Raw genomic sequence first — 144,179 nt, 5'->3', positions numbered from 1 at the left:
AAATACAGTTACATTCTGAGTTACTGAGGGTTAGAGCTTCAACAGATGAATTTTGAGTGGACCCAATCCAGCCCTACCATAATGCTGACTTTTGTGTCAATTATACTTTTTCTGGTGTGAATATTTGTGTTCCTCCCTCAAGTCATATGTTGAAACGTAATCTCTAAGGTGACGGTATGAGGAGGTCAGACCTCTGAGAGGTGATTAGCAAGTGGGGACTCGGCCGTTATAAAAGTGGCTCGAGAAAGCTTCCTGGACCCCTTTTACCACGTGAGGACACATCGAAAAGCTGCTGCATGTAAACCAAGGGGGCAGGCCTTCACCAGTCGTGTGATTTGCCAGTGCCGTGATTGGGCCTTCCATCTTCTAAAACCGTGAGAAATTAATTTCTGTTGTTTATAAGCCTCCCAGTCGGGTATTTTGTTATAGCAGCTCAAACAGATGAGCCCCGTTGGGCTCCTCACTGCCTGTGAATCAACAGGCAAAGATTGGTCCTGACTATCAAGGGGAAAATTGGACTCCTGTTCCACAGAGATGGAAAGGAAGAGCATGTCTAAAATAAAGGCGGGCTTCTTTGGTGGCTCTGTCGGTGAAGCCTCCGACTTCAGATCAGATCATGATCTCTCGGTTCATGAGTTCCAGCCCCACGTCAGGCTCTGTACTGACAGCTCAGAGCCTGGAGCTTGTTTCAGATTCTGTGTGTGTGTGTCTCTGTCTCCCTCTCCTGCTCACACTCTGTCCCTCTCTCTCTCAAAAATAAATAAAAAACATTAAAAAATATATAAAAATATAAAATACAGGCAGTCCCCTAGGGCATCTCTTAGCATTACCATGTCTTGTGATTAAGCCAATGGAAAGCTATCAACAGCCCAACCCAGGGAGGACCACCAATGGCTTAGTCCCTTCAGGAACAAAGGTTTAGGTCATCCCACCAAGTAAAGAAGCATGGACAGCTGAGGTTTGTGTTGAAGACAAAAGGAATGGGTAGTGGAAGAAGATAGTTATAAATACCAGCTAAGACCACATGGTCATGTACAGAAACAGGGATTATAATTGTTATGAGTATATCCATTTTGTTATTGACACGTAGGTGTATATATATACGTGTATTAAACGAGTATCTTTGTTTTCTTTACTCTCTTATTCCCTTATCATATAACATAAGATGTATTGACACTATATCAGTATTTAACTATTGTTAATTTTACCTCATAGTATTTAAGTTGTGGGATAGCAGGACAAGAGTAAGCATCGTTCAAGAAGTTTACCTCCTGGGAGCGCCAGAGTGTCTCAGTCGGCTAAGTGTCACACTCTTGATTTCGGTTCAGGTCATGATTCCATGGTTCCTGAGATCAAGCCCCACGTGGGCTTCTGTGCTCCGAGCGGGAGGCCTGCTTGGGATACTCTGTCTCTCTCTCTGCCCCTCCCCCTTTCTGTCTCTCTCTGTAAAAAATAAATAAACTTAAAAAAAAAATAAGTTTACTTCCTGCAATGAGGAAAGGATTCGTGTATTTTTGGTTGTACCCAGGATAGTTGTATTGTGTTGGGGAGGATTTTAACCTGTTTGTTGTCTTTACTTTGAGATTAAGCATGGTTTAAGGAGATGTGTATAGATGTTAAATTGACAGGGAATGGAATTGTGATGGTTCATTTTCTGCGTCCATTTTACTGGGCTACGGGATGCTCAGATAACTGGTAAAACATATTTTCTAAGTGTATCTTTAAGGGCATTTCTTGAAACGTTTGCATTTGAATTGGTGACCTGTCTGAGCAAAGCAGATGAGCACCCCCACCCCGCCAATATGAATGGGCACCATGTATTCTGTTAAGGGCCTGAAGAGAACAAATAGGTAGAGAAAGGGCGAATTCACTCTCTTCGTCTCCTGGCATTGACGCCTCCTGTAGACTGTGGGACTTCTCAGCTTACATAACCTGTGAGCCAATTCTTGTAATACATTTCCCTTCGTATAGCTATGTAGATCCTATTGGTCCTATTTCTCCGGAGAACCCAGACTAATGCAATACCTTTGTTTTACTATATATATATTTATCACTTGTCTTCTTTTAGGCTGCTATACCAAAATCCCATCAACTGAGTGGCTTATAGACAGCAGAAACTTATTTCTCACAAGTCCTGGAGGCTGGAAGTCTGAGATCAGCATCCTGACATGGCTGGGTTCTGCTAAGAGTTCTCTTCCGGCTTCTAGACTGCCGATTTCTTACGGCATCTGCACATGGTGGAGGGCGGAGCAAAGGAAATCCGAGTCGTGAGGGCTCCACCCTTGTAACTTCATCTAATCCTGTTTATCTCCCAAAGACTCCACTTCCTAATACCATCACATTGGGGGGTAGGGTATCAGCATATGAATTTTGCGGGGACAGAAGCATTCAGTGTATAGAACCGTTTGTGTATCTACACATAAGGAGTACTTGGTTTTGCCAAGTTTTGAACTTTATGTCAGTGGAACTATTACTATTCCACTAGGATTTGCTTTTATTATTCCTTTGAGATAACATGATTGATTTCTACTACAGTTTTGGATTTTACTACATGAATATGCCATGATTTATTCATTCATTCTACTATTACTGACGTCGGGTTGTTTCTGGTGGTTTCTTTTTTTGATATTATGAACATCACTAGTATGAACGTTTTTGTACACGCTTTCTGATGTATATTTGCAAGAACTTTTCTAAGCTTTTAGGGGCACCTGGGTGGCTTAGTTGGTGAAGCGTCAGACTCTTGGTTTCAGCTCAGGTCATGATCTTGCAGTTTTGCGAGTTCAAGCCCTGCATCGGGCTTTGTGATGGCGGCACAGAACCTGCTTGGGGTTCTCTTTCTGCCCCTCCCCAACTCACATCGTCTCTGTCTCTCTCAAAATAAATAAATTTAATAAAGCAATTTAAAAAAAGAATTTTTTCTAAGCTTTTATAGGGTAGTAGAACTTCCAGCTCATGGGATTTGTGTACAGTCAGTTTTACTCAAGGTGCCTTTTATTTCTAGGTCCCCTTCTAGTTTTATTTTTCACTCAATGACAGGAGTTTCCAGTTGCTCACCAATTGACATTTCCCCTTTCTTCCTTTAGCAGAACCCTCATTTTTAGCTGAGTATATTACCACTAAGTACAGATAATTTATTCTAACCCACCTTGTTAAGAAAGCATAAATGTTGGCTGGGAATTTCTGGAAGGCTGCTTCAAGAAAGCTGATGGCTGGCAAGTTGCCCTTTGCACTTCCTGCTACTTGGAATGCAAGTTTGATAGTGGAAATCCAGCAGCCATCTTAACCTTTAAGAATGGAAACCATGTCATTGGATAATGGAGCAGAAATAAGGGATTCTGGTTTCCTGGAGACAGCATGGATATCCATACCAGCTCTGGACTTCCACACTGCAGACTTCTTTAATTTGAGAAGATATATCTTGGTGCATTTAAATCACTGATTTTCATTCCGGGTACTTGCAGCTAAATACAATTCCTAATGAACACACTTTCCAATTTAATTTGATGCTCTGCTTCTGATATTTCAGCATACAAGAAAATGTTGAATTTTTAGTCTGTTATTTCTCAAGTTAGATGATTTTGTGATAACTCTTAGAGAAATGTCTTAATGTCAAAACATCAGTCATTGCCCCAAGGAATAGGAGATCTTTGATAGGAACACTTATTGGTCCCTAGGAAGCCATCCGAGTTTTCATTTTAACAGGGAGCCTCTGCCTTAAGCGTTTCCATGCAAGGAAGAATTACAGAAGATGATATAATTATTACCTAAGAAGTTATGATTAATCTCACTGTACACTTTTTGTCATCTACCTCTATGCACCTCCCAGTTTTACACCCACCCCCTTTCATAATTAACCGCTAACATTTAAAAAAACCATTTTATGGTTCTGAGATATGATTCATAAGCAATATATTACTAGATGTACTTGTTTTGAGTCTATAAAATGGTAGTTTACTATATTTTGTCTTCTGGGATCTGCTTTTTTTCTCTCAAAATGAGGTTTCCAAGATTCATCCATGATTTAATGATTCACTAAAAGCATGATTTAAGGTATAATTAGCTGTCATAATAGACATACCCTGAAATCTCAATATTACAACACAATAGAAGTTCATTTCTCTCCTGCATAATGTCTAAAAAGCACATGCTTCAATAGGGATGGCTCTCATCCAAATTGTGAATCAGGGGCTTAGAATTCCTCCATCTTGTCCTGTGTTCTCCGCCACATATGGCTTCCTGGGTTGCCATCCTTATCTTCCCCCAAGCTGTTGAGGGAGGAAAAACATGTAGGATGTTTTTATAGATTATGTCCGGAAATGACACACATCACTTCTCCTCATCTTACATTCGTGAAAGCTCCGTCATATGGTGTGGCAGCCGTGGAGATGTGCTTCTTGTATCTCCCTCTAACACAGAAGCTGCTGGAAGGAGTTCAATGAGCGGGTGTCCTCCAGCTGCAGCACCTTTTTGATCTATCACAACACCTGAGCTAAGACTAGTCTTCTCAGGTACTGCCCAGCCAGTGACCCAACACGGCAAGTGTGCGAGGACCTGGACATTGCTGCCCAGTGGAGAATTTATCTATGGGCAGTCTTAGTGGCTGGAACATCACATTGAGCTGCTCAAAACTTTTTCAAAGCTGCACTGCAGTCTCATGTGCTTCTTACTCAAAATCCCTTCTTCCCCTCTCCTTTCTCATTGGTCCGATCTGCATCATGGTTTGAAGGCTGTCTGTGTCTACTCTTCGTCCCTCTATCACTTGTTCACAGGGCTCACCCTCAATAAAACTCTTGTAGGCTTAATTCCATCACTGGGTTGCCTTCCCTGAGGATTCCAAATGACATGTGTGATCACACATAAACACAAGAGTAGCTAGAAAATATAGTTTAGCTGTAGGCCCAGATAGAAAAGCAAATAGGTATAGTGATCAGCTAATCAGTATCTGCCTTAACTTAGTTCACTCATTTTTTGACAGATGATATGCCTTTTGTAAATATATCACAATCTATTATATTCATTTTCATATAAATGGACAATTGGGTTGTTCTGAGTTTTGGTGTCTTTATCTGTTTTTTACCATTACAAATATTGCTGCCATGAAGTATATTTCATGTATTTTAAGCATAATTTTGAGAGTTTCCTTTCCCCGTAGGTACTTACATGTGCGATTGTCAAACTGTAAGATGTACCCATGTTCAACTTTGTAAGATTATGCCCAATTATTTTCCAAGAAGTTGTATCAATTTATATGAATGGTAGCAACATATAGGTGTTCCCTTGGATCCACCTTCCCTCCTTCAGTTGTTTGTTATGCTGTTAATTTGTGCCATTATTGTAACAGATAAGGTAATATTGGAATTATATAATAGTTTTCCTCTCTCTTCCATAGATTCTAGGATCTGGTATGGAAGGGTTATAAACATTTGTCCTAGTATAGCTAACCCCCCTCTCTATAGCTCATTCTTACCATTCAGCCCACTTAGGTCTGTCTGTGTTTCGATTTTTCTCCATTGCTACTATTCATTATATTTTGCTTCCACATCAAGAGTTCTTTGCTTCGTCTTTCTCTTTTAATACCTCTAATTCTTTCATTATTAAAAACAAGATTTTGTCTGACATTTTCTTTTGATTAAGAGTAATCTCAGAACTCTCTTAAAGAAAATTAACATCACATTAAATAAATAGAGGGAGCTGGAAAAAAGGGAGCCACAAAATGCACATAAACCAGCAAAATTCCATAGTTCTCCCATTCTCATACTCAACTCACTGAATATACACATATATAAGTATACACACAGATGTGTGTATATGATGCATGTGTCTATATATGATTGGGTGAATATGTACATATGTGTGTATATACTTGCATATGCCATACACACAATACTATGACATAGATAACGTATATGCCTTAAATATTTGTGTATTATGTTTATGTATGTTACATTTTATATGTGAGATAGGTAGACAGATAGATTGATTGCTTCAGGGTACTTAACACAATGAAAAGTTATATGCCAACATGTTGGACAACCTAGAAGAAATGGATTAATTCCCAGAAACCTAGCAGTCTTCTAGTACTGAATCATGAAGAAATAGAAAATCTGAACAAACCAATTACTTGTAAGCAGATTGAGTCAGTAATCAAAAACTTCACAGGAAAGTAAAGTCCAGGATCTGATGACTTTGGTGGTGAATTCTACCACCTTTTTAGAGAAGAATTAATACCACTTCTTATCAAACATTTTCTAAAAATGGAAGAGAAGGGATCAATCCATAATGATTTTATGAGGTCCCATCAGTTTGATGCCAGAGAATGACAAAGATATTACTAGAAAAAGAAATTACAGGCTGATAACTGTTGTAGATGTTAAGTCTAAAGTTCTCTTTTGGCCAGCAAAAGAGCAGGACACGGGATTAAAGTGAGAGATGGCTAATGTCTGGGAAAAGACAAGGGCCCTGAATAAGGGTCCCTGCCCTGTATTTATTAATATCAGAAGGCTTACAAACGTGATGTGCATGTAGAAAGAGATTAACTGTGAGCATTAGTTCGGCACGTGATGGAAAAGGTGGATTTTGAAGGTATTCAGTGTTTGGGGTTTGGGTCAATATAAAACAAAATCCTGGAGCCAGGCAGATGGGCAGGTGGTTGTTAATGGCAGACAGGAGGCACTCTGTCTTTTTATCTTAGCCAGCCTAGGGGATGAGACAGATTGGGGGAATAACTTCAGGGTTAACAAGGCACCTTTTCTTTTGTTAACCATCTCCGCTCTGGGCTGCTTCACCTGCAGCGCAGAGGTCTATAGCTCAATTTACCTGTTTACCTAACTTGGCCCTTTCCTCCTGTGAAAGCAGCTTTCTGCTATAGTACTAAATTGGGGGGCATATTTGTCCTGCATGCCTGATCTTGTTTACTTCATATACCTTTGTATTGGGAGCCTTTGTGCCTCTTCCTATTTTGGGGCCTTTGCCCCTCCCTCTTTATTTTGCAGTGCCTTTGCACCCCCTCTATTTTGGAGCGCCTTTGCACCCCTTTCTATTTTTGGGGTGCCTTTGGACCTCCCTCTTCTTAGGGTGCCAATCTGTTTTACCCAAACATGGGTGTGAGCATTCTATGGCTTTGTATTTCTTTATGCCTTGTTAACCTATCAGTGTAAGCCTGGGGGGATTCCTAAGCCTATCTCCCACAATACCTGTGGTGAACATAGATGCAAATATCCTATACAAAATATTAGCAACCTGAATTCAACACTACATGAAAAGGATCATACACCATGATCAAGTGGAATTTATTCCAGATTCCAGGGATGCAAGGTTTGTTCAATATATACAAATCTATAAGTCTGATGCATTACATTAACAAAAGGAAGGATAAAAATCATATAATTATTTCAGTTGCTACAGAAAAGGCATTTGACAAAATTCAACATCCTTTCATGATGAAAACTCTGAACAAAGTGTCTGTAGAAGGAGTACACTTCCACAAAATAAAGGCCATATATGAAAAGGTAATGGCTCACTTTGTACTCAATGGTGAAAATCTGTAAACTTTTCCTTTAATATCAGGATGTTGACAAGGATGCCCACTCTTGACACTTTTATTCAGCACAGCATTGGCAGTCCTAGCGAGAACAATATGCAAGAAGAAGAAATTAAATGCATCCAAATCAGAAAGGAAGATGTGAAATTGTCTCCATTTGCAGATGACATGATATTTTATACAAACAACCCTGAACATTATACCAAAAGTCTGTTCGAGCTAATAAATTCAGTAAAGTTGTAGGATACAATTCCAATCTACAAAAATCAGTTGCATTTCTATACACTAATAAGAAACTGTTGGAAAGAGAAATTAAGAAAACAATTCCATTTACAAAGCACCAAAAAGAATAAAATTCTTAGGGAAAAATTTGACCAAGGAGGTGAAAGATCTGTACACTGGAAAGTAAAATAATGATGAAAGAAATTAAAGAAGACATAAATAAGTGGAAAGATATTCCATGCTCATGGGTTGGAATAATTAATACTGTTAAAATGACTATCTATACTACCCAAAGCAATCTATAGTCCAGTCCCTGTCAAATTCCAATGACAGGGAGCCCGGGTGGCTCAGTCGGTCAAGCATCTGACTCATGATATATCAGCTCAGGTCATGATCTTGTATTTGTTGGATGGATCCTGCTTTGGATTCTCTGTCTCTCTTTGCCTCTCCTGTGCCCATTCTCTCTCTCTCTCTCTCTCTCTCTCTCTCTCTCTCTCTCTGAAAATAAAATAAGCTTTAAAAAATTCCAATTGCGTTTTTCACAGAAATAGAAAAAAAAAATCATATATTCAGATGGAACTAGAAGAGTCCCCAGGGTGCCAGAGCAATGCTGAGAAAGAACAAATCAAAAGGAGGCATCACACTTCCTGATTTCAGTCTACATTACATAGTTTTAGTAATGAAAATAGTATGGTATTGGAATAGAAACTGCCACATAGTTAAAGAGAACAGAATAGTGCTGTGTATGTGTGGTTAATTAATTTTTGACAAAGTTGCTAAATATACAACTGAGAAAGTATAGTGTCTTCAACAAATGCTATTTGGAAAACTGAACACCTATATACAAAAGAATGAAACTGGACTCCTATCTTACACTATCCAGAGAAATCCACTTAAAGTGAATTAAAGGCCTGAATGTAATATGTGAAACCTTAAACCTTCTAGAAAAAAATATAAGAAGTAAGCTCCGTGATATTGGTCTTGTCAAGGACTTTTTCTCTTGCCTTTACACAAAAAACAAAGGTAACAAAAGCAGAAAAAATAAATAAAATGGAACTATATCAAAGTAAGAAGCTTGTGCACAGCACAATAAACCAACTATCAACAAAATGAAAAAAAACAGTGTATGGAATGGGAGAAAATATATGCAAACCACATATCTGAAAAAGTGTTAATATCCAAAAAAATTCAAGGAACTCCTAAACTCAAAAGCAAAAAAGCCCCACACATATCCCAATGAAAAAATGGGCTAAGTATTGAAATCAATATTTTTCCAAGCAATAGCTACAAATGGCCAGCAGGTAAAGGTGCAGGGAAGGTGCACTCATCAGCAGGGAAATGCAAATCAAAATCACAATGTCTGTTAGAATGTCTATCAAAAAAGTAAGAGATAACAAGTATTGGTGAGGATGTGGAGAAAGGGGCCCTTATATACTGCTGGTGGGAATATAAACTGGTTCCGCCCCTCTGGAAAACAGTATGGATGTTCCTCAAGAAAATAAAAACAGAACTACCACAGGATCCAACAATCCCACTACTGGGTATATATCCAAAAGAAACAACTCATTATCTCAAAGAGATATCTGTATCCACATGATTATAGTAGCATTATTCACTATAGCCAAAAGGTGGAAGCAATCCAGTGATGGATGAATTGGACAAAGTAAATGTGCTGTATATATGACAGAATATGATTTAGCCTTAAAAAAGAAAGAAAACCTGCTGTTTGCAACAACATGGATGAACATGGAGGACAATACATGCCAAGTGAAATAAACCAGAGAAAGACAAACATTGCATGGAATCACTTAAACACAGAATCTTAAAAAAATGTTTAATGTGTAGAACAGAGCAGAATGATGTTTGGTACGATTGCAAAGGGAGAGTGAGTGAAATCTGGTGAGGCTGATAATAGGGTATATATATATACTTTCGCTTATAAGGTGAAGAAGGTCTGGGAATCTGGTATATACCATGGTGACTGTAGTTCAAAATATTGTAGTTTATAATTGAAATTTGCCAGGAGAGTAGAACTTAACTGTTCTTACCCCCCAAAAGAGTGAGGTGATAGGTATGTTAAATAAGTCGATGGTGGGGATCCTTTCACAACACATCCACATAGCAAATCTTCACATTGGACATTTTCTGTTTTTTTTTTTTTTTTTTAATTTTCATCTATATTTGAGAGAGAGAGACAGAGAGTGAGCAGGGGAGGGGCAGAGAGAGACAGAGACACAGAATATGAAGCAGGCTCCAGGCTCTGTGCTGCCAACACAGAGCCCGACGCGGGGCTCGAACTCACAAGCCAGGACATCATGACCTGAGCCGAAGTCGGACACTCAACCTAGTGAGCCACTCAGGCGCCACTGGCTGTTTTCTTTTTTTAAACACATTGTACATTTTCAGTATTACAATTTTGTCTGTTACACACTGATAGATTTGAAGAAAATGAAACTGCAGGCAAAAAAGATACCTGTTTGGTGTTTCTCTCTCCATGATTTTAGACCCTTCACTAAATATTACAAATATGTGTGTGAGGTTAGTACAGTGGTTCTTTGTTAACTTGCCAGATTAAGGCATTTAATATATCCGTGGATCCAAGTTTCTTCAACTATAAACCTCGTCAGTTCATTCATCCAATAAATATTAAAAAAAAAATTACTTTAACATTTAATTTTGCCAGAGGGACAGAGAGCGAGTGGGGAGGAGTCAGAGAGAGGGAGACACAGAATCTGAAGCAGGCTCCAGGCTCTGAGCTGTCAGCACAGGGCCCGACGTGGGGCTCAAACTCAGGAACTGTGAGATCATGACCTGAGCCAAAGTCAGACACTTAACTGACTGAGCCACCCCGGCACCCTTTATCCAATCAATATTTATTGAGTGCCTTTTTTATGCCAACCATTCTTTTAAGCAGTAGAAGCACATTATAGTTATTGTAAAAGAGGTTTAAAAACAATTTATGTTTTTATTTTATTTTGAGAGAGAGTGTGAGCGGAGAAGGGGGGCAGAGAGAGAGGGAGACACAGAATCTGAAGCAGGCTTCAGGCTCTGAGCTGTCAGCACAGAGCCTGACGTGGGCCTCGAACTCATGGACTGTGCTATCATGACCTGAGCCGAAGCCGGATGCCCAACCGACTGAGCCACTGAGGTGCCCCTAATAGAGATTTTTTCTAATATACGGTGACTCTCTTTTGACATTCATTCATCGCACCTTTCTAATGAAAAGACAAGCCATTCTGTGCAAGTCAGTGTCAGGACTCATGAGTCATCCCTGCCTGCAGGGAGGACAGCTGAAGGAAGGTAAATATCAGGAGAAGTTTCAAAACTGGTTCTCACAATGGAGTCAAGTCCCTATTTGCTAGATTTAGAAGAGAGAAAGGGTGGGGGTTTCTTACTGATGTGGGACTATGATTCTGTGTATTGCGTGTGTTGAGGCAGAGACGGTTAATGGTGGGTACACAGGCCCCATTGGTAGGCTGCGACAAGGTTATCTCAGTCAAGAAGATGATCATATTGGAGGCTATTGTGACAAAAGGACCATGGAAGGCACTAAGGAGCCAATATCCGGTTGAGAAGGAGAAATGGTCCTCCAAGGGCAATTGCAACACCCAGTTCTAGAAGGTTCTGAGTTTGCCAAGATTCGGAGATACTTCCTTTGGGTTGTCAGGACTCCCACTTCCCTTTGTCCATCCTTAAAGTGGCAGATGTCTGGGAATAGCACTGCCAGTTAATACAACGTCAGGAAACACAAACTATTCACTTTGCTGGACAAGCTCAGAAATAAACAGATTTTTTCTTTTTTCTTTTTTTTTGCCTTTCAGAACAAAATACAATGGTTGAAACTCAGTCATTTGACATCATTTTGTGTTTAAAGGAAACGAGAGATGGACGTGGGAGGTGAAAATGACTCTCCTGATCCCAGGGAAACCTTATAGGAAAACAGTGTTCTGCAGGCACCCAGCTGATCTGGGGAATTGGTGTGAAATCTGGCAAAATAGTGGGCTTGCCTTAGCTAATGGGCCGCCCCCATTTCTGGAACCATGAAGGGAGGGTACTTTCAAGAGCATCCAATTTTGAAAATTTAGGTTTACAGTGTAACCCTGATTACTATTTAATCAGCAACCTAGCCTCACTTCTCAGGAGGTAAAGCTATAGAACTCACCACTTGGGCCTGGAGACTCACTCACATGGACAAAATGAGATCTTTCTTTAAAAAAATTTTTTTTTAATGTTTGTTAATTTTTGAGAGAGAGAGAGAGAGAGAGAGAGGGAGAGAGAGAGAGAGAGAGAGAGAGAGAGAGAACACAAGCAGGGGAGGGGCAGAGAGAGGAGGACAGAATCCGAAGCAGGCTCCAGGCTCTGAGCTGTCGGGGCAGAGCAGAATGTGGGGCTCGAACTCACCAACCTTGAGGTCATGATCTGAGCCGAAGTTGGCAGCATAAACAACTGAACCACCCAGGTGTCCCACAAGCTCCGTCTTTGGCCCAATACCTGTAGATGTGACCTAGCCTGCTCAGGCTGCCGTAACAGAATACCATATACTGAGTGGCTTAAAACAACAGAAATTTCTTTTTTTTTTTTTTTTTTTTTATAGTTCTGAAGACTGCTAATCCAAGATCAGGCTGCCAACATGGTCAGGTTCTAGTGAGAGTTCTCCTTCTGGCCTGTGGATAGCCATCATGTCCGTGTGCTCTCTTTACCTCTTTTTTATGCATGCACAAAGGAGAATTTGCCAGCTCTGTGGTGTCTCTTCTTATTAGGATGCTAGTTCTTTTTTGAGGGCCCTGTTCTTATGACCTTGTCTGACCTAAATCACCTCTCAAAGGCCCCACGTTCAAATACCATCACACTGGGGGTATAGGGCTTCAATATATGAATTTAGGGGGACATGATTCACTTCAGACTAGGGTGTACTTGCTTCTTGTCAACTTTACCTACAGATAAATTGACAGGGGTGTGGGGGTTTTTTATCTGCCTTGGTCCTCTTTTTTAAACTTTTGTTTTTTTAAATAATCTCTACCTCCTATGTAGGGCTCGAAGTCACAACCTGGAAATCAAGAGTCACATGCTCCACTCACTGACCCAGGGAGGCGCCCCTCCCTTGGTCTTTATTAAAGAATAGAGATTTCTAGAAAGTTCAGAAATACATAATGCTGTGCATAAGCTGCTTATGCTTAAGGCTTAGCGTCAGGAAGGCTTAGCGTCAGGAACCACCTTAGTTTCATTCTTTTACATCTGAAATCAGTTAGAATTACCGATTTGTTACCAACTTCAAGACCTAATATCCTAAGTCAGGAAGGAAAAAGCAGCCTGTTACCTCCAGAACTGATTTGATGTTCACAGCTAGACCTTAATACCATATAGGAGTTGTCTGATGCTGGGCTATTTTGTTCTTCTCTTGGACACAATCTTATAGAATACCAGATACTGACAAGATTACTCCAAGAGTTTGATGAGATGAAAGAAAACAGCGTCATTTCATAATTTTGTCTAAACACAGAGAATCAGGGTTACTGTGCCTCCCACAAAACACCCAATCATAGAATTCCACCCACTGTCCTCAACATCCAATTTAAAGTGAATTCCTGCTGGGGCACCTGGGTGGTTCAGTCGGTTACACCTTCAACTCTTGATTTTGGCTCAGGTCATGATCTTACGGTTCTCGGGATTGAGCCCCGCGTCGCGTCGGGGTCTGCACTGACAGCACAGAGCTTGCTTGGGATTCTCTCTCTCCCTCTCTCCCTCTCTCTCTCTCTCTGCCCTGCCCACGCTTGTGCTCTCTCTCTCTCTCTCAGTCTTTCAAAGATAAAAAAAAAAAAGCGAATCCTTGCTTCTTCAGTCCCTCCCTCAAATAACTCAGGGGAAACCCCAATTGTGTAATAAGTTCTATCACCGTCTTACTGAGATAGCCTATGATTCCCCATGATGTATATTCTCTTTCACCACAAGGAGTAATAAATCCAACTTGTTCAACCACAGATGTGTTCCTGGTGGGTGTTTGTCTGAAAGGCATTGACATGAAGGTACAGTTGCCTCTTGAACAACATGGGCTTGAACTGCATGGGTCCACTTATATGCAATACAGTATGGTGCCTGTATTTTCTCCTTCTTATGATTTTCTTAATAAAATTTTCTTTTCTTTGGCTTACAGAATATGTGTTAGTTGACTATGTTATTGGTAAGGCTTTCAGTCCACAGTAAGCTAGTTAATATTAATAGTTAAATTTTGGGGGAGTCAAAAGTTAGGGATCTTCTTATAGGTCTATTTTTGTTTTAGTAATAATCTCTATACCCCATGTGGGGCTCAAACTCACGACTCTGAGATCAAGAGTCACATGCTCTTCCGACCGAGCCAGCCAATTGCCCCCTCATCAGGTATTTTCAACTGTGTATGGATCATTCCTCCTAACTCTCAGCTCGTTCAAGCGTCAGCTGTATTTCTGGCCTCAGATAGAACGCGGAATAGAAGTCCCACCTTCAACTGATAGCAGTTGTATGTACTAAGAAGTGTTATTCTTCCAGCCCTCTTCTGCAGATGCTCTTTCTACTGGCTAGATCGCTACTGGTGCGTTCAGGTGCTAAGTCCTGGCTTTATCTATTCATCCTGGTCTCCATTTCATGCTCCATGTGGGCCCTGTGCCGTCTTCTGCCAACTCTGTAGAGTTCCTTGCCTAATATGCATGCTCCAGGGGTGGTACTTGACAGGTAGGAACCTGGTCTAGTTCCTTGAAATCTAGGCAATGTAGGTGCCCCATTGGGTTATTCACCACTATCCCTAAGAGTGAAACCATTTTACTTGCAAAGAAGACTGCCTTTATCCCCTTCTGTTCTCCCTGATATGTGCTAGAGTCACATCAAAAGAAACAGAAATGTAGTTGCTCATTTAGTCAAGCAAATTTGAATTAAGTGCCTAGGGTGGGTAGAGCGTTGTGCAAGGTTTATGTAGAGCCACAGCCAACAATATGAAACAATTTTTCTGTCCAAGAAGCTATTAGGAAAGATATACACCATCCTATCAAGAAGTAGAATTAAATGCTATGATACAGGAAAAGGAAAAGTGCAGATAATTTCAGTATAATTTTAAGGAGGATTGGTCCAAACATTTCCTGACTTCATTGGAGTTTTATCCTCCCAGATAAGTGGAAAATTATATTTAGTTCTGCTTGTTTCTCTTACTGTTTCAATAAACAGAATATTATGGAAATATGGGGTAAAATTGACTTCCATAATGTGGAAGAAGCTTCAAAATGTGAGTGTATGATTTCTCAGGATCTGCAATTGTATCTTAATAAGTACTATAACCTAGTGATTCTTTGGGACACCCTGATTTCTCAGTATTTTTCTTAATGTTTTAGAGTAGACTGTAAAAGAGATTTGCATTAAAAAAATTAAAACCCAGGTTTGGGTTAACAGTAGTTGTTTCTGAACTTTTTTTTTCCAAGTGTGATAGCGTGATGAGAGAAGATTCTGGAGCTTCCTTGCCTGGATTTGAATTCAGATCCCACTCTTTAGTAGCAGTATGACCTTGAGAAATGATTTAATTTACCTCAGCTTCATCCATAAGATAGGGATAATAATAGTACCTACTTGATAAAATTGTTGTAAGGATTAAATGGATTCATTTTATAATGTATTTAGACCAGTGATTGGCACCTAGACAGCCCTGTATCCATTTGACTGTAACTATTATTAAAAGCTTAAGGTAATAATACATGGCGGTTATCACCAACACTCTGTTCCAAATAAAATGAAGTCTGACGCACATAAAATGAGATCTAACAATAATGGTGGAATCATTCCATTTCCCTTTTAATTTGATTTTTCATTTCTCTGGATCCTGATAAATGCCTTATCATGGACCAGCGTTTAGACACTTGAGAGACATTGACTTGCAAAAATAATGACCTGTAATAATAATGAAAAAATAAAAAGCCTAACTTCTATTTAAAGTGGGAAAACACAGAGATTTTGTCAAGCCAGTTGTGAATAGGAAAGCCCAAAACAGAAACCGTACTTCCCAATTACTAGCCAGTACTGTTGGTATTAACTCTCTGTGTTTACCAGTGCAGTCCAAGTTCTGATCACCACTCGCCCTGTTACCAAATACTTCCAGTTCTCCTGGGCATATTGTAGAATCAAATTTCCCTGACCCTTTGGAGTGAGGGGGAGACGTACGATCTGCCCTGCCCAGCGAAATGTGAGCGGAAGGAATGCCTGTCGCTTCCGGGTAGAAGCTTGGAGAGACAGCGCGTGATCCACTGCCCTTTGGTTTGCCTCAGCAACTGTGTAGGTACAGAGCTGGCGTCCCCCTCAGCCTGGGTTACGGAGAACAACAGAGATCAGAAGCTGATGCTGTTCTACACTGAACACCCCCTTGTGAAGAAGAGCCTTTGGTGTTTGTTGTTTGAAGCCATTGAGATTTGAGGGCTATTACCATGGCATAAGGTAGCCGCTTCTCTCTGATATGCGTGTGGTTGTGTTTCTAGCCGTATGCATATCCTCCCCCTGTGAGACAGACAGACAGACACGACCGAGGAGAGTTGGCTTTCACATGAAATGCTAACTACTCAAATGAAGTCACACTGTCTGGGTGGCCCTTCACGCTTCTATTGCCCCTTGCAGAGCAAAGTAACACGCCCCTCTAATTCAAGCACAGAATTTGCTTGCCCAGTGATGATCAGCTTGGCATCATTCCTAATGTATTACCTCCTCACAAGTGTGTTCTTTGTATATGTATAGCTCCCTTGGTGCCCCCAAAAGCCCAGGAGAGTGGAAAATGGAAAGATCATCTGCTGAAGAACAGCCTTTTCTTCCAGTTAGAAACTGGTCTTGGAAAAGCCAGGTTCTGCGTAATCGGCTAGAGTTAAATTAGCGGTGGATGTTCTGGCCTTGATGAGGCTGAGATTGGAAGTCACGTGGTCACCATATCAACATGACAGCCTCATGCACAGCATGCAAATTTACAGAGAGAGGCTTCTATAGTAGGACCTCAGTCCCCCATCCCTCTTACTGTGTTCTGAATAATTGTATTCTATTTATTTTGAGTTGGTCAAATGGTGACCCTTATTGTCCATCCTGACTGACTGTTGGAATCATCTTGTAAGTTTTAAAATTTTACATGCCTAGGCCGTGCCCTCAGATATCCTGGTTTAATTGGTCTGGTGGGTGTCACGGACCCAAGCATTTTGTCTGTGTCCATTTAGAGGATTTTATTTATTTATTTATTTTAACTTTTTTTTAACTGTTTTTATTTATTTTTGAGAGAGAGAGAGAGAGACAGAGAGAGCGCACACTAGCGGGGGAGGGGCAGAGAGAGTGGGAGACACAGAAGCAGGCTCCAGGCTCTGAGCTGTCTACAAAGAGCCCGACACGGGGCTTGAACTCCCAAACTGTGAGATCATGACCTGAGCTGAGCTGAAGTCACACGCTGAATCGACTGAGCCACCCAGGCACCCCTAGATGATTTTAATATATAGATGGTTTTGAGACGATTGTGTGGATTTTCCAGGAGACAGACTGTCTCTGTCTCTCTCTCTCTCTCTCACAAATAAATAAACATTAAAAAAAGACCTTTGTGACTCATTTCATAGAGTTTCCTCATCTATAAAATCAGAGTAACAGTAACTAATTTACAAAGTTGTCATAAGGACTAAATTAATTAATTTAGGTTGTTTTGGTGGTTTGAGAGTGCTTGGCACATAGTTCCCAGGAGGTGTTAGCAGAGCAGAGAGGTGGATGGTTAGGGAGGACCTTGTTGAGAAGGTGACATTTGATCACCTTCTCATTATTCAAACTGAGTGATGAGATCAAGACAGCTCTGAAAATGTCACAGAATGTCACAACAACAGATAAACAGGAAAGTAACTAAGAGGCTCTGAGTGAGGAAAGACCTTGGCTTGTTACAGGAAAACAAAGAAAGCCAGTGTGTTGAGAGTGTAAAATTTGAAGGAGGTAGGTTTAAAGGCTGGGAGGTAGGTGTGGCATAATCAACGTATATTTGGTTTTTGTTTCCAGTTCCTGACACAGAGCTCTACAATCTTGGGAATTTCCCGAGGTGTGATTCACATGTCTTCTGTTACTCCTTAAAGCCTCTTCTAACCATACTTGAGTTTATGCTAATGAGGTTACTCTTGGCAGGCCTCTAGAGAGCTTCAAGATGGGAGCTGGTTGCCAGAGGAACTAGCCATGTGATTAGAGGGTCACAACTTTCAGACCCACCCCTGGGTCAGACCAACATTGCCTGTTGCCCAACCTTGCTTCCTTCTTATCTTTCACAGGGGCTGATCCTCAAATTAGTCTATTAAAGTTACTGATGACAGTCCTCATCTCAGAGCCTCCGTTTTGGGGACCACAGCTTGCAGTAAGTACCTTGCTTTCCACATCTTCTTAGATCTACTGCTGTTCACATATCCCAGAATATCAACAAATATTTGTCAAATTAATAGATGCATGATGGCAAAGGGTAGTGGTGAATATCAGGACAGGTTGGGCAGCTGTGTTGGTGGTGAGCTGAGTGATGGAAAGGAAAGATAATGGAGTATCGTAAAAGGAGGCACAAACCCAGAAGAGGGAAGAAACCTTCCAGGCTTCCTTTTAAAAAAATTTTTTAACATTTATTTACTTTTGAGAGAGAGATAGAGACAGACAGAATATGAGCGGGGGAGGGGCAGAGAGAGGGAGACACTGTATCCAAAGCAGACTCCAGGCTCTGAGCTGTCAGCACAGAGCCCGATGCGGGGCTCGAACCCACAGACCACAAGATCATGGCCCGAGCCAAAGTCAGACGGCCAACGGATTGAGTTACCCAGGCGTCCAGAAACCTTCCAGTCTTCTTTCTGAGAAGTTCGGCACAGGACTTAAGACAGTGCGTATTTATTTGAGCTCCCAGTGTGGCAGAGCTTCAAGGGATGAATACAAACTTGTATCACCAGCCAAACCTCAACCATTAATGTTTTGGGGCTCTTTCACCTACCTTCCCCTAAACTAAGAAGCAGAATGTGCTTATTTTATTGATTATGTGACCTCCTTCTCCTCGGCTCATCTAGCAAACCCCAAATCCTGAGATACGTAAGTAAGAAGGCCAGCAGAGGAGTGGTAGTGAATTTCAACAAGCTTGAAGAGCACACGGTAATGCACAGTGCTTCCTGGTGCGTGTAAAGGTGACAGTGATAAAGAGAGGGGACACAGCGTGACCACAAAAACCGTATCAATTCGCCCTGGTGGTCAGTCAACTTAGAGCCTTATCTGGTTAAAGGTGGAATGTGGGGGCTCCCTAACAGGTGTTGTCGGTAGTGACAGCTCAAAGGGTAGCATCAGACGGTTAATCCACACTCCTGTGACAGCCTCGGGTGACTCAGGGAAACAAAACGACATGCTTCCTATCATTACTTTGACAGTCACAGTGGACAAAGCCAGATAATACCTGGGATTATGTGTATTTCCCGGAGTGAGGTTCGGCACAAGTGGAGACTAGTTGGACAAGAGTGGAGAAAACTGACTGCTAGTGGTCTGCTCTGCCCTCCTGGATGCCTTCCCAGCTCTTCTGCCTTTCTTTCCCGTCAGGAACTGCTTCCATGTATTCCACTCCCTATTGTGATTTCCTGCTAGGGAAGGTGTGTGTGTGTGTGTGTGTCTGTGTGTGTGTGTGTGTCTGTGTGTGTATTAAAACATAGTGGGGCACCTGCCTGGCTCAGTCGGTGGAGCGTGCGACTCTTGATCTTGGGATTGTGAGCTCAAGCCCAACGTAGGGTGGAGAGGTTACTTAAAAATACAATCTTTTTTTCACATTTGTTTATTTTTGAGACGGAGAGAGAGCATGAGCAGGGGAGGGGGCAGAGGAAGAGGGAGACACAGACTCCAAAGCAGACTCCAGGCTCTGAGCTGTCAGCACAGAGCCTGATGAAGGGCTCGAACTCAGGCACCATGAGATCATGACCTGAGCTGATATCGGACGCTTAACCGACTGAGCCACTCAGGTGCCCCTGAAAAATACAGTCTTAAGAAAAGTAACCGCATAGAGTAATGTGCATAAATCTTAAATGTACGGCTCAATGAAATCTTACATGTGTGTGCACGTGTAGAACATTTCCAACTTCCCGGAGAGCTCTGTCATGTCCTTTCCCAACTATTATCCTGCAAAGGTGACCATTATTTTGACTTCTGTTATTGTTATTGTTGACTATCTTGCCGGCTTTTGAAGTTCTCATAAGTGGAATTATGCAGCATGTACTATTTTGCGACTAACTTCTGTTGTTTGATAATTCGACCGTGACATCTGTGTAGGTGCTGTTGGCCGAGGTTTTGAGCATTTTCATTGTTGTTGAGTAGTGAGTTTATGTATACATATCAATTTAGTTCTCAGTTCTACTCGATTGACATCTGAGTTTTTTCCTATTTATGTTTACGTCTTACAAATAACCCTGCATTGAACGTTCTTAAGCATGTCTTTTGGTGAACATAAACACTCATTTCTCTTGGGGATATAGTCAGTTGTAGAGAACTGTTCATGTGAAAGGTATAGGATGTTTTTAGCTTTACGAGAAACTACCAAACAGCTTTCAAAGTGGTTGTACAAATTTACACTCCCATCATCAATGTATGAGATTTCTTATCACTCTGTATTCTCACCAAGTTCGGTATTGCTAGTCCTTTTAAGTTTGAACATTCTGGTCGGGGCATCTGGGCAGTAGTTTATGATCTAGACTCTTATCTCCCTTGCAAGTCCAAATTTTCCCACCTCGTTTTTTTCAAGTGTATTTTATTTATTTATTTTGAGGAGAGAGAGAGAGAGAGAGAGAGAGAGAGAGAGAGAGAGAGAGAACAGGGAGGGGCAGGAGAGACAGGGAGGGAGAGAATCCCAAGCAGATTCTTCATTGTTGGTGGAGAGCCCGAAGCAGGGCTCAGACTCACAAACCGTGAGATCATGACCTGAGCCGAAATTAAGAGTCAGACACTTAACCGACTGAGCCACTCAGGCACCCCTGCCCACCCCATTTTTTAGCAAAATACCAATTATAGAGAACAAACTGATGGTTACCAGAAGGGAGGTAGGTGGGGGGAATGGGTGAATAGGTGATAGGGATTAAGGAGTGCACTTGTGATGAGCACCAGGTATTGTATGTAAGTGTTGAATGACTAAATTGTACACATGAAACTAATATTACACTGTATGTTAACTAACTGGAAGTTAAAAAAAAGATTAAACAACGAACAACAACAACAACAAATAGACAAAAATAATAAATGAGTAAAGAAGCAAGATGCAGCCGCTCTGGAAAACAGTGTGGAGGTTCCTCAAAAAATTAAAAATAGACCTACCCTATGACCCAGCAATAGCACTGCTAGGAATTTACCCAAGGGATACAGGAGTACTGATGCATAGGGGCACTTGTACCCCAATGTTTATAGCAGAGCTTTCAACAATAGCCAAATTATGGAAAGAGCCTAAATGTCCATTGACAGGTGAATGGATAAAGAAGATGTGGCTTATATATACAATGGAATACTACTTGGCAATGAGGAAGAATGAAATCTGGCCATTTGCAGCAACGTGGAAGGAACTGGAGGGTATTCTGCTAAGTGAAATAAGTCAGTCAGAGAAAAACAGATATCATATGTTTTCACTCATATGTGGATCTTGAGAAACTTAACAGAAGACGATGAGGGAGGGAAATGGGAAAAAAAAAAGTTACAGAGAAGGAGGGAGGCAAACAATAAGAGACTTTTAGGTACCGAGATCAAACTGAGGGTTGATGGGGGCTGAGGGAGAGGGGAACATGGCTGATGGGCATTGATGAGGGTACCTGTTGGGATGAGCACTGGGTGTTGTATAGAAACCAATTTGAGAATCCATTGTATTTAAAACAATTGAGGAAGAAAGAAATAGTATGTAGGATATGAACACTGACTACATATATGTAATAAACGTTAGTCAATAGATATCATTCAAACCTGATAAAATAAATCCTAGAAGCCTATGTAAAGTAAATGGGGACTAACAGCAATATCAAAGGAAATAGTAGAATGAAAACCAATGGAACCGAAAAATACAAATTCAATATATATCAAAATAATTTTAAAAACAATACAAGGAAACAGACCATGCAGAGAAACATGGTAAATATAGGATAATACCACCAGAAAAAGAAAATTACAGAGTTGAGATCACCTATATTAGTCTTGTCAATAAATGTAAATGAGCTTATGTCACCTTTTAAAAGAAAGGAATTTTCCAGTTGATTCTCAATTATTTTGCTTGGGGCACCTGGGTGGCTCAGTCGGTTAAGCTTCTGACTTTGGCTCATGTCACGATCTCGTGGTTCACGAGTTGGAGCCGCATGTTGGGCTCTGTGCTGACAGCTCAGAGCCTGGAGCCTGCTTCGGATTCTGTGTCTTCCTCTCTCTTTGCCCCTCTCCTGCTCATACTGTGTCTCTCTCTTTCAAAAATTAATAAACATTAAAAAAATAAAAATTATTTTGCTTGTGCTACATACATGTAATAAAGTGATTCATAAAGAGTCAAACACATAAAGGTATAGCAAATGTGTACAAACAAAACAAAAACAGGTGTTTCAAATCTCATAGTAGACACAGTATGCAAGAAAAAATAGAAACACAATAATAATAGATAAATTTAACACACCAGTTGCAGCCCAAGACAACTCATATGGACAAGCAAATTGTTAAAGATTTGGAATGTCCATAAAATATCATTAAGTTAGGTCATGTGGACTTACTTTGAATTTTTCACTCAAATGTTAGAGAATGTGCATTTTTCAAGCACACATAAAAATTCATAAAAATAAGCCATATATTATGTCACAAAATCCTTCAATAGGCTTCATAAAGTAGAAAGAATATCACAAAATTTTCACAGTGCAATAACAAAATCAGATAACAAAGAGACCCTTTCACTTGAGAATTTTAAAACTGTACATCACTCTATTGTAAAATAAGAAATATAAATCAAAACTGCAGAATTTCTTTAATGTAATAATAATAAAAACATATATTAGAATATATGAGCAACAAAATAGTGATCGGTTCAAAGAATATATTGTCTTAAATCTGAGCAATAAAAATACAAGTGCATATAAATGAACTCAAATCTCTGAAACCGACAGCATCATAATTCAGAAGAAATCAGACACAGAATCAATAGACATAATAAGTGGTATGCATGAGGCAAAAAAACCCCAGAAAAACAGTAGGAATAATAAATAAAATGTCACCCTGAAAAAGTCAACAAAAATAGACAAACCACTACCCAACCCAATTAAGAACAAAAGGAAAAATCACAAATATGCAAGATAAAAATTGACAAGGAGGAAGTAAACATTGGGATAGAACGAGTTTTTAACCATGAGACTGCTGCTTCTTTTCAATGTTTTATTTTTATTTCTGAGAAAGGGAGAGAGAAAGACAAAGCATGATCAGGGCAGGGGCAGAGAAAGAGGGAGACAGAGAATCCCAAGCAGGCTCCAGGCTCCAAGCTGTCAGCACAGAGCCTGATGCAGGGCTCGAATTCACGCGTTGCGAGATGTTGAGGCGAGCTGACGTGGGACGCTCAACCAACTGAGCCACCCAGGTGCCCCAAGAGATTGCTGTTTCTGCTGCTGCCTAACCCTAGATGCTGCAGCCTGAATAGCTACTATGTGGGAGTCTTGACTGAAGTAGATACTGCTCACAGCACCAAGGATACTTCTGCAGCAGGAGCTCAGCTCTCCTGCTACTTTCTCCCTTGACACCCAGATGCTTCTGCGGCCACCCTACCCTGGAAAGTGGATTAAGCGTGGAAGCTGCTCACTACCAAATCAAGCTTCAGCACGGGTATATCGAAGTTGCATGATTGTGCCCTAGCCGAAAGGAACCTGTGGAGGGGCGTCGCCTGGGTTCTACCTTAGGGAGATGAGATCCGAACTCTCCAGATGTGTCAAAGGTGTTCGAAAAGTTCTGGGCCACCCTGTCAAATAGTAACTTCAAATGTTCTGCTTCATGCCTGCTTCGTGCAGAATTCCAGAGTCGTTTATATTTGTAAATCATTAGAAGCAACCTAAATACCCATCCTTAGAGAGATGCTTAATTCAATTATTAAACATTCTTACTTCGGGGGCTCCTGGGGGACTCAGTTGGTTAAGTGTCCAACCCTTGATTTTGGGTTCGGTCATGATCCCAGGGTTGTGGGATGGAGACCCATGTTGGGCTCCATGCCGAGCTTGGAGCCTGCTTAAGATTCTCTCTCTCTCTTTCTCTCTCCCTCCGCCCTTCTCTCCAGCTTGCATGCATGCACTCTCTCTTTAAAAAAAAAAGTCTTAATTTTGGGATGCAATTTAAAAATAAAAGGATTGAGAAAGTTCTGTGTGTGTTGTCAAGGAATAGTATCTTGTAAGGTTTAAGACGTTATGTAAACAAGTTCAAGATATGGAAGTATGTGTACCTATCTGCACACACGTGTTTTTTGAACATGAATAGCATTCTCCTATTCATACTCATAAATATATGCTTCTAATTCTATGTAAACACATAGAAAAAAGACTGAACAGATATACATGCACATGTTAAGTTTGATTACTTTTAGTTGGGAGGGACTATGTCGCATGTTAGAGGCACAGTAAATGGAACATTCACATTTAATTCTTTGTTTTTTCTTAAAGATTAAAAAAAATTTTTTTAACGTTTATTTATTTTTGAGACAGAGAGAGACAGAGCATGAACGGGGGAGGGTCAGAGAGAGAAGGAGACACAGAATCTGAAACAGGCTGCAGGCTCTGAACGTCAGCACAGAGCCTGACACGGGACTTGAACTCACGAACTGCAAGATCATGACCTGAGCCGAAGTCGGACGCTCAACTGACTGAGCCACCCAGGCGCCCCCATTCATATTTAATTCTGTACAAGTCTCGCTGTATGAAGTTATCATCATAAGACCATCTTGTGTTTGGCTAGTGAATTTCTAAAACATTAAATTGATGGGGAGGATAAAGATTTAGAATATAATATGTAGTCCAGGGGAGCCTGGGTGGCTCAGTCGGTTAAGCGTCCGACTTCAGCTCAGGTCATGATCTCACGGTTTGTGAGTTTGAGCCCCGTGTTGGGCTCTGTGCTGACAGCTCAGAGCCTGGAGCCTCCTTCCGATTCTGTGTCTCTACTCTCTCTGTCCCTACCCTACTTGTGCTGTCACTTTCTTTCTCAAAAATAAATAAATAATAAAAAAAGAGTAGTCCATATGATCTACACATTCGGCTCTAAGGTTCTTTTTTTTTTTTTTTTAATTTCTTTTCAGTTTAGTTAACATATAATGTAGTCTTGGTTTCAAGAGTAGAACCCAGTGATATATGTCTTACATATGACACCCAGTGCTCATCCTGAACAGTGCCCTCCTCAATGCCCATCACCGGTTTAACCCATCCCCCAAGTGCCCCTCCAACAAACTGAGCAGCCCTCAGTTTCCTCTCTATATTTAAGAGTCTCTTCTGGTTTGCCTCCCTTTTTGTTTGTATCTTAATGTTTCCTTCCCTTCCCGTATGTTCATCTGTTGAATTTCTGAAATTTCACATATGAGTGAAGTCATATCATATTTGTCTTTGACTGACTTATTTCACTTAGCATAGTACCCTTCAGTTCCTTCCATGTTGTTGCAATGGCAAGATTTCATTCTTTTTTATTACCGAGTAATATTCCACTCCATTGTGTGTGTGTGTGTGTGTGTGTGTGTGTGTGTGTGTGTGTGCCTGTACATATATACCTACACCACATCTTCTTTATCCATTCATCAGTCGATGAACATTTGGGCACTTTTCATACTTTGGCTATTGTTGATAGTGCTGCTATAAACATGGGGGTGCATGTGCCCCTTCGAATCAGCATTTTTGTATCCTTTGGATAAATTCCTAGCAGTAGTGCCAGTGCTGGGTCCTAGGGTAGTTCTATATTTAATTTTTTGAGGGGCCTCCATACTGTTTCCCCGAGTGGCTGCACCAGTTTGCATTGCCACCAGCAGTGCAAAAGGGTCCTCCTTTCTCTGCATCCTCACCAACATCTATTGTTGCCTGAGTTGTTCATTTTTGACTCTAAGATTCTTAATGGCCAAGGCTCAAAATGGCAACATCCTCAGTTGCCGAAATTTCCTTGTTCACAGAAGGGGAGAAATTTCAGCTACCCTGGCACCTCAACATTTTACCTGATATGAAGGTATTGTGGCATAATACAAAATAAATATGTGGTCTTTGTCCCTGTTTCCTGGCACAGAGCTCCTTGGATTCGTCTGAGTGATAAGAGGATCTTATTCATGCTAAGGCGGTGGCTGGGGGCCCCCTAGACTGCTTCAGAGGCCTGGTCACCAGAAAGACCAAGCCATGATGAGAGGGTTGGAACGTTCAGCCTCCTCACTTCCCACCTCCAGGTAAGGGAGAGGGCCAGGAGATTGAATTCAATCACTCATGGCCAATGATTCGGTCAACCATGTCTACATAATGAAACCTCCAGAAAAACTGTAAACAACAGGGTCCATGGAGTTCCCAGGTTGGTGAGCACATTGATGAGTCCTGGAGGTGGCTCACCCAGAGAGTGTATGGAAGCTGCAGACCCCATGCCTCCCAATACCTTGCCGTATCCATTTGGCCATTCTGAGTATCCTTTATAACAAACCAGTAATAGTAAGTAAAGTACGTTCCTGAGTTTTGGGTCATTCTAGCATTTTCTTGAACCTGAATTTGGCTATCAGATTTGTAGCCAGCCAGTGAGAGGTGTGGGTGGCAATCTGGAACTTGAGATTGGCGACTGAATTTGGGGCAATCTTGTGGGACTGAGCCCTTAACCTACAGGGTCTGTGCTAACTCTGGGGAGTTTCTATCAGAATTAGGTTGAGTTGTTGGCTATCCAGCGGGTTTTAAGAGAATCAGAGAAATGGTGTTAGAAAAGACACTTGCATATTTGGTGTCAAGAAAAGCAAACTTCAGGCATGGATAACTTTTTCACATGTGTGTCTAAGTAGGAGTATTGAGCAATGTAGGTGACAATTTTCTGCAGATCACATCTATATATATATTTAATTTTTTAATGTTTTTTAAATTATTTATTTTTGGGAGAGAGAGACAGAGCGCGAGTGGGGAAGGGGCAGGGAGAGAGGGTGACATAGAGTCCAAAGCAGGTTCCAGGCTCCGAGTTGTCAGCACAGAGCCCCACACGGGGTTCGAACCCACAAACCGTGAGATCATGACCGGAGCCCAAGTCGGACGCTTATCTGACTAAGGCGCCCAGGCGCCCCTCACACATACATTAAATGCAATAGTGGGAAGGTTCCATGCAAACTTTTCAGTCCTGCAAGGACCACAGTTCTTCTATTTAATACCTTCCTATTTCTAAATCGCATCATTGGCCACCAGGGAAAGGAGAAAGAAAGGAAGGGCAGTCATCATTGGTAAGGATAAACCACTGGTCAGATAACCTCTAGCAGCTTCTTTAAACATTAATGCTTTGTAATAAGACCAGGGCTCACTTAGTAACCACGAGCTTCTTGCCGGTCAGGTTTAATGATTTGAAATCCATGTTCATGTTCCTCCCTCTCATTGCCACATAACTTCTACTAAGCACTCTTCAGATGGAGAACCGAGAATGGAGCCGACACTGTTGACATCCTGTCCCATATTTCTTTGGCCTGCCAGAGTTCACCTGCAGCTGCAAATAAAGACCGTTCTCAGTACCTCTTAGCTTTCCAATACAAGCACCTGTATCTGTCTTCTTTCCTGGCTGAGGGCTTTCTCTGGCCTGGAAGCCTTGTGCCACACACAGGCGTTGCATGGAAGTATGGGTGGGGGAGGGGTGTTCATGCCCCCTGAGACAAACTTAACCAATGGGGGAGGCGACCTGTGAAGAAATACTCCGTCTTCTCTCCTCTCTCCAACCCTAGTCCATTCCATGTGGGTTTTCAGAGGATCCCAGCAAGTTTAAGGTCCAGTTGCCCGCAGTGGTAACCTGCTTGTGAACACACACTGTATTAGCTTTCCTCTCCTTTATTACTTCTTCACGTCTGTTCCCCGCGCTCACCTCCGAGATGAAGCATTTGCATCCACATCCTCACCTCAGAGTCTGCTTTTCAAGGGGGCCAACGTAAGGCCAAGCATATTTACGACATACGTGGATTTCCGCATTCTCACTTGAAATAAGTTAGAATAAGGTAAAAGAACTTAGGTCAAGTTTGTAGGCAGAAACTATGAGCCCTCTAAGGGTTGAGAAATATTTTTTAAAGATTTCTTTCAAAGCTTATCAATCAATATCCAGAATGGTAAAGAACACACAAAAATCCCTTTTCTAGTGACTACTGTTATAACCTGACCATGAAGGATCAGTTTTCCCTGTTAACATTTCTCGAATCCGAGTTCAAGACTGAACCCTTTGGAGACCCTTCTATTGAATGAATAAAGAGTCTGTTTCCATCATTTCCTTTAATGTATCTTCCTGTCGAAGATGTGATAATCTTGCAAAAGCACAAAGCAATGCAAAATGATTTATTTAAACATGCCTACCAGGTGATTGCCTGCCTTAGTTGTCTTTTCAGACACAGTAGCAGCCCAGAGGGTTTTCTGTGCTCTAAGCCTGAAATAAGTTCCGGAGAATAAAGAGAAATTTGCTGTTTTTGGTTATGCGATCTCGAATACTGTGTGGGCGCATGGCCACTCTCCTAATCTGGAGAAACTTCTGAGAAAAATAGACACCGTTATTATAAAATCTGTGTTTACTGAGGTAAGGGAGGTTCAGAGAAGAAAATCGAATGAAAAAATAATGGCCCACATTTGCAAAAGTTTTGTAGTCGATGTGATGAAATTATGAAAGCTCTATGACCCTTGTTCTGCAAGTCTACCATATGCAGAGCCTGATACTTGTTTCTAAATGAGGAGTTTATCTCCAAGGGTCAGAAATACTTCGTTTCACATATGGGTATAAGGTTTCAAATTCTGACCGATTCGTTTGCATCCCCTAAGTTGCTTTTCGTTTTCAGAATGTCTTTCACATCGAATGCTTTCCAATCTGCTCTATTCAACACACGAGCCAGGTATTGCTGTTTGTGGACAGAATATGTGTTTTGAAGTAAATGCCAAGTTTGATCAAGATCTATTGCAATTGGTTTCTCAGAGCTGTTTTGAGATTTCTTTCTGGGAAGGGAAGATTGCATTCAGGAATCATGCAAACCTTATTTCAAAGACCGTTATCATTTGCTGGGGCTCGCCCTTCCCTAAATCCGACTACTGTCCTGAAGCTACTGTTGCTTTATTCTATCAGAATCTTAAATGTCTTCAAGACTAGAAATTTGGATATTGTTATTAGATTCAGATCTGATAATGGTTCACTGTCTTATTAGAGGTAGAATTTCTTATTTGCTCTGAATCTTTTGTCACGGCCATAAAAGGGGGATAAAATGTTTTTACCTCTTCGGTTATATAAAGTCATCCTTATCGTCCATCGAAAGAATTTATTAAGTATTGATTTATGAATGGAGCCACGCTTGGCAGGCATAGGCAGATCGTAACTTTCTCTGGAATATGGTTAATTTCCTTCAATGCACCACCATGATGGACCAAATATATTTATGACACACAGATAATTGAACAATAAACATCTGAATGAATAAGCATAACGTTCAGGTGTTTGCAATATGTAGAAGTAAAAGAGTTACTGAATTTATGTGGGAACTTGTGAGTGGAGAGTCGAGATATATTTTGTGTTGAACGTGATAATGGGAAACTTGTTCACTCAGGCAATTCATCCGTGAGGGTTTTCTTAAGTAATTGGGGTTTTATTTTATTTTTTAAAAATTATTAATTTGTACTTATTTTTGAGAGAGAGAGAAACAGAGTGCAGGTAGGGGAGGGGCAGAGAGAGAAGGAGATGCAGAATCCGTAGCAGGCTGCAGGCTCCACGCCCTGAGCTTTCTGCACAGAGTCCAACACGGGGATTTGAACTCACGAACCGTGAGATCATGACCTGAGCCGAAGTGGGATGCTCAACCTACTGAGCCACTCAGGCGCCTCTTGTATTTGGGGTTTTAAAAACAGTAATGACATATGGCACTGATAGGACAAGGGAAAATGGCACTTCACAATAAAAGAAGAGGGAGGGAGGGGCAGACAGAAGAGGAGGGAGAGAATCTTAAGCAGGCTGCACACTCAGTGTGGAGCCCAATGTGGGGCTTGATCTCAGGACCCTGCGTCCTGCCAAGAGTCAAGAGTCAGAAGTCTTGACTGCCAAGAGTCAAGAGTCTGCCAAGAGTCAGAAAAAAAAATCAAGAGTCAGTTGGATGCTCAATAAAGTGTTCCTTAGGGTCCACTGCATGGCAGGTATGCAAGAAATGGAGCAAATTATTCCAGAGATACTCCTCTTTCAAGGTTGAAGTGGGTAGAAGACTGAGAAGAAGGAGAATCTTTAATTCTGATGTTGTTTTGAACAAATTGTTCTGCTCCTGGTAATACTCCCAAATCCTTGACTATTCCTGCTGTGCAGATTTATTTCAAAATGAATACATAATATCCAACCACCTATAACAAGCAAATGGCTTGGAAATAAGGAGGAAACAATGACACTGCTGTTTTAATGAAATTAACTTAAATTGCAGGTAAAAAAAGGTCTCATTTTGTTTATGGATTCAAACTCTTTAGGAAAAAGAGATGTGTGGGTTGGTTTTTTTTTTTTTTCCAGCTGCCTTAAAATATGACTTTAAGTCACTACTTGTGACAATAAGATTTTTCTAATAGTAAAGCTTCTCTAGTTACAAACCTTCTGTGAAATTCGAGAGACATAAAATTTCATTTAAAGAAGGCAAACTGCTTACGTGAGAGGGAAACTAAGAAGCAGTCAACGGAAACGTATAATTTTCAGATAAGAAGAAAAAGTCATGAAAAATGGGGCTTGTGTTGTGTAAAAGGACTATCATATAATTTTGTTTGCATATCATGTGTAAAGAAAGGAACCAGAACCTGAGTCATCTAAAGGATTGCGTAAAGTTGCTGGAAAGGGCTATTGATTATCAGAAGTTTCCTATCAGTTCCTTTTTGCTCCCCTCTACCCTTTTGGCATACATTTGTCGTAGATTCGTGTATCTACCACCCCGATCAGGATAGAGAACAGTTCTGTGAGCCCACCAAAATGACCTCATGTTATCCTTTAAAATTTTTTTTAATGTTTAATTATTTTTGAGAGAGACAGAGCACGAGTGGGGTAGGGCAGAGAGAGAGGGAGACACAGAATCTGAAGCAGGCCCCAGGCTCTGAGCTCTCAGCCCAGAGCCCAAAGCGGGGCTCGAACTCATGGACGGTGAGATCAAGATCTGAGCCAAAGTCGAATGCTTAACCAGCTGAGCCAGCCAGGTGCCCCTGTGTTATCCTTTTATTAGTCACACTCTCCTCCCCCTCCTAACCTCTGACATCCACTGATCTTTTTTGTCTTTCCAGAAAGTCTTTTTTTTTTTTTAATTGTTTAGTTTTGAGAGAGAGAAAGAGAGAGTAAGCACAAGTTGGGTAGGGGCAGAGAGAGAGAGACAGACAGACAGAATCCAAAGCAGGCTCCAGGTTCTGAGCTGTCAGCGCAGAGCCCGATGTAGGGTCAAAGTCACAAACTGTGAGATCGTGACCTGAGCCGAAGTTGGACACTTAACCAACTGAGCCACCCAGGCACCCTAATTCCAGAATGTTTTAAACTTGGAATCGATGCAGTAGTAACCTTTACAGACTTGCTTTATTCAGTTGGCATAATGCCTTTGAGACTGATTAATCTTGCGTTTATCAATAGTTGTTCCTTTTCATGGCCGAGTAGTATTCCGTTGTATAGGTGTACTAGTTTTGTTTATGCATTCACCATTTGTTGCTGTTGTTGTTTTAATATTTCTTTGTCTATGTCTTTTGAGGGTGAGCAGGGGCAGAGAAAATCCCAAGCAGGCTCTGCACTGACAGCATGGGGCTCGATGCAGGGCTTGATCCCACGAAGTGAGAGATCACGACCTGAGCTGAAATCAAGAGTCCAACGCTTAACTGACCGAGCCACCCAGGAGCCCCTCCATTCACCATTTGAAGAACACATGCGTTGTTTACAAATAGAGCTGCCACATGCACTCATATACCGGCTTTGGTATAAACAAGTTTTCATTTCTCTAGGGTAAATATCGAGGAGTAAGAGAGCTGGATTACTTGAGAAGTGTATGTTGAACTTTAAATGAAACTGCCAAACCATCTTCCAGAGTGGCTGTACAATTTTGTGTCCCCACTAACAATGTATGAGAGTTCCTGTTGCTCCACACCTTTGCCAGCAACTGATATCGTCGATATTTTTTAATGTAATGATATCTCCTCAGGGATTTAGTTAGCATTTCCCTAATGGCTAAAAACGTTATGCATCCTTCCACATATTTGACATCTTACTTGCTCTTTGGTGAAGTGTACGTTCCAGTACTTTGCAAAATGTTTTCGGAATTTTTATTGAAATAATTCACATGCAGCTGGTTGTGTTAGTTCACATGCAGCTGGTTGTGTAAAAAATTTTTTAATGTTTGTGTTTGAGAGAGAGAGACAGAGCATGAGCACGGGAGAGGCAGAGAGAGAGAGACAGGAGACCCAAAGCAGGCTCCAGGCTCTGAGTCGTCAGCACAGAGCCCAACTCGGGGTTTGAACTCATGAACTGCGAGATCATGAGCTGAGCCGAAGTTGGAACCTTAACTGACTGAGCCCCCCAGGCGCCCCAATTCACATGCAGGCGTAAGAAATAATGTAGAGAGATCCTTTTCTCCTTTTTTTTTATCCCCTAAACGTTTTATAGTTTCACATTTAAGTCCATTATCTACTTTAAGTAAATAGTGCATGAAGTGTGAGGTCTAGGATAAGCTTCATTGTTGTTTATGGAGGGCTAATTGCTCCCACATTTCTTTTTTATTTTCTTTTTATTTATTCACTTATTTCTCATTTTTTAAAAAGTAAAGTCTAAGCCCAGGTGCCTGGGTGGCTCTGATGGTTAAGCGTCTGACTCTTGGTTTCAGCTCAGCTAATGATCTCCCTGTTCGTGAGTTCAAGCCCTGGCTCTGCCACTGACCTGCTTTCTCTCTCTCTCTCTCTCTCTCTCTCTCTCTCTCTGTCTCAAAATAAATAAACTTAAAAGAATTGCATGCTTTCTACCCACTTATCCAGCCAGGTGCCTGCTCCTACATTTCCTGAAAAGACTCTTCTTCCTCTATTAAACTGCATCTGTATCTTTGTCAAAAATTAGTTGGTTGTACTTGTGTTGGAGCTGTGTCTGTGTTCTCTATTATGACCCAGTGATCTAAGTAGCTGCCTCTCCACCAATACCAGACTATCTTGATGACTGGAACTATAGAGTAAGCCTTAATATTTGCTAGAGTGAATCTTCCCACTTTATTCTTTTTTGTCAAGATTATTTCGACTATTCTTGGGACTGTGCTTTTCCCTATGAATTTTAGAATAAGCTTGTCTATTTCTATAAAAAACACTTCCACAGATTCTGGTAGGAATTTTCTTATCCCAGTATATCAATTAAGAGAGAATTAACGTTTTACAATTTTGAGCCTTCAAATTCATGAGCCTTCAAAAACATGGTATGTCTTTCTATGTATCAGGTCTTCTTTAATTACTTTAATCAGTGTTTAAAATTTTTCAACATATAGATCGAATACATGTTTTGTTAAAGGTATACTTAACTCTTTCATTGCTCTTTAGCAATTTTATTATTTTTTGAAGATGTTTATTTATTTTGAGAAAGAGAGAGAGAGAGAGCGAGCATGCACACACACTAGAGCAGGAGAGGGGCAGAAAGAGGAGGAGAGAGAATCCCAAGCAACCTCCTGCTGTCATGATCTCATGAACTGTGAGAGCTGAAATCAAAGAGTCAGATGCTTAACCGGCTGAGCCAGTAAATTACTAAAATTTTTGCTATTTTAGTAATATGCCATTTTAGCATTTGGTTTCTGCACATTCCTGTTACTATATAGACATATAATTTAATTCTGTGTGTTCATCTTATTATCCTGTGACTTTAAAGAACTCACTTATTAGTTCTAGGAGGTTTTTTCTTTTCTTGTTTTTTTTCTTTCTTCTTAGACCTACATGCTTTTTATTTCTTTATCTTGCCTTATTGAATTGGCTAAAACTTCCATCACTGTATTGGGTAATATCAGTAAGGCAGACATCCTTGTTTTATTTCTGATCACATGAAAAAAAATATTCATTCTTCCATCATTAAGGATAATAGTAACCATCAAATTTTTGTAGATGGTGTTTATCAAGTTAACGAAGTTGTCTTGTTTCTAGTTTCCTGTGAGTTGTATAATAAATAGGTTTTGAAATTCATCAAATACTTTTTCTGCATCAACTGGTAAGATCATGTGATTTTTTTTTCCTTTAGTCTTAATATGGCTGAACAATGTTGGGTTTTTTGGTTTTTTTAACTATCGAACCAAATTTGCATCCCTGGAATTGTCTTCTGTTGGTCATGTCTGTCATTCTTTTTATACATTGTTAGATTTAATTTTTAATATTTTTTTGAGGGTTTTTGAATCAAAGCTCATGAGAGCTATTGATCGATCGTTTTATTTTTTTCCTACATTCTTTGTCTAGTTTTGATATTAAAATCCTAATAGCTTCATATAATGAATTGGGAAGTGCTCCCACCTCTTCTGTTTTCTGTAACAGATTGTATAAAATTGGTGTTAATTCTTTTTAGACATAGGGGAGAATTTTCCAGTGAAACCATCTGCATCTAGATATTTTATTTTGAGAGTTTCAAAAATTCCAAATTCAATTTCCTTTAATAGTTATAGGGCAATTCAAATTAAGTGTTTAATATTAGATGAGCTCAGATAGTTTGCACTTTTCTAAGAACTGGTCCATTTCATGTAAGTTGTCAAATTCATGTGTGTAGAGTTGTTTCAAGTATGTCATTATTATCATTTTATTGTCTGCAGGGTCTGTAATGATATTCCCTCTTTCACTCCTAATCAGGTTATTTATGTCTTCTCTTATTTTTGCTTTGCCAGGTCTTGCTTGTGGGTTGTCAATTGTATTGATCTTTTAAAAGTACCAGCTCTGTGATTCATTAATTTTTCTTTATTGTTATTCTGTTTTCAATTTCATTGATTTTTGCTGTGATCTTTCTTAGTTCCTTCCTTGTGTTCATTTTGGCTTTATTTTTCTCTACTTTTCTTAGGTTCTTGAGGTAGGATGTTAGATTATTGATTGGAGACTTTTCCTCTTTTCTGATGTACACATTTAAATTTAAATTTACCTCCTAGCACTGCTTTTGCTATGTCCTACAAATTTTAATATGTTGTATTTTCATTTTTATTCAGTATGAAGCATTTTTAATTTTTTTTTTTTACTGTTTAATTTATTTGAGAGAGAGAGAGAGAGAGAGAGAGAGAGAGAGACAGAGTGTGAGTGGGGGAGGGGCAGAGAGAGAGGGAGACACAGAATCCAAAGCAGGCTCCAGGCTCTGAGCTGTCAGCACAGAGCCCAATTCGGGGCTCAAACTCGGGAGCCGAGAGATCATGACCTGAGCCGAAATCAGACACCCAACTGAGTGAACCACCCAGGTGCTGCAGTACAATGTATTTTTTAAATTTCCCTTGATGCTTATCATTGAGCAATAAATCATTTAGGAGTGCGGTTTTTAGTTTCGCAGTGTTTGGAATTTTTCTGTTATCTTTCTGTTGTTGATTTGCAGTTATTTCTTTGTGGTCAGAGAACAGACTGTATGATTTGAAGATTTTAAAATTTGAACAGTGCCCTATCTTGTTTTATGTGCCTCTGGTACTTGAAAAGTATGCGGATTCTGCTCTTGTTGGGTGGAGTTTTCAATATTAATTAGATCTTTTAGTTGATGGTGCTTTTGAGTTTTTCAATACCCTTGCTGATTTTCTGTCTAATTGCTCTAATGGTTGTTGAGAGAAGGATGTTGAAGTCTCCAACCTTAATTGTGCCTATACTGCTTTCAGTTCTATCAATTTTTGTCTGCAGCTTTCTGTTTCTGGTAAGTTTCCTTGCTTTGAAGTGCGCTTTATCTGAAATTAATGTAGCCAATTCCACTTTCTTTTGGTGTATGTTACCATGATATATCAATCTGTTTATATCATATTTGAAGAGTGTTTTGTAGAGAGCATCTAGGTAGGTCATGTTTTAAAATCTTTTCTGCTCATTTTTTTTCTTTAAGTATTACTTTTAGAGTATTTACATTTAATGCAATTATTGAGATATTAAGGTTCAAGTCTGCTGTTTTAGTTTTTTCTGTTTGTTCTCTTTGTCTTTTATTTCTGTGTTCATTCTCCTGCCTTCTTGTGGATTACTTGAACCTATCCATTTTGATTTGTCTATAGTGGTTTTGAATGCCTTTTTTTGCACAGCATTGTTAATTTTTGCTCTGTGTATCATATTATAAATACATAACTTATCACAGTCTACCGATGTTGACATTTTACTGGTTTGACGGAAGTGAAGAAAGCTTATCTTCCTTAACCCTTTTAAATATGATTATCTTACAGATTTCCTACACAGACATTTAGAGTCACATCAGGCATTGTTATCATTTTTCTTTCAGTCACCAAACATAATCTAGAATGCTCAAGAGAAGTAGTAAATGCATTTACGTATATTTTCTGATCCTGTGTTCTTTCTTCCTTCGTGGTGACCCAAGATTCCTTCTTTAATCATTTCCTTTCTCTTAATAAAACTTCCTTTAGCCATTTTTTTTTTTAGGGTAGGTGTGCTAGTGACAAATTCTTAGTTGTCCTTCACCTGAGAATGTCATTATTTCCCTTTTAATCCTGAAGGATATTTTCACTGGATGTAGGATTGTGGGTTTACAGTTTTCTTTTAGCACCAAAGAAATGTTGTACAACTTTGTTCTGGCCAACATATTTTTTGGTGAGAAATCCTTTGTAATTGGAATTATTCTCTCACTGTTGGGTAGTGGTTTCTCTATCAGTGATTTCAAGATTGTGTCTTTGTCTTTGGTTTTCAGAACTTTGTCTTGTGCCTTTATGTGGATTTCTTTGTGGTTCACTCGGTGTCCTGAATCGGAAGGTTTATACCTTTTGCCAAATTTGGGAAGTATTTAAATTTTTTTTTTTTCAACGTTTATTTATTTCTGGGACAGAGAGAGACAGAGCATGAACGGGGGAGGGGCAGAGAGAGAGGGAGGCACAGAATCGGAAACAGGCTCCAGGCTCCGAGCCATCAGCCCAGAGCCTGACGCGGGGCTTGAACTCGCGGACCGCGAGATCGTGACCTGGCTGAAGTCGGACGCTTAACCGACTGCGCCACCCAGGCGCCCCGGGAAGTATTTAGCAGTTACCTCATCAAGTAGTTTTTTAGCCTCACCCTATTTCTCCTCTCTTTCTGAGACTTCCATGACATAAATGTTAGACCTTTTTTTCCTCTGAGAATCTGGTCATCGTGTTTCAGTCTGTTCTCGTTGAGTCTGAAGACTGTATACAACTTGTTGCGTTCTCTTGTCAAATTCAGTAATTCTTCTCTACTTGCCTTCCATTTTGCTCTCGATCCCATCCTTTGATTTTTTTGCATTTATAACTTCTAGAATTTACATTTGGTTCTTGGTTTTTTATTTTATTTTATTTATTTTGAGAGAAACAGAGACAGTGCAAGTGGGGGAGGTGGAGAGAGAGAGAGAGAGAGAGAGAGAGAGAGAATCCCACGCAGGCTCCAAACTGCCAGGGCAGAGCTGAAACTCAAGAAACCACAAGATCATGACCTGAGCCGAAATCAAGAGTCAGATGCCACCCAGATGCCTCTGGTTTTTCTTTATAGCTTCTATTTCTTTGCTGTGATTTTCAGTTCCTTTGCTGAGGCTTTAGTAGTGTTGATTTCAAGTGTGTTCATGAGTGTGTTTCAAGTGTATTTATAATTTCTTATTCAAGCTGTAAAATCTTTGGCAGATAATTCTAACACATCTGCCATTTTTCTAGGGAATCGTATTGCATATGTTTTTTCATTCAGTTTGAGATCTCCCTGGTTCTTGGTAGAAGTGACTTTTTTTTTTCTATCCTAACCTGGACGTTTTGCATATTGCCTGAGACTCTGGACTATATATAGACCTTTTGTTTGTTTTTTTTTTTTTTAATTTTTTTTAACGTTTATTTATTTTTGAGACAGAGAGAGACAGAGCATGAACGGGGGAGGGGCAGAGAGAGAGGGAGGCACAGAATCGGAAGCAGGCTCCAGGCTCTGAGCCATCAGCCCAGAGCCCGACGCGGGGCTCGAACTCGCGGACCGCGAGATCGTGACCTGAGCTGAAGTCGGACACTTAACCGACTGAGTCACCCAGACTCCCCGACCTTTTGTTTTAATGAGTTTCCTCTGACACTGCAGAGTGGAAAGGGTGACGCTGCCTCATTACTGCTAGTTGCAAACAGCAGTCTGATTTCCCCACTTAGTTTCCCTTGACACTGAAATGGAGGGAACTCATTATTACTCCTGGGCAAGGGTGAGAGTTTTGCCTTCCCACTACACCTCCACTGATATCTCCCTGGCTGTCATTGGTAGGAGTGCCTCATGAGTACTCCCAACATGATCTCCAGTGGCACCATGGTGTAGGCATCTTCCTTACCATTGGGCAGTGTTGTAAATCTCAACTCTCCACTTGGGCCCCTGGGTACCTCCTCAGTGCATGAGAACGAGGGGTGTTTCATTACTACCGGGTGATGGAGGAAGTCCAGGCCCCCCGCATGTTTTCTACCGACTCTATGATTTGGGGTGGGGGCGTGGCGCTTTGTACTGCTTGGCGTGAATGAAAGTACCACTTTCTTTCTTGAACCTTCTCTGATACAACACTTGCACGCAGGTTGGAGTGCCTCAGAACCTGATGAAGTTGAGAGTCCAGGCTTCCTACTTAGCCATTCCTGGTATGGGTAGAGGTCAGGCCACAGGAGGTCAGGCCACAGGTTTTTCCCAGTGATGTGTGGCTGTATTACAAAAGTTATTTTCTAAAAGTTTCATCTCTTGCTAGGCTGCCTCTTCCCTAACCCTTAGGCTAGAGAGAGTATGCCTTATTGTTTTCTCTTTTTTTGGTTTTAAAGTTTATTTATTTATTTTGAGAGAGACAGAGAAAGCGTGAGCAGGGGAGGGACAGAGGAGGGGGAGAGAGAATCCGAAGCAGGCTCCACATAGTTAGCACAGAGCCTGATGTGGAGCTTGAACTCGGAAGACGTGAGATCATGACCTGAGTTGAAACCAAGAGCCACTCAGGCACCCCTTGCTTTCTATTTTAACTGTGCCCATTGGCATTTCCAGGTTGCTTCTCCAGCACCCAGTCTGAGACATATCGGGCAAAAACGACACTCGGGTAAATTATCACTGTGTCTCTCTTTGGATCCTAAGGTTTTTAGCTGATCTCCATTTCTCTCTCCACCTTTCAGAATCTTATGTTTGTGACATACATAATATCCAGGGTTTTTAGGTGTACTTTGTGGGAAGAATAGGAAAAAGCATGTCAACTCCATGTTCGCCTACATGCGTCTAATTTTGAACTCTATTCTGTAACATTGCTCTGTCTGTCTGTATGACAATGCTACACCTTCTTAATTACTATAACTGTGTAATAAGCCTTAAAATCAGGTGGTGTAGGGGCACCTGAGTGGTTCAGTCAGTTAAGCGTCAGGTCATGATCTCACAGTTCCTGAGTTCGAGTCCTGCATCAGGCTCTGTGCTGACAGCTCAGTGCTTGGAGCCTGCTTTGGATTCTGTATCTCCCTCTCTCTCTGCCCCTCCCCTGCTCATTCTCTGTCTCTCAAAAATAAATAAATGTTAAATTTTTTTTTTAAATCAGGTGGTGTAATTCATCTTATATTATTCATCTTTTTCCAAATTGTTTCTTATTCTAGTTGTTTTTTTCTTTCTTTGCCCTTCCATATGAATTTTAGAGCTAACGTCTGTATCTATAAAAACACTTTGGGATTTTGATTGGAATTGCATTAAATTAGTAGAACAGTTCAGGGAGAATTGATATCTTTACTATGTTGAGTCTTCCAACCCATGAATATAGACTATCATTCCTTTTATGTAGGTCTCCTTGAATGTCTTTCATTGGTATTTGGTAGTTTTCAACATATAGATGGCAGACTTTTTAGATTTATACCTAATTATTTCATTTTTTGCAATTATAAAAAGTTGTATTGTTGAAAACTTTTCTATTTCCAATTGTACATTGCTACTATATGTAAATGTGATTGATGTTTGTGTGTTAACCTTGTATCTTGCAATATGGTAAATAACTTATTAGTTCTAGTGGCATATTTTTGTAGATTCTTAGGTTATATAGGTAGACAATCATGTTGTTTGTGAGTAAGGGCAGTTTTATTTCTAACTACCCAATTTGTGGGCCTTTGCTATCTTTTAACTTTTGTACACTGGCTAACAACTCAGGTATGATTTTGAATAGTAGCAGTTAGAGGGCCATCATTGCCTTGTTCTGATCTTAAGTGAAAGTACTTTCATGAGCAAGTACAGTATTGTCCGTATGTTTTTTGTACATACCCTTAATCATGTTGCAGAAGTTACATTCTGTTACCAGTTTGTTGAGATTTTTTGTCATGAATAGGTTTTACACTTTTTCCCAGTGCTCTTCTGTATCAGCTGATATGATTGTGTGATTTTTTTTTTTTTAAATTTTTTTAAAGTTTATTTATGTTTGAGACAGAGAGAGAAAGAGCGTGAGCAGGGTAGGGGCAGACAGAGAGGGAGACACAGAATCTGAAACAGGCTCCAGGCTCCGAGCTGCCAGCACAGAGCCCAAGGTGGGGCTCGAACCTACAAACTATGAGATCATGACCTGAGCCAAAGTCGGACGCTTAGCCGACTGAGCCACCCAGGCGCCCCTGATTGTGTGATTTTCAACTTTAAACCATACACATGGTGGATTTTATTCATTTATTTATTTATTTTTGAGAAAGAAAAAGAGAGCATGAGTGGGGGAGGGAGAAAGGGAGAGAAGGAGCGAGAGAATATTAAGCAGGCTCCATGCTCAACATGGAGCCTGACAGGGGACTCAATCTAATGACCATGAGATCCTGACCGGAGCCAAAATCAAGAGTCAGATGCTTAACCGACTGAGCCACCTAACAATTGAGCCACCCAGGCACCCCTAATTCTTTCTTTATTTATTTATTTAAAAAAATTTTTTTTTCAACGTTTATTTATTTTTGGGACAGAGAGAGACAGAGCATGAACGGGGGAGGGGCAGAGAGAGAGGGAGACACAGAATCGGAAACAGGCTTCAGGCTCGGAGCCATCAGCCCAGAGCCTGTCACGGGGCTCGAACTCATGGACCGCGAGATCGTGACCTGGCTGAAGTCGGACACTTAACCGACTGCGCCACCCAGGCGCCCCAATTCTTTATTTTTTAATTTTGTTTGAGAGAAAGTGTTTTATCTTTGAATATTGAACTAGGCATGCATTTTGAGGATGGCTTTCACTTGATCATAGTATATTATACTTTGTATATATTGCTGAACTCAAATTTGCCAATTTTCTGAGGATTTTTATACCTATGTTCATTAGGTACATTGGAGTATAGTTTTCTTTTTACTATCCTTACCTGGCTTTGGTTTCAGAGTAATGGAGCTATCATAAAATTTATTATGAGGTGTTTCCTTTGTTCCTGTTTCTTGAAATATGTTTTGTTGAATTGGTGTTACTTTTTTTTTTTTTTTTTTAAGTTTTGGCAGAACGCACCAATGAAACCACATAGACTTGGAGTTTTCATGTTTGGGAGATTTCACCTAGTGATTAAATCTCTTTAATAGGTACAGAACAGTTCAGGATATAGTTAATCTTGAGTGAATTTTAGTAATCTGTGGTTTTCAAGAAATTGATCCATTTAATTTAAATTTTCAAACTGATATGAATAGAGTTGATGGAAGTATTCCCTATTATCCTTTTAATACCTGTATTATCTTTAGCTATATATCTTCTTTCATTCTTGATATTGGCAATTTGTATTTTCTGTCTTTTTTTCTCTTAAGTTTTACTAGAAGTTTATCAATTTGTAATAAATCTTTTCAAGAACCAACTCTGTGGTCCATTTTTTTCCCCTATTTTTTCTTCTGTTTCAATTTCGATTTCTTTGACTTCTCTTTATTATTCTTTTCCTTCTTCTTACTTTAGGTTTATTTTGCTTTTTTCCCCCTAGTTTCTTGAACTAGGAACTTGGATTATTGATTTCAGACTTTACTTAATTCTAATGTAAGCACATATTACTATAAAATTTCTTTTAAAAAAATTTTTTTTTAACATTTATTTATTTTTGAGACAGCGAGAGACAGAGCATGAACGGGGGAGGGTCAGAGAGAGAGGGAGACACAGAATCCGAAACAGGCTCCAGGCTCTGAGCGGTCAGCACAGAGCCCGATGCAGGGCTTGAACTCACCGACCGCGAGATCATGACCTGAGCTGAAGTCGGACGTTTAACCGACTGAGCCACCCAGGTGCCCCATTACTATAAAATTTCTAAACTTTCTGTAGCTGTATTCCACAAATGTCTATATGTTGTATTATCATTCAGTTGAAAATATTTTTTGACCTTTCTCTTTGACCCATGAATTATTTTGAAGTGTTTTGCTTAATTTGTAGGTGTTTAATGTTTATTTATTTTTGAGAGAGAGAGAAAGAGAGAGAGAGAGAGAGAGACAGAATGCAGATGGAGGAGGAGCAGAGAGAGAGGGAGACAGAATCCAAAGCAAGCTCCAGGTTCCAGCTGTCTGCACAGAACCTGATGTGGGGCTCGAACTCATGAACCTTGAGATCATGACCTGAACCTAAGTCAGATGCTTAACTGACTGAGCCACCCAGGCACCCTAATTTGTAGGTGTTTAAAGATTTTACTATTTTCTTTTCCTTACTGATTTCCACCTTAATTCCATTATATTCTTTGAATATATCAATTCTTTTGAGCTTGTTAAGGTTTGTTTTAGGACCCACCATCTGGTCTATCTTAGGGAATATTCATCTGTACTTTTTCCACATGAATTATTAAATAAAAGGAGATAGTTAACAATATGTAAGAAAGTAACCAGATCATACTCTAGATGTATACTAATAAAGTTTATTTTAAAACATTTTCCAATGCTAATGATATTTATATTCATTTGGCCACTTCAAAGAACTGCTTAGAAACCAAAGACTAGAACATTTCTAGTTAAATGATAGGGGCAAGATAGTGAGGTCCAGGATCTCTCTACATAACATGCCTGTAGCCTATGCTTCTAACCAGGACCCCGGACCATAGCATATCACTTATCACCTGGGTACAAATACTGTTTAAAGCCGTAAAGTGGAAAGAATATGGTTGTAAACATCACTATTCTACCTTTTTATTTTTAAGTGTATTTATTTTGAGAGACAGAGAAACAGTGAGTAGGAACAGGGGGAAGAAGAGGGAGAGAGAGAATCCCAAGCAGGCTCCACACTTAGCGTGGAGCCCAATGCAGGGCTCGAACTCATGAACTGTGAGATCGTGACCTGAGCAGAAACCAAGAGTCGAATGCTTAACTGACTGAGCCACCCAGGCGCCCTGCTATTCTACCATTCTTAAATATCCTTTTCTGAAAGGAACTCAATTTTATATACTATATTTTTGTTGTATAATTAAAGAGGATACTTAAAACATTTTTATGGGCTCCAATATGTTTCACAAAATTGTATATTTGCCAGAGTAATTATTGTTATTATGTTATTATTGACAATTATGCCAATAAATTGTGAAACAATTTTTAGTAAATTGTTAGTAAGCAATTTATAAATAATTGTTACTAAACAATTTTTAGCAAATTGCAGCAAAACATTGTTTAATGGCCTTCATCTAAGTACAGTTACGCACCCTTCTTGTTTGTTTTAGGAGTGACAAGACTTCATTGCCATTTTGGCATTGAATGGTGACTCACAGCATTCAAGCTATCTTGGTTTCTAGGTTTTAAAAACACACATGGGTCTTTAATTACATCACAGTTGTTTCCTATCCAGAAGGCTATCTGTTACGTCTCCCTCCTTATATATGTGTCTTGTTATTTTGCCCATCAGAAGTGAATTCTTTCAGGGGGCCTGGGTGGCTCAGTCAGTTGAGCGTCTGACTTTGGCTCAGGTCATGATCTCACAGTTCCTGAGTTCAAGCCCCGCATCTGGCTCTGTGCTGTCAGTGTAGAGCCCGCTTTGGATCCTCTGTCCCCCTCTCTCTGTGCCCCTCCCTGGCTCGCACTCTCTGTTTCTCCAAAATAAATAAAAATTAAAAAAAAAAAAAAAGAGATGAATTCTCTGTCTTCAGCCTATCCTGAAGACAGCTACTGTCAAGAAGAAGAGGAATACAAAGAAAAAGATACTGTAGAGGCCTTGAGAAGCAGCCTGATTTTCAATATGTACCTTTTATGGGTTGAAATGTGTCTCCTCCAAATTCAAATGTTGAAGTCTTAACCCCCAGTACCTCAGAATGTGACTTCACTTGGCAATAGAGTCTTTACAGAGCTAATCACTTTAAAATGATGTCATTAGTGTGGGCCCCAATCCATGATAACTAGTGTGCTTATCAAAAAAAAAGAGATTTGGACAGAGACAGACACACATAGAAGGGATGTGGTGTGAAGGCCCAGGGAGAAGACGGCCATCTTACAAGCCAAGAGAGGAGCCTGGGACAGATTCTGCCTCACAGCCCTCACAAAGAACCAACTCTGGCCAACACCTTGATTTGGTACTTTGAGCTTCCAGATCTGTGAGACAATACATTCCTGTGGTAGAAGCCACGTAACTTGTGGCTCTTTGTTCCAGCTGCCCTGGCAAGTTAATCCGGTGCCAAAAAGAACAAAAGTCACCACAAGAGGTTTCCAGCCAAATTGCCTTTATGGGAGTGTAGTTCAGCACATTTTGTTTTCCTGTGGTCGGTCACGTGAGGAAGCAAAAAAAAAAAAAAAAAAAAAAAACACAGAGAAGCTGCTGGAAAAGTTTCTCTATAATTTTTCCCTTTCAGAGTTGGATGAGACTGTGAACTGAATAACTACTGAATAACTACTTACCCATCTGCAGCCGGATACCCTGCAGCTCTTTTCCAATGGCAACTGAGAATCCCTTTGATTTATGGCTCCCCGGTCTTTTCTTTTATTCTGACCTCTTCTACCTATTCAATAAATTGATCAGTTAAAGTTCAAAGAGTTTCTCAACTTGAAGACCCTCAACGCAAAGAAAGGCAATAAAGCTCAGGCAACTTTTGTGAGACTTGACATGTGTCCTTCAGGAAACCTTGCATGACACAAGAATATTTGTTGCCTTAAAGAATAGTGATAGCAGGAAGAAACCTATGCACTGAGGACCTGTATTTAGCTTCTTTCTCTGCGTGAGGATAGATTTAACTTGCACCTGGATTGGGCTAGCTCTATGCTCCTCTCCAGGGATGCCTGAAAAGTCTGGTACTGACCCTGGGCTAAGATAAGGGTGAAAGGTGCTAGTTAATGGTTTATAATATGCTATTTAAAGCTCAAAATTCCCTCAGAGGCATCATATCCTGACTTTTCTACATTGGTTAGGGGTCTATAGATGATGATTTGCACCTGGTTTCACAGTTGACAGTCTGGTTTTAGTTGTGACCAGTGGAGTATTAAAGGCCCCTCGGCAAACTTGTGTCTCCGGTTCTTTGAAACCGAGGTGCCTTGAACATATCTTAGTAGCCCATAATCTGACTATAGAGCACACCCTCTGCAGTGGAAAAAGGACGCTGACAGGGACTCCTGGATATGTCAAAACCCTCCATGATTGATTGCTTTTCTTCTTTTGCTGTACTTCCCTCGATTAAAGCCTTATGTGTGAAAGGTTGTAAGTCCTTTCAACTTTTTGATCCTGTATGATCGTTACACCCACAAACCCTAGATTCAAGGCTGAGACCTTGAGCTCTTCCTAAAATTTACCTTAAAGGGTAAAGCAAACCCACGTTCTAGAGACCACAGATTGAAAAGAAAATGGGAAAGCAGTAGGGACCCCAATCTTTGTTGGGTTTTAAGGCAGACTCAAGGCCTGGATAAGAAGTCGTAAAGATGTCTAGGATGCCGGATCTCAGTTCTAAGTGTAAATGGAGGGAAACTCAGGAGCCCCATAGGCATAGAATAGACACTCCTGGGCCATCAGATCCCAGTTTCCCTACCTCTATCAAGAATATAACTCTGGTTGGAGGGTGAAGGTAATTGAGACAGCAGGTAAAATTAAAATGGGTCTTGACAGTTATTTCTTCCAGTTCACATGACTTCTGTGCTTCTAGAGACTACCTCTGGGGCCAAAAACATTACAGAATATAAGAGAGCAAAAGCTACAGCATAATGAAAATTGGACAATTAAATCAAGGTCATCTGCCAAAGGCACACATTCTAAATAACTATTAAATTCACTGCTTTCCATAAACTATTTGTTTTGAGTGTTGGATTAAATTGGTCCGAGACAGTTTTATATTCTGGGCCCTCCAGAGGCTCTAAATGGGATATCTCTTGTAAAGCATGTGCGAATAAAGGAGTTATGAAGTACAAGAGAACAGCAGAAACATTTATGCACAGAAAATGCCTTGTAACCTTAATCAGGATAAAGAAAGGAGTAAGCGCTAGAAGAACGTCTACCATTAGAGAGGTGGTTAAACAAATTATAGCACATCGAAATGATGGAATATTATGCAGACATTAAAATGATAATTAAGATTATGGAGAAACATAAACAAGATGTCTGATATGGTGTTATGTAAAACCAGAAAAACACAAAGTGGCATATAAAAATATGAGAGCGTATAATTACATATGCAAGTTGAAGGCAATATATTAAAACATTGAATTATAAATTGGAGTGGGCCATTGATTTTTTATTTTAACTTGTTTAATGTTTTTATTTACTTTTGAGAGCGAGAGAGAGACAGACCCTGAGTAGGGGAGGGTTAGAGAGGGAGACAGAATCCGAAGCAGGCTCCAGTCTCCGAGCCATCAGCACAGAGCCTGATGTGGGGCTTGAACTCAAGAGCTGTGAGATCATGACCTGAGCCAAAGTCAGACGCTTAACCGACTGAGCCACCCAGGCTCCCCAGGGCCATTGGTTTTTCATTGAAATGTATACTGTTCTACGGACTTTGTGTATGTATGTACATGCATGTATATCTTTTGTATGTGTATATTTCTATATAAACATAAGACATTTAGTGGTGGACACATTAGTATGGATTTTTTGGAGATACCTCTTACTGTTTAGAGCAGCACTTTCCAATGGCACTTGCTGCAATGATACAAATGGTCTGGAAGTCTGTGCTGTCCAGTATGGTACATACTAGCCATATGTGTCTATCATGCACTTGAAATGTGGCTAGTGTCGCTGAGCAATCAAATTGTTGTTTTTTCAACTTTAACTAGTTAAAATTTAAATTCAAGTAGCCACACATGGCTAGGGGATACCATACTGTTCTCTAAAGTGTACCAATGTGTAGCTAGAAGATAGATAATGTTCAGTAGTGCGTTCGTTAGTCTGGATTTTTGTCTGTTGCCCTTCATATTTTTTTCTATAATCGATTGGGACCTGTGTAAGTACTCTGCCATTTACTTCTCCCATTGGAGCAAGAGCTGAGGCAAAAGGTGCACTGTGCTGAAACATAAAAGTTAAAAGAGCTCCGCTTACCCTCCACTTCAGTGGAGTTTTAGTGCATCAATTTTGGCATATCAAAAAATCTTTACTGTAATCACAAGTATACCAGAGTCCCACAGTTCCCCTAACAGCTGCCTCTTTCTGGGACAAAAACATAAGACCAGAAAACCACCAGGTTGTATGCTTCCTGGGTTACCCTGGCCTAGAAGGTACATGAACAAAGGGTTCCTGCACAGTCAATAACCAAGTCAATATGAATGGGAGAGCAAAGAGCATTGGTTAGTTCTCCCATTTGAGAAAATGTGGAGGCTCCATCTGACTGTGTGTTTTTGGAATCCTGTTCTCATGTGTCCCTACTAAGCGATGCCCACCTGATTTAGATAGATCTCATCCTGACTTCTGTGTTACCACAGTGGTCCCTTCTTCAACATCTTTGCATATCCACCGTCTCAATCACATCTTTACATTCTTATCCCACATCTACACCCTGGAATCCCATTTTCTTCTCCGGAGGAACTGTTGAGTTGGTTCTTGATGGATGGGAGAATCGGGATTAGAGAGGAGTAAGGGAGAACAACTGACTCAAACCTGGTGTGATGTAATTCCCAGACTCTTTTAGACAACTGATGATTATTACTGATATATGGTGACATGCTGGGGGACTGTTCTGATAGAACTAAATGAAATTTCTTAGACTGGAGGTGTTACTTACTAACCTCCTATCCATCTACCTATCACATAGTAGTCTAAATATCTTTAAACAGTCTTTCATCTTGTATCTGGTCCAACAATGATTTCCTAATCAGTCTTTTTCCTGTGTCTTTACCAAGAGTAAAATCTTTTCCTTGGCAGATATAGAGGCTTAGTCTCTTGAATGAAACTTAAATAAAACTTTGACATAATGAATTTGTCAAATTTGTTTTTCTTAAGACTTTGGAGGTCCTGCCAAGATGACTCAACTCATGAAAACCTACCAGAATGAAGGGAGAACAGCCCTGAGTTGAGTAATACCTCACTAAGAATGATATTGAAAACTTGGAGAGGGAGTTTGGAGCCAGAGTGTTGGATGTCTCCGTGGTTTGGGCAATTACAGTGAATGTCACCATCCTCGTTCCTCCTGTACGTTCCTGGAAAAGTCATTTGGTGCCGGAAAGAAGTCATAGGACTGGAGGAAAGGTGAGTTGAGTATTACGTTATGCTACTAAGGGATGACAAAATCCTCTAGCAAAGATAGGGTGTGAAAGTACTCATTTATTAAATTAGTTGCAGAAAGTTATTTTGTATTTCACTGGCAAGGGCTTCATGTCTTATTTTCATTTTTCTTTTAGCTTAAGTTGTATAATTAGCCTGGCAACTTTTTACATGTTTGTGTATGTCTTTAAATAGTCATTTATAATTCTTTGTGTTCGTGATCAGAGAGATTCTAGATAGAGAGCTGTCTGTTTCTTTAAAATACCTTTGAAAAATTATAGGTAATTGATTAAAGGAAGTGGTCGTTTGTATGCACCATGAGAACATCTAGTCCAAACAGATTCATCTTGAGCTGGAGAAGGAACAGAAAATCCTTTCAGCTAATATCACAAAAATATACTATCTTATTCTCTGATGTTAAAGAAGAAGACAGTTTCTTGTGTTGGGCATAGTGACTTGAGGGATTAGCTGGAATGGACTAAGAGCTGGAACTTTCTCTGTAAATATAAATAGTATTATTAAATGCAAAGTATCTACCTACCTACTTACTGTTGCAAGTTGGGTTCTCCTGGAAGTAGATCCAGAGGTAGAGTTTAGCAGGGAGGTATGAGGAGATCAACACATATGTGCAGAAGGAGAAGTCCAAACTGATGCCAGCCCTACAGATGCCCTGGCAACCCCGTGGGGGCACTCTGGAGTTAAAATTACCCTTCTGAGTTGTTTCCTGTTAGGTCAAGATGGCCACACATTAAATCACCACTTGGATCAGGATAGTGCTAACTTTGTGGCTCCCTGCAGCCAAGGTAGCAGTGACAACTGAAGGCTTTCTGTTTACATCACTCCTAGCAGCTGGGGCATGTCTTTCAATGAGAAGGGATCCCGGTGGAGCATAAAGGGGTCCACCTCCTTAGTCATGTAGTTTTTTGAAACCAAATTACCTAATCTAGAGGGAAATTAGCAAGCTTGTCAAATTTATCATATTTAATGGAGCACATATTTAATTAGTCTAGGGACTTAGCTTATGTACATTTAGAATAAATGGTCTCAAGAACTCATACACCCAAAAAGAGAAGTAAAAAGAAAAAGATGTGCTCAAAAGGGAACAATTAAATTTTAGGTAATGGCTGACCTTTAGGTAACTAAGAAACAAAGGAATGAGCATTGTTGTCAAAGCTAATTTTAAGAAAATGTTCTAAATGAAGACTTGAGCAAAATTAGAATAGTTTTAATATTACATAACAAATAGGGGCTCCTGGGTGGCTCAGTAGGTTAAGTGTCCAGCTTCGGCTCAAGTCATGATCTCATGGTTCATGGGTTTGAGCCCTGCAGCAGGCTCTGCACTGACTGCTCAGAACCTGAAGCCTACTTCATATTCTGTGTCTCTCTCTGCCCCTTCCAACTTGTGCGTGCACACACACACACTCTCTCTCTCTCTCTCAAAAATAAACAAACATTATAAAAAATATTGTGTAACAAATAAATATTAGAGAATTATAAACGTTATTACTCTTAGTTATCATAAATCATATACACATTATTTTGTTAAATTGTTTTTAAAGATAGTGATAGCATCCTAAATTTTCTAGAGAATATCTACAAAAATAACTGCAACTAACATCATACTTAATGGTGAAACGCTTGAATTTTTCCAACTAATATCATGTTCCCTGTCACTACTCTTTTTCCAAATCATAGTGAAAGTTCTAGCTAATGCAATCAAACAAGAAAAGGAAATAAAATATATGCAGTTTGGGAAGTAAGAAATAAAGCTGTCTTTGTATATGATATGATTTTCTCTGTAGAAAATTCAGAAGAATTCACAGACAAAACTCCTGGAACTAATAAGTGACTTTGGCAAGGTTTCAGGAGACAAAGTCATTATACAAAATTCAATCATTTTTCTATATACCAGCAATAAACAAGTGGAATTTGAAATGAAAAACACAATACCATTTAGATTGGCAATTACCAAAATGAAATACTTAAGTACAAATCTTACAATATATGCACAAGATCTATATGAGGAAAACTACAAAACTCTGGTGAATAAATAAAAAAAAACTAAATAAATGGAGAGATATTCCATGTTCATGGATAGGAAGACAATGTCTTTAAGCTGTCAGCTCTTCCCAACTTGATGTATAGATTCAATGTAATCGCAATCAAAATCTCAGCAATTTATTTTGTGGATATTGACAAACTGATTCTAATGTTTATATAGAGAGGCAAAAGACCCAAAATAGCCAACATAATATTGAAGAACAATGTTGGAGAACTGACAACACCTCACTTCAAGACTTACTATAAAGCTACAGGAATCAAGACATTGTGGTATTGGTGAATGACAAATAGATCAATGGAATAGAACAGAGAACTCATAAATAGACCCATATAAATATAGTCAACCCATCTTTGACATAAGAAGCAAAGGCAATACAATGGAGTAAAGGTAGTTTGTCTATAAATGGTGCTGGAACAACTGGACATCTGCATGCAAAGAAATGAAATTTGATATACACCTTGCACCCTTCACAGAAATTAACTCAAAATGCATCACAGACCCAAATGTAAAACACAAAACTATAAAATTCATAGAAGATAACTTAGAAATTCTAGATTACCTTGGGTATGACAGTGACTTTTTAGATACAACACCAAAGGCACAGTGCATGAAAGAAATAATTAATATGCTATACTTTATTCAGATTAAAATCTTCTGCTTTTTTAAAGACAATGTCAAGAGAATGAGAAGACAGACGAGAGACTCGGAGAAAGTATTTGCAAAAGACACATCTGATAAAGGACTGTTATCCAAAACCACATTATTAATCATTAGGGAAATGCACATCAAAACCACAATGAGATATCACCTCACATCTGTTAGAATGGCTTCATTAAAAAAAAGCAAGAAATAAGTGTTGGCAAGGATGTAGAGAAAAGGAAACCCTTGTGCACTGTTGATGGAAATGTAAATTGGTTCAACCACTATGGAGAACAGTATGGACATACTTCAAACAAATTATAAATAGAACTACCTTGTGATTTAGCAATTCCACTTCTGGGTATTTATCTGAAGGAAACCTAAACATTAATTTGAAAAGATACATGCACCCCCTTGTTCATTGCAACATTATTTATAATAGCCAACACATGGAAACAGCCTAAGTGTCCATCAGTGGATGAATGGGGAAAGAAGATATGGTACACAACACACACACATGCACGTGTGCGCGCACACACACACACACTGGAATGCTATTCAGCCATTAAAAAGAATGAAATCTTGCTGTTTTCAACAGCATGGATGAACCTTGAGAGCATTATTCTAAGTGAAATAAGTCAGACAGAGAGAGGAAAATACTGTATGATCTCTTATACGTGGAACCTTAACAGCAACAGAAACATGCTCACAGATGCAGAGAGCAGATTGGTGGTTGCAAGAGGCAGGGGGTGGAGGAAAGAGGAGTTGCTAAACTTTTTTAAAAAAATTAAATAAATTGGGTAAAATTTTAACTATATATAAACTGGACACACACACAGAATTGTTAAAACTCAACAATAAGGAAACAAACAACCTCATTAAACAATGGGCCAAAGATCTGCACAGACTCTTCATCAAAGCTATATAGATGGCAAATAACCATACGAAACTATGCTCCGCATCATGTGTCATCACAGAAATGCCAATTAGAACAATAATGGCATAGCACTACCCACCCGTTAGAAAGGCCAATTCCTGGACACTGAGAACACTGAATGCCAGGGGAGCAATAGGAATTCTCGTTTATTGCTGGTGGGGATCGAAATGGTACAGCCACATTGGAAGACAGGTTGGAGGTTTCCTAAAAAGCTAAACATACTCTAACATAGGATCCTACAGTTGTGCTCCTTGGTATTTACCCACAGGAATAAAAAACTTATGTCCACACAAAACTTGTACATGGATGTTTATCGCAACTTTATTCATAATTGTCAAAACTAGGAAGCAGCCAAAATGCTCTTCAGTAGGTGAAGGGATAAACTGTGGCTCAGCCAGAGGATGGAATCTTATTTTGCACTAGAAAGGAATGAGCTATCAAGCCATGAAAAGACACAGAGATTACATAAATGGGTATTACCAAGTCGCGGAAGATGGTCTTAAAAGCTACATATTGTATGATTCCAACTGTATGACATTCTGGAATAGGCAAAACTATGGACAGAATATAAAAGGATCAGTGGTTGCCAGAGGTTGCAGAGAGGATAAATAGGCAAAGCACAGAGGACTTGTAGGGCAATGGAAATACTCTTGGGGATACGATAATGATGGATATACATCACACGTTTGTCCAAACCCATAGAATGTACAACAAGATTGAACTAGAATGTAAATTATGGACTTTGTGTGATTATGATGTGCCAATTTAGGTTCACTAGTTGTAATTAATATACCAGTTTGGTGGGAGTGTTGATGATGGGGGGTGCTATACATTTGGGGGGGCAGGGAAATCTCAATATTTACCCCTCCATTTTGCTGTGAACCTTAAACTGCTCTAAAAAACGTCCTAATGTGAAATAATTAATTAATTAGGAAAAGATAGATGCATTCGTCCTGTATAAAGTATATACAGTACTTGATTTTATTTTCTTACAAAATAATCTAAGTAATTGAGTCTCTCTAATACCTGCCTTATGTGTCAGGAAAGTGATGATTCCTGACACACAAATTTTAGGAAAATGTAAATTTAAACATAGATGCTCAACTAAATTGATCTATAATAACTAATACCTTTCTGAATTTTTTGTCCGTGTGAAAGCCAACGAATATTTCAAAATTCATAAATACTAGTTACTCCACTTATACCATGTGAGTAAAATCTCACTATGTTATAATTTTTTGAGAACTTACGCTTTTAATATCCACCGTGATTGCATTGTTAATTAATTTACAACTTATTCAGAATCTTTCAATTATAATTTATGTTCTATAAGATATAAGTGTAATTGATTAATACTCATAGGTTACCTGGAAAATTTTTAAAGAGATCAAAGTGAATAGAGAAGGAGAAAAGCAAAAGTAGTTGATCACTAGATAATAGCTTTAATTTATATATTCTTAGCTATATGTGAACATATCTGTCGATGTAGAAAAAGTACTTATATGTTTATAAGGTACTTATAAGTTAAAAGTACATATAAGTACTTACATGTTAAAAGCTGAAGTTTAAATTTTCAAATAATGTTGTAATCTTTCATTTTTTTAGTGTGGCCATACATGTATATGTTTATTTTATTTATTTATTAAGAAATTTTATGCTTTTTTGAATTTATTTAAATGTTTTTATTTTTGAGACAGAGAGAGACAGAGCATGAGCGGGGAGAGGGGCAGAGAGAGAGGGAGACACAAACTCCTTAGCAGACTCCAGGCTGAGTTGTCAGTACAGAACCCAACGCGGGCCTCAAACCCCCGGACTGTGAGAAGATCATGACCTGATCATGACCTGAGCCAAAGTCGGACGCTTAACCACCTGAGCCACCTAGGCGCCCCAAGAAATTTTATGTTTAAGTGGGAGAAAATACTGGTAGCTCAGAAGACAAAATGCCTTCAGTGTATTGTCTGCTTTGAGTGTGAGACAATAAAAAGTTATTCTTTGTTTTTCCAGTATATTCTACTTAGATGACAGATGATTTTTGCCTCATACATCCTGACTGTGCATTCTCAAGAAAGTCTGTTAATTTTTATGCTATTTTATGCTTTGGGGAATTCCATAACTATAGACAGCTATAAAACACTGACATAAAGAACTGAATTTTTAATGTTTATTATAGAATCATTCTGTTATAGTTGTTATGTGGTATTGCTCCTGTCTGGATCTTTCTTGTTCTCAAACAGTTGTATTCTTGTTGGAAAACTCTTATGATGTTGCTTTCCTCTGAGCTCAAACCTCAAAATCAGAGTAATACAAATGAAAAGGATTTATTGGCACCCTAACCATATTCATTGCTCCCAAGACAGCTGCTACATAGCACCAAAGGATTTTTCCTCATCTTCTAACTGATAAATTGGCACTCTTGAGCAAGAAAGAATGTTAGAAATAATTAGCTTTGCTTGGTATGCTCATTATCTTCTTAATTGGCTCAACAGAATGGTAAGGTTGTTCTTTATTAGGGTAAAAAATCTGAAGGCAACTGTCAAATTAAAGAAGAAATTTAATCTCCCCCAGGTTAGTCATGTGAAGGACCAGTGCTACAGTACAAAGATATTTGTAATAGTGGTTAATCTTCATAATATGTGTAGATTCCTACTTTTATTTCTATGCACGGGATGACACATTATCAATAGGCTGATTTCTCAAAAACTTCGATGTCCGGCTATAAAAATGTCTTATGAGATATTACTGATCATGACATACATTTTATAGGAGAGACCCTAAGGTGCTTTCGATTCACCAATTCCTCTGCTCATCGTGGTATATTTTAACCCTTATAATAATCAATTAAGCTGGGACAAAATGTTATCGGGAGGTGTACATGCTTCGGAACCGTATCTCAATGAGAGATTTCATTCTTTTTCGCTCTGATGTGATGGAGTGTTGCTGGAATAAAGGGATAGACTTCTCCTCAACCAGAGATTTCTGCTCTCATGTTACATTTATCTAATAGCAAAGCCATAAGTTACAGATTGGCAAATGTCTCTGAGGGAGCTATTAAAGATAACCTGAGAGATTTGGGAAAACAGCCTTTAGCAGAGACTCTGGACTATTTTAATGTAGTTGGGTTTGAGAGAACAAGTTTATGGATGTGTGCTGATGTTACCACTGTAGTCTGACACTGGGGAGACTCAGCCTATGGGGAACTTAAGATGCATAATTTCCAGGACTGTTTTTTTCTAGAAGTAGATAACTCTATGAAACTAGACTGTTGAACAATATCATTGGAACAAGATTTAATTATGTGGAATTGAGTAAAACCTTTGACAAAAATCTAATAGTGATTATTTTCTTGGAACATCGTGGTATTGTTTTTAATAATCTACTTTTATTAGGTATATAATGAAATTCTTTTCTGCCTTTTTTCCCCCCTCTATCTCTAAATTTCAGTTTAACAGGCTTTCATTGTTGAAACCCTAGTTTAACCTGTAATTTAATATTCGGGATTAAATGCCTACTGAGCTGGACCCGCCTGATAATATTTTTAATCATAGAGTGATTGGCACACTGTGCAAACCGACCTGAAAAAAATTATGAAAATAAGGTGTTCTTCTTCTAGCTAAATTGGAGTATTAAGGGCCAGATTCATCCTCCTGTAAGAAACAACCAAAAAATGGACCAAATATAGTGGAACTGCAGTTGCCAGACTATGATGAAGAATCTGAGCATCCCTTCTGGGCGGTATCAGAAAAGACTAAATTGAGAGTCAGTACTCTCATCTCCACAGGGTAATAATGAGGTTCCCCAATACATCCTTCGTCCACCACATGACATGAGTAGAAACCACATAGAAAACTTAGATTTCTACTTCCACCTTGTGGTAACAAACCACCCTACTCCCTTGTTCTTGGGATGGTATGAGGGAGAATCAGAAATCTCACCACCCTCTGTGGTGTCATTGTAGGCCATGTGAAAAGGCCATGTGAAAAGCCTGCATCTCTCTCCACCTGGAAGTAACTAAACATCTCCTACCCCTCCTACTGGCATGGTGCCAGAGGAGGCCTAGTGGAGAGTTGTGATTTTTATCACCACTTAGTGGTAACAAGGTAAATCTCTCATGGTGTCAGTGAAGGAAAAGTGGTGAACAGTAATTAGGTGCGCCTCCCCTTACTAGCCATGGTGGTAACAGTGAAGCCAAGATGGGAAGCCTGAATTCCTATCTCTGCCCAGTAGTAAAAAGAGCCCTCTTCCCCAGGTGTGAGCAGAGTCTGAATAGAGAATCTGGCGTAACACGATGGTACTTACCTCACTCACCTAAGCAGTGTCACAAGAAGCCTGGTAAAACACAAGATTTTAAAGAGATCCAGAATCATATAATACCCAAATATCCAGGCTTCAACTGAAAATCACTTGTCAAGCAAACAACCAAGATATCAAACCGAACAAGAAAAGATAATCAACATATACTAACATTGAGATGACATAGATCATAGAATTATCTGACAAGAATATTTAAGCAGCCATCATTAAAGTATTTGAATGAGCAATCACACACTCCAAACAGATGCAAAATAGAAGACCTTACCAAAAAATAGGAAATCTTCATAATGAAATAAAAGATATAAAGAGGAACCCAAGAGAAATTTTGGAACTAAAATGTACAATAACCAAAATATAAAACTCAGTGGATGCCCTCAACAGCAGAATGGAGAGGACATAGGAATTCCCCATAAGAAAGAAGCAGCAAACTTCAAGATAAAACAATGAAATTACAAAATCTGAACAACAGAGAGAAAGTTGAATAAAAAATATAAAGAAATCCTAAGAAACAGGTGGCACTGTAGAAAATGATCTAACATTCATGTTTCCGGAATCCCAGCAATAAAGGAGAAATGGAGTGAGATTGAAAAGATATTCAAAGGAATAGTGGCTGATGATAATTCCTTGATGCAAAAGATGTAAACATATGGATTCAAGAAGCTGAATGAAACCCTGAGAAATCTGCATAAAGACACATAATAGTCAAACTTTTGAAAACTGAAGACAAAGAAAGACCTCTTGGGATCTGTGACAGAAACAATACCTTCCCAGTTCAAATGAAAGCAGATTTTTCATCAAAGACCACGGAAGCCAGAAGAAGTGGAGCAACACTTTTCTAGTGTTGAAATAAAACAGTTGTCAGCCCAGAATCCTTTATCTATTGAAAATAGCCTTCAGAATTAAGAGGAAATTAAGACATTCTCAGATGAAGGAAAATTAAGAAAATTTGTCAACAATGGACCTACCCCAAAAAAATGGATAAAGAATTTTTTCTAAACAGAAAGGAAATGATAAAAGAAAGAATCTTGGAATCTTACCAAGGAAGAAATAACTCAGAAAGAGTAAAAATGTGGGTGAATAACACATCACTTGAATATATATAATGTGATAATCTACAGCAACCACTAAGTAAGCTATACAAAGAGATACACTAAAAAATATTGTAGATAATCAAAATGAATTTTAAAAAATGTTCAAGTAACCCACACAAAGCCAGGAAAACAAAACAGGCAGAGAAGAAGGGCAGAGCAAACAAAAATTAAAATAATAAAATGTCAAATTCAAGCCTTAATTTATCCATAATTACATTAAATGTTAAGGTCTAATACACCAATTAAAAGAGACTGGCAGAATGAATTAAAAAATGTGACCCCTCCCAAAATCAATTAAATCAAAAGATAGTTGGAAAAGGAAGAGAGACCAGATGGGGCCAATAGAAATGAAATAACCAGATGTTAGATTTAAACCTACATGTCACTAATCACATTAAATGTTAATAATCTAAATATCTTAATTAAAAGGCAGAGATTGCCAAATTGTATAAAAATGCAAGATCTAGGTATATGCTGCCTATGAGAAATTGCCAGAATAAATAAAAATATAAGACCCAAGTACATGCTGTCTATAAGTAAGTTTAAAGTAAGAACATAGAAAAAAAAAGGCAACACTAGTCAAAAAAAAAGCCAATGAACCTGTATTAATATCAGATAAAGCAGATTTCACAGCAAATAATATTAACTGTAACAGAGATATCATATTATAATGATAAAGGGTTCGGCTCTTCATGAGGGCATAACAATCCTAAATAATTAGGCTACAAAGAATTTAATCCCAAAGGCTATGTGTGTGATTCCATTTATGACCTTCTGGAAAAGGCAGAACTATAGAGAAACAAAACAGATCAGTATTTGTCAGGGTTTGGGGGATTTGGGAAGTGGTTGACCATAATGTTGCTGATTAATAGCTTCCATAGAATGGAGGGTGAGAAAGGGTCTGACTATTAACAGAACGGAAGAGAGATATTTTTAGGTAATGACACTGTTCTCCATGGTACCATGCTGGTGGATGCATCTCTGCATTTGCCAAAACATATAGAAGACTACACCACAAGGTGTGATTTTTCATGTGTGCAATTAAAAAAAACAAACACAAGATGCTACAGAATCCCGGGTTGAAATGCAGACCATGACAAATGAAAATAGCCACATTTCCAAGAATGACATTATCACACTGATGGGAACAGAGAACAAAGGTGGTGATGTAAAAGCTTGGGAAATAACAAATTGACTGCAAGGACAAAGACTGAAAAAACTCTATACAATCACTGCTCTCTAATTATAGATTTGTGACTTCTTTACCTTTCTACATCAGACCATCAGTCAGGATGGTAAAGATAATAATCAGAGGTTCTGTCTTATTTATTTGCTTAATCTTATGTTATATCCTGTTGAACAGAGATTACCTAGTTCCTCCTTGTTCCCCTACAAGTATCCATAGGTAGAGAGAAATCTTTGAATTTGTTTCCTTAGAAACTTGCAGAAAGCAAAATATATAACTTTTATACATGCTTATAAACTACCTAATTTTCCAAACGGTGGAGATATGTGAAAAAGCAGTCAAGGAAGAGAAAATATATGCAAAAGAATACAAAACCCAATATATCAACATGGCCATATATGTCACCTCTCCCTTTCCCCCATGAACTCACCCCCAGGCACAAAATTTTTGTCTTCTCTAAACTTCTCTACTTTGATTTTTTTTCATGTACAGAAATCATCCCTCCTGTGAGTATGTGAGCCCCCCTCCCTCCCCCAGAAGGCAAATTAATTCTTGGACATATCTGCAGAGTGGCAAAATGCTGTTCATTTGCTGAATAAATGCCTTTTGCATAAATAGTAGAGATAGTATATGTCTGTATGGCTCATCACAGAAGGAACATTAAAATAAAACATTTCCTACTATAATGCTTCCCCTTCTTAATATATGCTTTTCACATATGTTTACCTATTCAATGGGAGGTGGAGACCTGGAACCCTGCTTTCAGAAGCCAAATCTCCTTGCAGGAGTTCCCTGGCTAATCAGAATTTCAGAGAACACCTACAATGCTTCTACTCTTTGCTCTTTTCTCCTGAGGTGTTTTAATTGTTATGGTCATACTCTACCCCATCCCACCCCCAACCAGTAACTCTTAGATTATATCAGAAGACTGTAGAATTTTTTAGACAGATTGTTTTTTTTGGGGGGTGTGGGGGTGGCGGTTACCTCTACAGAAGAAAAGGAAAAAAAAGAAAAACCTTAATGGTAGCCAGTAGCAGCAAATGCATAATGGAATTCTTTACCAAGTTTATTAATTTATTCATTCAATAAATAAAGATCTGTTGATTACTACCCTGTGGTAGCTGCTACGGGGAATCAAGTCACAAAAGAGACGTAGTCTCTGCCCTTAAAAGATTTATGACCTGTCGGGAGGAGTAAGTTTTCCTCAAGCATCTGTTGGGACCCTGACTATGTCTGAAAACTAAACTGACAAAGATTGAAAAAAGAATAGCATACAGGTTTACTTCATATAACTTTTCGGTGACAGACAAATCTTCCAGAAGGTAATGGAGACCCAAAGAAACACGTATTTTTATGCTAGTTTTGATGAAGAGGGGACAATTATGGAGGGATACGTCAAGGAGTATGAGGTAATTGTGGCAAGAATGAGCAGGAAACTTAGCGAGTCCTGTCTGTTAGGATTTTTCTTGACATCCTTTTGTCTTCAGTGATGAGGATGCTTCTTTCCTCTAGGTATGAGGAGAGCACCTCTCACATGAGGATTTTATGGCCTGTTTCAGGGAAGACCTATAAGGCTGGAAGGAGTTCATTCCTGCTGCTGCTGTTTTCTCAGACTCCTTCAACTTAAAATATTCAGTATGCCAAGGTGCTATATTCTGAAGTAGCACGCTGTGAATCTCATCGCCCATTTCCCCAATCTTCAATTGAAAAGTACATATACTAATATGAAATACTTCCTGTCAATAAATTTTACCAGCATGAGTACAGTCAAGAGAATTCTATTTGGGCCAAACGTTGTATAAATGTATCATTATCATTAACAAACATATCATTAGCCGAATACCAACTCCCCCCCCCCCCAAATAGTAAGAAGAGGTAAAAAGCTTCAAAATTATACTTTATGTAGAAATATTGCCAGAAGTAATCATCGTAAGAAAACTCAGCATTCCCAAGCCAAACCATCCTTAGTATAAATAGGTGGTCAGGTAGTACAGCAGGTCAGGAATTTAGACTCACTCTGTCATTAAAAACAATTTCAAAATCTAAATAAAGTTAAAACTCCTTAGGGGCGCCTGGGTGGCTCAGTCGGTTAAGCGTCCGACTTCGGCCAAGTCACGATCTCGCGGTCCGTGAGTTCGAGCCCCGCGTCGGGCTCTGTGCTGATGGCTCAGAGCCTGGAGCCTGTTTCGGATTCTGTGTCTCCCTCTCTCTCTGCCCCTCCCCCGTTCATGCTCTGTCTCTCTCTGTCTCAAAAATATATAAACGTTTAAAAAAAAAAAAAGTAATAAAGAACCGACATGTAAGAAGTTGTAAAGCCAGGGGCACCTGGGTGGCTCGGTTAAACGTCCAGCTTCGGCTCAGGTCATGGTCTTGTGGTTCATGGGTCTGAGTCCAGCGTCAGGCCCCATGCTGACAATTCAGAGCCCGCTTGGGACTCTCCCTTTCTCCCTCTCTCTTTGCCTCTCCCCGACTCGCACTTTCTCTTTCTGTCTCTCTCAGAATAAATGAATAAACTTTAAAAACATATAAAAAGGAAAAAAAAAGATATTGTGAAACCAAATCTAAGTGAGACAAAATCAGAGGGGTAGGAGACCACTGAACTTTCCATTGCTTTGAGGTCACTATATATTTTTGTGGGGCTTGGGGAAAGAAAATAAATCCAATAATCTGCCCAAGTGTAAAAGTATAAGAGACCTCTTCCTTAAAGTAGTAACCTTAAAAGCTGTACCATCACATGTTTAATAAAAGCTGAACGGGAATATTTGTCCCAGTCTCTTGGCTCTAGAATACTGGTACTGAATAAAGAAGTATGTAGAACATTTCCAAAAAGTTGTAAGCACAGGTCAGGTTTATCGTGCTTTACAACCTACATCATCTAGGTTGTCAAAAAAGCTTCAAGCCAAGCATTTAGAGTAACGTAGTTGAGGAGTGATAATGTCACCGAGTATTGAGCCAAAGTTGATGCAAATCCTTTTTGTATGAATCATACTCATGCTGGACATCAAAGAGCTCATGTCACGGTGCCTGGATGGCTCAGTTGATTAAACATCAGACTCTTGATTTTGGCTCGGGTCATGATCTCATGATTTGTGAGATCAAGCACCACGTTGGACTCTGCGTTCTCAGCCCAGAGCATGTTTGGGATTCTCTGTCTCAAAATAAATAAATAAGCTTTTTTATTTATTTTTTATTTTTTTATTTTTTAAAATCTACGTCCGAGTTAGTTAGCATATGGTGCAATAATGATTTCAGGAGTAGAAACCAGTGATGCGTCCCCTATGTATAATAACCGGTGCGCATCCCAACAAGTGTCCTCCTTCATGCCCCTTGCTTATTTAGCCCATCCCCCCACCCACAGCCCCTCCAGCAACCCTCAGTTTGTTCTCTGTATTTAAGAGTCTCTTCTGTTTTGTCCCCCTCCTTGTTTTTATATTATTTTTGCTTCCCTTCCCTTATGTTCATCTGTTTTGCATCTTAAATTCCACATGAGTGAAGTTATATGATATTTGTCTTTCTCTGACTGACTAATCTTGCTTAGCATAATACACTCTAGTTCCATCCATGTTGTTGCAAACGGCAAGATTTCATTCCTTTTGATTGCCAAGTAATACTCCAGTGTGTGTGTGTGTGTGTGTGTGTGTGTGTGTGTGTGTGTACACCACATCTTCTTTATCCATTCATCCATCGATGGACATTTGAGCTCTTTCCATACTTTGGCTATTGTTGATAGTGCTGCCATAAACATGGGGATGCATGTGCCCCTTGGAAACAGCACACCTGTACCCCTTGGATAAATACTTAGTAGTGCAATTGCTGGGTTGTAGGGTAGTTTTATTTTTAACTTTTTGAGGAACTTCCACACTGTTTTCCAGAGTGGCTGCACCAGTTTGCATTCCCACCAACAATGCAAAAGAGATCCTCTTTCTCTGCATCCTCCCCAACATCTGTTGTTGCGTGAGTTGTTCATGTTAGCCATTCTGACAGGTGTGAGGTGGTCTCTTATTGTGGTTTTGATTTGTATTTCCCTGATGATGAGTGATGTTGAGCATTTTGTCATGTGTCTGTTAGCCATCTGGATGTCTTCTTTGAAAAACTGTCTATGCATGTATTTTGCTTATTTCTTTACTAGATTATTTGTTTTTTGGGTGTTGAGCTTGATAAGTTCTTTATAGATTTTGGATACTAACCCTTTACGTAATATGTCATTTGCTGGTGTTTTCTTCCATTCCGTCAGTTGCGTTTTAGTTTTGCTGATTGTTTCCATTACCGTGCAGAAGATTTTTATCTTGATGAGGTCCTAATAGTTCATTAAAATAGAAAAATACAAAGAGCTCATGCAAACAGTTTTCCAAAAAGTGTGCAGCTTGTAATAAGTACACAGATAGATAATAGCCAAGCGCACAAAGAACCAAATTACAGTGACTAAGTATCAGTAGAAAAAAATTGACCACAGGAACTTACATCCCCTGCCAACCAGTACTTCGGATATTGGAATTATGAAAAGCAAATTAAAAAAAAAACACTATATAGAAGATGTTTAATAAAAGACAACCTTGAAATAATTCTCAGGGTGCAGAAGTCTATACAAAGTGGATAAGTATATTGAATAAAAATATAATAATTGAAATTTAAACCTAAAAGGATGGATGTTTTGGCTAATGAAACGCAGGTGACCACAGAATTAGTGAAATGGTGGAGAAGTCAAAGGATATATTTCAGAATGAAGTGCAAAGACAAAAGAAATAGAGAGTAAAGAGTGAGATTAGTGACATAAAAGGGAAGATAAAGGATTTTTAATCAAAGTTCAAATAGTACAGGAGAGATAATGAATTAGGTAGAGTTTATGTTTGAAGAGCTAATGCTGTTAATTTTCCAGAATGATTTAAAGTCAATAATCTACAAAATAAAAAAGATAAGTAAATTCCAAATATAGTATATAAAAAGAAATACGCATTTAGAACACTGTGAATCTGTAAACTACCAAAGTGAGTGTAAACTTGAAAAAAATCCAGGTCCAGGTGACTTTCATGTGTAGCTGTGGCGAATAGTTAACAAAGAAATAATTTTCATCATAGATAAACTCTTCCCAATCAAATGAGGAAACATAATCCACATCATTTTATGAGGCTGGCATAGCCTTGATATTAATGGGTGGGGCAGTATGACACCCCAAAATATTCCTCTTGGCATAAGGATTGCTTTGAGTGGATTATTTTGGGAAACAGAAGACCCAGGAGAAGCGTTGAAAAGAGAGGAAGATTTACTCTTTTGTAAAGGAAACTTACATTAATAAGAGAAATTTCCATATGTAAGGGTGACTCCCTCTGTGCCAGGAAGAGGATGACTAAATCACGAGGAACAGATACCTCTTTGGTCCCTAAGTGAAAATGGTATTTAAGTCTGGGTTGCAAGGCATCCCTGAGAGTTACTCATTTCTCCCTGGGTGTCTCCCATGTATACCTGAGGTATACATGTTAGTAAACTCCCGGTGGTTTTTCTCTTGTGTATCTGTCTTGTGTTACAGGGTTCCCAGTTGAGGAGTTAGAATGATAGAGAGAGAATTATTTTTTCCTCCCCTACAATATTCAAAGTCATTCAAAGACAATACAAGAAAGGATAATTAAAGGTAAATTTCATTCATGAGTATAGATAGAAATTTGCTAAACAAGGTGTTAAACCCATTGCAGCAATATTTTAAAAGGATGATACATCCTGCTATATTAACAGTATCCCAGGAGTGCAAGGATGGTAAAACTTTAGAAAATTAATTTCTGTAATCTACCACATTAACAGCTAGATTAAGAGTTTCTCTCTCACACACATTAAATATGTTTACATAAATTCTATTCATTTTTTTTTAATGTTTTATTTATTTTTGAGACAGAGAGAGACAGAGCATGAACGGGGGAGGGGCAGAGAGAGAGGGAGACACAGAACCAGAAGCAGGCTCCAGGCTCTGAGCCATCAGCCCAGAGCCCGACGCGGGGCTCGAACTCACGGACCGCGAGATCGTGACCTGAGCTGAAGTCGGCCGTTTAACCGACTGAGCCACCCAGGCGCCCCAATTCTATTCATTTTTTAATGTTTATTTCTGAAAGAGAGACAGAGCACGAGTGGGTGGGGGAGGGACAGAGAGAGAGGAACACACAGAATCTCAAGCAGGCTCCAGGCTCTGAGCTCTCAGCACAGAGCCCGACGCGGGGCTCGAACTCACAAACCATGAGATCATGACCTGAGCCGAAGTCGGACGCTTAACCGAGTGAGCCACCCAGGTGCCCCTACATAAATTCTATTCAGAAATGAAAATGAAGCATATCTAAATCCTCCAAAGAAAGGAGAAGCTGAAGACATAGCTTGGGCTCATGTTGCCAAGTTATAGCACTTTTACCTGAACACTGCAGTGATCAGTTACAGCATTGGTAGCCCTTCTGGCTTATTCTTCCCAATTGTAGCAGCCCATTGGAAGGCTGCTGTGGAAAAAGAATCCTCTTTCTTCTTCGGATTTTGCCATAATGGTCATGGCAGGGAGACATACATAAATCTGGTATTATGAACTGGAATTTCTGAATATATAATGAAAGCCTTAATAAATAGACTTAATATTTATCCTGTTGTTTAAAATATGATATTGTCTCAAATAATGATTTCAGCAACTTTAATTTTCCAGTCTTATGAAAGATAAGGTTTTGCCTTCAATGAAGCCTATGGCACAAGCCAACCAGATTCCAAATTAGAGAAGGCAACAATAGGTGTTGGCGAGGATGCGGAAAAAGGGGGACATTCTTAACACTGTTGGTGGGAATGCAAACTGGTGCAGCCACTCTGGAGAATAGTTTGGAGGTTCCTCAAATAGTTAAAAATAGAACTACCCTACGACCCAGCAATTGCACTACTAGGTATTTACCCAAAGGATATAAAACTGTGGATCCAAAGGGATATATGCACCCTGATGTTTATAGCAGCACTGTGAGCAATAGCCAAATTATAAAAAGAGCCCAAATGTCCATCAACTGATGAATGGATAAAGAAGAAATAGTTCATATATACAATGGAATATTACTCAGCCATAAAAAACAATGAAATATTGCCATTTGCAATGACGTGGATGGAGCTAGAGAGTATTATGCTAAGTGAAATAAGTCGGAGAAAGATTAATGCCATATGATTTCATTCATATGTGGAATCAAGAAAGAAAACAGAAGAACATGGGAGGAAAAAGAGAGAGGCTAACCACAAAACAGAGTCTTAACTCCAGAGAACAACCTGAGGGTTGGTGGAGGGGAGGTGGGCGGTGGGATGGGTTAAGTAGGTGGCGGGGATTAAGGAGGGCACTTACTATGATGAGCACTGGGTGTTGTACATAAGTGATGAATCACTAAATTCTATACCTGAAACTGATATGACACTATGTTCACTAGCTGGAACTGAAATAAAAATTTGGAGAAAGAAAAAAAAAAAGAGAGAGAAGGCAAAACAATGGGTCTATGTTGGACCCATCTTAGATTAGTGGAGACTTAGGACACTGACATCCAAGCTGACATATTGTGACCCTGGAGTCCGGGTTAGGCATGAGGACCAAATAGAAGGCCAAAATCGCCCACCTAAGCTTGGGGGAGAAGCTGAACGAAAAGCTATGCTTACTATCTTAATGCGATCAATTTAAATGAGATCATCGAGTATACTACTGATCCTTTTCTGTAAACTGTTCTTTTTTTAGCTGTATTGATGCATAATTGATACATAAAGCATTCACATATTTAACGTATACATTTTGGTGAGTTTGTGCATAAGCATACACCTGTGATAACATCACCACCATCATGATTGTAAACATACCCATCGCCTCCAAATTGTGTGTGTGTGTGTGTGTGTGTGTGTGTGTGTGTGTTTTCCTTTTGCAGTTTCTAAGCACTGTTCTTCCAGTTCCTGTGTGTTTTTGCTTCCAAGAGCACACACCTGGTCCTATCTTTGGAGGGCTGCCCTTGGGCTACTGGGTCTGTTTTGTCACAACAGCAGAGAGTTAGAATTGCCAGGGATTTCACATGCCCTCCCCTCCAGTCCCAACCTCATCTTTGTCTCTTCGGGCTGCTATAACAAAATACCAAAATACCACCGACTGGGTGGCTAATAAACAACGGCAATTTATTTGTCACCGCTCTAGAGGCTAGAAGTCTGAGACCAGGGTGATGGCTCTCTTCTGGGTTGTAGACTTCTTGGGTTTTTCCATGTTGAAAGGAGCAAGGTAGCTCTGTGGGGTCTGTTTAATCAGGGCACTAATCCCATTCACGAGGGCCCTAGCATCATGACTTAATCACCATTCAAAGACCCCGCTTCCTGATACCACCACCTTGGAGATTAGGTTTTCAACATAGGAATGTTTGGGGGACACATTCGGAGCTCTGGGTGACCTTTATGCAATGACTGACGGGTGCAGGGGTAAGAAAACCCGGCTCTTGTCCTAGAAACAGCACAACATCTGAGGTGTAACTTACTCAGGATCGGGTTGAGGTCAAGACCTGGCCTGAGTCACATGTTTGCTTACTCTCTTCCTCTGCCCTGTTCCTTCCTTCTTCACCAGGGACCCCTAGGAACCCATCCATCATAAAACACTTGTATCAGAATCTTTATTGCAGGGTGTGCTTTTGGGTAATTGATGGTGATAATCAATGGCTTAGCCGTTGTATTAGAAAGCCACTACTGGGGCACCTGGGTGGCTAGTTAGGTTAACTGTCCGACTTCTGCTCGGGTCATGATCTCCCAGTTCGTGAGTTCATGCCCTGCGTCGGGCTCTGTGCTGACAGCTCAGAGCCTGGAGCCTGCTTCAGATTCTGTGTCTCCCTCTCTCTCTCTGCCCCTTCCTTGCTCATGCTCTGTCTGTCTCTCTCTCAAAAATAAATAAACATTAAAAAAAATGTAGAAAGCCACTACCTCTACTCAAGAAGGAACTTCAAGGAGCCAGGTTCGCTTCTCTGAAATTCCTCTCCTTTCTCCTAAAGGAGAAAATAAATGTTATTTAAAAAGAAAAGTTGGGTGGATATTGAAATAAGCAAATTATATTTCGTTTCATTGCACATATGTTCAGAGTTACTGAAAATCACATTTCATAACTAGATTAGGAGGAAATAAAGGAAAAATGAGACTCGGTGCCTGTCCATTAATAAATACACGTATGCTAGTAACTGCTTGAAAACAATCAACTTTGAATCAGGTTCAAATTGGCTGCTGCTGAGATGGTGGAAATGAAATTCAACGTGTGAGCCAGTGTGCAAAACATTCTGCTTCCAGTTTGAGTCATAAGGAAAAAAAAAAGCAACAAACTTTACCTAACTTTATTTCTTTTCTTCTCCCTTGTAGAGTCGGCTTAAAATCCAAAATACTGTGCTGCTAAATAAATTGGTAGATTTACTGGTACCGTTTCTGTTTATTATGTTTCAAATTCTGTGAAACAACATTTGACATAAATTGACTCCGTGTTCCAATGTACAGCCGGATGTGTTGTTCATTTCTGGATTCATGTTCCTCTGTAGCATGCATCGTTGCCCTTCGGAAGCCAAATCAGGGAATCAAAATGGAACACTGATCAACTTTGAGGCTTTTTCAAATCTCATGTTTTGGAATCCTTATAAATTGGGAACATCTTCTGAATTTGAAAAAGTAACCCAAGTCCTTCATCAGTTTTTGTTGGATGCACGCCAGTTTGGCATTAGGACCATCCAAAGGACCAGAAAATTCCATTCTGAGAAATCTCTTTCTAGTGGCTGTTTTGGGCATATTTCTCCATCCGTGGGCTAAAGAGTGCCTTTACTTTGGGAACCGTTTCCTCATAATGTTTATACAATGCTACTCTACCCCCTAGATAGAGTTGAAGTCATTTTGTTATCCATTCAGAATCTGTACTTGGAATAGGAGCTAAGAGAATCTAGTGTCCATCTATGCTGATCTGTTAAAGTTTATTTATTTATTTTGAGAGAGACACAGCATGAGTGGTGAAGGGGCAGAGAAAGAGGGAGAAAGAGACAGAGTCCCAAGCTGGCTCCTCTCTGTCAGCACAGAGCCTGACTCAGGGCTCAAATTCACAAACTGTGAGATCATGACCTGAGCTAAAACCAAGAATCGTCTGCTTAACCGACTGAGCCACCCAGATGCCCCCAATCTATGCTGATTTCTTAGAAGAGATGTCAAACTTCAGATCAGAATTGCTACTGGTTAGCGTGTAGTTTCCTAGGGCCACCATAACAAAATATCTCAAACTGAGTAGCTTGAAACAACATAAATTTATTGGCTTGCATTCTGGAGCCAGAGGTCTGAAATCAAGGCCATGCTCTTTTTTGTGGCTCCAGGGGACAATTCTTCTTTGCCTCTTCTAGCTTCTTGTGTTTGCTGCAATCCTTAGCGTTTTTTGGCTGGTGTGTGTGTCACGCAAGTCACATGGCCATCTTCTCCCTGTGTGTCTTCGCTCTGTGCATGTCTGTCTGTGTCCAGATGTCCCCTTTTTCTATGGACACTGGTCATATCGGATTAGGGTCCACCCTTATGACCTCATCTTAACTAATTACGTCCGCAGTGACCATATTTCCAACATACCTTTTTAGAGGGACACAGTTTAATGCGTAATAGTTGGGTTCCCCTGAAGCCGACCCTGAGATGATGTTCACGGCAAAAATCAGCCAGGGACCGATGGAAACAGGGTAGGAAAAGTAAAAAGCCAAATCCCTCAGAGGGTAGGGGAACTTAACCATATTCCACAGCAGAACTTGTGAATGGAAAATATACCTTGGAGTTTTCCTGATTAGAGGCAAGGAAGCAGGGCATTCACATGCCTTCAGATATTATCATTGTCTAAAGGTTACCCTAGGGGTGGGGGAATGTGAATTCCCAAACATTTCTGTTTCTGCTACATCAAGCAAATGACTCCAGGACCCTCTCAGTTGTCCTCTAAACGGGTCACAGATGCTAACTGCTGGAAGGGAAAGTATATCAGAGCCAAGGGATCCACAAACAGGAGAAAAAGGGATTGGTGGAGGTCTGGGTGGGCCACCGACATTATCAGCTACAGGTGGCATGGCCACTTCCCAGCCTATGACCTAAGTAGTAGAAAACGCTGGTCTTCAGAGAGAGAATAAGGAAGCCAACCCCAGAAAGAAGACCCTTTGTGTGTACCCGATGGCTCTCCTTCCCAACTATAATCTCTTTCTGAGGCTCTGCTCTGTTCTTCCCAATTAATCCCATAGTATTCTCCTATATTGCAGCAATAAATTCCTGCACCCTCTGCTGCTTCTTCCTAAGGTAGTTACAATCATTTCTGTGACTTGTAACCACACCACCAAGCCACCAAATATGTCACTCTTCTTGAAATACTTTGGATGCAATCCTGATTGGATTTAGGGTTTAATGGGATGTCTTTTTGAATAAATATACACTCTTATAAGATTGATTGGAAGATTTCTTATAAGATTAATTACCCAAATGTCCCAAACTCAGCTCATCATTTCTCCCTGGAATTTACTTCCTGTCTATGGATGACACTACTATTCATTCATTCAGTTACCCAAGCTAACAGCTATGAATTACCTCTACTGCCCACATCGTGTCAGATTCCAAGTCCTGTGGAACCGTCTCTGCAACATTTCAGAAACCTACATCCTCTCCATTTTCACTACTGTTCTCCTGTTTCAAAAATATATTCAAAAAGTATATATATATATTTTGTTATTATTCCAGCAGGTTTCAACCAGTCTTTCTGCCTCCCATCTGTCCTAATTTATTCTGCACAGTACTACTGTTTATCTTTACGCACGCACACACCTGTTCATTTCTCAACTATTTACTGAGCACCCATATTTCAAGAAGAAGCGGAAAATACAAATATGAATGTGATATTGATAACAGTGACATATATTATTGTGCCTGGCACTGTTTTAAGTGCTTTACATGTCTTAGCTCATTAAATTCTCGTTAAAAAATATGAACAAGGTACAATTTGTACCCACACTTTGGAAGTTAAAATGAAAAAACAGGCATAGAAAGGGGAAGTGATTTTATTTAGCTGGCAGCCACGCTCCAAAGGGGTTTGGTATGAGAATTAAGCCCTAGAGAAAAAGATTTGAATAAGTGTTCTTTCATTTCTTCCAAAGAGCACGCATAGCTCGCACCATCCTGGGTACATCCTGGGTACACAGCAGAGAAATTCATGTGTTGTATCCAAAGATTGGTTTGGAGCATTAGGGCTTAATTCTCTGGTGGAACCCCATTAAAAAAGAGTCATATTGTGATGATCATTTTGCGATATAGACAAATCTCCATCATTATGTTGTACATCTGAAACAAAATGAGAGCGAAGTCAGGTCACAGGGCTGGCAAATGTTGGGTCCAGTATTGGATCCCAGTTCGTTGACTCTAATGCCCATGTTCTCAGCCACTATAGATTACTAAGACATGCTCCTGTGGATAGTTTTCATTGTCACAGCTGTCCAGAATTCAACCTCTTCCTGTTGTTGGTATAAGGGAAAGAGAGAGAATTTTTCTTCTATTCCTCTGGGTTCTTGGCTGAGACTCAATCCCTGCCAATAAAAAATTAACAGGACAGTGGGGCACCTGGGTGGTTCAGTCAGTTAAGTGTCTGGCTCTTGATTTCAGCTCAGGTCATGATCTCACAGTCATGAGATCGAGCCCTGCCTTGGGCTCTGTGCTGACAGCGTGGAGCCTGCTTTAGATTCTCTCTCTCCCCCTCTCTCTGCTCCTGCCCTGCTTGTGCTCTGTATCTCTTTCTCTCAAAATAAATATGAAAGAATTTATTTTGTAATTAACAGGAGAAACACAAAGAGAAGTTTAATAACATGTATACTTCCTGTATACATGGGAGAGACCCAGAACTTCATAACTCCCTGAAATGGCTCAAGCCACCACCTTCTATACTATCTTTGGCTAAAGAAAAAGATGTGTGTGTGTGTGTGTGTGTGTGTGTGTTTCCGTGTGTTGGGGTCCGTTATGGAAGGTTATCAGGCAAAGCAATTTAAACAAGGGTAAGATTGTTATGCAGATTTAAATTGTTGCCTTTTCCATTGATAAGAGTTTCTAGAGATTTAGAGTCCTCTCCTAGTTCTTAGTACAAAAAAAAAGACACTCTTACAAAGGGAGTTCCCTTTACAAAAGGGTACCTTCTCAATTTTTATTTTATTTTAAAAATATGTTTAAAGTTTATTTATTTATTTTGAGAGAAAGAAAGAGAATCCCAAGCAGGCTCCATGCTGTCAGCGCAGAGCCCAATGCAGGGCTCGAACTCATGAACTATGAGATCACGACCTGAGCCAAAACCATGAGTCAGACGCTTAACCGACTGAGCCACGCAGGTACCCCTCTACTCAGTTTTTAGAGCTTCCCCTGTGTCTCTTCTTCCTTAAAAAAGCTAGTTCAGGGGCGCCTGGGTGGAGCAGTTTGTTAAGCGTCCGACTTCAGCCAGGTCACGATCTCGCGGTCCGTGAGTTCGAGCCCCACGTCAGGCTCTGGGCTGATGGCTCAGAGCCTGGAGCCTGTTTCCGATTCTGTGTCTCCCTCTCTCTCTGCCCCTCCCCCGTTCATGCTCTGTCTCTCTCTGTCCCCAAAATAAATAAACGTTGAAAAAAAAATTCTTTAAAAAAAAAGCTAGTTCAAGATAATCTTTATGCCAAAGAGGCATATTTTGGGGTGCTATATTCTGTTTCCCCTTCACTGGGAATCCCACATTTCACACAGAGCTCTGCCTGCCATCAGGGAATATGAAATTCTTCTTTCTGTTTCTGCCCCAGGGGAGCCAGGCATAGACGTGTAACCCAGATTCCATCATGGGGTTGTGCACCCGCACGTAGGACTTTAAGACTGGAGAGGGCAACTCAGCAAGACAGGGAGATTTAGGGTATCCTGTCAGTTGCTGAGACCATGTTAGCAAGTGTCTAACATCAGTGGCTTCCACTGATTCAAAACATGGATTTATGCCTACAGTTGTCAATAGGGGTTTACCTCACCTTAAGATCGTTAAAGAAAAAGCGAGTCACAACATTTGTGAAAGAATGGGCAGGCAGACTTTATTCAGAACCATCCCGGTTGGTGCAGGAACCACTGCAATGGGGTTTCGAAGTGGGGAAGAGAGATAGGGCTTGACTCCAAATACAGAAATGAAAAATGAGAATTTTTGGCCAAGGAGCAGAGTTGGGTCCGTTGCTGGAAAATTACTGAAAGGAAATATCCAAGGTAAGGGGGGAATTCTGGCTAAAGTGACCTAACAATTCTTCCTCAAGGCAGGCCAGGGTGATTGGACATCACGTAAGAGATGGTGGAGGATGAAGAATGTGGTTAGATAATGAAAGTGATTAGATATCAAGGGCTGGTGATTCTGGCTACACTGGCTTAGCAGGATTCTTGCTAAAAGTGGACAGGGCAGAGATGAACATGGAAACCCAAAAAGACAAGACCTAGTTGAAAAGACAGTTCAGAGGATCCAGATTAGAGTTTGGTCAAGGACAGAATCTTTGTCAGAATGCATGTATATATTAACGGTAACAAAGTTCATGTTCATTTATATAACGTGAAGGGAAACACTGTTTATAGTTTACCACTATTATTACACATTGACTTTCTAAAGATAGGGCTGACTTCTGAACATGTGCCTCATGGAGTTGTTGCAAGGATTAAATTTATATCTATACATAGATGTATACAGAAATACATTTGGAGGCACCTGGGTGGCTCAGTCAGTTAGGCATCTGACTTCGGCTCAGGTCATGATCTCCCGGGTCACGGGTTTGGGCCCCATATTGGGCTCTGTGGGGACAGCTGGGAGCCTTGAACCTGCTTTGGATTTTTGTCTCCTCTCTCTCTGTCTCTCCCTTGCTTGTGCTCTGTCTCTCTCTCTCTGAAAAATAAATAAAAATTAAAAAAAAAGAAATACATTTTTATGGTGTGTTGAACCCCTATCTCCAATAGTAAGCATCCGTCCATGTTTCATATATGTAATATTTTAAATATATAGTGTATCATATGAACACTAAAGATACAGAGATATTAGCAGGGATTATGTACTTTTTCTTTTTAACGGACATAGCAGTGCTCTTCAAACTTTTTTGATCAACACCCTAAATTTACTATTTAAAATCTCTCAGCCTTTTTGGGTTTTATTTATTTTTATATATTTTTTAAACTTTACTTATTTATCTCTCTCTATGCCCAACGTGGGGCTCAAACTTACTACCCTGAGATCAAGAGTCACATGCTTTTCCAAGTGAGCCAGCCAGGCGCCCCTCTTCTTGGGTGTTAAATGTTTCATTTTGTTATGTGTCAACATTTCAAGTCTTTGGAGTTTATTTTGGCTAATGGAATGAAGGAGGGCTCCTTCCAATGCCTCCCTCAGCTTATTTCCCAGTGACCCAACACCATGTGCTATGAAGAATCTGCCTTGGGCCCAGTGATACAAAATTATCTTAAAAATGTGCCGCAGGATATGTGTTACAGACTGGCGATGAACTGTGTGTGGAGGACACACAACGCTTCGGCCTGCTTGGATTTAAATCCAGAATCTCCTAACGGGTTTACGTGGATTGTGCAGCTCAGGCTGACAAGATCGGCCTGGCGGTCTTGCAGTAAAGCCCCCCACTGTGGCACGGGCTTCTTGAGTGATGATTAGGCATTTGATCCTTCTGCTAAAGATCAGCTACAAGTTGACTGGCCTCCTGAAGGAGAGGAAAATATACCATCCTGAAATATGCCTCTTTGGCATATTGATTTTTTAAGCTCGTTATTTTTAAGAAATAGCAGACACAGGTGAAACTCTGAAAACTGAGAAATGACTCTTTTGTAAGAAACATTTGTATGTGTAAGAGACCTCTCCATTTGTAAGTACATCTCCCTTGCCCTACTAGCAAGAGAAGGATGAGTGTCTTGAGAGTCAAAGGAAGGAGGAAGGAGAAGGAAGGCTAAGACGTAAATCTGCCTGACCACCATGAGCTTTGCCTGGTAACCTCTCATAAGGGACGCCTCACCCCCAACATCTGTCTTTTCCTGAAGATGGTATTTAGCGTGGTGGCTCGGGCCATTTCAGGGAGTTACTCCATTTTCCTGCGTCTCTCCCATATATACCAGTGGCATACATGTTATTAAACATCTGTTTGTTTCTCTCCCGTATATCTGTCATATATCAATTTAATTATTAGAGCAGCCAAAGAACCTTGAAAGGAAGAGGGAAAAAACTTTCCCACTCCTACACTCTCCCCCACCCTCTTGCTGCCACACCGGCTGCCAGTTTCTGGAAGATAGTTCGGTGGGGGCTGCCTGCCTTAACACACTGTGTGTCAGAGACTAGCTGTAAGGAGTTGTGAGAAATAAGCTCACGGACCCAATCAAAGAAGGGACGAGGAGACTCAGAGCACAGCGAAGTGAGGCTTTAATCAATGTTCTTGCAAGAGCAGGTGTCTGAGGGACAGGCACACTCGGGGCAGTCACAGCAGACAATTTATCTCCCAAGTGTGTAAGTCCCTCCTGATTGCTCATTGGCTGAGTACTACAGAGGTTACAGCCTTACCCGGAAGTCGCCTATGCCCACATAAGACAAAAAGTAGCCTGATTGGATCAAATGTACATTCCCTGAGGTGACACAGAGACTTTCAGTCCCTCCTCCCTTTGTTCTATGGCGCATGCGAAAATAAGCCCGAGAAACCCAGAGGGGAAGAAAAAGAACCAGGAAATGAAATGTCTAAGAGTCTGGGGGACTCTTGTGGGGGAGGGGGTGGTCTGCACATATTTCCAGTAGGTTGTAAACGTAGCCGTTAACTGGACAGCGCAGCTTGTAGTTAGTTTTTCTGAAAGTGAATAATCTCCCTCACTTACAGAGTGTCCCCTACTTCAGCCCAGTCCTGCACTAGAACTTGCTCTGTTAAGCAAGGGTTTTTTGTGCCACTTATTTTTAGAAAGCTTTGTGCTCTCCTCAAATTCCAGAGTTCAAACTCTGATTCTGATAATTAGTAGCTGTGTGATAATTAGGGGCCAAGGGCAAGCTACCCCAAGATGGGCCACTTTGGCCTGAAGATTATTTTGAGTTAAAAAGCAGTCACAACCCAGCAGATCCAGGAAAAGCTCTGTAGGGGCCAAGGGCAGGCTGCCTCAAAATGTGCCCCTTTGGCATATTGATTATTTTAAATAAAAGTTACTCAAGAGACAGCCTATGCAGCAAGGACACTCAGACTCCCCTCTGTCTCTCTGAAAGCAAGAAATAAATCTCCCAGGTGAAAGGTACCCTTCTTGTACCAGAATGTAAAGAAAAGTCCTTATCACCGGAGATAGGAAATTTAGAGCCAAGAAGGTTGTATAAACAGCCCTTGTGACATTTTACCAATTTACTACCCCAATCTAAATTCTGTTTAGAATTCATCACTAATTGAAGCTTCGCAAGTTCAGGTGTTTTGTCCTGTCAGTTCCTGACAGATTGATGATCTCTTTGTCTGAAAAGTATAAAAACTCCTGCCTTGGTCATTTCTTCAGGTTTCCATTCTATAATTGGGCGTCCGTGCACGTGTAATGAACCTTTGCTTGTTTCCTCTTGTTAATCTGTTTTATGGAAACTGAATCCTTAGACCAGTTGGAAGACCTTGAGGATAGAGAAGATTTTTTTCTTCCTTTCAGCCCTTTTCCTCCCCCACAACTGTGGGTAAGAATTTAGGTGGAGGGCCTGCCTCAGGAAGAGAGCCGCCACCATGATGAGGTTTTCGGGTGATGGGGGTTTCGGAGCTGACGGCCAAGAAAGAATTCTTGAAGACATCTGTGGTGCAAAAAAGGTAATTTCATTAAAGCACGGGGACAGGACCCATGGGCAGTATGAGCTGCCCTGGGACCATGAGGAGAGATTGGTTATATACTTGGGAGGTGGGGGAGGTAAAGTCAAGGGGAAATTTCCAGTGAGATTTGCATATGCTAAAGACCACTCACAGGGTACTGGGGGCCTATATTCTCAAGCTAAGGTTGTTTTTCCCTCTAGCAAAGCAGTAACGTTAAGACAGTCGGAGTTCCTGGAGGAACGTTTTACTCCGCCTGCCTCAAGTATCTGCCAATGGGCTGCAGGTTATAAGGAAGTTTAATTTTATCTGCCATTTCCTTCTGCCTTTGTTTCTCATATCAACCATAGATAACTGCATTATGCTATAGACTAGGTATGGTGAACACGGAGGAACCTAGCAAGGCCTGTTTGATCAAAGTCCTCTCGGGGGTGCCTGGGTGGCTCAGTCCATTAAGTGTCTGTCTGATTTTGGCTCAGGTCATGATCTTGATGAGGGAGCCTGGGGCAAGCTGAGGGCAAAGTAGAGGCTAACAGACCCCCTCCACCACCACCTCGGCCCTGCCCAGGTGGAATATGTGTAATATTCCTTGGACACTCCTGGCTAACCAAGGACAAAGGAAAGGGGTTTAAGTGCTTGTCATGGTGATGTGGGAAACTAAGGCAAATGAAAAATTAAATTCCCTTACTGCCTGTAGCCCTTTGACAAGTCCTTGAGACAGGAAGTGTTTTCCCTCTAGGAGCTCAGCTGCCTGCATGATGATACTTTGCTAGAGGCAAAAGGGAATTTCGCCTTAACATTATTCTGACTCCCCAGGGTCCTGTAAGTCTACTTTCACATATAAAACTTCCTTTGGAAACTTCCTGTATCTCAGCTCCCCCAAGATATATGCTGGGAATCATACCCCAAGCTTATGGCCCCCTGATATGCATCTGAAGGGTCTCATGACTGAGGTTTTAGTAAACGGTAACAAATGGCATTTTCCTAACACCACCTAGCCCCCTCAAGGTCCTTCCAAAATATCTTGGAGACTTACTCTATCCCTAAACCCCTCCTAACCTGAAGGTATATCATCAGTTACCCATCACAACCCCAGTGCAGCTCTTTCCGCCCACGGGTCCTCTCTCTGCAGTTTAATAAAATCACCTTTTTTGCACCAAAGGCATCTTCAAGAATTCTTTCTTGGCCGTCAGCTCTGAACCCTACCATCACCCCAGAACCCCATCAATCTCATGGTTCATGGGGTTGAGCCCTGCATCAGGTTCTGCGCTGGCAGCTCAGAGCCTGCTTGGGATTCTCTCTTCCTCCCTCTCTGCCCCTCCTCTGCCCCCCCCCCCCCAATAAATAAACTTTGGGCCCCTGGGTGGCTCAGTCAGTTAAGTGTCTGACTTTAGCTCAGGTCATGATCTCATGGTTCATGAGTTCAAGCCCTGCTTCAGGGTCTCTGCTGTCAGCGAAGAGCCTGCTTCGGATCCTCTGTTTCCTTTTCTCTCTGCCCTCCCCCCAGTTCATGCTCTCTCTCTCTCTCTCTCTCTCTCTCTCTCTCTCTTTCTCAAAATAAATAAGCATTCAAAGTTCTCCCTGTGTCCATTGTTTGAGTGGCCCAGCAAATATTTGTTGACCAAACATAGGCTCTTCATTCTTCCTGAGAATTCTACTTCTTTTTTTTGAAGTTTCAAACCCCTAACCCCTTCTCCTTACTTCAGGATGACTCATATACCTCATGTTGCCTGTCTTTGGAGCTTCCGTGTCTGTGTGGACTCCCCATATGTACACTATTAAATTTGATTTTCTTCTACTAATCTGCCTCATATCAATTTGATTCTTAGTCTGGCTAGAAAGACCTTGAAGGGGACAGAAATTCTTGTCTGCCAACCGTGATCTTGGACCTAATTACTTTCTCTGTGCCTCTGTTTCATTGTTTGTACGTGGGGATAGTAATAGTGCCTGCCTCGCAGGGTCATTAGGATTAAATTAGTTAATACTTAGAACATTTATTGGCGTATAGTACATCCTTGGTAATTATAATCAGTTACTCCTCAGTATCTGCAAAATTTTAGGTCTATCCTGGTTCGAATTACACTGCATTTGGCTGATAGTCTTTTAGGTTGTGGTTTGTTATTTATGGCTATTTCTTGATTTCATTTGAAATAGAATTTTCTTTCATTTTACATTTTCTTTGGGTGATGATGGGGTTAGAAATATCTCTTCACAGTTATAATAAGAAGATATATATTCTCTTTCTCTGTGCTTCAATTTTATTTGCTATTTACTTGGATATTGTAAAGAACACTTATCTACCCAGACATAATTCAGAGACTGTGAAGCGTTTTATTGTTGTTGTTGTTTTCACTTGTGTTTTGTCTTTTTTAATCTTAAAAATCCCTAACCCTGTATCTGATAGAAATGTTATCCAATTTGATGGGTGGAGGATGTGATACAGTTGCCGTTAATTTTTTTTTTAATGTTTATTTTTTCTTGAGAGAGAGACAGAGGATCCAAAGCAGGCTCTGCGTCATGAGTACAAAGCCTAACATGGGGCTCAAACTCACGAACTGTGAGGCCATGACATGAGCCGAAGTTGGACGCTCAACCGACTGAGCCACCCAGGTGCCCCAATACAATTGCCTTTAAATAAATAACTGGAAAATAACAGGTACGGTTCAGTTTGGGTAAATTTCAAAATCCCTTTCCCCAGCAATGACACGGGTATAGAAATCTATAGGCACCAAACATTTATTTTTATTTTCTTAATTTTATTTTGTGTAAATACAGCAGTCATGCTCTATGTGAACTTCCCTTTAATTTTTTTTTTTAATGTTTATTTCTTTTTGAGAGGGAAAGAGACAGAGCACGAACAGGGGAGGGGCAGAGAGAGAGAGAGACACACACACAGAATCCAAAGCAGGCTCTAGGCTCCAAGCTGTCAGCACAGAGCCCGATGCGGGGCTTGAACTCACCAACTATGAGACCATGACCTGAGCCGAAGTTGGATGCTCAACCGACTGAGCCACCCAGGCGCCCCTGTGAACTTCCCTTTAAATTATATTGTGTTTCTCCACTGATTCTCTAAAGTAGGATTGAGTTCTTCACTTGTGCCTCATTGAGGTGTTGTGTGGACCAAAGCAGATATGCCGAGAGCCCCAAAGGTGCTTGGCATGCCATAAGCACTCAATTAATGCTTGCTATTCTTAGCCTCTCTGGCCCTGTCGGGGGAAGTGTATCCCATTAGAATACCTTCCTAAGCATTGAGCTGGGGTCATTTCCACTGCACACAGAGCTCCCTTCCAGATCTCCGTCCCTACTTCCAGACGCGAAACTCCACAGGAATGCAGAAGCTTCCTCTTGGGGCCCTTTTTCTAAATGAAATTCTGTGGCTCATCCCAGCGTCTTTTTCTTACTTGATTCAGGTTTCAAAACCCTTGGCCAAGTCACCTTCCAACAGGGTGCAGACTGCTTCTGAGGTCCCTGGGGTAATGGATGCTTTTGGAGGTTAAAATGTAGCCATGCAGCTGTGTATTTGAACTTACTGACGGCCGGTGATAGACGCCTCCATTTCGGATGACTTTATTCAGATCTCATGTGTAGAATCCCAGCACGCCAGGCGTAATGGTTTGAAGTCCCAGCATTGAGCCTAGACAGGTCTCCATTTGAGGTTTTTGGTAGCTGTGTACCCAAGATGGGGTGCCTAAAAGCTCAGTGCCTCAACTTCTTCCTCTGGGAAGTGGGACAACAATAATTCCTCCCTCACTGGATGAAAGCGAGGGTTACATGAGATATTGATTATTTATTTATTTCAGTACACTGCAAGGATACAGTGGATTATCATTTGCGTTGCATTATTTTATTATTGCTACTCTTATATATATTGCTGTTGTTTTGTTTTGTTTTTAATTTGTTAAATGTTTATTTTTGGGAGAGAGATGAGAGACAGAGACAGAGCATTAGCAGAGGAGGGGCAGAGAGAGAGGGAGACACAGAATCCGAAGCAGATTCCAGGCTCCCAGCTGTCAGCACAGAGCCCGACATGGGGCTTGAACCCACGAACTGGAAGATCATGACCTGAGCCGAAGTCAGAAGCTTTACCAACTGAGCTACCCCTGCACCCCTGGATTTTTTTTTTTATTACTGTTATCTGATACTGCATTCTGATTGTCTTCTCCTTCCTTTGCCCCAGCTCCAGAGAAAACTAAATAGCCTGTGGGTTTTTTTTTTCCCCCCGCTGCCAGGCCCCACCCTTCTGTCTGTTATTTACAGAAACAAATAAGAGAGACTATTGGGGTGCCTGGGTGGCCCAGTTGGTTAAACGTCCGACTTTGGCTCAGGTCATGATCTCGCAGTCCACGAGTTCGAGCCCCACATTGGGCTCTGTGCTGACAACTCGGAGCCTGGAGCCTGTTTCAGATTCTGTGTCTCCCTCTCTCTTTGCCCCTCCCCTACTCGCAGTCTGTCTCTCTCTCAAAAATAAATAAACATCAAAAAAATTTAAAGAGAGACTATTTTCTCCCTCGATGTCTGTACATCGAGGTGTATTCTCTTTTGATGGTGTTTGGGACATGCTACCCCAAAATAGCACACCTTGGCATGTTGAATATTTCAAGCTGGAGGGATTTGAGAAATAGCAGCTATAAGAAGGACTTTCCGACCTTCTCCTGAAGCAGGTGATCAAACCGACATGTGAAAGGTCCCCTCCCTTTACCCGGGGGAAAAGAGCCTCCTTATCTCCAAAGATGGGGGGACACAGAGAAGAATCCAAATGAACAGGCCTTGCCGAGTTTCCCCGTTTAGTACGCTTGCCTCATATCCTTCCTTCTATCATTTCTTTCCATGACTGTTCACTCTTCATCAAACCTAACTCAAGTTTAACTGCTTCTTGATTTCCTTAGGAAAGCTCCTGAATCACATAAAATTTATATTAAGTAAATGTGTATGTTTTTCCCTTGCCTTCTGTTATTGGAGTCTGAGTGGAGAACTTAGAAGAGTAGGGGGAACTATTTTTCCTCCCTTCTACTTTATTTGTTTGTTTGTTTGTTTATTTATTTATTATTAAATGTCTTATTTATTTTTGAGAGACCGTGAGCAGGGGAGGTGCAGAGAGAGAGGGAGACACAGAATCCCAAGCAGGCTTCAGGCTCTGAGCTGTCAGCACAGAGCCCAATGTGGGGCTTGAACCCACAAACTGGGAGATCATGACATGAGCCGAAGTCAGACGCTTAATTGACTGAGCCTCCCAGGCGCCCTGTGCAGTATGTTTTTAAACATGTGAGACATGTGCCCACCTACGTCAGCATGACGTGGCAAAGGGACTAAGAATTCAGATGGCCTGGGTCAACGTGACTTATTATTTGTTCGAGGAGAATCTCACCCAGGAACGATAAGTCTATAAAACGATAAGTAGTTTCACTCTTAGCTTCAGGAAATTCCCATAAGTCAGTTCACCTGAGATAAGAGATTGCTCTCTTGGGAAGCAATTCATCTACCAAACAACAGTGGACTTGCCAAGGCTTGCTCCAAGACCATGTATCTACCAATAAATACTAAGATATTACGTTAAACGCTTTGCCCAAATAGGCCACCACTGGCAGTCATACTTTAAACTAGATCCCAAGCTTGACATATCCCTCTTTTGCCCTCCTTAATCTACTCTGACCCTTGGTAGCTGTCTGACCTCATCTTGTACTATGTTCCACTCATCTTCATTCAGTGCCAGCCATGTCAGTGCACTTGCTGTTTCTCAAATGGTCTAGGTATATTCCCACTACTGGGTTTTAAATTTCTTCTTCCCTACATGTGTCTGTATGACTCATTCTCTTGTTTCCTTCAAGTCTCTGTTCAAATGTCCCGTTATCAGAGTGATTTTTCTGAACTACTTTATATAAAATTCACCTGCCCAGTGCTGGATGTCCCTGATACGCTTTTCTCCGGAGCACTTATCATAGCCTAATATATGGTACGCGCGCGCGTGTGTGTGTGTGTGCACACTCGCGTATGTCTTCCTCCAGCTAGAATGTATGCATGGTGAGGAGCAAATTTATTTTTATTTGTTCCTATATCCCTCATGCTTGAATAATGCTTGAATCACTATGAGCAGTTTGAGCAGGATCAGTATCAGTATGAGCATGAGCAGACTGAGTCTCAGTTGCTGATACTTTGGAGAAGCAGCCATTTCATCTAGATGGGAACAGGCTAAAGATGTTTCTGGCATGAACCAGAGACTTAGAGTCATGCTGTCCAAAACTGATTATGTCCTTTTCTTGCTGAAAACTCTTTAAAGGTTTCCTACTTATCAGGAGTTGGCAAACTACAACCCATCTGCCGAATGCATTCCAATGCCTGTTTTTTTTTCTTTTTAAATAAAGTTTTATTGGAACAGAGCCACACTCATTTATTTGTGTATTGTGTATGGCTGCTTTCCTGCCACAACAGCAGAGCTGAGTAGTTGCAACAGAGACCATATGGCTCACAAAGCCTAAAATATTTATGATATAACCCTTTATTAAAAACAGTTTTGTGGGCACCTGGATGGCTCAGTCGGTTGAGTGTCCCAATTCTTGGTTTCTGCTCAGGTCACGATCTCGTAGTTTCGTGGGTTCGAGCCCTGCATTGAGCTCTGCACTGGCAGCGTGGAACCTGCTTTGGATTCACTCTCCCTTTCTCTCTGTCCCTTACCCACTCGTGCTGTCTCTGTCTCTCTTGAAATAAATAGACTTAAAAAAACCCACAGTTTTTTGGTCTTTGCTATGGACAAAGATGAAGTCCAGTGTTCTTCAGACCTGTCTCCTACCTAGCAAAGCAGTGTGAGATTTGGCTAAGAGTTTGGACTCACATAGGTTCAAATGTCCACTCTGTCAGTTATTAGCTGTGGCAACTTGGATGAGTTACCCAACCTCTCCGAGCCTCGGTGTTCTCATCCGAGAAAATGGAGATAATATTGGTGCCTACCTCAGCTGTTGTTAGAATTCAATTGCTGTTGGTAAGTATGGCATATGGCAGGCACATATGCAATTTAAGCTATGATTTTTATAGCTGACTCTGACAACTTCATGTCTTATGCTTCATTTATTATTAACACTTAACTGCTGAGTGTTCCTGTATACTTCAAGTTGCTTCCTGCTTCCATAATTTGCCAACTGACTTCCTTTGCCTGGAACACTTCGTTGGAATTTTACTTGCCTCTGTAGACTTCTGCTAAAGTTCCTTCTCCTGTTAGAAGACTTCCCTGAAAGCCATGGGTCAGTTACTTGGTCCACTGTGGTCTTAGGGTACCCTTGCAGTTGGTATCCTCTCTTAAGACTCAATACATCCAACTGAAATACTGTAAGTCCCTGTCTCCCAGACTAAACACCCCCCGGGTGCGGTAGTAGTAGCGTGTAGGGGGCTGTGGCGTGGGGGAAATGGTTCTTACTCATTTTTCTATTCCCAGTACCCAGCATAGTGCTTAGAACATAGCGCCTGCCTGGTTGTGACTAAATCAGTTACTTGAAGGAGGAGATAACTCCCTTTTGTTCATTCCCCTTGGTTCGCATGTTGCTTGTAGCTATTTCTAATTGAAAGCAGAGCATTGATTCTGGCTTAAGCTTCCTGCAAAGGAGGATGTGTGTGTCTGTGTGTGGGGGGGGGGATGGGAGTGGGGGGGAGCTGCCTCAGCTCGGAGTCTACTTTGAAAGGCTCTGTTGGCTCAGGGCCCACTGAAGGGACAGAACAATTTTCTATACAGTTCGCTGTGGCAGAGGGAGACAAGCAGTGCATTATCTTTCTGATGACATGTGGTGGCTTGAGTCCCACTTCTGCCGCTTACTAATGATACGATTTTAGTTTGTCCCTTCTCTCAGCCTCACATCCCTTGTTGTAAACCTGGGGGACATTCTTCTCTCACTGACTTAGGACTATGAGAGATGAAGTTAGTAAAAGCTCTTGATAAATTGGTCTGTACTCATGAAGTGCAATTAAGCCATTTAGATGGGCCCGTGGTCTTGGCTCATTGAGTGAGGAGCAGAATTGGGACCTTCACGGGTTTGTTTATAAATGAGTTCATTCAGTAAAGACAAGGCCGGTCCTCTGTGGTTGGCTCATTCCATGTGATTAGTGTAGGCCACTAGGACCTGTGTGACAAGTATTGACACAAAACAATTATTTGACCCAACGATGCAATACTTTTGAAACTATGCCTTCACAGAAGATCTAACGTAATTATCCAAAAAAGACTTTGCGGTCTTTTATTTCGATGAGTCGTAGTTAGGTCTGTGATGTAAAAGCGAGATCGCAATTCTGTGTCAGTTTTCTCTGTCGTATAAAAAATTCTACAATGTTTATTGTCCCCCAGTCCCTTGTGGGTCACAAGTCGAGGCAAAACTGCAGTCAAGGTTGTTGGTCAGGACTGGGTTCCCATCAGAGGCTCAGCGGTGACCTAGAGAAGTAAGGTAAATTAAATAAGGTTTATTATGCAGATTTAATTCTGTGCCTTCTCCATGGATGAGAGTCTCCTATGATTTACAGTCATCCTTCTCTTCCTGGTAGAGTGAAGGAGACACCTTTAGAAATGGAGATTTCCTTTATACCTGTAAACGTCCCTTACAAAAGGGTGACTTTTACTCTGCTTTCAGACCTCCTCCCGGTCTCCCTTTCTCAAAATAATCCTGGTGGCAAAGAAGGGTATTTGGGGGGTGGCATATTCCGCCATCCTCTGGTGTAAATACCAGGAGGCAGGGATCCTGGGAGGCACAGTAGAGTCTTACTATCAAAGTGTACAACCCCTAAGGTACGTCAGTCCTTAATTTAACATTGGTGTGTGTGTGTGTGTGTGTGTGTGTGTGTGTGTGTGTGTTTCAAGTGGTGATAAGCACAAGGAGAAAAGAAACTTTTGTTTCTCATGTCCATAGTTGCACCTTCAACACCTAGGTCAGTACCCGAGAAAGGAGAGGCTCATTAGTTATTTGTGGGAGGAATGAATTGACGAAGAAGTGAATCCCCACTATATGCATGGCACTGACCATTATTTGGGGCCATGATAGAGCATGGCATATTTCCTTTGTAGCATTTTGTACACCCAGATAGCATACACCGTTATCCTCTTAGTGACAATAAACTCTAAATTATTGAAAGTAAAACATTCGCCAAGAATTACGGGATTATTTTGAACTCAGTGAAGACGTGATTGTATGATGTAAAATTTACGACCAAGTCACCTTTCTAAAACTAATTATGAGAAAATAGAACTTTCTAGTTGGAGAATTCTAATGTGATTAAACAAGCACTTGACCCTGCCTCTTCTCTGTCAAATCTCTTTTCTCTTTTGTGTGGCGCAAATTTTTATCTTAGCCTCCAAAGAGTTATGGTCTACAGTAACTTGTAATGACTGCCATCTGTTAAGGAGAAATCTTTAACATTATAGAATTATCGAATTGTTACAGCTTTAGGGCTTCTTGATCCAGAATCCAGAAAAATAGCGACTTGTGGCTCCGGCAGATGTTTTTCTTGTTTACGCTGAAATTCCAGTGTCAAAAAGCCAACCCTTGCTCCATCCTCACAAAAAGACAATATTCCAAATTCCATAGTGGAGTACGAAGGGGGAGGGGGAAGGAAAAGAAAGAAGAATGGTTTAGATGCCAAACAGCACATGGAGAGTTTTGTGCGCCGGGACGTCTGGGAACATCAGTGACAGGATGCCTTCTCGCAGCTGCTGGAGTCCCTCTGATGAGAGGGCTTTATGGAAAAAAAATAGGCAATCAGCATTCTGCAAAGGATGACATTTTCTATTAAATCATCCCCACTTTTTATATAACACAGCTGCAACGGCTTTATGTGGCTTTTCCTAATGATACCTCGTCTTACAAGCACACACGGTAGCAAAATAGTTTGTCAGTGGCTCCTTCTAAATTCACAGTGTTTCAGAGTAATGACTTCCCACTTCACCTGAAAGTCCCCACCCCCTCCCCTGAGAGTCCCAGATGCCTGTATTTACCGCTGCCTGTGACAATACAGGGCTTTAAAGTGGGCCACTGCATGTGAAGGACAGACTATGTCCTAATGGCTTCCCAGTAATAGCCTCCTAATGTAGACAGTGTCGTTCTTCCAAAAAGCTGCAATGTGGGTTGATGATTGATGACTTAGTACAGTGTCTTCTATACCCACTCCATAAATACTCACTGAGTGAATGGTCAATTAACTTCTCTAGGTTTCCTTTTAATTAAAAAGAAAGGTAGTTTTGTAGTTTTCATGTTTAGCAAGTTGCTGTTAAGTGCAAGGGTTGCAAATTAGCATGTCTTCTAAATGCTCTCAACTTGTGCCGATGCCCTTCCTCTACATTAAATCGCTACTGTTTTGCAGATTGTGTAATACACTGAATTAGACATACTTCTGACAAATAACATGATCTTCTGAAGAAATTGTCCAGATTAATCTCGATCGAGCACTTTTGGCAGTGAGAGTTGATGTCTCATGTTAAAAGTGCTAGTTTTGAACATTAAAGGTATACTTCAAGCCTCCTCGCTTTTATTGGGCTGTAATGTTCACAAGAAGTTCTGTACATCTTTAGCCATATTTTTGATAGACCCTAAAATCAATTTCATAGAACTTAAGGCTCAGTTTTGCAATATTTAAGCTAAAAAATAACAACCCATCTTCTCTAGTTTTCTGGTTCATGTATTATTTGTTTCCATGGAGCGTTTTAGACAACGTAGTGAAAAACAAAACAAAGCAAAAATGACTCCTATGAAGTACTTTGAAATTTACAAATGTGAAGACATTTTTAAAATGTTGTCATTAACATTATTATAACCTAAAATTTACTTTAGAAAACACTTTTCTGTCTCTGTTGATATCAGGTACCCCTGTCATCTTTTCTTAGATTATTTAGGATTTTCCTTTCATGATACTGATTTATCATATATTTTGATTTTATGATTTTGCTGGCCAGTTAAGAAGAAGTTGCATACGAACAGGAACAGGGTACATTTTGTTTACCAGTGATTCCTAGCACAGATTTTTGGCATCAGATGGATCATCAGTGAATATTTCTTGAATAAATGAAAGAGTAGAACATGGCTACAGAAAGTTCAACTAACTTACTTATTTTTAATATTTGAGTAGAGTTTAGTTGCATTGGTAGATATGTTATAATGTGCTGATCTCATCCTGTTAGACATTTATTTTTTGCCAATCTTTTGCCATTTAAAATAATCTAATTATTAGTCATATTTACTTATGAGATGTGTTGGAGCATTTCCAAGTAATAGCAGAAGACTTTATAATGCATAACAAAATAGCCCCAAAACATCCTGGAAAACAGCAGAAACCATGTTAATGTTAACTGATGCATTGGTCCTGTGGATATGAGACTAGATATCTAAATTCCGCGATTTAGCATTTTTTTTCAAATAACTTAATACTGAAGTGTCAAAATATCCTTGATGGTTTCATGCCCTTAATTTTTTCACATTACAACGTAAGTAAAGTGTTTAGGTCAAGCATACGTTTATTTTTTAAATTTCTTTTAAGTCAAGCATACCTTTCTAAGAGATACTGTTTCCACTAGAATCATAAAGAAATTAAAGCTTTTTCCTGCCCATTGGTTGAAATGTCACCTTTCTCTGGCTGCTGGGATGTACTAATAAGGCAAAGCTCCCTGGAGAAGTATCACTGTTTTTGATGTCTGGTAGAAATGAAAATGGTGCCACACGTGTAGCCTAGTTCAGAACCCAAATAGCCATGGCCCCTACTTTAAAAATGTTATATCATAAGCCCGTATCTAACTGACAAAATTATTTGTTACTGTGTTGGGGAGTAAATGATAGGGGAGAAAACTGACCACAAAACATATTCATGTGTTCAAAATCAAATAGTATTTCAGAAACAAGTGGTGTTTGCTTTGGTTTTTGGTACAGATTCGTTTTCCCTCAAATGGCAGAGTATAATGACAGTGAAGAAATAGGTCAATTTCACACCAACGACAGGGTAGAATGGAAAGTAAATGTCTAGTTCTTAACACAGAATGCATCACAGAAACAGAATAAAGCTTGTGCCCACATGGAAAAAAAAATCAAGAAAACCAGATCTGCGTTGTGAAGCATAAGGAAGGAGGAGTACAGGTGATAAGAGAGGTAGTCAGTAGGGTCACGTCTGGTTTGAACCCTGGAGGTGGTAGCCCTGGGGGACTTTCCAAGGAGTGGCCCAGGATATACCCAGAGCAGGATTAGTACATGATAAATAGAAAAGTAGTGATACATAAGCACAGTTTACTTATTGATCGTTTAGCAAACATCGACCACAAACATTAATGTGGCAAATTTGAAAAACCTTAGTGGGGTGCCTGGGTGGCTCAGTCAGTTGAGCGTCCGACTTCGGCTCAGGTCATGATCTCACGTTTCGTGGGTTCGAGCCCCGTGTCAGGCTCTGTGCTGACAGCTCGGAGCCTGGAGCCTGCTTTGGATTCTGTGTCTCCCTCTCTCTCTGCCCCTCCTCCACTTGCACATATGCTTTCTCTCTCTTTCTCTCTCTTTCTTGCGTGCGCTCTCTCAAAAATAAATAAACAGCAAAGAAAAGTTGAAAACCCTTAGTTATTCTAACACATACACGGACTCAGCTACATGCATTTGTATAGACCGTAGAAAGAGTAAGTAAAGGTTCAGAATTACTTGAGCTCATTTGATGTGCTGTTCACATCTCCCGTCCCTGAGGTACGCCACATTCTTGTATTTAAACAGTAGATTTGAAATAAGCAAAGATGGTAAAGTGATCTTAAAGGCGTGCGCATACACACACACACAGTCACACAGACACACAAGACTTGAATTATTTCACTTGGTTTTTCACATTGAAATTTCTTCTTTTTCTATTGTTTTTTGTTTTACAACTAAAGTGTGATTCCAGAAAATAATGATTATTATTGATTATTCTATAACTTCTGCTGAAATCAATTTGGTCTTAAGTAGAAAGGAGTAGAAAAATAAGGATCCACTGCAGATTTCAAATACACTAGGAGAGCCATTGATCTAATCCTGTTTCTTAATTTGAAAAATAGGAGTAGTATTACCCTACTCTTGGGGCAGTTGTGGAAATCTTAATGAAGTAACACACACACAGGCCTCACCCCAGTGCCTGGGACCAAGTAAATAACAATTCTTCTTTTTTTTTAATGTTTATTTATTTATTTAGACAGAGAGAGCGTGGGGTAGGGGCAGTGAGAGAAGGAGAGAGAGAGGATCCCATGCTTAGCATGGAGCCCGACACGGAGCTTGATCCCATGACCACAAGATCATGACCTAAGAGTCAGACCCTTAACTGACTGAGCCACCCAGGAGCCCCCGCAGTTCTTATTTTGATGAGCATAATGATGTGGTATCTTAGAGTAGAAAACAAGGTAAATGAATAAAATATATGATTTATGCCAGGGAGAAAACATAAATCAGCGTCAAATGGCAGCGTAGCAAGTTGGAATTTCAGAGTCAGGATTATCGTTGAGTAACCCACAAGAAGTTAGGGGTTAGTGGAAGAGTTGTGGGGGGGGGCGGGGAATGACATTCCAGAAAGGGGGAAAGAAAGGACAAAGGCCCAGAGAAATGAGCGTGCTTAGAATATTTGAGGCACAGTAAGGGACCAGCATGGTTGCAGCAGGGTGTATAAGAGAGGGAATAGTAGGAGCTAAGGTTAGCAGGTAATAACAGGATAAGACAGATCTTGTCAAGTTTTATAAATTCTGGGGACGTCTTTACTTCTTCTCTGAGGGACATGGGAAGCATTTGAAAGGTTTGAGCACAGTAGTGATAGGAATTGACTACATTTTCACAGCTGTGGCCCCTGAGCTGAAAACAGAGCATACAATTATGCCAAGTTGAAAGCTATTTCCATGGTCCAGGGGAGGGTCGATGACAGGTTGGACCAGGACAGTGGCAGTGGTGGTCGTGAGAACTGGCTTTATTCTGGATATATTTCAAAGTCAGGGATGCGTAAGTTGAAAGTGTTTTAGCCATTTTCTCTTCCGTTATTCTTCCTTAACATGTATTCTTATTCTTTTTTATTTAAGTTTATTTACTTATTTTGAGAGAGACAGAGACAGAGCAAATGGGGGAAGGGCAGAGAGAAGGGAGAGGGAGAGAATCCCAAGCTGACTCCTTGCTATCAGCGCAGAGCTGGATTCGGGGCTCAAACTCATGCAACTGTGAGATCATGACCTGAGCCGAAACCAAGAGTTGGGTGTTTGACTATTTGAGCCACCCAGAGTCCCCAACACGTATTCTAATTCTTTGTAATACTAATCACCCCTGAGGATTTGGGTAATCAGTTGGTCCAATTGGTAGCCTCAGAGTCCAAGTGAAGCCCATCACTGGTCTGTTTGCTACAGAACAACAGTCAACAGTGAATTGATAGTTTTTTTCAAGTGAGAAAAGGATAGCACATGTCCTAGTGTCTTGGGATTCCGTTTTCCTTCTATCTACACATTACGAACCCTTTAAATTGAGTGAGACTAACCTTCATTTTTCCCTCTACAAAGGGCTTCTTCCTTTCTTGTTTTTGTGCCAAGTGTTGTCTAATCCAGGCCACTAATGGGTCCTTGACTTCTCTTAACTTTTGGCCTATCTGTATGAAGGGAAGAGATCCATTTTTCCAAACTTATTATCTCTAAATCTTTTTTTTTTTTTTTTTAAATTTTTTTTTTTTCAACGTTTATTTATTTTTGGGACAGAGAGAGACAGAGCATGAACGGGGGAGGGGCAGAGAGAGAGAGGGAGACACAGAATCGGAAACAGGCTCCAGGCTCTGAGCCATCAGCCCCAGAGCCTGACGCGGGGCTCGAACTCACGGACTGCGAGATCGTGACCTGGCTGAAGTCGGACGCCCAACCGACTGCGCCACCCAGGCGCCCCTAAATCTTTTTATTCACATAGAATACTCGGGTGCTAGCTGGTAAAGTCAAGGATTCCTCTCTATTCATTTTAATTACATTAAATTAACGTCATCACAAAAGTCTGTTGAGACACTATCCCTGGCCTACTTATCCCTTAGATAGGCATGATGCCGGACACTATCTAAGGGATAAGTACGATGTGGTTCCTTTCCACTAGTAACTTACAGTTTAAACTGATCAAAAACTCTGTATTACAATGTAATAAGTTCTTCAGTAGAGAGGAAGCAAATCGTTTTGCCTGACAAGAATGGACTCTTTTAAGAAAGAAGGGCATCTGAGACGGATACAGGCGAGTTTCACCAGCAGAGAATAAGGGAAGGGGTCTTCCCAGAAATAGGAAGCAGAAAAAGACTTGGAGCTGTGATCATATGCATTCTCTCCAAGGGGAATAAAAACAAGTAGTCCACTACATCTATGTGTCATGTTCTTTGTGTGGATGGATGGAGATGAGGTTGGAAAGATAGACTGAGAAATGGTTCTGAAGGCCCTGATATTAAGTCATCATCTTCTTCTGCCAAATTGACTTGCTGATTTTCCACAGAAGCCAGAAGTGCTTAGTATAATGGAGAATCTTTTGATCATCCAATACCAGCTGGGATCTGAGCCTGCTCTTCAAGTTTTCTAGGGAGTGAATAACCCCAGGGCCTCAGAAACATACCAGTTATGCATATTTGTGCAACAACAGTCCGTTTCATTGCATTTACACAAAACATTTTCTATTGAAATAATTATAGACTCATAGGAAATTGCAAAAAAAGTTATAAAAGTTCTCACATATCCTTCACCCAGCTTTCTGCGATGATGGCATTTTATAGAGCTTATAGATAATACAATGTCAGGCCAGAAAATTGACATTGGTACAGTACTATTAACAAGAATACAGACCTTTTTCAGTTTTCACCATTTTTAACCTACTTTTATGCATATGTGTGTACATGTACATTTCTATATAATTGTTTCCTATGTATAGACTGTAATAACCATCCCTACAGTCACGATGCAGAAGGATTCCATTGTCACAAAAGAACTCCCTCGAAATTTATAGCCACTCACTACCCCACTCTTGTCCCAGTCCCCTGGAGACCACTAATTTGTTCATCATTTCTATAGCTTTGTCATTTCAAGGATGCTATATAAATGGAGTCACGCGTTTGTAACCTTTGAGACATTTTAATACATACAATGCCCTTGAGATCCAGCCAGGTTGTTGCCCATATCATTATATAGTTCCTTCATTTTTATTGCTGGTCAGTATTCCATTGTATGTATGTCCCAGAGTGTTTTCAACGATTCGCCTGTTGAAAACCATTTGGGCTCTTTCTAGTATTTTTGCTATTGTGAACAAAGCCACTGTGAGTATTCAAATACAGGTGTTTTTGTGAACGTACATTTCCATTCCTCTGACATCATGCCCAACAAGCGTGATTGCCGGGTCGTGTAAGTGCACGTTTAGTTTTGTGCGAAACAAACTATTTTTTAGCGTGGTTGGACCATTTGACATTCCCACCAGCAGTGTATGAGAGTTCCAGTGTCTTCATATCTTTGCCACGATTTGGCATTATCGCTAATATTTAGTTTAGCTTTTCAGAAGGTATGTGGTGGTACCTCATTGTGGTTTTAGTATCCATTTCCCTAAAGGCTAATGATTTTGAACATTTTCATGTGCTGCTCACTATCTGGATCTTCTCTTTGTAGAAGTATCTTTTCATGTCTTTTACCCACTTTATAATGGAGTTATTTGTGAAAGCGAAAACGGTTGCATTTTGAGGGTTATTTACAGACTCTAGATATAAGGCCTTTTTTAGATATATGGTTTGCAATTTTCTCCCAGTCTGTAGCTTGTCTTTTCATCTTCACAATAGGGTATTATTTGCAGCATAAAAGTTTTTAATTTTGACGAAGTCCAACTTATGAATTCCTTTTTAGAAGCGACATGCTTTTCGGGTCACGTTTAAACAATAGGTCATCACCTAGAACTAGGTCCCAAAGATCTTCTCCTATGTTTTCTTCTAAAATTTTATAATTTCTCAATTTATGTTTAAATTCATCTGTCATTTATTTATTTTCATTTTATTTATTTATTTCTTTGACAGAGAGTGTGCATGTGCACGCAAGAACAGGGGAGGGACAGAGGGAAACGGAGAGGAGCTCCATGCTGAGTGTGGAGCTCAACACAGGGCTCAATCTCACAGCCATGAGATCATGACTTGACTCGAAATCAAGAGTCCTACACTTAACTGGCTGAGCCACCCAGGTGCTCCTTCATGATCCATTTTGAATTAATTTAAAAAAAAAATTTTTTTTTCAACGTTTATTTATTTTTGGGACAGAGAGAGACAGAGCATGAACGGGGGAGGGGCAGAGAGAGAGGGAGACACAGAATAGGAAACAGGCTCCAGGCTCTGAGCCATCAGCCCAGAGCCCGACGCGGGGCTCCAACTCACGGACCGCGAGATCGTGACCTGGCTGAAGTCGGACGCTTAACCGACTGTGCCACCCAGGCGCCCCTTGAATTAATTTTTGTATGGGGTGTGAGGATTAGATCAAAGTTATTATTATTTTTTTGCCTATGGGTGCCCAATTGTTCTAGCACAACTTGTTGAAAACAGCTGTCCTTCCTCCACTGAATTGTTTTTGTAGCTTTATCAAAAATCAATTGGATGTATTTGTGTTAATCTATTTTTGCATTCTGTGTTCTGTTACATTGGTCTATATGTCTCTTCCTTCTCTAATAGCACATTGTCTTGCTTGCTTTAGAAATCGAATGAGTCATAATCTTGGATTCCTCTCACTTTATTCTTTGTAAAAATTGTAACTATTCTAGTTCCTTTGCCTTTCCATATAAATTTTAGAATATGTTTATCTATATCTGCAAAAAACCTTGCTGGGCCTTTGATAGGAATTACATCAAACCTGTAGATCAAGTTGAGGTGAAACTAACATCTTTGCTATAGTGAGTCTTCCAGTCCATTAATACGATATGTCTGTCTATTCATTTAGATCTTCTTTGTTTTCTTTTCTTGATGTTTTGTAATCTTCAGTATGCAGATCCTGTTTGTCTTTTGTTAGATTTCCTTGTTTTTTTACTGAATTGTGAATAGTATTGTGTTCTAATTTTGGTTTCCATGTTTTTGTTGGTAATATATAGGATACAATTATTTTGTGGGTGTTGATCCCATATCTTGTGTCCTTGCTAAATTTGTTAGTTCTAGCAGCGTTTTGATAGGCTCCTTGGTGTTTTCTACATAGACAGCGATGTCATCAGAAAATAGGATAGTTCTATTTCTTTTTTTCCAATCTGTATTCCTTTGTTTCCTTTTCTTGCCCTATTGCAATGGCTAGATCTTTCTGTACTGGATTGGGTATGAGTGGTGAGAATGGACATCCTTGCCATCTTTTCAATCTTAGGGGGAAAGTACAATATTAGCTACAGATTTCTTTCTTTCTTTCTTTCTCTCTTTCTTTCTTTCTGGTAGATTTTCTTTATCGATCTGAAGAAGTTCCCGTCTATTTTTAATTTACTAAGAGTATTCAATAATGAGCGGGTTTTGTATTTTATCAAATATTTTTCTGCAGTGATTGAGAATGATCTTGTGCTTTTCTTACTCTGTTGAGATGGTAGATTATATTTATTAAGTTTCTTATAGCATTGCATTCCTGAAATAAACCTCACTTATCTGTGAAATACAATTCTTTTTATATATTGATAGGTTCAGTTTGTTAGTATATTGTTGAGGATTTTTGCCTGTAAATTTCTGAGAAACTTTTGCTTCTGAATTGATGAGAGATTTTTGTCTCAAGTTTTCTACTCTTAGAGTATCAAAACAACTCTCAGAGATGTGTGTCCACAGCCATATCTTAAAAAAAAAAATCCTTCTGTTTTAAGAATGTAGATTCTGAAGAAGCTTACTTTGGTCAACTTCTTGGTTTCTATCTCAACCTCTTATAACACCATGAAGGTACAAGGGAAGTTTGAAAACTTAGTTTCCACTTGGAAATCTTAGCCGGGAGTCTATATTAGCCTTCCATAGCTAGTTCTTTACTTTTCCTGATGGTTTGAATGTTCTAAGGAAAAGAGTGTCAGCCATGGAAAGCCATCATCTCAACTCATCACCAATACTGCATTGGTATTTGTGGTCACAATTTGAACTTGCATGGTTACATCAAAAAATTAAGTGTATTTGCAGTTTAACCAAACAATACAACATGATTACATGATGATAAAATTATTTTATGTCATCTTCGATTTATCATGTCTTCTTCACTGATATTGATAACATTACAACTGTCACATAGACCATGTAAAATTCATCAGTTTGTCCAGATATGGACTTAGTCTGGTCCACTTTTGCTGGTATTATAATCATTAAGATAAGACCAAATCCCTTATTTTACATTTATTCACACAGAATTCTGGAAGGCTTTGGATATGTGCTTGTGCACGGCTGAAATGGTGCCTTCTAAAGTTTTCTTTTATATTTTAAGGGTTTTATATTCATTATTTATAACACTTTTTTTTCCTGCTTTTTAAGGGTCCAGTAATAGTCTCTTAAATTATTTTGTGACCGTGTTCAGTAGAATACAATCATAGAGCTTCAAGGTTGTAAAACAAGAGATCAAATAAAATCTCAGACTCAGACTGGTTAAGTGACTTACTAAAGGTTAGCATCAGAATCCTAACTAGATGCCAGCTTTCCCACCTGTCAGGACAACATAAGACTTGTAGCCCATAGTTTTACCTTAACGAATTATGGACTATAAACATACAGCTCCTGGGTCGCCCGGGTGGCTCAGTCAGTTAAGCATCTGACTCTTGATTTCAGCTCAGGTCATGAGCTTGCATTTCATGAATTTGAGCCCTGCACTGGGCTCTGTGCTGACAGTGTGGAGCTTGTTTGGGATTCTCTTTCTCTCCCTCTCTGTTTCTCCCCTACTTGTGTTCTCTCTCTGTCTCTCTCTGTCTCTGTCTCTCTCAAAATAAATAAATAAACCCATACAGGTCAGGGGTGCCTGGGTGGCTCAGTCGACTGAGCGTCCGACTTCAGCTCAATGTGAGTTCAAGCCCTGGGTCAGGCTCTGTGCTGATAGCTCAGGGCCTGGAGCCTGTTTCAATTTCTGTCTCTCTTTGCCCCTCCACCGCTTGTGCTTTGTCTCTCAAAAATAAATAAACATTTAAAAAGACATACAGCTCAATCTGAACGTTTTGTCCAAATATACTGAATCTAGCCTAGTTCAATTGTAAGGGGTGTGAAACTCACATGGGGGGCAGATTCCACAAGAAGCAGATTTTGGCAGTGAGTAGTGTGGAGTCCCAGACTTCATTTCAAAAGACCTTGCGTGATTCCAGTTCTGGTAACCTGAGGAATTGATTCGCCTGTGCCTGGTGAGTCCTGTTTTTCTGGTCCTCCCTGGCCCTGCCAACAGAGGGCAGCAGAACACTAGTCCCCTACTTGCTGCTTCACCAATTATTTTGTTACGTTTTTATTTAAATTCTAGTTAGTTAACTAGATGTTAGTTTCAGGTGTCCAAAACAGCGATTCACACTTTGATACAACACCCGGTGTGTTTAACCAACTTCCAATGGGCATCGATCCTTATACCGTCTTCAACTGGAAAGGGGAGGAAAGAGGGAATGGGAGATCCTGTCTCAGTTGTCCAAAGCTGCTCAAATGTAGGTAGGGCAAGTTCAGTAAAAACTTCAACCTTACTATGAAAAAGCTAATTGAACGGACAAAGCTAAATCCCTAGGAGCTTCTCTGAAAAATATAGATATAAGAGAAAAGGTTCATTGGTAGACTGAGATCAGAATAGCAAAGTATCTTGAAAATATGAAACTGTTGTGAAAAGGACTTTGTCTTTGTTTCAAAATTGTCAGTTTCAGAACAATTTCTTATTCATCTTTGTATCCCTTGTCGCATTTTGCACACAGCAGATACTTCATAATAGTTGTTGAAAAAGTATCTCATAACGAATTCATCTACTTAACTCTCAAAAGGTCATTCTCTCTATATATACTGCAATAAAGGGAATGTGATTCTATTATTTTCCATCAAGTTCCCCACTTGTTATTTTGAAAATCTTTTGGGAGTTTGTATGTAGAGTGTAGTGGTTAATGGAATGGGCTTTGGCATCTCAGCTCCATGACTTTCTAGTCGTGCCGTCTCTTGAAAGTGACTCCATGACTCCATGTCACAATCACAGTTTCCCAATCTTTATAATGGAGACCACAATGTGAATTACCTCACAGGGCTATTGGAAGGATAAGTGACATCATGCTTATAAAATACTTAGTAGAGGGACAGCTGGGTGACCCAACGGTTGAGCCTCTGACTCTTTATTTCGGCTCAGGTCCTGATCCCAGCGTCATGAGATCGAGCCCTATATTGAATCTCAGCATGGAATCTACTTGAGATTCTCTCTCTGTCTCTCTGTCCTTTTCCCCCAGTCACACACACTCTCTCTCTCAAATAAAAAAACATTAAAAAAATAAAGATAAAATCTTGGGGCACCTGGGTGGCTCAGTCTGTTAAGCAGCTGACTTCGGCTTGGGTCGTGATCTTGCAGTTCATGAGTTCGAGCCCTGTATTGGGCTCTGTGTGGACAGCTCGGAGCCTGGAGCCTGCTTCGGATTCTGTGTCTGAGGCACCCCGGTATATGATTTGGTAATTATGGACTCAGGGATAGAAAAATGAATAAAAATGCTTCCCTCACGAAAGGAGTTTTCAAGTTTAGCATCGTAAATGCATGGAAACAACTTACTAAAATATTATAAATGCTTTACCAAAGTATTGCCAACATCTGTGGGGGACAGAAAGGGAGCTGGGGTGTGGAAGATATCATAAAGTAAGAATTAGTTGACTAGCTATTCAAGAAAGAGTAGGTGATAACAAGGCACAGAAGGAAAGTAAAGGCAGAGGGAGGGAACAGTGTCAGTAAGGATCTGATGTATAAAAGTTTGTAGAAATTCTGAAGATAGGCAATCCCTATCAAAATAACACCAGCATTCTTCACAGAGCTAAAACAAACAATTCTAAAATTTGTATGGAACCAGAAAAGACCCCGAATAGCCAAAGCAATCCTGAAAAAGAAAGCCAAAGCTGGAGGTATCACAATTCTGGACTTCAAGCTGTATTACAAAGCTGTAATCATCAAGACAGTATGGTACTGGCACAAAAACAGACACTCAGATCAATGGAACAGAATAGAGAACCCAGAAATGGACCTGCAGACATATGGCCAAATAATCTTTGACAAAGCATGAAAGAATATCCAATGGAAGAAAATCTTTTCAGCAAATGGTGTTGGGAAAACTGGACAGCCACATGCAGAAAAATGAACCTGGACCACTTTCTTACACCATACACAAAAATAAACTCAAAATGGATGAAAGACCTAAACATAAGACAGGAAGCCATCAAAATCCTAGAGGAGAAAACAGGCAACAACCTCTTTGACCTCAGCCACAACAACTTCTTACTTGACATGTCTCTGAAGGCAAGGGAAACCAAAGCAAAAATGAACTATTGGGACCTCATCAAGATAAAAAGCTTCTGCACAGCGAAGGAAACAATCAGCACAAGTAAAAGGCAACCGATGGAATGGGAGAAGATATTTGCAAAGGACATATCAGATAAAAGGTTAGCATCCAAAATCTATAAAGCACTTGTTAACTCAACACCCAAAAGTCAAATAATCCAGTGAAGAAATGGACAAAAGACATGGACAGACACTTTTCCGAAGAAGTCCTCCAGATGGCCAACTGATGTGAACCAATGCTCAACATCACTCATCATCAGGGAAATACAAATCAAAACCACAATGAGATACCACCTCACACCTGTCAGAATGGCCAACATTAACACCTCAGGCAACATCAGATGTTGGCGAGGATGTGGAGAAAGAAGAATCCTTTTGCACTGTTGGGAATGCAAAGTGGTGCAGCCACTCTAGAAAACAGTGTGGAAGTTCCTCAAAAAATTAAAAATAGAGCTACCCTATGACCCAGCAATTGCACTACTAGGTTTCTATTGAAAGGATACAGAAGTGCTGATTTGATGGGGTATCTGCACCCCAGCGTTTACAGCAGCGCTTTCAACAATATCCAAATTACGGAAAGAGCCCAAATACCCATCGACTGATGAATGGATAAAGAAGATGTGGTGTATATATATATATATATATATATACACATGCAATGGAGTATTACTCAGCAATCAAAAAGAATGAAATCTTGCCATTGGCAACAACATGGATGGAACTAGAGTGTATCATGCCAAGTGAAATAAGTCAGTCAGAGAAAGACAAATATCATGTGATTTCACTCATATGTGGAATTTAAGGTACAAAACAGATGAACATAAGGGAAGAGAAGCGAAAAGAAGATTAAAACCAAGAGGGAGACAAACCATATGAGACTCTTAGATACAGAGAACAAACTGAGGATTGCTGGCAGGGTGTTGGGTGGGGGGATGGGCTAAATGGGCAAGGGGCATTAAAGAGGGCACTTGTTGGGATGAGAACTGGGTGTTATATGTAAATGATGAATCACTAAATTCTATTCCTGAAATCATTAAAAAAAATAAAAATAAATCAAAATAAAAATGACAAAGATGGTAAGGAGAAAAAAAAATAGTTGACTCCAGACCAAAAAAGAAACAAAAAGAAAAGAAATTCCAACGATGGTAACTTTGTCTGTTGGTAATGATTGCAAAAAGAGAGTATTAAGATTAGGAATAGAGATAATGAAGATGATTGTGGCAGCCATGAAAGTGTGCACACAGATTGCCCCAGAAGAGAGAACTTTCTGGAATTAGTGCCATGAGGTGGCAGCCCCAAGCTGCCCTACCTTTGGGATCAGCTGCAACCTTCCTCCTGAGGCCACACTCCCTTCAGGATGTTCCCACCCAATAATGACTAATAATAATAATAATAATAATAATAATACTAGAGCTGGGGATTCCTGGCATGGACTTCTCTGGTGGGCAGTCTTTCTTCTGGCACAACCCATTGGCATGGCTCATGGTTTCTCAGATCTGGGCTGCAGCCTGAGGTTCTTCCCACCCAATTTTCCTACCTTTATCCTTCCTTTTCACAGTTGTCAGACCTACATTGCAGTCTGAAGACTCTCCTTGCCTCTCCCGTCTCCTGCCCGTCCTCCCTTTATCTGTTGCAGGCATTTCCTGCAATAAAGCTCATTCCATCTGCGTGCTTGTTTCCTGGATACACTGCTAAAACAGAATTAAAGAAAATATGTTATCTTAGTTGAAATAAATTGAGCCGTAATTCCCCAGATCCACAGTTGAGATGTTGGCGATGGAGACTCAATTTTAGACGTTCTCTTAGTTGAGGCTGTGTTCGAGAACAGAGACATCTTGAAAGCCCTATTACCAGTGTGGAAAATCGGTTTGAGAGGCTCTCCTGGCACAAATGATGGGAAGTCTTCTCTTAGTTATTCCAAGGCAAGGATCTTGATAGGAATTGGCTAAAACTTTCCTTACTAAAAGCATCTCAGCTATTTTTGTTCTCTTGGGAGCCTAAATTACCTCCTGAGTTAGGTGTGTAACACAGTAAGGTAGGTCCAAGGTATAAGATGGATGGGCATAGATAGTGTGAGAAGGATGTACTGGAAGGGCTCCCCAGATTGGGCTCATGAATTTAAAACTTATCACTTAGGAGGGGCACCTGGGTGGCTCAGTCGGGTAAGCGTCCGTCCAACTCTTGGTTTTGGCTCAGGTCGTGATCTCACGGTTTCGTGAGTTCAAGCCTGCGTCAGGCTTTGCGCTGGTGGCATGGATCCTGCTTGGTATTTTCTCTCTCCCTCTCTGTCTGCCCCTCCCCCGCTTATGCTGTCTCTGTCTCTCGCCAAATAAATAAACTTTAAAAAATAACTTATCATTTAGGAAATGAGGAGCCATCAAAGGTTTAGAAGCAAAATAATGATATTTTTTTCATATGTAGATGAGTCTAATGAGATTCAGGATATTAAATAGGTATCAGGCCATGAATGAGGAGGAGAACCTGACTTTGGTAGGGGAAAACCAGCGTGGGTTTAGAGATACCGGCTTTGAGGCCCTAGCGAAATGCTTTCTATTTCTAGCAGGCAGAGCTGTTTGTTTTATTCCTGGAGAATGAATAAGGAGGGTCTCTGACTTCACAATATTGGCAAGGTGCCTGAAGAATAATGCTAGGCTATTCTCTCCTTGCTTGCTTGTCACAATGGACAGCGTTCATGATTGATGCAAAGATGCAAACAGTCCCTGCTAGAGGATGTCAACTTTCTTTAATGGCAAAGGTCATAGAAATTTATGAAGATGCTTACACGAAGCGAGAGATAACACAGCATGCCCTCAGATAGAGGTACAGCATCCTAGGACCTCCATCCTGCCTGCTGTTCTAGAGACGGCCTCCCAGCCAGCCAGCTCACCAGATGCAATCCGCATGCTCACTGCCTTCAGGTGAGCCCTTGGAGCCGCTGGGAAATCCCACTGTTTCTTCCGGGCCAATTCATTCTCCCATTCTCTTAGTGGATCCTTTTCATGCCCTTTTCTCGTTCCACAAGCCACTAGCACCTCCTGCCCTTTCTCATTCGCAGCAGATAGTCTGGTTTCTTATTTCAATGAGAAGACAGAAGCATTATTTATTTATTTTTGAGAGAGACAGAGACAGCATGAGCAGGGGAGGGGCAGAGAGGGGGAGAGAGAGAATCCCATGCAGGCTCCGTGATGTCAGCGCAGACCGTGATGCGGGGGCTCTAACTCTCAAAACCCAGAGATTGTGACCAGGGCCAAAACGCATTCAAACATGTGCTCATGTTTCTCTCCCTTTATTGTACATTTCTTTCTGACAACTCTACCGTTTCTCTGTTGCCAGTTGAGCAGTGCTCCCCAGTAGCTGTTTCTTCCTTACTATCTTCCCTGCTCTTATCAAACCCACTGTGGTCAGGCTTCTGTCTCTTATCAGCCCACCACAGCACCGTGTCAAGGCCGGTGACTTCCATGTTGCCAAATCCAACGATCATTTCTCAGTTTTCATCTTACTGGGTTTGTCTTCCACGTGCCACATAGCTGATCACTTTTTTTTTTTTCCAAAATACTACAATTTCTTCACTCTATCGGTGGGACACCATTCTCATGGTTGTTCTCCTTCTCTGATGGCGGTAGATGAAATAACAACCCCCTGCTGTAACTTTTTATCCCTTTAAACTGCTTCACATCATGAAATTGACCATGATATATTGTATACACACATATATCTGTTGTCTGTCTCTTCTGATTCTAAGATGTAAACTCCCTGAGAGCAGCAATTTGTGCAGTATTCACTGTTGTATCCCTAGTACCTAGAGCAGTTCTTGCCTTGCATTCAATGCCAAATAAATATTTGTTGAAAAAAACTGATGAAAATACCTCCAATGTAATCCTGAAGGCTATCTTCAGGTCTGATTCAACCATGGTGCCATTTCTTTAAGACCATCCCCTGAGCTTCAGGACCATCCCCCCGGGCTTGATTCCTCATTGAGGTTCGCTCTTAATACTGTGTGAAAGAGAATTAGACATTACATTGACATGTTTAGGATTCGGATAGCCAAAAACTTTTAGCTTAAAATGTTCATAAAAGTCTTATTCTATGTAAGAATGAGTTTTGAAAGTCAACCTTTAAGGTAAAAATCCCCTACAGTCTAAAATATCCTTGAAAGGCCCTTAAATCAACTAGAAGGTATGGTACCTTTGGTTTTGAATGTACAATCCGTCATATTAATTGTTATGCACATGAGAGCTTGAAAGCTACTGAGCTATACTAATGGAGCAAAATGAAAGTCAGTGTGAGGATTCTGACATTCAAACCAACCTTTCTTTAAAATAAATATCAAATTACTCACTACGAATAAGAGGTGGGTGGATAATTCTCATGTTTTCATGCTTCCTGCCGACTTTACTCCATTCTATGATGGTATTAAGCCTCTATCGCCTTAATAAAGATTAGATTTGCTTACTGTCGTGGGGGTTGATAAAATACATTTGGATAAGCATCCAGCACAAGGCTTGACACATTTGTAGGTGCTCAGAAAATGTTGGCTGGGGGCTTCTGCATGGCTCAGTCAATTAAGCATCTGACCCTTGATTTCCGCTCAGGTCATGATCTCACGGTTCCTGAGTTTGAGCCCCGCGTCAGGCTCCGTATTGCCAGCATAGAGTCTGCTTGGGTTTCTCTCTCTCCTCCTCTCTCTGCCCCACCCCTGCTTGTGTTTTCTTTCAAAAAAAAAAAAAAAAGAAAGAAAGAAAGAAAGAAAGAAAATAATTGGCTAGATTGGAATCTAAGTCTTGTTTGATCACTTGCAGAAACATGTAGAAAATAACCTAAAACCCTTGTTAACGAATTCCTGCTTTTCTGAGTTACTCTTTTCTGATGTGGCCCCAATAAACAGACATTATCCGTAACCTTGGGCATAGGTTTCGTGGAATCACCTTTTAGGTGGATTTGAGGGAATGGAATCTTTAAATTGCCATGTAGCTAATGGCATGTATCAAATTATTTCACTTGTCTTGAATAAAAACTAGTATTTGTAATGACTGAAAAAAAAACCTTACCTGGTAGAATATTGCTATTTATGAGGCTTGTCTTTCTCAATGGGATAAAACAGTTGAGCTATTCATAATGAGACAATGGCCCACCTCCCCTTTATAAGCTTTACTTTGTTAGGTTTGAAATTAAAGAAGGAAGAGTATGAGTTTAGGTAGAAGTATTTTGATGCCACTGCACAAGCCTGGGGACCTAGTCACAAATGCAATTGGTGGGGCACCTGGGTGGCTCAGTCAGTTGAGCGTCTGACTTTGGCTCAGGTCATGATCTCGAGGTTCATGAGTTCAAGCCCCACATCGGGCTCTCAGCTGTCAGCCTGTCCGTGCGGACCCTGCTTTGGATCTTCTGACCCCCTCCCTCTGCCCCTCGTCCGCTTACACTCTCCCCAAAATAAATAAATATTTTAAAAACGATAGAAATACAGTTGTTATTATGTTTATGCCATCCAGAAAGGAAGTGCCCCAGCTTGTCCTGTTTCAACAGTCTTGTGATACTTTTATGATTGGCCAGCTCCGTTTCAGTGTGGTCCATGGAATTCGTTTGCAACCATCTTCTCCTTGGATATTATTGTCCGTCTCTACTTTCTTGGATTCCTAAAACTGTCTTAGGCACAGAGGTTCAGTTCAAAGATTTTGACTGGGAAAAGATAGCTTTTTTCAATAACAACAACCACAAAGACAACTAGGGTTTTTGAGCATGTACTGTGTCCCAAGCTCAGCACATTGCAAATAAAAGAGTCTCCCTGATCTGCGGTTCTGCTTTCCATGGTTTCAGTTACCCAAGGTCAACTGTGTGCTGGGAGCAGATGATCCTTATTCTTTTTTTTTTTAATTTTTTAAAATTTTTATTTATTCTTGAGAGAGAAAGCGACAGACCGCGAGTGGGGGATGGGCAGAGAGAGAGGGAGACACAGAATTTGAAGCAGGCTCCAGGCTCTGTGCTGTCCGCACAGAGCCCAATGTGGGGCTTGAACTGACGAACCATGAGGTCATGACCTGAGCCAACGTTGGGCGCTTAACCAACTGAGCCACCCAGCCGCCCTCTTTTTTTTTTTTTTTTTAAATAAATGTTTATTCATTTTTGAGAGAGAGAGAGAGAGAGAGAGAGAGCTAGTGCGAGCGTGATCTGGGGAGGGGCAGAGAGAGAGGAGGACGGAGGATCCGAAGTGAGCTTCTAGCTGATAGCAGCGAGCCCAAGGTGGGGCTCAAACTCATGAACGGTGAGATCATGGCCTGAGTTGAAGTTGGACACTCAACCAACTCAGCCAGCCAGTTGCCCCGATCCTTATTGTTACCTATCATCTGGTCAGTAAGAGCCTACCACAACGTCACGATGCCTACGTCATTCACCTCACTTCACCTCGTCACTAGGCATTTTATCATCTCACATCATCACAACAAGGGTGAATACAGTACCATAAGATATTATGAAAGAGAGAGAGAGAGAGCGAGAGACCACATTCGTACAACTTTTATTTTGGTACCTTGTTACAATTGTTCTATTTTGTTATTCGTTATTACTGCTCATCTCTAACTGTGCCTAATTTATCAGTTAAACTTTATCACAGGTAGGTAGGTGTAGGAAAGAACATAGTATATATAAGGTTTGGTACTATCTGTGCTTTCAGGCATCCGCTGAGCGTCTTGGAACGTATCTCCCACAGATAAAGGTGGGGACTACTGTATTCTCTCATTTTACCTTCACCAAACCCTGGGGGAATGGATCTCGAAGTGTGGTAGCAGGCTCGTCAGCGTCACCTGGGAACCTCTTAGAAATGCGAATTCTCAGGCCCCACTCCTGCTCTACTGACTCAGACGCACTGGAGGTGGAAACTCGCTGTTTGTGTTTTAATAAGCCCTCTGCGATTTTGATACAGGCTAAAGTTCGAGAAATCCTGCTCTGTGTTGCCACAGGCGATACTATCATTCCCCTTGCACACGTGAGGTGAGGAGACATTATTACACTGAGCAGAGCGGGTGGGCCCCAAATCTAAGTTGCAAACCTGCACCGTCTGATCCCAGAGATAACTGTTTTAGCAGTGTTTTCTTTCTTTATTTTTAAATGTTTATTTAGAGAGAGAGAGAGTGTGTGTGCGTTCATGTTCGTGTGGGGAAGGGGCAGACAGAGAGAGAATCCCAAACAGCCTCCGTGCTGTCAATGCAAAGCCCGACACGGGGTTCAAACTCACCACCATGAGACCGGGGCCTGAGCCCAAATCAAGAGTCCGATGCTTATCGACTGAGCCACCCACGCTTTCCTATTCTAGTAGTGTTTTAAACTGGCTCCATAATGCCCAGTCCTTAAAATACTCTACCCTGGGAGGAGGAGATTTGTGATGGTGCCCCAACTACTTAAATTAGCAAGCATCTGTTTTGGTCAGTTCCTGAAAATAAGCTCTAAGATGGAGATTGGCCTGCGGAGAGTTTTCAGGGGAGGACCTTTGGGGTCAACACCTGCAGGGTGTGAAGGAAGTCACTGGATGCAGGTGGCCCCTAGAGATGGGGCCTGACCCTGGGCCAGGTGTCTCACCAGAGAGCCTTCAGCTGCCAAGGCCCGCAGCAGCTGGGGCAATGAGCATCTCAGCCCTGAGTGAGGAAAGCTGGGGGGTTCAGAGAGCATCCCCTAATATCCACCATGACATTGCCCCCCCCAACCTTTTTTATAAAGTACCTGATATAACTGTTTAATGTGATTAAAGAGTTTCGATAAGTCAGGGAGAATTAAAATTGGCCTTCACCAGCCTTTCTTTCTTTCTTTCTTTCTTTCTTTCTTTTTTAATGTTTATTTTTGCGAGAGAGAGACAGCTTATGCGCGCACGCTACTGGGGGAGGGGCAGAGAGAGGGACACAGAAGATCTGAATCGGACTCTGCGCCGACAGCAGAGAGCCCCATGCAGGGCTCAAACTCATGAGCCCCGAGATCATGACCTGAGCCGAAATCAAGAGTCAGACGCTTCACAGAATGAGCCAACCCAGCACCCCTGGCCTTCACCAGCCTTTCTGTAGCATCCTCAGAAATTAGGAATCCAAGCTTAGCAACAACAAGGGGGAAAAAATGAGCAGTAGGATTTTCAAAACCAATTACGGAGAGAGGGAGAACAGAAAGTAACCATAGGAAACCGAAACCGTAGGGTTCCGGAAAGTAGGAGGTCTGGTGGAGTCCAATGTTTTGGAGAGCCCCCCAAACAGGCCATTGTTATTAGCAGGTGAGAAGCCATCTGGGGCCCTTGGGGGGCAGTTCTAGCAGGATGGCGGCAGTTGAATAGAGGACACGAAATAAAGAAATTAAAGATTGTCCTTCAGTCAGTGTAAGGGAGAATCCACTCTTTCCAGAGAATTCTGCTTTTCTGTTTTCTTACGTGACAAAAACATGTATTATTTTGGCTAGAAACCTCCTATCGGTAGGGTATGATAAGCCAGTTTAAAGAAATGGTCTTGATGAAACAGTTTGTCTCTCCATTTAGTTCAGTTAGTAAGCCACTCCCCCAGTGTATTTCTCACTGTAATATGTCTGGGAATGGGTTTGTTTGTTTGTTTGCTTGTTATTATTATTGTTACTTTTGCCGTTTGGGGTTGTGTCTGCAAAGCTATGCAGGTGACTATGAAGTACCAATTATCCTTTACATTTAAAACTCCCAAATCTGAATCAGAGAGAACTTAGGTGACAAATTCGTTTATAATAAATTTAAGAAAAATAAACATTATTTGTATGAGGAAGTCTGGTGATACCGGGTAAATCTAACAAATGCGCTGATTGCCATTTTTTCTCCCAAGCCACTAAACTGACCATGAAAGGGATAAAAGACGAAGACATTAGGGGCGCCTGGGTGGCTCGGTCATTTTAAGCATCTGACTATATTTTTTTTAATTTTTTTTTTTTTTAATTTAACTTTATTTTGTATTTTGAAAAATTGCATCCAAATTAGAGTATATAGTGAAGCAATGATTTCAGTAGATTCCTTAATGCCCCTTCCCCATTTAGCCCATTCCCCCTCCCACAACCCCTCCAGCAACCCTCAGTTTGTTCTCCATATTTATGAGTCTCTTGTTTTGTCCCCCTCCCTGTTTTTATATTATTTTTGTTTCCCTTCCCTTATGTTCATCTGTTTTGTCTCTTAAAGTCCTCATATGAGTGAAGTCATATGATTTTTGTTTTTCTTTGACTGACTAATTTCACTTAACATAATACCCTCCGGTTCCATCCACGTAGTTGCAAATGGCAAGATTTCATTCTTTTTGATTGCCGAGTAATACTCCATCGTATATATATACCACATTTTCTTTATCCATTCATCCATCGATGGACATTGGGCTCTTTCCATATTTTGGCTATTGTTGCTGGTGCTGCTATAAACATGGGGGTGCACGTGTCCCTTCGAAACAGCACACCTGTATTCCTTGGATAAATGCCTAGTAGTGCAATTGCTGGGTTGTAGGGTAGTTCTATTTTTAGTTTTTTGAGGAACCTCCATACTGTTTTCCAGAGTGGCTGCACCAGCTTGCATTCCCATTTTTTAATTTTTAAAAAATGTCTTATTCATTTTTTTTGAGAGAGAGACAGAGTGTGAGTACGGGAGAGGCAGAGACAGAATCTGAAGTAGGCTCCAGGCTCTGCTTTCGGCACAGAGCCCGATGTGGGGCTCAAACTCACAAACCTTGAGATCATGACCTGAGCTGAAGTCAGACACTTAACCAACTCAGCCACCCAAGCGTCCCAAGTGTCAGACCGTTGATTTCTGTTCAGGTCACGATCATGTGGTTCATGAGTTTGAGCCCCGCATTGGCTCTGTGCTGACAGCTCGGAGCTTCCTTGGGATTCTCTCTCACGCTGTCTCTCTCTCAAAATAAATAAATAAACTTTAAAAAAAAAAAGATGAAGACAATAGGAGAGGAAGTAAAAGTACAAACAAAGTGCAAGCTGGAGAGCAAAATGGGCAAGTGGAAGCTGCCAGAAGCACAGAAGCAGATGAGTGCAACCAGAGAACCCCAGAAAGATTCAGGAAGCAGGAGTTGTCTCTGATGGGAACATACTTGGTTGATAGACTTGTATAAAAGCAGCACTAAAATGAATCTCACATCCGCTCCCTGGTGTGTGTGGAAGAACAGAGGTTTTACCCTACAGAGAATTTAAACCAGAGAAACTCTGACTTCAGGGACCCCAGGCATTGTAGAGGACTGGTCACAAGCGCAGATAGGGGGCAAAAGAAAAATCTGAACATCTGAACTACGAGAAACTCTCCTTAATCCTCTTTCCAGTTCAACTCTGAGAACACAGGCACCGAGAAACTAAGCGGGGAATATAAATTGCAGGAAAATAGGGGCGCCTGGGTGGCTCCATCCGTTAAGTGGCTGACTTTTGATTTCTGCTCAGGTCATGATCTCAAGGTTCATGAGTTCGAGCCCTGCACCGGGCTCTGCGCTGACAGAGCGGAGCCTGCTTAGGATTCTCTGTCTCCCTCTCTCCCTCTGCCCCTCCCGTGCTCCCTCTGTCTCTTTGAAAATAAAGACATAAACTTAAAAAAAAAACAAACCAAAAAACATTTAATTGCAGGAAGATAAAAAAAGTTTTACGGGAAGTGAAACACAAGCATGGAGACTACGAGACTCAATCTGGAATTATGTTGAGCTTGTAATAATAATGCAAAACAGAATGTTGGTCTTCCCAAAAGATAAGGGGAAGGGGAAGGTGTTAATTGGGAGGTGTGTGTTTGAAAAATGTGGTCGAGGAGCACCTAAGAGGGCTGAGTACTCCTCTTCCATAGTAGGAAGCCAACAGATAATCTTGAAAACGTGGCATGTGTAAGATTGGATACAGATGTGTAAGATAATTTTATGTACACCCAAATACTTTGAAATGCCCACCTATGGCATTTTCTGTGAACAGGTTGTAGAAAAATAGATGGCCTCTTTTATAGTTTTTCTTTGTAATTAATGAAGTAATCTTTGCATGTACCAAGGGTATGATACATTACTTAACCCACTGGAGTGTATTGTTCCTGCTATAAAAGCCTTTATGGAAACGAGGGCAGAAAATTAGGCCTTTAAATTACAAAGACTTCAGGTGATTATGCTGAGAAAATAAGCTCACTTATGGAGATGTTTTTTTTTTTTAATAATAATCGAATACAGACTGACATTATTGTCAGTGTGTGGCAGGCGACTGTGTTTGATTAACTTCATGGATATAACAGCAGAATTTCTTTTTACCCCCAATAAGTGACTCAGGTAAAACAGATCAATACGTAACGGTGAAATGTCTCCTTGACTATTGTGTACTCAATTACACTGAGTAGAATTTGACTCATATTTTACCCCAATCTCAATATTCATTCACTGCTGGTACTGAATTGTGAACCTTTTCAATATAGAGTACATGCTTTTAATAGACTGGACTTCGTGTTTTGACTGGGTTTCAGTTTATAAAGTCAAAGGTTTTATAAATCTTAGCAAAACATATGTACCACTTCATGTCATTCTTGGGCATAAGTTCACTTCTTCTCCACGAGTTAATTTTAGTGCCTTTAAAATTTTAGTGTCTTTAAAATTTTCATTATTAATAATATTTTATGTATGAGAAAAGTGCTTTTCCTTGACACGTTCTAAACCTGTGAATTCAGTAACTTGAAGGAAGATGATTTGAGTCATTGTGGGGATTATGTTGCAAGACACCTAATTTTCCCCCACTTTGCTCTTTCTTGAGTGTCACTAATATGAATTAACCTCACTCTTGCCCTAATGGAGCATATACTCTGATTGGAGAGATTCTGTATGTATACACACACACACACACACACACACACACACACACGTTATAAATATGGCAGACACTGTTGTGTGTCTCAAGAGAGGTACACACGAAGCACTTTGAGAGTCCAACCACTTCCAATGTGATACTTTGGTCACATCTTGAAGAAAATTTTCATTTCTTGACTTGTCAGTCATTAATGCATGGATCTCAGAGATTCAGGCTGCTCCTCGTTCTTTAGAAAGCGTTCTCAGACCTCAAAATCTGGGGCCAGGCTGGAGAAGCTGGGGCTTTGCCTTGAAAAATGAGATGCCCCCCCAATAGGAAGTGGGTCAGGTGCTCATAGACAAGTCCAGGTATACATGAGAAGGGAAACCCCTCACACAGAGGAGCCTGAGGTTGGGTGGTAGGAGGTAGTGAAGCCAGTTGGTTGGGGCAGGGAGGTAGAACAGGGTGCTCAGCCTACAGACAGCCAGTGGCATCAGAAGATTTGGGACAAAAGGTGGCCTGAGATTCAGGGGGCGCCTGGGTGGCTCAGGTGGTTGAGTGTCCAACTTCCGCTCAGGTGACGATCTAGTGGTTCGTGAGTTCAAGCCCCACATCAGGCTCTCTGTTGTCAGCACAGAGCTCACTTCAGATCCTCTGTCCCCCTCTCTTTTTGCCCCCCCCCCCTTGTGCTCTCCCTCTCTCTGTCTCTCTCCCAAATAAATAAACATTTAAAAAAAGGTGGCCTGCAATTCAGTCTTTTTCATGAATCTCAAAAACTTTATTTGGAGCAAAGCCAGACACAAATGCACACGTATAATATGGAATTATATCAAACTCTAAGAAAGGCCAGTGTGACCTATCGTGACAGATGGCAGGTCAGTGGTTGCCTAGGGCTGCAGGTGGGGTGGCTTACTGATCACAAAGGGGCATGAGGGAGCTTTTGGGGTGATGTCAATGTTCTACTTTGATTGTGGTGGTGGTTTCCGGGGCACATACATCTGCCAATCTCATCAAATGTATACTTAATATGGATTCATTTTACTGTATATAAGTTATACCTCAAAGTTGATTGTGAAAAAATCATTTCCTCAGAAAATTCTTTTCTGAGCACCCTTCCCAAACTAGGTCAGGCTCCCTAGTATGCACATACTTCATAATCTGTATTTTCTTCCACTGCATTTCCCCGAGTTTGTGATTATGTTCTTCTTGGTTTCCTGTTAGTTAACCGCCTCTAGACGGGGAGCATCAGCAGGGCCTGATCCCATCTCTCTGGCTTACCACGGGTTGGAACAGAGGCAGCGGGAGCTGGGAAGGAAGCCAGCCCACAGCCACATGGCTCGAGTCCCAAGGCAAGGCTACAATTACTAGGATGACTGGAGAAAGCAAGACTAAGTCTCATCCCTGAAGGGACAGGGGTCCACTCTGCAGTGGGAAGATCCCAGGCTCTGATACAGATTGCCTTGAGCTTGAATCCTGGCCCAGTCACTTAGTTAAACACATAGCATAAGGCATGTAGTAGGGCCTCAGTAAAGTAAAATTAGAGACATCATCTTCATGGGAATTTTTATCAAGACAGAGACTTGGGTTTAGAATTAAAGCAAAAGATCATGGGCACCTGGGTGGCTCAGTCAGTTAAACATCCGACTCTTGGTTTCAGCTCAGGTCATGATCTCACAGTTTGTGAGTTCGAGCTCTGAGTCGGGCTCTGCACTGACAGCATGGAGCCTGCTTGGGGTTCTGTCTCTTACCTTCTCTCGGCCTCTCCGTCTCTCTCTCTCTCTCTCTCAAAATAAATAAAGTTTAAAAAATTAAAAAAAAAATTTTAAATAAAGCAAAAGATCAAAACCAGACTCATGGTAAGTCTGACTTAAATCATCATTTCTAAGAATTGAACTCGAATTTCCAAAAGTTTCTATGGTAAAAATTTATGTTTGTGACCACAGTTCCCTCAGCTGTGAAATGGGCCTCATAGAATCTACCACATAGGCTGGTTGTCAAGGTCAGATGCTGTCACATATGTAAATATCTCAGTGCCGTATCTGGCAAATCGTGTTTGATGAAGAGTAGCTGAGGCTATTCGTGTTAGTAGCTCCACTGGAACAATAAACATTGAACCACCATTCACATTGAGAACAGCCCAAGTTTCCCCTCTCATTGGACTTTGTGGCAGGGTGGATCTCCGTCCCATCTCCCCTGCTTCCATTTGAACAGCATGCATGGGGTTAGGTCTCAAAACCTGGAATCAGGTGAGCTTACAGGGAGGGCTGAAATGGATCTCTCTCCGGGGAAAAGGACGCTTGTGGGAGCAGGAAAGAGACAGGTGGGTCACACATGTGCAGGCAGTGCTTTGAAAGGTTTCTGGTTGCAACTGAAAGTCTACAAATTAAAAAAAAAATAAGTTTTAGCTATTATTTCTTTTTTTTTTAATGTTTATTTTATTTTTGAGAGAGAGAGAGAACGAGCGGGGGGGGGGGGGGGGGGAGGCACAGAGAGAGGGAGACACAGGATCCGAAACAGGCTCCAGGCTCCGAGCTGTCAGCGCAGAGCTTGAACCCATGAACCTCGAGATCATGACCCGAGCCGAAGTCGGACGCTCAACTGGCTGAGCCGCCCAGGCGCCCCCATTATTTCTATTTAAAATGGAGAACTCCAGAGGACAGTTCGATGAACTAGCAACCACTTAGCATCTCTGCTTCCCTGGCAAGTTGCCGCCAGCAGGCTCTGCCGGGTTCTCTCATAGATGAATGGCACTCTTACTCATGAAAGCTACTTTGCAAGTCTACAAATATAATTAACTTGTTGGGTATGCTTGGGAGTGCAGCCAGAAGGGTGATAGGGAATCTGGCAACGTGTGGAAAAGTTCCTTCCATTTATAAAATTGTTCCAAACAATGTATACCCAGAAGGAAAGGTTGACCCAAAAGCCCTGTACGGGGGATCCTAGACACTCTGTGAAAATTCCAGCATTTAAAGGAGAGGCTTCTTAGATGGTGTGACACCGGGACTCTTCGTTTTTTTTTAGTTTATTTATTTATTTTGAGAGAGACAGAGCAGGGGAGGGGCAGAGAGAGAATCCCAAGCTGGCTCTGTACTGACAGCGCAGAGCCTGAGTCGGGGCTCGAACCCACAAACCACAGGATCATGACCGACCTAGCCACCCAAATGCCCCAACACAAGATTCTTAAAGTGCACATAGCACCAGCCCCTGCCCGAGAGCTCCAGCCTGCCCTTCCCGAAGGCCTACCCTATAGATTTTGGACTGTAGGGCCCCACAATTTCATAGGCCAATTCCTTGCAATCAATCAATCTATCATATATATCTCATATAGGTTTTTTTCTTCTTTGGTGGAATCCTGACTGATACCATTATCCAGCCCATTTCTTCATTTTTTTTATTTTAATGATTATCGATTTTTGAGAGGGAGAGAGTGCGAGCAGGGGAGGAGCAGAGGGAGAGGGAGACAGAGGATCCGAAGCGGGCTCTGTGCTCTGTGCTGACAGCAGAGAGCCCAATGTGGGTCTCAAACTCACAAACGGGGAGGTTACGACCTGAGCCAAAGTGGGACGCTTAACCAACTGAGCCACTCAGGCAGCCCAAGCCCGTTTCCACCATGGACAACTGATCTTAATCCTCTGGGGACCTCTAAGAGCCAGTGTAGCCCATGTGCTGGGGGGTGACGGTGCCGGGGTATTTATACACCAATTCTTATCAATCACGGATTCATTGCCTGACACTTTCACCCTACCGCGCATGTAGATAGAGAGGGCTTTGGAGGCCAAAGAGAGTTTGCATTGGTGCTGGCAGTAAGGAAATGGATGGCATAGAAGGAAAATAATGGTCAGTTCCAAGGAGATGTGGGTGGCCCAGTGACACTATCTGCTGCATCTCTGAACAGAGTGAAGTTTCAAGAGACAAAATACAAGATAGAAAAGTACAAAGGTGAGAAAGGAAATGCTTCAAAGGGTCCATCTGCCCCCATCCATGTTCCTGGGGGTTCCTGAGGTGCCCTACCCTCACCCTCACCCACCCACACTCAAATGATTACTTCTCTATATTGTCTCAGGGGATGCCACTGGCATCTGTACAGATTACCAAGGTCAAGAGTGGGAAAGAGACTGTTGTTGGGGGCTCCCTCATGCCTTTACATGCAAGGAATGTTACAACCTTCTTTTTTTTTTAAATTTTTTAATGTTTTATTTATTGCTGAAAGAGATAGAGCACGAGCTGGTGAAGGGCTGAGAGAGAGGGGGACACAGAATCTGAAGCAGGGTCCAGGCTCCGAGCTGTTGGCACAGAGCCCAAAGAGGAGCTCGAACTCACAAGCCATGAGGTCACGATCTGAGCCAAAGTCAGATGTTTAACCGACTGAACCACCCAGGCACCCCACAACCTTCTTCATAAGAAAGACTAGGGGCATCTGGGTGGCTCAGTCAGTTAAGCATACGACTCTTGGTTTGGGCTCAAGTCATGATCTCACCGTTTGTGAGTTCGAACCCCTTGTAGGGCTCTTCGCTGCCAGTGTGGAACCTGTTTGGGATTCTCTTTCTCTCTCTTTCTCTCTCTGTGCCCCTCTCCTGCTCACACTCTCAAAAATAAACAAACTTTAATTTGTTTTTAATGTTTCTTTATTTTTGAGAGAGAAAGAGAGAGAAAGACAGGGTGAGCATGGGAGGGGCAGAGAGAGGGAAATAGAGTCCGAAGCAGGCTCCAGGCCCTGAGCTGTCAGCACAGAGCCCGATGTGGGGCTCAAACTCACGAACCGTAAGATCGTGACCTGAGCCGAAGTCAGAGGCTTAACCGACTGCGCCACCCAGGCACCCTTCAAAATAAATAAACTTTAACAAAATTTAAAAAGGGAAGACTATAGCAGAGTATTCCATAATAAATCACAAAACGCAATTTACATTCTATCTACATAGAGGTAACCTATCAAAATGACAAATTTTAGTTTTTACTGTATTTAAAAATCCTCCTTGAAAGGCTGCCAGACATAGTATGTAAGATCGTGGATGGTGGAGCCAGGGTGCCTGGATTCAAAGTCCAGCTTGAGTCACTTTCCTGGCATTTTTGGCCAAGCCGCCTAACACTTAGGTCTCAGTTTCTTCATCTGTAAAATGGTCTTTGCTGTGAAGATTAAATGAATTAATATATTTGAAGGACTTAGACAAGTGAGTGACAATTTGATAACACTGTAGGTTTAGTAACTGGAACGAAAATAAAAACGTAAAACAAATCTTAGATGCTCCCCTATCTTTCCTCTTTATGCAGCCGACCATTTTCCCCCCTACTTCTTTTTTTTAAAATTTTCTTTTTTTTGAACGTTTATTTATTTTTGGGACAGAGAGAGACAGAGCATGAACAGGGGAGGGGCAGAGAGAGAGGGAGACACAGAATCTGAAACAGGCTCCAGGCTCTGAGCCATCAGCCCAGAGCCTGACGCGGGGCTTGAACTCACGGACCGCGAGATTGTGACCTGGCTGAAGTCGGACGCTTAACCGACTGCGCCACCCAGGCGCCCCCCCACCTACTTCATCAAGCACTGTTCTAGGCACCAGAGTTATAAGCTGAGACCAGAACAAAGCCTGTGGCTTCATAAAGCTTTTACTTTAGCAGGAGCGAGACAACCATGTTCCCGAATAAATGATACAGCGTCCTACAGTGATGGCTAAGCAGCAAATGATCCCGGATGACACACGGAGAATTGACTATGTGCCACCCAGTGTTCTCAGCTCCTTAAATATAAGATCATTTAAATCCTCTCAAAAGCCCTTCAATGGTTATTTTCATGCTCATGTTGTCCAGGAGGAACCTGCCAAGACAAGGTCAGGTGGCGTGACCCCAGGGCAAGGGGGCAGGGCTGGCGTCTGAATCTAGGCCATCCACTTACCTCCAGGGTTGTATGATCAAGAGGCTGGAGGCAGGGATCCCAGTGCAGAGAAGAAGCAGCAAACCCAGGTGATCCTGGGCTGGGACAGAATCCTGGGTTGAGACCTGAGCAGTGGCAAGGGTTGAAGCCATGAGTTTGGAAGCCATCTGGGGACATTCCTTTGAGGGACCCTAAAAAAATCAATCAATCAAAAGAAGAGTGAGTAGCTTAGAGTAGTACTATATAAATGTGTTGTTAATAGAATTATCATCATTATCGTTATCATTATAACTGACTCATGCTTCCTTATGAAAGGTAGAGCTGGCTTGAGGGGCCATGTTGGAGAGGAAATTAATGAGTAGTAAGTGAGATCATATCATTAGAGCAATTAAGAAGTCATGAATACTGCAATTCTCTAATTAAGGGTTGTTAGATGGGGCTTACACTACCCTTTCCTGATATTTCAGAGCGAGAAAGGGACCTTTCATTTATTACTGGCTTTTTTCCCTTTAATGGATGATCAGTGTGCCAGTATACCCTGCTTTTCAAAAGTTCACGTTGGGCCACTTCACTTTTAGGAAGGACCTACACCTGTTTTCGCTAACAGGGAGCAATCCCAAGAGGATTTTCACTTCTATGAAAAAAGGCAAAAAGCGAAAATAACGTTCAGTGTTTGTTTTGCAGCGAGCCGTTATAGAGGCAGCACTTACCCCGAACGGTGAGAGTGACCCCATCGAGCTCCTTCCCCGGAAACTACGCTCAACACCTCAGCAACAAGCCGCCAGAGCTTTGGACCGGGTCTGTGAGCATCTGTGCTTTACCTTGATTTATTTTGTGCATGTGTGAACAAGATGTGTCCTAAGGTATCAGGAGAGCCTAAGAGAGTTGATTTTGGGGGTTTGGGGATACTCAGATTTTTCATATAAGCCACTAGTAATTGTTTCTTCACTTTACAACATTTCGGCTTATCAAAGTTTTCATAGGAAAGCTCTATTCTCAGCGGGGGAAACCTGTATATCAAGATCTGTGTTGGGGATGGTGGCTGAGGAGGGAGACCTTGAGCCCACATGCAATGCAGGTTCAAAGGCAGGTCCCGCCCTTCGGTCTCCCACCAAGGGTCGTCTGTAACTTACTTCCAAGTGCCTAAATGGCCCTGTTGGTGCAAAAAAGTGTGATCTCTGGAATCAAATCCATTAGGTTCAAATCCATTTCCTTAGTATCGGAGATCTTGGGCCAATCGCTTAGCCTCTTTATGCTTCAGTCTCTTTGTTCAGTGAAGATGCAAAGAGTGCCAACCTCATGAATTCCATAGAGCAGAGGTCAGCAAATTATGGCTTGTGGGCCAAATTCAACCTGCAACTTATTTTTGTAAAGTTTTACTGGAACGTGGCCAAATCCATTTGTTTACACTTTGGCTTTCAGAGCTGAATACTGTGACAGAGATATTACGGGTCACAAAGTTGGGAATAATTTACCATCTGGCCATTTACAGAAAAAGTTTGCCAGGGCCTGACCTAAAGGAGTAAATAAGACAATGCATATAAATGCGTATCCCGGTTCCTGGCACACCACAAGAACCCTTTGAATAATAATGATTAGCTTTCTCTATTGCCAAAAATGCGAGAACCATTCACTAAGGCCTAAAATATTCAGCTAATAATCATAAACACTGCGAATCTGAATGGATTTCTGAAATGTTTGGGAAGTCAGCCCAACATCGCTGTACTGCATTGTTCTTTTGGTATTTAGTTATGTCATTCATTCATTCATTCATTCGCGGATTTATTGGATTCCAGTTGTTTTCACATATCTGGTATATCTACAAGGTTAGTGGGCCAGTCATCCATGGGCACGAATCTATGCCTGATGAATATTCACGTGGAGAGGGGGCCAGAAAACATTTGGCACTGGGGGGAGACAGAGATATTAAAGCCGGTGTGGGGGTTTGTCCTGTGATCCTTGGGTCTGTGTCTGAGTCCTTGCAAGGGAAACTCTGCTTTCATGTGACAGCGTGAGAGAGGGGAGCATGCTCACCTCTGCTTTGTTTGTTTGTTTGTTTATTTTAAATTCAAGTTAGTTAACATATAGTGTAATAATGGTTTCAGGACTAGAATTTAGTGATTCATCCCTTACGTACAACACCCAGTGCTCATCACAAGTTTCCTCCTTAATGCCCATCACCCCTTCAGCCCACCTCCCCACCGAGCACCCCACCAGCAACCCTCAGTTTGTTCTCTGTATTTAAGAGTCTCTTACGGTTTGTCTCCCTCTCTGTTTTTATATTATTTTTGCTTCCCTTCCCTTATGTTCTGCTGTTTCGTATCTTAAAGTCCACATGAGTGAAATCACATGATACTTGTCTTTCTCTGACTTATTTCACTTAGCATAATACACTGTAGTTTCATCCACGTTATTGCAAATGGCAATATTTCATTCTTTTTGATCACCAAGTAATACTCCATTGTGTATATATACCACATCTTCTTTATCCATTCATCCACCGATGGACATTTGAGCTCTTGCCATGCTTTGGCTATTGTTGATAATGCTGCTATAAACATTGGGGTGCATGTAGCCCTTTGAATCAGCACTCCTATATCCTTTGGATAAATACCTAGTAGTACCATTGCTGGGTCATAGGGTAGTTCTGTTTTTAACTTTTTGAAGAGTCTCCATGCTGTTTCCCAGACTGGCTGCCCCAGTCTGCATTCCCCCCAGCAGTGCAAGAGGGTTCCCCTTTCTCTGCATCCTCGCCAACATCTGTTGTTGCCTGAGTTGTTAATGTTAGCCAATTTGACAGGTGTGAGGTGGTATCTCATTGTTCACCTATGCTTTGTGTCCCATGGGCAAAGTGGGAAATAAAATGGAGAGAAGGGCAGAAGGGCATTCCCTCTCCATCAGTGTGGTGCACACCATGGCCACAGCTTGTTTTGCAGGACTATAGTCTTGGAGTCATCGGGAGATGGTGCCCTAGGACCACTCTTACTGCTGTCTGTCACTCGCATGGGATATGCGTGCAGTGTGGAGGGTTAAGAAGAAAGGCTTTCTCCAACAGACACTAGCATGGCGCCCTAGAATGGATTAAGAAACCTTAAAACTGCCCATAAATAGCTGGGTGAAATTTTGAGGAGGGCAGAGGCCCTTGCCCTAAACATGTGGGTAGAAACTCATGGAACTGACGTTATCAGTGCTGTCAAGTTCATTTTCATATGCACGAGTTGGTGAGACCTAGTGAGACTCCATTGCATGCCTAGGACAGAAACATGACTGAGGACCCATTCTGCTTGGACCCACAGAAGCCTTGGTTCAAAGTGATTTAAAGACCCTGATAAATGCCGAAAAGCCAAAAATAGCTATCTCCTCTTTGCCACTCTTACAGGTCAAAGAGCTAGAAGGAAACTTTAGCTCATCTTGTCCAACCTCCTTGTTTTACAGACAGGAAAACTCAGAGGAAATCACATATATTTCATTAACGGGAGAGCCCGGACCACACACTAGTTGCAATCTCATCTGAGGTGGGAAAGGAACAGGACTGGAGGTGGCCCAGGAATTGGTCAGGTAGAGTCTTCTGCAGCCCAGAAAGAGTAGTGCCAAACAGGCCCATTTCTGCCATTTGCTGGAGACCAGATCAAGAGTACAAATGGAGGTCCGTGCGCTATTTATCTAAAAATACGTTATAAATCAAGCTAGCGAACAGTGCAATAAAATGTTTCATCCTCCTATCTTGACAAATACACTTCCGTAAAAATCTGCAAATCCTGGTTCAAGTGAGAAATCTCAGACCCCGAGGCCCCGTGGACTCCTCACCTTGTGTAGTAGGGTACCATCTGAGGAGGGCCAGAATGGTTAAAATTAGAGTTCCAGGTCAGGGTCTCTCTTGCTGTGTTGTAAGCACAGTACTGGTGTCCAATGTGGTGGCAGAAATTTATAATCAGGACAAGGAGGAACCACAAAAAAACAAACAAAAAACCCAAAAAACATTTCTTAAAGCACATGCCAATGAGCTATGGCCCTGTGTCCCCTAAATACACCCTAGCTGCCCGCCCCCTTTCCTTTCCTGAGTCCAGCTGTGCTAAAATGGAAGCAACAACCATTACAAAACATTTCAACTAATAGAAGTTCAGTCTGGTAGGCAGGAGGTAATCTTCGGGAACATCTACTTTGCAGGGAAGCAGAGAATTTTGGAACCATATTGGGATAAATAATATGGGGTCCTGTAGACAGAAACCAATTAAGTCGAACCCCAGGTCGAGACTTCCCTAGTTGTCATCTCTACATAATAATCTCTATTCCAAGGCTCTCAGGGCCACCTGAGCCTCTTTGGTCTCATTCAAACTCAGAAAAAGAAAAATGTTCATTTTATTTGAACCAGAAGAGGGGAACTTAGATTCTTTCTGTTCATTTTCATAGGCCATTGACTTCCACAGACTGCTTCTTTAGGTGGTTTGGTAATCGTCCTTACTTAACATTCGGTGATATTCTATATGCTTTTAGCAATAGGAGTAGTGAACCAGTTAATCTTGAAAACACATCTTGTCCTAATTTCATCATTATTTTGACCACCCCTTCTTTTTGACTTCATTTCGAGTGTCCTCACTCCTTATTTCTGTATCCAAACAGAGGAAGGGTTCAATTTTCTTACATTCTCCCAAGTGGCTTTGCTTAAAATGGGAGCAAATTACATTCACAGCAGAAGAAAATTATGGGCTTACGTACTTTATATTTTCAACAGTACGTCTTCAAGAGTGTTTCTGTTGATCAACTGAGGAACTAGGACACTCAAGACCTTAAGGCAAGTCAAGCATCTCTTAAGACAGTTTATCATGACGCTGTTCAAAAACCGCTTCTCAAAGCCTTAGAAGTGACTTGGGAATCGGAAAGGTTTCCTTAACTAGTTGATATCAGTGACTAAGGAAGGAAAGATGCATAGAGTTACTTAAGAAATGTAAACAATGACAATTGCATAGACTAGTGTACCATGGTCTTATTTGATTTTGTCATTCATCAAAATCCACAAATATTTCTTGAGAACCCTTTAAGTACTTGATGCAGATCAATAGTGTTTTGAATTTCAAGGACAACAACTAATCGATACAAAATTGGCAACCAGCATGAGAAAAAAATCAATTTCTGGTGGCTAATGTAACCGTACTTCTTAGTTGCTAGTTCCAAGTTTTTGCTTGGTTCACCCACTTACACTTACCAATTATGAATCATGTTTAGAATGCCATCGGTGCTTTTAAGGAATATCTACTGAAGCTGGGTTACACAATTTTCCTTATACAATTTGTTTTAAAAAGGAAAAAACCCACAAACTACTTGACATTCCTGTATTCAAGGGGATTTTAGTATACATGAAAGGAAATAAAAATGTATAAATAATATACAAATATGTACAACTTTTTTAAAGTTTATTTATTTATTTTGAGGAGGGGGAGGGAGAGAAAATCCCAAGCAGGCTCCACACTCAGTGTGGGGCCTGACACAGGGCTCTATCTCACGAACTGTGAGATCATGACCTGAGCTGGAATCAAGAGTCAGACACTCAACTGACTGAGCCACCCAGATGCCCCATAAATATATACAAATTTAAATAAAAATTATATATGTAGATATATAGATATAGATATAGATATAGATGATATAGATATAGATATAGATACATAAAACCAACAACCCAGAAGGATTCTGGGAAGAGAGCAACCTGAGCACATGATTTTTACTCCTATTTCCCTCAACTTTCTGCTGTGGTGAATCAACTCATAAGTTAAAGGCTTGTGTGTGTGTGTGTGTGTGTGTGTGTGTGTGGGTGCATGGGTTGAGTATATGGTATAGAGATGCCCATGTTTCACTCTAGGAACCTGGAGGGGATTCTACACTTCTAGGATCTTCAGTCTTCCCACATGACCTCCCAGAAACCAGGTTAGGAGAAGGCACCTTCTCTGTGGCATGATTTCAATTGCCCAGGAGGTGGGAGACCATTCTCTCTGATCTGTCCTGGAGTCGGGAGCTCTGATTCCAAGGCCTTGCAGTGCAGGAATTGACTAAACCTGTGGAGATAAACCTTTCTTTCCTGCTCACTGATGAATCTCTGAGACACGTTGCTGATTCCATGAATGTTGCCATTGCTGGGGGGAACCAGTGCTATGAACTGCTTCCCTTCCAATGGGCCAAAAACAGCAGCCACTCAAAGCTCAAACCTGGAGAAGACCAAGATAATAGAATCCTCAGCATCAATCAGTTCTGTTGTTTCACCTGTGGTTTAACATGAAAAATTTCTGACTTCATTGTTCTGCAAGGCCACCATGGCCTGACCGTCTTCACCAACCCTACACAAATATTCTTGGAGTTCTTACTGCAGTGACTGGACATGTGATTCACGGATCAATTAAGGTGACATAGTTTCAAGGACAAGAGTTATAGTATTAGAAGAAAACTACAAAAATCTATGATGATAATCCCTATTAAAAAAAGGCAATGAAAAAAAAAAAGAAATTGTGAGAAAGCAAAAGGTTTTAGAAATTTTATTTATTTATTTTTTTAAGTAGGCTTTCACGCCCAGCATAGAGCCCAATATCAGGCTTGAACTCACAACCCTGAGATCAAGAACTGAGCTGAGATCAAGAGTTGGACACTTAACTGACTGAGCCACCCAGGCACCCCTGGAAAATTTTAAAAGTGGGATTTCTGGGGGTGCTTGGGTGGTTCAGTTGGTTAAGCATCCGACTTTGGCTCAGGTCATGATCTCACAGTTTGTGAGTTCGAGCCCCATGTCAGGCTGTGTGGTGACAGCTCAAAGCCTGGAGCCTGCTTTGGATTCTGTCTCCTTCTCTCTCTGCCCCTTCCCACTTGTGCTCTGTCTTGCTGTCTCTCAAAAATAAGTAATGTAAAAAAAATTTTAAAAAAAAGTCAGATTTCTGGGGGAGCCTGGCTGGCTCAGTTGGTGAAGCATGAGACTCTTGATCTTAGAGTTGTGAGTTCAAGCCTCACGTTGGGTGTAGAGCTTACTTAAAAACAAAACAAAAATCTTAAAAAAGAAAAAGAAAAAAAGTGGGATTTGTAAATTTAAAGGTTCCAAAAAAGTGAAAAAATGGAATCAATGCTACTGAAAACTGAATAAGCGACTTGGAAGTTCAAATACAGAAACGATCTCAAAAGGCAAAACAAAACATGAAGAAATAGAAATCATGAGTGAAAAAAGAAAACGTGTTATAGAGCAAGCCCTGAGATTTATGCCAAGAATAGAATTTCCAGGAGAGAAGGCAAATGATAGAAAGAAAGCAAGAATTCAAGAAATGATAGAAAGAATGCTTATCTGAGCTTCCAACGTAATCAAGTTTTGAGATCGAAAGTGTTCATTGGGCACCCAACAGGATTAAATATACACTCCTAGCCATATCTGGTGAAATTCTAGGATAAAGTATCTTGGAAACTTTTAGACAGAAAAAAAAAAAAAACCAAAAAACAAAGTATGAGCAAAAAAGAAGATAATCAAAGGGAAACAGATTTCTTTTCTGCTATATAAATCTAGAGGATACAGTAGCTCATTTATAAAATTTTGAGAGAAAAATATAGCAGCCAATGCCCTCATTTACTCATGAAGGCAGCATTGACACAGTTTCACACATGCAAGGGCCCAGAAAGTATGCTAACTATGCATCCTTTCTGGAGAGACTGAGGAAATTCTCCAGGCAAATGGAAATTAAATCAGAAGACTTTTCAAGATGAGGGAAATGAAATTTCTAATGAAATTTCTAACAATAGTGTATGATAATTCTAGGCTCCTCTGTCCAGGAGGATCCAAGCTATTATAATCTCTCATTGGTTGTTTCTTTGGTCACGTTCTAAGGGTTCTCCATGTTTTCACTATATTCTCTTTCACTTTGACCAGACTCATCTTTTCCAAAGAGTACTTTGGGTTTGTTTGTTTGTTTGTTTGTTTTTAATGTAAGCTGTATGCCCGACATTGAACTCATGACCCCAGGATCAAGAGTCACATGCTTTACTGACAAAGCCAGTCAGGCGCTCCTTCCAAAGGGTACTTTGATAATGCCACCTCTCCCACACTCCTTAAACCTTTCAGCAGCTTTACATTGTTCTCAGGTTGGAAAGTTAAATCTTTAACATGCTGTGAAGGTTTTGCATGATATGACTCCATCTTACCGACCCAGCTTTATCATGTACCTCTTCTGCCTTATTTCACATTATGTGCTCTCCCACCATGGGGAATTGTGCACTCTGAACCTGTTCCTTGAACATTTTCCTTCCCCTCCTCCACTTGGTTGAATTCTTATTCATCCACTTTGAGGGCAGACCCTTGGAAAAGATCACTCTTTGGAAGAGAAACGATCAAGACTCAACTCAGAAGGGACAATTAATCAGCTATAGATATAATTCTCTTTGCTTTGTCTTCTGGTTGGGGCAAAGGTGTAAATTCCTGGAAAGATGAGAAAATGGCCAACTGAAGGAAGAAGTAAAGATGACAAGAGACGACGTTGTCTACAAGTTAATGATAGTGGTCAGAGTGGCATGGGAGAGAAGTATGTCATGTAATTAGTTTTTAGAATCTTACTTACATGAATTCACTCTCTAGCACTCGTTGGGACCATTACATAAACTGAAATATGGGACAGTTGATCATACGTAGAAGAGGTTTTCTGTGGAAACATCTATAAGGTCTAATGGGCGTGTCATGACTTGAGGAAACTCATACAACATTAAAAAGGAAAACATCTATTGGTGTATTAGTTTTCTAAGGGTGTGAAACAAATTACCATAAACTCAGTGGCTTAAAACAGCACACATTGATTTTTTTCACATTTTTTGTTGCTGACGAGTCCAGGAATGGCTTAGCTCGATTCTCTGCTCCGAGGTCTCATAAGGCTACAATGAAGATGTCGTGTAGGGTTGCAGTTTCACCTGAGGCTCAGGTGGAGAAGGATCTACTTCTAAGCTCTGATGGCTGATGGCAGCACTCAGTTTCTTGTTGGACTGGGGGCTTACGTTTCTTGATGCTATTGGCCAAAGGGTACTCTCAATTGCTTACCACGTGGCCCTCTCCTTAGGCCAGCTCATACCAAGTCAGCTGGCAGCTTCAAAGTCAGCACAGGAAAGAGTGTCTCAGCAAGTGGGAGTTACAGTCTATGTACCATAATCGTGTGCAAATAATCACACACATCTCATCGCATTTGCCGTGCTTCTTGGTTACAAACAGATCACAGGTCCTGGTCAACACTTAAGAGAATGGGACGACACCAAGGCATACACACCAGGAGGCAGGGATCATGGGGATTACCCTTGACTCTGTTTACCACAGTTGGGTATGCATGGTTTTTATTCAGCTCTGAGAAATTGTTTTGCATTATGTTGCATGACCTTGACTATGATAACAAATATCTGATGATCCTTCCAAGTGTCTTGACTTCTCTGTTGCCAGCAAGGCTTCCCTAAAATGTTGAAAGAGATGTAGGGACTCCTAACACCATCAAGGTTACTAGGGAGGTACACCATAAGATAATTTATGTTAAAGAAATCAGTATGATAATCTGTCAAGGAAAAGAAAAACTTAATAAATTCTTGAAACTGAGACGCATAAGATAAAAATGTTGTCAAGCCAGGAGAAGAGGTTTCCTTGAACACCCCCAACAGGCGTCTGGCAACTTGGAAGCTGGTCTTACAGAGGAGATAAATGATCTCAGTCATTATGGTAAGGAGATCAAAGTGGCTAGTGCGATGAGGCTGGCCCCATGCCAACTAAGAAATCCACCATTATCATTTGTCTTTCCACGTATGTTCCCTATGAAGAATATGATGTATTGGCCAAGCTAGATGTGGTCTTCTTGGCTGTTGCATCATATGCAGTGAATTTGCATCCTCACTTATACATTGGATTTTGTTCTATTGCATACTGAGAGTTAGTTTTCTTGAAATGGTTCGATTATCAAGGCACTAACAAAATATTACTCTTCATCTATCCTCCCATGTGACCTCAGTGCTCTGCCTCACTTGGTGTTTCATTTTACAGATGAAGAAATGGCGACCCAACTAGGTTAAATCAGTTTAGAAAGCTAGAAAATGGAAGAATCAGATTTCAACCCAAGTCTCTCTCTCTGTATATGTAGTGGTTCAATGTAATTTCATTTGAAAGGTTTTACTACTAAACACGATTATTGAAAACTCTCCCTGACTCCAGCCCTGGGGATGGATGGAGCCTTAAGCAAAGGGAAAAATGGTAAAGCTATAAGTCTTAAAAGTGGGGGGTGGGAGATGGTTGGACTTGGTCACAGTGTAAGAACTTTAAATGGGATTGGGCTGAAAGCTGGACTCAAGACAAATTCTCAAGTTACTGTTCTCAGGCCTCTCATAATCTACCTGTTTAGGTGTGGGATTGACCCTGCTGCCTGAAGGAGGGCTCAGCCTGCAAGTAGTTCATCAGTTAACTCTGTAACCTCAGGGAATGTGGAGTGGGTTGCAGTGTGATGGGCAGGGAATCAAGTCATTAGAGATTGGCTCCCAGCCTTTAATTTCAGTTGGAGTCACTGGGTTGGATGTTAGCATCGTATCAGTGTTAAGATCCTATTTTGAGGGATTGAGACTGGTAATGTAGGAGAATGTCATTGTTTGGGGAAAATATAACCAAAGTGTTTTGAAGTGATGGGACACTACATTGGCAGATGGCTCTCCAAGAAGTTTTTGATTTTGTTTTTGTATTAGTAGGCTCCACGCCTAGCATGGAGCCCAGTGCAGGGCTTGAACTCACGACCCTGAGATCAAGACCTGAGTTGAGATCGAGAGTTGGATGCTTAACTCACTGAGCCACTCAGATGCTCTTGGCTGTCCAAGAGTTTAGGCAAGACTAACAATGAAAGAGAGAGAAAGAGAGAGGGAGAGAAAGAGAGTGTAAAAGCAAATGGAGTAACATATTAATTTGAAACCTCGGTAAAGCAGATACAGGAGTTGTTTGAACTGTTCTGATGACTTTTCATTAATTTTAAATCCATTTCAAAATAGATTTTAAAAATAATTCAAAGGGATACATGCACCCTGATGTTTATGGCAGCATTCTCTACAATAGCCAAATTATGCAAAGAGTCCAAGTATCCATCAACAGATGAATGGATGAAGAAGTGTACATATACAGTGGAATACTACTCAGCCATAAAAAGAATGAAGTCTTGGGGCGCCTGGGTGCCTCAGCTGGTTAAGTGTCCGACTTCGGCTCAGGTCATGATCTCATGGCTCATGAGTTCGAGTCCCATGTTGGGCTCTGTGCCAACAGCTCGGAACCAGGAGCGTGCTTCAGATTCTGTGTCTCCCTCTCTCTCTGCGTGCTCTCTCTCTCTCTCTCTCACCTTCTCTCTCTCAAAGATAAACAAACATTACAAAAAAAAAATGAAATCTTGCCATTAGCAACAGCATGGATGGAAATAGAATTATGCTAAGCAAAAGAAGTCAGTCAAAAACAAAGACCTTATGATTTCATTCCTGTGTGGAATTTAAGAAACAAACCAGCAGAGGGGGAAAAAGAAGAGAGAGAGAGAGATAGAGGTAAACTAAGAAACAGACTCTTGGGGCATCTGGCTGGCTCAGTCAGAAGAGCATGCGACTCTTGATCTTGGGGTCGTGACTTCAAGCCCCACAGTTGGTGTAGATTACAGAAAAGAAAAGAGGAAAAAGGAACAGTCTATTAACTACACAGAACAAACTGATGGTTACCAGAGAGGATGTGGGTGGGGAGGATGGGTTAAATAGGTGATGGGGATTACGGAGTGAACTTGTGATGAACACCAGGTATTGTATCGAAGTGTTGAATCACTATATTGTCTGCCTGAAACTAATGTTATGTTGTATGCTAACTAGCTAGAATTTAAATAAAAACGTAAAAAAACCCCTTTTTAATTAATAAAGCTAAAGGGGAGTGGGAGATACGGGCTTCCAGTCATGGAATGAATAAGTCACGGGGTGAAAGGTACAGCATGAGGAACATAGTGATATCATAATGGCGCTGTGGGATGAGACACGGTAGCTACCCTTGGGGGGACCACAGCATAACATATAAACTTGTCCAATCACTGTCTTGTGCACCTGAAAGAACATAACATTGTGGGTCAACCATATTCAAATTTTTAAAAATTAAGAAAAAGATAGAGCATATATTTTTTTTAAAAAAACCTGAAACTAAAAATAAATAAAAGTAAAGAAATCTGAGGAAGCAAGCTGTGTTGCCGGGCTTGTTTACTGGGGAGAAAAAGAAGGGGTAGAGTGGCGCAGGCACTTGCCCCAAGTCACTAAGTCAGCAAGGGGTGGACTTGGCTGGATGCCCACGTGGATGAGGAGAATGAGGCGGAAATTGGCCTGTTGAGGATGACAGAATTTCCACAGCCATCGTGCCTGTCTTGTTAGGTTCTTGTCCTTCAGATTGCACAATAGTGAGCTCAACTCAGAGAAGGTGTCCACACAGATAGAGGTATTTCTTTTTCTTTTTAATTTTTTTTAACGTTTATTGCTTTTTGAGAGAGAAAGCACGGGCAAGGCAGGGGCAGAGAGAGAGGGAGACGCAGAATCCGAAGCGGGCTCCAGGCTCTGAGCTGGCAGCACAGAGCACCCCCCCATCCAGGGCTGGAACTCATGAACCGTGAGATCGTGGCCCCAGCTGAAGTCGGATGCTCAACCGACTGAGCCACCCAGGCACCCCTGAATAGAAATATTTCTATATGCCAGTGCTTTGTCATGTAATAGCCACTCTCAGCTGTCACCCAAGCCCAGACTAGGCTGGAATACAGAATGAGGTGTGCAGAAACCGTTGTTGGGCTCTGTATGTCTGAAAAAAAGCAGGAGCCTGAAGGATGCAAAGGAGATGACAAAGAAGAGGTCTGCCTTGCTGCCTAAATCTCTTAATGACAATTAACAAACTCGTCTCTTATGGCCATTGACAAGGGGGCTGTGTGTCAAATGGCTGGGCTCGGGACCTATCTGATGAGGTCTTTGATTATTTCATGGGGAAAAGATATGAGTAGGAGGAAGAAAAAGAGCCTATGATGGAGTGAAGGAGATAATGGACTTTAAAAATGGGGCAATTTACCATTTAGAAGGTGAAAGATTAGCATTTGGCGGGGGGGGGGGGCGGGGGGCATAATCATTAACAATCTCTTCCCTATCTTCTTTGTTACAATTACAAAATAAGTGGCAAAAGAGAATATAAAAAATAATAGTGAATCCTGTAAAAAGAACTTAGTTTTCCTCTTAATGAGCACACTGAAATCATCAACTTTACTTTTCTCCCAAATGCCTTTCAGTTAAAATAAAAATGTTATGAAAAATCACTGGCTCATTAGGTAAATGATATATGCTGGACTTTCATGTTCTTAGACAGAAACTAATGTAATGGGAGCTTTTAAGGGATCTTAGAGTCACATTAAAATGTAAAAAAATCTTAGCGTTGGCTCCTGGTTTATCAAGACTGAACTGTCCTTCCGGTCATCGGTTAGTGTTCTGTCACTGATACAGTGTACTGGCTTTGGGTTATTAACCACATTTTCAAAAGTGAATTACCAGACTCAACTATGTGTGTGGGAGTGGCAAGAAAAAAAAAAACCAAGTTAAATATCAAAGGGATGAAATGGTTTCCAGTGCCTTTATGCTTTTAATGACTCTTTTACCTGTTTTCTCTTAAATCTTATTGATGATCTCAGCAATGTGAGAGGTGGGCATTAGAATCCACGGACCAGGGATGCCTGGTTGGCTCAGTGGGTCAAGTGTCCGACTTCAGCTCAGGTCATGATCTCGAAGTTTGTGGGTTCGATCCCCTCGTCGGGCTCTATGCTGAGAGCTCAAGAGCCCGGAGCCTGCTTCAGATTCTGTGTCTCCCTCTCTCTCTGCTCCTCCCCTGCTTGTGCTCTGTCTCTCCCTCTCAAAAATTAGTAAACATTACAAAATTAAAAAAGAATCTGTGGACCAAATGCTTGGACTTAGGCCTGTATTGGTCCCAATGCATAATTCATTTCAGTGGTAGGAGCAGTCTTATCTATAATGGCTAATGTGATGTCATGGTTAGAAATTCATTGATCGGCTAGTCTGAGAATTGTCTCTGATGTTCCTGACATGATTGCACCATGTGTAAACCTCTAATTATGCTAAACCTCTCCTTCCTCCTCCTGTGAAATCTAAAAGGACTGTTACTGGCTGCCATGCCAGGACTTAGTATATGCACTTGTTAAAGGATCACTGTTTTGTACCAATTGAGTATTTTATGATTACTCTCACGGGTGGGTTTTTGTTTTTTTGTTGTGTTTATTTGTTTGCAGGGAGAGGGAAGATTCTCGTTTTGATTCTTTATCTTTTTTTTAAAAGTTTATTTATTTTGAGAGAGAGCGAGCAAGTGAGTGCATGAGTGGGGAAGGGGCAGACCGAGAGTGAGAGAGACAGAATCCCAAGCAGGCTCCACACAGTCAGCACAGAGCCCAACCCAGAACCCTATGCAGGGCTCAGTCTCATAAGCCATGAGATCATGACCTGAGGCGAAACCGAGAGTTGGACTGACCTACTCAGGCACTCCGACCCTTTCTCTTTTAAAGAAACATTTTCTTGGGGCACCTGGGTGGCTCAGTTGGTTAAGGAACAAGAAATCAGGTCATGATCTCAGGGTTCGTGAGTTTGAGCCCCATGTTGGGCTCTCTGTTGTCAGTACAGAGCCTGCTTCAGATCCTCGGTCTCCCTCTCTTTCTTTCTTTCTCAAAAATAAATAAACTTTAAAAAAAAGAAAAGTTTTGTTTTGCAACAGTAACAAGACAATAACACATACCCTTCCTGTCTCTCTCACTGGCACAAGATAATCTGAGAGTAAGAGGAAGTAATTAAAGTTGAGCTGATGAAGTCTGACTCACAAGCTAGAATATTTTCTTTCCTAAATGCGTTTTTCTTTTGTTATTTATTTCTATTGTTTTTATTTTTTATCTTTTCCTAAATAGATTTTTATTTATTTTTTAAAGTTTATCTTTAAGAGAGAGAGAGAACACACACAAGCAGGGGACGGGCAGAGAAAGAGAGAGAGAGAGAGAGAGAGAGAGAGAGAGAATCCCAAGGAGGCTCCACACTGTCAGCACAGACCCTGATGCAGGCCAGAACCCATGAACCGTGAGATCATGACCTGGGCTGAAGTCAGATGCTCAACCAACTGAGCCACCCAGGCACCCCCTAAATACATTTTAAAATTAAATTTGGCATAATTGATTCTCAAATTTTGCCAAAAGTGGCATACATGTTGAGTATTAATTATATTCGGGAAATACATTCAAGGTTTTAGGGATACTGTGCTGATTGACATATGATAGCTGTTTTTAGTCTGTGACCATTTCTTTTTATTTAAAAAAAATTTTTTTTTCAACGTTTATTTATTTTTGGGACAGAGAGAGACAGAGCATGAACAGGGGAGGGGCAGAGAGAGAGGGAGACACAGAATCGGAAACAGGCTCCAGGCTCCGAGCCATCAGCCCAGAGCCTGACGCGGGGCTCGAACTCACGGACCGCGAGATCGTGACCTGGCTGAAGTCGGACACTTAGCCGACTGTGCCACCCAGGCGCCCCAGTCTGTGACCATTTCTTAGGAGCAAGGGTGTTTTTGTCCTGTTGGAGAAGAAGTAAAATACCTGGATGCTGAAATGTGTCTAACTTAATTTCCTTGCTCCTTGCAAATACCACCTCTCTAGAGAGGACCAATGGGTTCTGCTTCTATGGAGAAAAAGTCCAACCTGATCTTACAGGCAATTTGGTTTAAAGGTGTAGCTCACCTTTAGGTATGCCCTGGGTATATCATTTGTTTCTTTTTGTTTCTTTCCTTTCTACTCATTTTTTTTTCCCTTTCTGTTTTCCTCTTGCTGGCAGAAAGCCAGCATTGAGAATTCTAATTCTCTAAAACAAGTCAAGCATATTAACTGAACTCTTCAAGAAGGAATTCATTAGTTCTAGTAACAATTTTTATTAAACGAGTAGGGACGATGTTGCTTATTTCAGGAGAAGAAAAATTTAATAAGAGAGTTTTTTGTTTTTCAATAATGCTTTTTACACTACAGCCTTTAAAAAATGCCATCTGACATGGCCAAGATATTAAAGCTGAAGCACAAATCATGAACCCTGGGAAAATACAAAAATGTCATCAATCCTCTTTGAGAGTCAACTTTACCATCTAAACTGTGAAGACAGGAGCTTCCTTTCAGGATTGGTATGAAGCAGTCTTTGTGAGCAAATTACTTAATATAATTATGGTCCAATTTCCTTATTTTATTTCTTTTAAGTTTTTTAAAGTTTATTTATTTTGAGAAAGAAAGCGAGCATCGGAGGGGCGGACAGGGAGAGAGAATCCAAAGCAGGTTCCACATTGTCAGTGTGGAGCCTGATGTGGGGCTCGAACTCACAAACCGTGAGATCATGGCCTGAGCCAAAACCATGAGTTGGACATTTAACTGACTGAGCCACCCAGCTGCCCCAATTTCCTTATTTAAAAATGGGGATGGATGGATGGATGGATGGATGGATGGATAGGTAGGTAGATGGATAGATACATAGATAACTAGATAATAGATGGATAGGTAGATAGATAGTCTATCTTTACAATATTTCTTACTGGGCTTGAATAGGTATCCATTGAGATTTCATTTTATTCAATAGACTTATACCACATCATGCAAATAAAGAAAATGTTACCATGCCTTAAGTGAGTTAGTACATTGACTGTCAAAGCTTCTTCGGATTTGGACGACATGTGCCCTGCTATTGGGAGTACACATAGCTAGTAAAAAGCATCAAAATTATGAACCGGAGCTTGGATCTGGAACCTGCCCGTGGAAATTAAGAAGTGGGTGACAGAATATAGGGACCTGGAAGGAGATGAAAGAAATACACTGTAAATCTCATAGACCCATTTAGTGCATAGGGTTCCTTTAAAATATTTAAGAAGGTACCTTCACTCTTAAGGCTGTTACTTAATGTTATTTACTGCTTTGGATGCCTCTTCTTCATGTTAGATATTATGTATCGAGAAGATTAGATATCATACATAAAAAGGCTCTTTCTTACCATGTAGTCTCAAAGATATCAACGAAATTGTATCAACTTTATCATCTTTTTTTTTATTGTTTATTTATTTTTGAGAGAGACAGAGACAGAATGCAAGTGGGTTAGGGGCAGAGAGAGAGGGAGACACAGAATTGGAAGCAGGCTCCAGGCTCTGAGCTGTCAGCACAGAGCCCGACGCAGGGCTCGAACTCCTGAGCCGTGAGATCATGACCTGAGCCAAAGTTGAACGCTCAACTGACTGAGCCACCCAGGCGCCCCTCAACTTTATCATCTTTTAAAAATCCCTTAAAATTTCCCAGTGTCTGTGTAACTTAGGTTACAATAACTGCCCTTGCTGTGTAGGCTAAACGGGAAGTTAGAAAGTCAGTATTAGGTATTTTTCAGGCCTAAGATTGAACACACAGTACCTCTTTTTTTTTTTTTTTTTTTTAAGCAAGCTATATGCCCAATGTGGGGCTTGAACTCACAACCCTGAGATCAAGTGTGGCGTGCCCTACCCACTGAACCAGCCAGTCAGTCACCTCCAGAATACTTCTTTTCTGTAAGGCTTGGGAGAAGTGAGGTTTTCTGTGTTTGCTTGATTTGGCCAATCAGACCCATACATCTCCAATTTTTCAGACCAGTCATGACCTAAAACATTTGTTCCCATTATTCCAATGAGGAAAATCATCCTTGGCAGGCCATGTGCTCCATTTCTGATATTTGGAGTTTAGTGATTCGACCCGTAGTTTTGAGTACCTGCTCCGTGCCATATCACAGGGTGTATAACCTAAATCAAAACCAGAATCATGGTTTTAATCTATTTAATTCCTAAGGAGCACCCACTGAACAAATAGGTGTGGTTAGTTTGCAGCGTTCCTGTGGTGAGCAGAACAGACCCATGTTTCCCCTAATAAAGCTTTCATTCAAGCGGGCCAGTATGCCCTCCCCATCCACCCCACTGACGTTCTGTGTTTCTGAATAATGACTGTCCGTGTTTGGCTTTTTCCATGGCTGTTTTCCTTTTGTGCAGTTAGGCTTTGCTGCCTGGGTCCACTATTTCCAAGGGTTAGAGCTCAAGTCCCCATTTAGCAGATCATAGGATCTACTTCTTTTGGCTTCTTTCCAGTATTTGTAAGTTTTTATAAAGTGCCAGTTTACTTCCTTTCCTTGGTCTCCAGATTTACACCATATAAACCCTGTGGGGAAAAAAAAAAAGCTTCTTTGGGATGCCTGGGTGGCTCAGTCGGTTGAGCGCCCGACTTCAGCTCAGGTCATGATCTCATGGTTCTTGGGTTCAAGCCCCGCGTCGGGCTCTGTGCTGACAGCTCGAAGCCTGGAACCTGCTTCGGATTCGGTGCCCCCCTCTGTCTCTGCCCCTCCCCTGCTCATGCTCTGTCTCTCTCTGATCCTCAAAATAAAATCTAAAAATGTTTTAAAAAATTAAAAAAAAAAGATGCCTCTCCGAAAATGGAGTGGGGAAAAATGATGGAAAGTCTGGAGGGAATGAAAACAATTTTATGATCCTCAGCTTCCTTCTCGTATTTTTCTCTTGTTGCCTTTTTTAAAAGAGCTATTAAAAAGGCCTTTCTGTAGATACTCACTTTCTTCTCACTCCTCCTTCTGCCCGTAACAAAACCTGGTATATTTTTCCATTGTCTGACGCCCACATATATTTATGTGCAGAAAGAGTGATACTATATCAAGACAAATCCTTCCTCGATGGACATCACAACCCAAAGACTCCTTTCATCTCCCACAATTAGCTATTCGAGGAAATCATAATTGCTTGCGTTTGCGTGAGTTTTTAAAGAAACTTTGCCCGTGGGGTGCCTAAGTGGCTTAGTTGGTTAAGCATCTGACTTCAGCTCCAGTCATGATCTGATGGTTCCTGGGTTTGAGCACCGAGTTGGCTCTGTGCTGACAGGTCTGAGTCTGGAGCCTGCTTCAGATTCTGTGTCTCCCTCTCTTTGTGCCCCTCCCCCGCTTGGACTCTGTCTCTGTCCCTCTCAAAAATAAATAAAAACTTAAAAATTAACTATTATAGCTAATAATATTTATGCACAATCAGCTCTCATGAGCTGGTACCAGCTCCAACACACGACTGGCTATAACTGCAAGAATATGGGGGACATCGTCAAAAATATTTTTTTAATGTTTATTTATTTTTGAGAGTGAGAGAGACAGAGCACGAGCTGGGGAGGAGCAGAGAGGGAGACACAGAATCCGAAGCAGGCTCCAGGCTCTGAGCTGTCAGCACAGAGCTCGACGCGGGGCTCGAACTCACAAACAGTGAGATCGTGACCTGAGCCACCCAGATGCCCCTGACATCGTCAGATTTTCACGTTGAACATAAAAATCAAGAAAGAAAAAAATACATATAATTCTACTAATATAAAATTCAAAACATAGGCAAAACTGAAGGATAAATCTACTTTTTTAAGAAAAAAAAAACAATATATAGGTGATAAAACTCTGAAGGAACACAGGGCGCCTGGGTGACTTAGTCGGTTAAGCTTCCAACTTCACGTGGTTTGTGAGTTCAAGCCCCATGTCAGGCTCTGTGCTGACAGCTCAGAGCCTAGAACCTGCTCCGGATTCTGTGTCTCCCTCTCTCTGCCGCTCCCCCACTCATGCTCTGTCTTTCTCTCTCAAAAATAAAATAAAACATCAAAAAAATATATATATATATATATTAATTTTAAAGGAACTTTGCCCATTTCTAGAAAATTAACGGGGCTTTGTACATTTTTCAGTTCTTAAATTTGGGATGGAGGTGGTATTTCAGGTTGAGTTCCTTGGTGGCTGGGGTTGGGGGGTGGGGGGGTTGGTGCGTGCAGATTAGGAGGTAAAGATTTACCTGCAAGTGATTAAGGATCACCAACCAGAAGGAACTGGTTAGGAACCGGGGAAGCCGGGCAGGGGACATGATTAGGGCAGTAAGGGCGCAATTGCAGACTTCAGGCAAAGTCCCAGGGAGAGTAAGTAGTGTATCACAAAGGGGAACTCTGAGAGATTGTCCTCAGAGGTTGTCCCTATGGGCACAAGGGGTCTGGGCTTTCATACTTTTTCATATATGGGTTCCTGTAGAGATGGAAAAAGTCCTCTGAAGCATGCTTTGATTTGTAGAAAGCTTGGTGACAGGTGTGATAACTAATTACGTGTACAAATCTTACATCTTTTTAAACGCCACCAGGAGGAATCATCTTCTCTCCCACTAACCCTTTTCGCTAAGTTATTGCTCAACAAACAGCAACAGGAGGGGCCCCAAATTGTGGAATTTGGACACATTTGCTCTGATTTGCCATATCTTAGATACAGCTCTCAAAAACCAATAGGCAGGGGCACCTGGGTGGCTTAGTGGGTTATGCGTCCAACTTGGGCTCAGGTCACGATCATGGTTCATGAGGTCCAGCCCCGTGTTGGGCTCTGCTGACATCTAGGAGCTTGGAGCCTGCTTCAGATTCTGTGTCTCCCTCTCCTTCCGCCCATCCCCTGTTTGTACTCTGTATCTCTCTCCCTCTCTCTCTAAAAAACAAAACAAAACAAAACAAAACAAAACAAAACAAAACAAAACCCCAATATACCGATTTCTATTACATCTTCTAAAGGAAGGACAATAAAGTCTCTAAGTTATCATCAGTCGCTCAGGTAGGTAATTCACTTGATGTTTATTCAGAACATTGTTGGTTGACTGATTCTTTTAGATCCTAAGACTTAGATGATTCTTTCAAATAAGCAGTCCAAGGACTATACTGAATCAAGGTATATTTTTCTTCTAAGATTTTCCATAATAGCCCAATATTTATGATATAAGGTAAAACTCATAACCACATAGCGACTCAATTATTCTCAATCTTTCTTCTGCATGGGTCTCTTTAGAAAATTGCTCTGAAATGAATGGACTCAATTTTCTGAGAGTTACTAAAAGTGATGCCTTTTGAGAAATATCACCGTTGCCTGATTTTAAAGACTCGCGTCTCAGGGCCATAGTCAGGGAATGATTTCATTTTAATTGTGAGCCATGCTGAGATTTGGAAGAAACTTCGAAGCTTTGAGTAGGCTCCAGTAACTAAACTTCAAGAAAAGAATAACTCCAGGCAGACCACCCGAGAGCAAGCCAAGCTCCCTAGTTCTCTTCCATGACACGGCGTTTGTGAACACATTGCACAATACAGAATGAATATGAGAAAGTACAGTGCATTCCTGGCATAAACACCAGTTGGCCATGGTGTATCATTTTTTTTTTTTAATATAGTGTGATTTTGGACTCTGTTTGCTAATGTTTTATTTAGAGGTGTTTTTTTTTGCATCAATATTCATAAGTGATATTGGCCCAATAATTTTTTATGGGGCCAGTGTTATACTTGCTTCATAAGAATAATTTGGAAATTTTCCTTCACTTTAAATGCGTGTCTCATTAGGACTCTCTGGTCTCTAAAAGTTCGGTAAAATTGCTCTATGAACTCATCTGAGCGAGGTGCTTTTATGAGGAGCAGTTTCCTGGTAACTTTTTCTATTTCAATTATGGAAATTGGTTTGTTTAAGCTCTGTCTCCAGTGGGTCAGTGGTTTTTGTAAACTGTATATTCCTATGAAATTACCAATTTAATCTCCGTTCCCCAAATTTATTTGCAAAGGTGAGTACAAAATAGATTCTTATGCTATATTTCTTGTGTCAATAGTCATTTCCTTCTTAATTCTTAGTTGTATGCTTTTTGCCCTTTTGATTACATTAGCCAGCTATTTATTTGATTTTTAGATTTTTTCAAAAAAAAAGAATTTAGATTTATTAATTTAACTTACTATTTTCTTATTCTCTGCCTCAGTAATCTCTAGTCTAACCTTTAATATTTCCTTATTCTGCTTTCTTTTGCTTTACTTTGGTTTTCTTTTCTTACCTTTTTGAATTGAGGATGTAATTCTTGTATTTTCATTTTTTAATTTTTATCAATGTGAATGTTTAGTATTATAAATTTTCTTCTGATCATTGCTTTAAATGTACCTCATAGATTCTGATAGGTACTGCTTTAATTACCATCAGCTTTCAAAGATTCTGTGGTTTTTTGGTAGGTATTTACTTTTTCACCAAGATTTAATAAAAATCCTATAAATTTCCAGGTGAAAGGGTCGTTTTGTCTTGGTTTGTTTGTGGCTTGTGTTTTAATTTCTAGTTTTACTGTACTGTGACCGTATAGTGTTGTTGATGGTATTTTTACTTTATGAAACAAACTGATCTTTAGGAAAGATGTCCTAATATATCATCAATTCTTTATAAACTTCCGTGTTGGGGCCCCTGGGTGGCTCAGTTGGTTAAGCGACCAACCTCGGCTCAGGTCATGATCTCGCGCGGTTCGTGAGTTTGAGCCTGAATTGGGCCCTGTGCTGACAGCTCAGAGCCTGGAGCCTGCTACGGATTCTGTGTCTCTCTCTCTCTGTGCCTCTCCCCTGCTCACGCTCTCTCTCTGTCTCTCAAAAATAAATAAATATTTTAAAAAATTTAAAAAAAAGAACTTCCATGTCTACTCAAGAAGAAATTATATTTTTCTATTAGTAGGGTGTGATGCTTAGTATATCTTATTGTGTTTTCTGTTTAGATCTTTTAGATTATTCATTGATTCATTCATTCATTTATGGTCCATTTTACCTGTTTTGTACTGAGAGTGGTGTTTTAATCTCCTACTAATTTCATTTATTGTTTTTGGACCTGAATTCTAATTTGGTAAAAGAATCGTAACTTTCGGTTTTCCTTTTTTTTTTTTTTTCATTTCTGCAATAAATTTCAATGGCAAATTCTTTTTCATCCTTTTGTATTTAGACTTCTGGAATTCCTGCATTTTTGATATTTGTATACAAAACAGAGTTAGGTTTGCTTTAGTGTGTCAATTTGGAGATCTGTTATTTTACCAGATAAATTCAGTGCATTTACTGATGTGACCAACATCTTTGAGCTCTGTTAATTTATGCTATAACTTTTGCTTTTATTTTGGCATATTTGTTTTACTCTCTTTTTTGTCTTTTTGGCTTTAGAATACTTCTCTGTATTTAGGAAATTTGCACTTTTTCTTTAGTGTTTATATTTATATTCATATTTTTCATAGTGACCCCATTTTGTAATATGGGTTTTTTTTTTCTGTTTTTTTTTTTCCCAGATCAGCCTAGTCAGAAGGATATCTATTTCACTAATCTTTTCCAAAAACAGCTTACTTTGATTATTCTATCTGTTTCTTTTTTTCATTTCACTAATTGTTACTCTTAGGTCTATTATTTGATTTCTTCTGCTCGTTGCATTTATTCTATTGTTTCCATTGTCATGAGTCAAAGAAAGCTGATATATTTCTGTACTTTATGGTTCTCCAATCAATGATTTTAAGGCTATGTAAACAAATTTAATCTCTGACAGCCACGAGTTACTGAAAAGAGGTGAAGCCAGGTTATATTTACCTAATTTTAGAATTTAAATCCTAAAATAACTAGGACTACACTTTAGAGATGACATAAAATAAGTTGACCAACGCTCTTGGTCAAAAAGAAATTCTTCCTAAATGAATTATTGTCTTTACTTTTTGGAGATAATTGTTTTCACACTAATTATATTTCTGTGTGACACAGGAGTCGTTGTTGATATGAATATTCTCTCGCTGTGCCTCTACTAGAAAATCAAAGAGGAAAAAAATGAGGAAATTATCTAATTCAGGCAAAAGCAAATCCATAGCTCATCATTTTTAATGAAATGTTTGGCTGCATTTCTGTGATATGTTTTGGTTGCATGCATTTGCCCTCAAATCATTTTGACAATTGCCTCAAATCTCCACTTGGCATGGCCAGTGGACATTTCAAACCTCAAATGCAAAATAAAAGAGACTGTGAAAAAGATAGCTGTTTCAAAATCCATGTGTTATCATTTCCAGCTCCTGGCCTATGAATCCCTGATAGCAACGAGGTAGGATGTTCCCTTCTAGACTCTTCTGTCTTTCATTTTGATAAGGTAGAACCCAAGTATTTTTGCTAAGGATTTCTTCCTTGATCACTTGGCCAAAATTCCTGAGGGGGGAAATAAGAATTGTGGTATTTTTGTTCAACGTGGACACTGACACGGATATAATAGATCATCTGGCTCTTAGTCAACATGGCGACAGGGACCTCTCTGTGAATAGAATGTTCTGCTCGTTCTTGTGGAGGAATAAAGAGAAATGCAAAATTACTAATAATTGCTTAAGAAGTCCCGGGTCTTGGGTCATGGTTTTATGTAAAACCTTTTAGAAAATATCAGTAACCCAAAATTTCTTGCTGCAGCCTGCTTTTTGCAAGTTGTTTATAGATTACTCTGTATAACATCTGTGAGTCCAATATTGCTGGCCTAATACTGCTGATCAAAACTTGAGTTATAGGCTTAGTATTTAATTAGCCCATCAAAATTCTGGACAGCTCTGAAATTAAAATTCCTTGCATTTGTATTATGTGCCTGTCTTAGTGTGCTTGGGCTGTTATAACAAAATATCATAGGTAGGGTGGCTTAAACAGTAGCCACGGTTTCTCACGGTTCTGGAGGCCGGGAAGTCCAAGATCAAGCTGCTGGCTGAGTCAGTATCTGGTGAAAGCCCACTTCCTGTGCTGCAGACAAGCTGCGGTGTCCTCAACTAGCTTTTTCTGAACATGTGCTTGTGGAGGGAGAGGTCTGTCTTTTTCTTCCTCTTCTAAGGGCACTAAGCCTATCACGGGGATACAACTCTCATGACCTAATTAATCTAAACCTAATTGCCTCCTAAAATCCCTACCTACAAAAACCATCACCCTGGGGGCTCGGGCTTCAACGTGTAAATTTGGGGGTTTGACAATCAGCCCCTAACAATGGATAGAGATGCTGGTTTTGAGCAAAACATTTTCTATAGCTCTTGGGTTTCCATGAAGGGAGCAGAGGCTGTAGAACGGTGGTTATGTTTCTGGAAAAAAAAAAAAAAAGAGCTAGGGAAGGAGCTCTTTATCTTTTTTTTTTTTTTTTCTATGAAGGTATGGGCTATAAATTACACCACGACAGGGAGCTGAATAGAGCAGACAGATGCCAGTATCTCTAGTCAGGAAGATTTATCCTTGCTTGCCAGCAGAGACTAAATCTCAGCTAAATATAGACATATGATCTCATCCAACTCAGGCAAATGGTCCATCTGAATGAGTCATCTTATTCTATTAATCTGAATCTACAGAAGATGACGGAATCTTGGAAAGTACTATAAAAGAAGTTCTCAATATGATAGAAGAGGTGATTAGCAGTATGTTAAATCATTTGATTTTGTTTAGATTTTCTTCTTGATGTAGGACGTGCAGAAAACTGAACGGTAGATTCAAAACCAAGGTTTTACTTTTTTAAGGATTTTTTTAAAGTAATCTCTCCACCCAGTGTGGGGCTCGAACTCACAACCCCGAGATCAGGAGTCGCCTGCTTTTCTGACTCAGCCAGCCAGGCTCCCCTAAAACCAAAGTTTTATACTGGAGAAGGAGGAACTTGCGCTTTCAGTCAAGATGCACTTACAAGGACTATATTTATTCTATTTCCTGAAACAACCCAAAAGCCAGAAAAAAATAAAGGAAGCAATGGTTTTTTTGTTTGTTTGTTTTGAGAGGGAGAGAGAGCACAGCAGGAGAGGAGCAGAAGGAGAGAGAATCTCAGGCAGGCTCCATGCCCAGCATGGAGCCCAGCATGGGGCTCAGTCTTGAGACCATGAAATCATGACCTGAGGTGAAATCATGAGTTCGATGCTTAACCAACTGAGCCACCCAGGTGCCCCAAGGAAGTAACGCTTTTGAAGACACTAGACAATAGGTAGTGAAGCATAGTGATCTTGAGAGATGGGAAACAAGGAAAGTAAGCTCTAAGATTCCTTCAGTTTACTGCCTTGAGACAGTTTCCAGGCCATGGTAAAGAGAGGGGAAACTGAGATAGAGCCTGGCGGACTGAGTTTTAGACATGAACCCAACTTTCTAGGGACGTGGAGACAGAGAAAGCTCACAAGACAAAATACCAAGGGAGAGATAAATTGGCAGAAAGAGAACTTCAGAGATCTGTAGAGGGCCAACCTCAGTCACTCAGCAGAGTACTTAAGAGCACATGTGCATGAGGTGCCTGGGTGGCTCAGCTGGTTAAGCGTCCAGCTTCAGCTCAGGTCATGATCCTGTGGTTCATGAGTTTGAGCCCCGCATTGGGCTCTGTGCTGACAGCTCAGAGCCTGAAGCCTGCTTCGGATTCTGTGTCTCCCTCTGTTTCTGCCCCCCTCTTTCAAAAATAAATAGACATTGAAAAAAAAAATTTTTTTTTAAGAACACTGTGTGAGGAAACTACCCAAGACTGGGGAAGGACCCCTTGAAGGAATTAGAGAAAACGGTGCTGGTTTTCACACGGGGCCAAGAATAGTACCTGTTAGCATCAGTCAGCCTGGAAAGCTTATAATTCATGGAACATTAAGTAAAGTATTCAGGAAGATCTTGACACAGTAGTGGGGAATAATTAGCCTTAGACTGATTACTGCTCTGGAGTTGCATTATAAATCACAAAAACAAGACCCAAAAGATCAAATTGTTTCCAAGCAATATTCTTTTCAAGTGCATCAAGAACATTTATCAAGATAAACCATTTTCTGGGCCATAAAACAAGTCTCAATGAATTTTCAAAGTTTTAATTCATATAAAGCATACTTTCTGACCACAAGGGAATTAAATTAGAAGTTCATATCAGAAAGATCTCTGAAATAACCCTAAGTATTTGGAAACAAAATAACACACTTCTAAAGAACCCATGGTTCAAAGAAGACATCAAAAGATAAATTTAAAAATATATTGAATTGAATGAAAATAAAAACAAAACATATACAAATTTGTTGAATTTGTTGAAATTTATATTACTATATGCTCATATGAAAAGAACAGAATGATTTCAAATCTCTGACTTCACTCTTCACGTTAAAATGCTAGAGAAGAGCAGAAAACTCAACATAAATGGAAGAAAAGAAACATTACAACAGAAATCAATAAACTAGAAAGCAGAGAAATAATAGAGAAAATCAATGTAACCAAAAGGTATTTTTTTGAGGTCAAAAAAATTGGTAAACTTCTAGCCAGCCTATTCAGGAAAAAAAATATGAAAACACAAATTACAAATATCAGAAATGAGAAAGGTTAGATCACTGCATAATCTACAGATTTGAAAAGAATGAGAAGGGAATATTGTGAACAATTTTGTGCCTATAATTTTGATAATTTAGATGTGAAGTGGAAAAATTCTTTGAAAGACACAAATTACTAAAGCTCATTCAAGAAGAAAAATATGACCAGAATAGCTCTGTATCTATTAAAGAAATTGAATGTGTGGTTCAGAACCTTACCACAAAGAAAACTTAAGGGCCAGATGGCTTCACTGTTTAATCTATCAAATATATAATGAAG

This window comes from Prionailurus viverrinus, chromosome X, assembly GCF_022837055.1.
Source record: "Prionailurus viverrinus isolate Anna chromosome X, UM_Priviv_1.0, whole genome shotgun sequence".
Lineage (NCBI taxonomy): Eukaryota > Metazoa > Chordata > Mammalia > Carnivora > Felidae > Prionailurus > Prionailurus viverrinus.
The sequence above is the reverse complement of the archived record's forward strand: the minus strand, read 5'-3'. Positions refer to the sequence as shown.